Source organism: Natator depressus, chromosome 19 (genome assembly GCF_965152275.1).
Source record: "Natator depressus isolate rNatDep1 chromosome 19, rNatDep2.hap1, whole genome shotgun sequence".
NCBI classification, from domain to species: domain Eukaryota; kingdom Metazoa; phylum Chordata; order Testudines; family Cheloniidae; genus Natator; species Natator depressus.
Genome location: NC_134252.1, coordinates 2,473,955 through 2,595,850, shown reverse-complemented (window position 1 = coordinate 2,595,850; position 121,896 = coordinate 2,473,955). Strand labels below are relative to the sequence as shown.

The 121,896-nt window shown below is 50.9% G+C and overlaps 5 protein-coding genes across 8 annotated transcripts; all 5 read right to left on the bottom strand.

The window, feature by feature from the left end:
* Positions 1 to 1,462: 1,462 nt before the first annotated feature.
* LSM10 (LSM10, U7 small nuclear RNA associated) lies at positions 1,463 to 3,441 on the bottom strand. Of its 4 annotated transcripts, none has more exons than XM_074934209.1 (2): positions 3,283 to 3,441; positions 1,463 to 2,035 (listed from the first exon to the last, which is right to left on the bottom strand). In XM_074934209.1, the coding sequence occupies exon 2, from the start codon at positions 2,016 to 2,018 to the stop codon at positions 1,647 to 1,649; it is 372 nt and encodes a 123-aa protein (XP_074790310.1). In that variant the 5' UTR covers positions 2,019 to 2,035; positions 3,283 to 3,441; the 3' UTR covers positions 1,463 to 1,646. The 4 variants fall into 4 exon arrangements, with proteins under 4 accessions (XP_074790310.1, XP_074790311.1, XP_074790312.1 ...); XM_074934210.1 differs by lacking the exon at positions 3,283 to 3,441 and adding an exon at positions 3,083 to 3,180; XM_074934211.1 differs by lacking the exon at positions 3,283 to 3,441 and adding an exon at positions 2,863 to 2,885.
* Positions 3,442 to 5,435: 1,994 nt separating this feature from the next.
* OSCP1 (organic solute carrier partner 1) lies at positions 5,436 to 25,510 on the bottom strand. The gene is made up of 10 exons (XM_074934695.1): positions 25,352 to 25,510; positions 12,709 to 12,863; positions 11,833 to 12,000; positions 11,294 to 11,374; positions 10,485 to 10,588; positions 9,902 to 10,030; positions 9,147 to 9,216; positions 8,212 to 8,351; positions 7,363 to 7,426; positions 5,436 to 6,621 (listed from the first exon to the last, which is right to left on the bottom strand). The coding sequence occupies exons 1-10, from the start codon at positions 25,461 to 25,463 to the stop codon at positions 6,505 to 6,507; spliced, it is 1,140 nt and encodes a 379-aa protein (XP_074790796.1). The 5' UTR covers positions 25,464 to 25,510; the 3' UTR covers positions 5,436 to 6,504.
* Positions 25,511 to 25,677: 167 nt separating this feature from the next.
* On the bottom strand, positions 25,678 to 34,402 carry LOC141974742 (cornifelin homolog B-like). The gene is made up of 6 exons (XM_074934713.1): positions 34,300 to 34,402; positions 33,038 to 33,061; positions 31,413 to 31,546; positions 30,949 to 31,085; positions 27,235 to 27,332; positions 25,678 to 25,718 (listed from the first exon to the last, which is right to left on the bottom strand). Exons 3-5 carry the CDS (start codon positions 31,522 to 31,524, stop codon positions 27,237 to 27,239), a joined length of 345 nt encoding a protein of 114 aa, XP_074790814.1. The 5' UTR covers positions 31,525 to 31,546; positions 33,038 to 33,061; positions 34,300 to 34,402; the 3' UTR covers positions 25,678 to 25,718; positions 27,235 to 27,236.
* Positions 34,257 to 46,004, bottom strand: MRPS15 (mitochondrial ribosomal protein S15). The gene is made up of 8 exons (XM_074934712.1): positions 45,851 to 46,004; positions 44,209 to 44,271; positions 43,616 to 43,691; positions 40,307 to 40,355; positions 38,716 to 38,800; positions 37,249 to 37,307; positions 35,320 to 35,511; positions 34,257 to 34,463 (listed from the first exon to the last, which is right to left on the bottom strand). Exons 1-8 carry the CDS (start codon positions 45,972 to 45,974, stop codon positions 34,344 to 34,346), a joined length of 768 nt encoding a protein of 255 aa, XP_074790813.1. The 5' UTR covers positions 45,975 to 46,004; the 3' UTR covers positions 34,257 to 34,343.
* Positions 46,005 to 50,623: 4,619 nt separating this feature from the next.
* Positions 50,624 to 71,428, bottom strand: CSF3R (colony stimulating factor 3 receptor). Its single transcript, XM_074934331.1, has 16 exons — positions 71,245 to 71,428; positions 69,694 to 69,831; positions 68,210 to 68,509; positions 67,483 to 67,606; positions 66,376 to 66,563; positions 64,808 to 64,962; positions 62,890 to 63,043; positions 61,776 to 61,858; positions 61,216 to 61,429; positions 60,172 to 60,363; positions 59,099 to 59,200; positions 58,388 to 58,534; positions 54,618 to 54,758; positions 53,488 to 53,578; positions 52,833 to 52,914; positions 50,624 to 52,158 (listed from the first exon to the last, which is right to left on the bottom strand). The coding sequence occupies exons 2-16, from the start codon at positions 69,758 to 69,760 to the stop codon at positions 51,625 to 51,627; spliced, it is 2,574 nt and encodes an 857-aa protein (XP_074790432.1). The 5' UTR covers positions 69,761 to 69,831; positions 71,245 to 71,428; the 3' UTR covers positions 50,624 to 51,624.
* Positions 71,429 to 121,896: the final 50,468 nt, after the last annotated feature.

Sequence of the window (121,896 nt, the reverse complement as noted above, 5' to 3'; positions counted from 1 at the left end):
CTTTGTTGGGTTAGATGGCCTGTCTCTCGTGCAATCAAATGTCAGCACCACACAGCACTGATCACTCACTGTGCTCTGCAGAGGAGGGCTAGGCCAGGCTGTGTGACTTCTGTGACTACGCCATGCAGCGCTGGTACACTGTGCCAGGTGAAAGCAGTAGGGGTCGAAGTCCTCTCCCATAGCAGGTGCCAGGCTGGCAAAAACGACAGAGTATGTGCATGGAAGGATCCTTCTATTATTTCCCCACTTAAGATCCAGCCTCACAGCTTCCCGCCCACCTGCTAGCAGGAAATGGACAAGCTCAGCTAGACACTATTGACACTGGTCTGTGTCTCACTAGAGAGCCAAACCAGGCACAGGGGCTCCCAGCCCGACTGGCCAAGGGGTCACTGTCCATCTCACCTGCACCAGTGACAGGCTAGGAGAGCTCCGGGGCTGTCAGCTGTTAACCAGGGCATAACTATTTCAGGAGCGACTCCTTCTGTGTGTGTCAGAGAAGGGGATTCGTCCCGTTGAGCCATCAGCAGTCTGTGTGCTTTCCTGCCTCTGGCACAGCCTGTGCGGCCCACCTCACCCAGACACAGGATTGAATACGCACAGCGGAGCAAGGATGCATTCAATGCTTGGCTTAACCCCGGTTTCAGAGTAGCAGCCGTGTTAGTTTGTATCCACAAAAAGAACAGGACAACTTGTGGCACCTTAGAGGCCAACAAATTTATCTGAGCATCAGCTTTCGTGCGCTACAGCTCACTTCATTTAATTTTAAATCAGGACACCAGAGATGACAGGGTTTAATCAGCCAGGGAAAGATGGCATGGCTACATTTTTTTGCAGCAATGACCTAGGCCTTTCTGATCTCTTTTCCACTGCAAAGGCAAAACCACTTCTAGCATTTGGATAACACAAGGTGAGCAACCAGGGGTCAGTTAATAATCCAACTGTCCCTGCTAGCTAGCCCTCTGGCCTGTCTCATGAGCTGAGATTTCCATCTTGCCTTCCATTCTGGTTCTAACTTCCTAATGGAGAGAAGGTAGCGAATTCTCAGGTCTTAGCTGGTGAGCAAAGATTTATGTGATAATAGAAATAATCCACCAGCCATTGATCAAAGAATAAAAATAGAGCGATGGCCCAAGCCACAGGCCAATGGAGTTGGCAAAGGGCACTGGAGAGACCTAATGATAACACAGAAGAAGCTTGTTGGTTTCTGGACAAAGATTTTATTTGAAAAAAGTTTACTGATCAACTTAAGAACGAGATGGGACATAAAAGTGTCCTCCTTCCCCTTACCTGCCAGAGCATCAAGAAACACACCAGAAGGTCTCACAGAGGCCTTAAAAAATTAAAAATAAACCCCTATGGATGATCCCTTGTCTGCATTCCCCCCGCCCCCCCTTCATCCCCCCAACACCAATGTCAGGAAGCTGCCCTAAGAAACCAAAACCAAATCCCCGTAACAAACAGAGAAGGGATTTGAAAGAGCAGCCCAGGGGATCTTTCAGGATGAGACATGTTTTTTGTAGTCTCTAAAACGGTAACAGAGACAGGAAGATTTCCAGTACAGAAGTGGGGGTGATGTTATAAGGGATTTGACAGCTGTCGTTCCAGGTTAGAGCTCCCTGGGAATTCTGGGCAATGCCCAGGAGAGTTTATTTGTGTCTTGCTGTAGGGAATTCCTTTCTCCCTTTGTCTCGGCCTCCAAAATAGCGCACCTTGTGGATCAGCTGCAGCTGCTTCTCCACTGTGGCCTTGATATCCACTTCGTCAGGGATATGGACATAGCGGACATTCCTGCCGGTCACAAACAGGTCATCCAGCTGGGAGACTCTGCCCTGCCTGTCTGTGAAGGTCACCTCAGCCAGGCGAATGTTCATGAAGGCGTCCACATTGGTGATGCGGCCCAGCACGGTGCTCTCGTCGCGGAGATCGACTGTGGTGACGTAGCCGTGGATACCTTGGAGTAGGATGACCAGGCTGTTCTCAGCAATGGTGCGCTCTTTGACAGAGTGGCTGATTTCCATTGTACAGCGCTACCCAACTACAAGGAAAAGAGCAAGAGAAGCCTGTGTAACGCTTGCTGAATTCACCCCATGTTAACTCTCTCCAACAGGTCCTGCTGCTACCTCCGACTGCCCCTGGCCTCCGCTAGTCCCGAGTTCTGCAATGTTGGGGACAGTTTGTCGGGACCACATTATATAACACATACGTACATGGCTGAAGCTTTCAGGATGAACTGAGCCCTGGTACACGGGGCTGGCCAGACAACCAGAAGCATCAGTCTCCGAAGTTCTCTCTGCAACCGGCACATCACGGACATCAGCAGGCGCGTCAGACACAACAGTTAACGCGCCTCACTTCCACCCTCTACAGGCCGAAGGGGGGTGGTCTCCGTCCCATTCCCTCCTTAAACCACTCTGCCGAAACCAGTCAGTCCGGGGAATGCCGTGCCTGCCGTGGGGTCCGTTTTGGGGACACGCACGCTTCACGAGGCAGCACGGCCTAGAGGCCTGAGCAGGGGCCCAGGAGCGGCAGAGTCAGAGATCCCAAAGCGAGGAGGCAGGCGGTAGTCCAGGAAAGCTGATGCTCAAATAAAGGGCAGGTTTCAGGGGAGCAGCCGCGTTCCTCTGTATCCGCAAAGAGAACAGGAGGACTTGTGGCCCCTTAGAGACGGGCCCGTTTATTTGAGCCTCAGCCTTCGGGAGCGGCAGCCCACTTCATCAGATGCGTGCAGTGGAAAACAGAGTGGGGAGACGAACGCATCCGATGCCGTGGGCGGCCGCCCACCAAAGCTGATGCTCAGACAAATGGGTCCGTCTCTAAGGGGCCACCAAGCCCGCCTGTCCCGAAAGCCAAAGCGGGTCGCACCTAGTCTGAGCTCCGGGACCAGCGCGTCCGCAGGAAATCCCGCCTCGCCCGCACGCCGGCCACGGGTGGAGACCCCGCCGCCGCCGCCCTGCCCCGCCCCCAGGCCGGGCGCGGCCCCGCGCGGGGGCTGCCAGCGCTCACGGGGGTGATGGGGGGGGTCACAGGGCCGCCCCGACCCGCGAGGGGCCAGAACAGCCCACGGGCTCGGCCAGCCCCTCACCGTGGAGCCGGGTCCCCCGGCTCAGACAGCGACCCCCACCCGCGGGGGACAGAGGGGCCCGGCCCGGCTGACCCCGCCCCCGCTGCTTCCCGACGCGGGCCGGGGCCGGCGGGTGCGAGCGCCCGGCGCGTGCCCGCGGGGAGGGGAGGGGAGCGGAGCCACGCGCGGGCGCGCACACGCAGGCTGGCGGCTTCGCTCACCGGGCTGCTGCTCCTGCAGGGGACGAGGGGGGGGGGGGGGCGGCGCCCCGGGCTGGCCCCGCCCCCAGGCTCCGCGCGCTCCGGGCCGAACTCGGCCTCTTCCGGACCCGCTCCCCAGATCACCGCGCGCCCAGCAGCGCGTGCGCAGTGAGCAGAGGGCGGGGCCCAGGTGCTGAGGCCCGCCCCCTTTCAACGCGCGTCTGGGGGCAGGGCGGCCGCTGCCCATTGGCTCATGTCCGGGGCGGGGCGGGGCGTGGCGCCCTGCGTAGGTCGCAGGCCCGCCCCCTCCCTGCGTCCGCCCCTTTGGGCCGTGGAGCCACCGCCTATCTGCCCCCGGAGCATAGAACCCCCCCATCTCCGCCCCCGGGCCATGGAACCCCCCCCATCTCCTCTACCCCCCCCGGGGCATAGAACCCCCCCATCTCCGCCCCCGGGCCATGGAACCCCCCCCATCTCCTCTACCCCCCCCGGGGCATAGAACCCCCCCATCTCCGCCCCCGGGCCATGGAACCCCCCCATCTCCCCTGGGCCATGGAATCACCCCCCATCTCCTCTACCCCCCCCGGGGCATAGAACCCCCCCATCTCTGCCCCCGGGCCATGGAACCCCCCCATCTCCTCTACCCCCCCCGGGGCATAGAACCCCCCCATCTCCGCCCCCGGGCCATGGAATCACCCCCCATCTCCTCTACCCCCCCCGGGGCATAGAACCCCCCCATCTCCACCCCCGGGCCATGGAACCCCCCCCCATCTCCCCTGGGCCATGGAATCACCCCCCATCTCCTCTACCCCCCCCGGGGCATAGAACCCCCCCATCTCTGCCCCCGGGCCATGGAACCCCCCCCATCTCCTCTACCCCCCCCGGGGCATAGAACCCCCCCATCTCCGCCCCCGGGCCATGGAACCCCCCCCATCTCCCCTGGGCCATGGAATCACCCCCCATCTCCTCTACCCCCCCCGGGGCATAGAACCCCCCCATCTCTGCCCCCGGGCCATGGAACCCCCCCCATCTCCTCTACCCCCCCTGGGGCATAGAACCCCCCCATCTCCGCCCCCGGGCCATGGAATCACCCCCCATCTCCTCTACCCCCCCCGGGGCATAGAACCCCCCATCTCCACCCCCGGGCCATGGAACCCCCCCCCATCTCCCCTGGGCCATGGAATCACCCCCCATCTCCTCTACCCCCCCTGGGGCATAGAACCCCCCCATCTCTACCCCCCCTGGGGCATAGAACCCCCCCCATCTCCTCTACCCCCCCCGGGCCATGGAACCCCCCCATCTCCGCCCCCGGGCCATGGAACCCCCCCATCTCCCCTGGGCCATGGAATCACCCCCCATCTCCCCACCCCCCCTGGGGCAGAGAACCCCCCCATCTCCGCCCCCGGGCCATGGAACCCCCCCATCTCCCCTGGGCCATAGAAACCCCCATCTCCCCACCCCCCCAGGGCAGAGAACCCCCCCATCTCCGCCCCCGGGCCATGGAACCCCCTCCCATCTCCCCTGGGCCATAGAAACCCCCATCTCCCCACCCCCCCGGGCATAGAACCCCCCCATCTCCGCCCCCGGGCCATGGAACCACCCCCCATCTCCGCCCCCAGGCCATAGAACCCCCCCATCCGCCCCCATCTCCCCACCCCCCCGGGCCACAGAACCCCCCATCTCCCCTGGGCCATAGAAACCCCCATCTCCCCCCCCCCGGGCCAGAGAACCCCCCATCTCCACCCCTGGGCCATGGAACCACCCCCCATCTCCCCACCCCCCCTGGGCCAGAGAACCCCCCATCTCCGCCCCTGGGCCATGGAACCCCCCCATCCGCCCCCATCTCTCCACCCCCCCGGCCCATAGAACCCCCGCATCTCCCCTACCCCCGCTGGGCCAGAGGAACCCCCCCCCATCTCCCCACCCCCCCTGGGCCATAGAACCCCCCATCTCCACACCTGGGCCAAAGAACCCCTCCATCTCCCCTACCCCCCCTGGGCCATAGAACCCCCCCCCATCTCCACCCCCGGGCCATGGAACCACCCCCCATCTCCCCTACCCCCCCTGGGCCATAGAACCCCCCCATCTCCGCCCCTGGGCCATGGAACCACCCCCCGTCTCCCCTACCCTGAACTCCCTCTTATACTCATCCACATATTAGGCTTGTTTTACTTTAATGATAAAAAGAAAATGCCCCTGCCCTCACTAGCATGTATGATTTAGGATCAGCTCCTGATTTATTACCGTAAATCTACTATTGACATTTTACTGGAACTAAATCCACTTATTCATATCGACAAGTTAATTTGTAGCTAAGAGAAGGTTCCTTATTTCTTGCAAACAACAGACCACAAAAGTAATCCAGCTGAAAGTTACTTTCCAATTGCTACATTTATAAAGAGGAATATCACTACGGGGCAATAAGAAAAGGGGTAGACAGCCTTTAGGGGCTGAAGTTTACATTGCTCAGTGCCAACAGGTTTACGCTAAGGCAGAAAAACCTATGCACTCGGGAAAATATTTCTGAAGAACTGGAGTCCGCTGTTTTGTGATGGGGTAGAAACAAATAGTGACGAATGTTACCGTCCCTTACTGAAAAGTGAACAAATATACATCAGGTACATAGAAACGCAAAGACGACACTTTCTTTGATAGTCGGTCATTTCGAGGCCTCTCACGTTTATGAGTGCAGCAAAAAAGAGATTGCTACTGTTTAGTGGTGGACTGACGGCTAGCTCCATGAATTGAAGCACACAAAATCTCTGGCTCAACTGGCAAAGAGAAGGGACTGTTCCTTCCATGAGTGCTTAAGAACCACACACAAGCTAGTATATATTACACCAAGCTTCACATTTCCCATTATAAATGGTGTCTAACGTATCCAGACTTCCCCCAGCTAAGGTTCAGGGCGGAACATGAATGCCCACTTCCCCTTTCCTTGAAATACTCAAGATTCTAAGTCTGAGGCATGGAACAATCTAGAGCTTTCACAGAAAATGAAGGAGGCAAATATTGAAAGGTCACATTTAAAATTAGAGTGGTTTTTGTAGCATGTGTATTAATGCCACCCAGACTGATTCTGGGCTCTGAGGCTGGCCTGTGCATTCAGTCATGACACAAACAGACTGGATTTGTAATAGCTCCATGTGGTAGGAGACTAGCAGCAGGTTTCTGTCTATGTCAAATTGTAAGTGACTAAATAAACAGCTTCTTGTTCTGCCTGTGCTTCTGGGAAGCAGAGTATCATAATTCATCCATCATAGCCAGTAAATCATCTCCCTTGCTTGTGCTCTGACTGGGCTGATCCGTCACCTCAAACTCTCCCATGATTCGAGCCAGCTCCTCATTCTGCTGTTGGTCCTGTTGAAAAGGAAAAAAAACAACAACATCTAAATTCTTAATTTCACAATTATTGTCAGAGAGTTCACCTCAAGACTTAAGGTCCAAAATTTGACCTAATTTAGAACTGTCATCATAAGCTTAGAAAATCCCTCAGCATTCTGAATTTTATGTATTTTAACATAAAAAGTATGTTTAAGAAAATATTCTTTTCAGTTACGGAGAAATTAACTAAACGCCTGATGAACCACCAGTTTTGTAAACACTACAAATAAAAACAAGCGTGTAGTCCTCTCTTCCCCCCATTGGTTAATGATAACACTGGCCATTGCTTTTCCCTTAAAATAGCTAATGATGGAGCCTGCCCTTGCAGTTCTGGCCTGTGCAGACCACAGGACTGGAATCAGAATACAAAACTCAGGTGACATACTTAACCACCTGCTTAAAGTTAAGCATGTGAGGATCTGCAGGTATAGGGCAACAGGAGCAGGCAAATGGTCCATAGGATCTGCCTTCTCTAGCCTATATATTTTTAAAACTTTGTGCTTTGGCAGGTGAGTAAAGGAGATACAGTTGCAGATATTTGCTATATTTCAAATTTTATTACTTTGTAATTGCTAAGTCTGCACATAATTTCCATTACTGATTTGTGATCTTAACAGGGTTTTGTCAAAATACATTAATATTTTTAAAATTTATCAATTATTTTCTCAGAAACAAAGAGATGATAAAGATCAATGATCTGAAATACACTATACATGCCTGGGTTGCTTGTATGTTGATAACTTTGTAAGATAACTCTTCAGGCCTGGTCAATGCTGCATATCTGATTGAAAGCATAAAAAAAGTTTACTTAATCTCATGTATGACAGATAAGGGAGTGAAGGGGAAATATCGGGTTGGTTATTAATTTACTGAGCATCCTTCTTCATATAGCAACCCCTGAACATCCATGATTCTTTTGCTAACTATGGAGAGATGCTAGTTTTTCTCTAGTACAAAACACATCCAGCTAGCTTTAACTTTAACTAATCAGACAGTGGAATGGCAGCCTTCCTCTCCCCCCGCCCTGCCCCCAGCCAGAAAATAGATCCTTTATCAAAGAGACTAGGATGATTAGAGCTGAGAGACCGGATTCGCTGAATTGTCATTAAGGCTATAATAAAGCTCTTATTTTGTGAAATGTTTATTTGCTTAAAAGGAGATGGAGGGAGACTGGAAATGGGATAGAGAGTATTTCGCTTCAGCCACAAGTTCAAATCTATCAGGTCACTAGCGATCAAAAGTCATTACCATCCAATGGGGAATTAGAGGCCTCAGTCACTTTATAGTGGAGAAGACTCCACGTTACAAAAAACCCCCACCTGTGCTAACTGGATTTCTGGTTGGTAATTTCAACAGTGGCCACGGTGTGAACACACCAGAGAGACTGAACTCCTCTCTTGTCCCTGGAGAGGATCCATCCAGGTCAGGATTGAGCTATAATAGAAAGCTTGCCCTGTGCTGTACCTTCGCTTTGGAGAAAGGGCTTCAGTCTCCAGGACTGTCAATGCTGTGCCTCTCCCCAATACCAAAACCACACACACAAAATTGCGTTGGAATTAAGCATACTTTTCCTCCTCGTCTGTTGTGAATAGGTTTAATCGGAATCCCGGCTCACTGCCATTGGGTTTCTTGATCTCCAGGCCTCCCATTAATCTAGCCAAAAAGTTCAGTTCTTCTTTAGCAAGAGGGTTAGGGGCTGCATTCTCCTGCAGAAAACAATAATGGATTCATTGGATGGACAAACAGAAAAAGAAGGACTATACTCGTTTTGCTGGTTCCTGGTATTGTAAAGGACAACATTTTTCAATGTGATATTATTATTATTAAATATTTTATATTATAGAAGCAATATGGTGGCTGACTGATGTTTAGCGCATATGGACTCAAACTGAGTTGCGCATACAGGACAAAATAATTGTCTGGCTAAACCGAACAGCTGAAAAGTCTGTAAAACCAACTTCCAATTGTTTCAATAGGTCAAACAACTGGTTAGGGAAAACAACAACAAAAACAACGATTTTAGCATGCATAAAGATCAGGACAGAGAACAATACAGAAAAAAATTATTAAACCATGATATAAACCACTGGTAGCCTCCTCTAATATGCTCTGGTCACCCCATGGCAACAAGGACAGTACAAAATTGGAAGGAGTTCAGAGAAGGCGAAGAACATAGAGGCTTGGAAAAACTCTCCTATATACAGAGCCTTAAGAGGCTGGGATTGTTTATCTGAGAAAGGAAGATGAATAGGAGGGGTCATGATAAAAGTATATAAAATACTGAATGGTCTAGAAAAGGAAGATTGGGAGCTTCTGTTCTTCATGTCTCATAAAAAAGCAAGGGAAGATTGAATGAAACTAAAAACAGTGGCAAATCCAAAACTGATAAAAGAACATACTTTTTTACATAATGCGTAATTAGACCAAAATACTTTTTGCCACAGAATGTCACTGAGGTCAAGAACTTAGTGAAGCATGACGGGGATAGAAGGACATCCGACCTTTGTGTGGGATGCCAAACTCTTGGATGCTCCTGACATATGCGTCTCTACTGGCCGACTAACACTGTACCTAGAGGGAAAAATAAAAAAGTTACTGCATGCAGGGAACAAACAGTCAGTTCCTGTACACAGGGTAGGAGCCAAAGAAATTTCTCTGCCTGCATAGGCTCAAAATACGATTTCTGGATGATAACATTATATCCATACATTCTTTTCTGGGGACAGTGAATAATTGGGACGAGCAGTTCTAATTCAGTTTTTTGACATATGGACTGTGCTAAAGTGCTTGAGTGAAGAAAAGTACAAATGGGCAAAAAGTACTCCTAACTCTTCTTTCCTGAATGGCAAAATTACTCAGAAGAAATCTATGTCATCAAACGTATTCCCTGAATGCAACCTAAGTGATCATTACATGCAGCTCACAGAAGGTGTACTACTAAACTACAGATCCAGCCATTCCTCAGCTCTGCTGTGGACAGGAGTTGAGATTTTGCTGTTTCTTTTCTGGGGCTATTTATATACATCCATACATAGCTACTGCTAGTTGTGTCGTTCTCCTCCCAGGAAGACATCACTAAACTAAAGGTGTCAAGTTGATAAAGAGCAGCAGAAGTGGCATCAACAAGCCAATGAGATACAAAGACTGAAGACATATTTTCCTCAACAAATCAAGAGCTATTTATCTTCAAGGCTGACCTTCAGCAGGTTTTATTAAGAATTTTATATGTAGTTTCTATGTAGGACACTTTACTTACATATTTGTCCCCAGTTTAAGCACTCTGTCTCCATAAAGATCAAATGAACCTTCCCTTTGTGGACTGATATAATTTCCACCATTGGTGAATTCAACCCTTTTAACTTCATCTCCGTTGCAATTAAACATCCTTAAAGGAATAAAAATAAATCATTGTTATCTCAGGATATTTAGTGATGCTCTTCAGTGCTGACTTGCTTTGCTCTTCATACTGGAGGATGGGGGATCAAGCTCTCTTCTGTCAAATGTCTGATACTATTATAAAAAATTACTAAATTGATAACAGGCAGTGATGTAATTTTAAAAGAATAAATAAGGGGCTGGGACATAAGGGGCTGGAACAGGGGATTACAGACGAAATACTGAGCCTTTCATTGCCAGATCATTGCCAGATTGTTCCAAGTCCTGAGCTATACAAGTAATACCCAACAGATGGTCAGTGATCTATGCGGAATGAATGATCGTTTCGGTGCACTTCCCACTGAACAAGTATTCTCTTTACAGTTGGTACCACCTGCTCCTTTGTGGGCAGCCATGCACACTGGGGGAGCTGCATACATAATAAATAATGGTCTAGAAATCACCTGATGAGTCCTGGAACTTCTGTTCCCCATGGAACAGGACCTGATATTGGCAGCACAAAGCGACCATTCGAGTTTTGTACTTTATCCTTTAGAAAGATGGAGACCTGCAAAGAAACACCCCACCCACAAAAATACCAGTCAAATGACTCCTAATGTAAACCATTTGGAGCCTGATCCTGCAGCCTTCCTGCATGGTAATTCTTGCCAAAAATCAAAGGAAGGCTGATATTTGAAAGGACTGTGGGATTGGGCCCACAGTAGTCATATTCTAGTCATCGCCCGCAGACTGGAAGTATTACTCTAACTTTAACTGATCATACTCAAATGAATAAAACAGAACCCTTTATTTTATTTAGGAATGTCGAATCCTTGCTGTCAATCCCCAGTTTTTCATGGTTTCTTAGTCAAGCCTTTAATTAAAAAGAAAAATGTTTGTCAGTCGAGTTTGTACATAAACAGGTATCTCTGGGTTTGTGAAATCTCCCAATAATGAAAAACCCAAGTCCAGAAAACAGTCTGTATATTAGTATTTAAAGAACTGCAGCTGAGCATGGACAGTCGTTGCTTTTCATACCATTCTAGTGAAGGGGACGTTCATTTAGTAAAAGCTCTTGGGCACACTTGTTATTTATATTGTGCTCAGTTTTTTCAGTTACAGAGAGATCAAGCACATCAATGCAAGTTACAAGCCTGAGCAGCAAAAACACACCTGTTTCAAAATAGTGTAATTATAACAAAATACGTACATTTTATTGCCACAAAATCAAACTCACTGTTTTTCTTATGGGCTAATGAAATGGGACACTTACCCTGATGTGCATGTCCTGAAAGAAAATTAGGAGTGTTTGCCTGATCAGCTGAAATTCACCAGCAGAGAGACAACTGTACATCTAGAGAACAGAAAAGAAATTATAACTGTAATGTTTCTAAGCTGTTCTGTGAATGACCTGTCCCATCTAGTCAAATGTGGCCACAAAAATGTCAAAATTGTGTTGCAAATAAAAATCAATAAAGGGCAGTGTGGTAAGCTGTCATTGTTAACAAACCAATTCCAAATTCAATTCCTACTGAAGTCAATGGAAAGACTTACACTTTCATGGGAATTGGATTGGGCCTTAAATAAATAAAGAGCTTAAAGTGAGCCAATATGAAAACAACACTGGAATTCTAAACTGTTCAGTTTCAAGCAGTGTTTTTAAAACACTTCAGAGCCTTCCTTCAGGTTCAGAGGGGAGCAGAGTGATTTGAGTTGTTCCCTAAGGTTGAAAGAAAAGATCCACATTGGAAAAAGAGTGGAAAAAACAAACAGCTGGGAGGCCTATAGTTCATCCAATAATTGGGCTCTTACATCGATTAGCTGCCGAAATGTTTCGTCCACTTGGTTAAGAATGTTAGGGGAGTCTCGTATAAAATCCTTGATAGCATCCAGATGATTGAAAGTGACTAACAGTATGTCTTTGGGTCGAGGACAGAGCAGAACTTGGTATTTGAAAGCCATAGTCATAAGATCGTAGAGCTGTAAAATAATACAGGGAAATCTGGTTAGATCAAAAAGCCTAGGTCAGTTATCATCTGGTGCAAATCCTACTGTCAAGTCAAGTTTAATCTGGAAAGTGATTTTGAAAACTCATCCCAATACCTGTATGGTAAGAGCTATGATCTTTTATTCCTTTGGTAGGTTTTATACATACTTATTACATGCAGAATTTAATTTTTAGTATCTAAACCCATAAGGTAAAGTATTCACAGGGGCTTCCCTCAACCTCCTTAGTTACAGCCACAATTATTTGCATGTAAAAATACTCTTTGCAGGCACACATTCAGGTATTTGCACATACAAAATTGAGGGTATGAATTTGGGGATGCCCAAACAGTAATAAGCATACACACAGTTAAAATTAAGACACACCTAATGAATACCCCAAATCAAACACTTTCACACTATCAAAGCAGAAACATAGAGTATTGAATTTGTTGTTGTTTTGAGTTATCTTAATGTGTCTGATACTAAGGTGTATTTTCTAACACCTTTCCTGGGTTTAGAAAGAAAGCAAAGAGGAGGAACTTTTGCATGGAGTATTTCTGTCACAAAATGCTTGATAAACTGAGAATGATATAAAAAAATTCTGCTGCAATCAACACCCAGTGAGAAGCAGCACTGAAGAAAGCAACAAATGGCTTCTAATATCTAGAATAATTTATGAGGGGAAGACAATCTTTTTACCTTATCCATGCTCGCCTGATTCAGCCTCATGATTGAAGCATGAGCCAGCCGGTCATACACTGTTCTCAGGGCCTTCTTGGAATAGAGTTCCTGTGGTTTAAACAGCTCCTCCATAAACTTTTTATTGAACATGGTTGTGATGATATCATTCATAACTGTAAAGACAAAAGAACCCATCTTGTTGATTTTCTATACTGACAGACTTCAGAAATAGCTAATGCTCTATTTTGTTCCACATGGAGGACACAGACAGTCGGGTGTGCGACGATTCATATGAATTGTTACCTATGCAAACCACACACAGAGCCACAACAGAAAAAAATACTGGTATTCTACACCAGCAAACACTTCAAGTGTGGACGCAGCTAAACAAAAACCATCTCCGATGAGAGAAACAAATTATACTGGTAAAAGTGCAGTTCTGCCAGTATAAATGCATCTACACTAGGAGCTTCTGTTGGCACAGCTCTGTAGGTCAGGGATCACACTTCTTCACCCCTGCGAATGACAGAGCTGGGCTGGCAGAAGTCTGTAATGTAGACACAGCCATAGGCAACAAACACTTTTTTTCTGATGGGAATAAGACTCTTTTTAGTGCATTGTTTTTAAAGTCATGTCTATCACTTTTATTATTTTTTTATTTAAATTAGAAATGTCTGGTTCAGTGAATAGGCTGATATTGCATCTAATGCCTATTTAGCTGTAATTCTGCTCCACAGGGAAAGCTTTGTGGTTCTAAATTAGATTGGACTTACACATTACCATCTTAAAATAAATTATGGTCAACTGAATCTTTTTCTCCCTTTAGAAATGTGAGAAATAAATTTCTTTTCCTCTTTTTAACAGAAGTCTATCAAATTATTCAAGGTTCCTTGTCTGAAGTTTTTGTGTTGCACAGATTTGGATTTTTGGTGGTAAGGAAAGCATTTCAAACACTGGCACCACTGGAAGATAATACTGAGCTCTTCCACTGTGATTTTCATATGAGAATCTCAAAGCACTTCAAAACATTTAATAAGCTTCACAACAACCTGATGAGGTGAATAGTACCTTTTTATATATGTATATTGAGGCACAGAGCTGTTAAGTGACTTACTCAAGAGATGCAGTGACAGAGCAAAGAACAGAACCATGGCGTCCTGCCTCGCAGTGCTCTGATCTAGCCATCAGAGTACACTGCTGGCGTACACATCTAGAGTACACTGTACACGGCTTTTCTGAAAGGGACAAAGGCCACCAGGGAGAAATTTAGCAGTGATGCGAGGAGGTGTAACTCCACTGTCTTCAGCACTGAATTTGGCCCTAAACTCTGTATCACACACACTCACGTCCCACTATGGAAATGCTGAATGAAAGCGAATATTGCAGTCCATACCAAGACTACAGAGCAAGGATTAAGCCTCTTCTAAGCAGATGACCACTACCAAAGATAGTGATGCTAGCAAATTCAAAGCGGATTACAGAAACTTCCGGGCAGAAGTCAGAAAACAAAGATACTTGGTGGTCGTGATTACTTATATAAATACTGACATTATTTCTTACTGGTAGAGTTAGCCATGCACGCTCACTATTGTGGGAGCGGGGGTGGTGAGTGGGTCTACTGCACAGCAGCGGGAGCTATGTCGCAGCAATTTTCACCTTCTCTGGCACTAAATAATACTGGAAACTTAGTTAGATATCCAGGGCAGCTGCTAGGTACCATTCAGGTGCTGAGAAGCTGGAAACAGATAATTCAGGGTGCTGGAGCGCAAGTCACTACTGATGCAATTCCGTCTATGCTTGCTTGGAGGTAATATTTACAAAGATGCAAAATAGCATTTCCCCTTGTGGGCATCTTAAGACATTTCATAGGGGATCCCAATCTATTCTCAGCTTCTAAGAAGCAGTGACCCAAATAAAAGCAACTACGATTAAAAGGTTTTTCTTCCCCCCACTGCCCACCTTTGGAATGTACTGTCCATAAAACATTTTATTTGTCAGTCCTAGCCAGAAAAGTTTGCTTCACAGCAGTACAATGAATCTTAATTCAACATCCCTTTAGTAATGAAGAAAATCTAATGCAATGTCAATAAGTATCAATCATTACATACTTTATTTTGCAGCTGGGCAAACATGAAAAAAATCAGACCTTCTGCCCCATAGCAATAAGAACATGAATATTTTATAGCTGTTTGCACACACTGCACACTTTTTGTGCCCACCAAGATCCATTAAGGTCTTCTCCTTCACCTGTTACCAATGCCATCCTATCAAGTAGCAGAACAATCCTATTTAGAGTTGCAGCAATACTCAAAGTCTCTCTATAGGTGTTTCACAATGGAATGGAATGAAATGGGACGACTTGTATTAACCACACACATCAATCCTTACATAAATTAATTCCTGCAATTAAAACCATTCACATTTCTTAAAATAGAGCTGTGAAAGCAACAAATATTCAAATAAATAAACAAATAAAAAGGGCACAGTCAACCCCAGTATCATTCAAAAAAACACACCTTGACAACACACTTCTGATAGTGAAATGTGGCATTAATTTCTTTATAGGAACTAAAGACAATAGCTTTGGATCAAGCAAAGGGATCCCAGAGTGTAGGTTCTCCCAAGGAGAACATGTTAGCCATTTGAGTTTGGGAAAATAAAAAAAAAACAGAGGCGCGTCACTCTAAGCAATGCAGCAAAAAGGCAACTAAGCACAGAGGGAGCTCAGCAAGCAGGACCAGGGAAAGGGATCTAAGTGCAGACAGGAGACATCCCCACAAGGAGAGAATGCAATTGATGTGAGAGAAGATGGAGGATTCATAGAGGTTTTTCCATAATCATGTCACATGAAGTGAGCTGTAGCTCACGAAAGCTTATGCTCAAATAAATTTGTTAGTCTCTAAGGTGCCACAAGTCCTCCTTTTCTTTCCACACATCTCAGTTTCTAATGCAGTTTAACAACAGATGGCTCACCTGCATGACAGGAAGCAGATAACTTTCTTTCTTGATAAAGCTCATGCTTCCCAGATTACATTCAAATCAACCAAAGGAATAATCCAAGACCAAAACAGTTACACATTTTTACCTGCTACAAGTTTCCATTTAAAACAAAATCCAGGTACACAACTGCTGACAACCAACGTTATAACTGACTCCAGCCGTGAACAACAGACACATACATGTTCACATTACAGTCCGCCAACTACTAATTACTGCTTCAGACACCAGTCACAGGTTACATTTTACACAGTTGCAGCAGCTCCTTTAGCTACTCATTGTGTAAACGTGAACAATTTTATATTAATGATAAATAACTGAAGTCAATGAAGTAGATGAGGATGGGTGAAGCCTGAATCATCATGATATCATCAACAACAGAACCTTGTGATTTTTGACTGTTGACTCCTCGGGGATCGTTCCTTTTAATAGTAGCATCCAGCAATGGATACGGCATGTTTTTACTGTATAATCCTTGCACAATGAAAGTATTAAAGCTTTACTGATTGATCTATGTGGAATCCACATTTGTGCCTTGGACCAAATCAATATGAAAATCAGGTGGTTTTATCCTCCGCATCCCACTTTTGAATGTGTTACATTAGAGCCCGACAGAACCTTTTGATATGATAGTACATTTTAAATGCTGCAAGAACATGTAACTGCACAAAACACATTGTGGAGCCACAGAGAAGAACGGAAGCAAACTCCAGCATATTCACATGTCAATACCCCTTGATATAGGGCTGTCAATAAATCGCAGTTAACTCACGCGATTAACTCAAAAAAATAATTGCGATTAAAAAAATTAATCACAATTAATCGCACTTATAACAATAGAATACCAATTGAAATTTATTAAATATTTTTGGATGTTTTTCTATATTTTCAATATTGATTTCAATTACAACACAGAATACGAAGTGCACAGTGCTCACCTGATGTTATTATTTTTTATTACAAATATATGCACTGTAAAAATAATAAAAGAAATAGTATTTTCAATTCACCTCATACAAGTACTGAAATGCAATCTCTTTATCGTGAAAGTGTAATTTACAAATGCAGATTTTTTTGGTTACATAACTGCACTCAAAAACAAAACAGTGTAAAACTTTAGAGCCTACAAGTCCTACTTCTTATTCTGCCAATTGCTAAGACAAACATGTTTGTTTACATTGACGGGAGATACTGCTGCCTGCTTCTTATTTACAATGTTACCTGAAAATGAGAACAGACGTTCGTTCACATGGCACTTTTGTAGCCGGCGTTGCAAGGTATTTACATGCCAGATAGGCTAAACATTCGTATGCCCCTTCATGCTTCAGCCACCATTTCAGAGGTGATGCTGATGATGCTTGTTAAAAAAATAATGCGTCAATTAAATTGGTGACTGTACTTCTTGGGGGGAGAATTGTATGTCTTCTGCTCTGTTTTACTCGCATTCTGCATATATTTCATGTTATAGCAGTCTCAGATGATGATCCAGCACCTGTTCGTTTTAAGAACATTTTCACAGCAGATTTGACAAAACGCAAAGAAGGTACTGATGTGAGATTTCTAAAAATAGCTATAGCACTTGACCCAAGGTTTAAGAATCTGAAGTGCCGTCCAAAATCTGAAAGGGATGAGGTGTGGAGTATGCTTTCAGAAGTCTTAAAGGAACAACACTCTGATGCAGAAACTACAGAACCCAAACCACCAAAAAGGAAAATCAAGCTTCTGCTGGCAGCATCTGATTCAGACGATGAAAATGAACATGCGTCAGTCCGCACTGCTTTGGATCGTTATCAGGCAGAACCCATCATCAGCATGGAAGCATTTCCTCTGGATCGGTGGTTGAAGCATGAAGGGACATATGAATCTTTAGCGCATCTGGCATGTAAATATCTTGCAACGCCAGCTACAACAGTACCATGGGAACGCCTGTTCTCACTTTCAGGTGACATTGTAAACAAGAAGTAGGCAGCATTATCTCCTGCAAATTGTAACCAACCTTGTTTGTCTGAGTGATTGGCTGACCAAGAAGTAGGACTGAGTGGACTTGTAGGCGCTAAAGTTTTACATTGTTTTATTTTTGAATGCAGTTTTCTTTTTTTTTGTACATAATTCTATATTTGTAAGTTCAACTTTCATGATAAAGAGACTGCATTACAGTACCTGTATGAGGTGAATTGAAAAACACAATTTTTTTTTTTACAGAGGACATATTTGTAATAAAAAATAAATATAAAGTGAGCATTGTACACTTTGTGTTCTGTGTTGTAACTGAAATTAATATATTTGAAAATGTAGTAAACATGCAAAAATATTTAAAATAAATGGTATTCTATTGTTGTTTAACAGCATGATTAATCATGATTAATGTTTTTAATTGTGCGATTCATCACAATTAATTTTTTTAATCGCTTGACAGCCCTACTTATATATCATAGTGAAAAGCACCTTAGCTAAATGTACAGAGAATGCTGAAGGCTTTATTCTGAAAACTGAATCATAACTATTAAAAGGAAGCTGTTTAAAGAGGTATTGGGCCCTGGAAACTGGAGATCAGGGAAGGTAGGGGATTAGGGAATTGGGAATATCCTTACAGAAATACTGCTATGCAGCATACATGACTACTGCCTGCATTTTACACATGAACAATGCTCACAGAACTCATGCAGTCATATGCTTGTATTTCTATAAGGTTAATCAACAAAGACATTCAGATTTGGCTAGAAAGTTCTCTGGTGAAGATACCATCTATTAATATGCATTGCTCTGATTATAATTAATTTTCAGAGAAGCTATTTTTAAGGGCTGCATGATTGAAAGATATTTATTGTTAAAGGGTCCTTGATTTACTTGTGTTTAGATCTAAAATTATTAATGTATTTTTTAAACAGAAAGTCTTGGTTGAAGAATCACCTGTTTTGTGTTCTTGACAACTGCTACAACTACAACAGTGTGACAACAGGGTTCGGAGTGTATATGTGCATATGGGGTCGGTGTGCGTCTGTGCAAATGGTTGTGTTGATCTACTGCATGCAGCTAAAAGGTTACAGTACCTCGTTTCCTGTCCACATCTGTCCATTCATCTACACGAAGCATACAAAACAAAAACAGTGGTTCAAGTAGTAAGAACAATACTTGCAAGGAGATTAAAAGAAAGAAATTGGAAAAATCTAGTTAATGGACTTTATGTTTCATGTCAGCATTCAATGCTTAACAAGAAAAGGCTGCCTGCCATTTTTACCTTTCACTCACGTTAAAAACCAAACACCAATGGTGAAATCCTGGCCCCTTTGAGGTCATTGGCAAAAATCCCACTGACTTCACTGAGGCCAGAATTTTATCCCAAGCAAATGCTCAGCACTTTTGACATCAAGCTGGGAAAGGGAAGAGCTAATGTATCTGGTTGTTTTCAATACAACTAGATTTATTACTCACAAGTGAACAATAGAGAGTCAGCAGTTCTAACCAATGATATCACAACATAGCTGTAACCACATCTCAACCGAAATAAAGCCTGAATCTTCCAGAGTGCAAAATGCAGCTACAGCAGTGCAGGTCCTATGTTCTCATCGAGATGTGTCAAAACTTGTTCACTAATTCACACCTCATGGGTCATTATGTTTACTGGCTTGTTTACACTTACCCCACTGCAGCTGCACCAGTGCAGCTACTGTAGCTCTAGTGAAAACATTACTTACGCCAACAGGAGAGCTTCTCCTGATAGCACAGGTACTCCGCCTCCCCAAGAGGTGGTAGCTATGTCAGTGGGAAAAGCCCTCCTGTCGACATAGCACTGTCTATACTGGGGGTTGGACTGGTATAACTACGTCTCTCAGGAGGGTGGATTTTCCACATCCCACAGTGATGTAGTTATACTGACATAAGTTGGTAGTGTAGGCCAAGCCTAAGTTTTGTACCTCCAGCCACCTGAACAGTACACAGCGATGGTGCAATAATATAGCCCTGTCATTACTTTAGCCATTATAATATGAATTGTTAAAAATAGCTTCCTGTAATCTATCCTCTGCTACTGTTAAGCAGTTTTTTCAGCTTGGGAGGACAGATGGAAAAGCATAATGAACCTTTTCCCTTATTTCTTATTGTTATGAAATTTTAAAGTTCTTGGGCTCTCCTTCCCTGCCCCATCTAAAATCATGGTTGGGAGAAGAAAGTGGTTTATTTTTAACCTTAATTTGTTTAATTCAGAAAATGTTACAATGAGAGTTGCATAATGCTACTGATTTAAGGTTGGAGCTTTTGTGCAGTAAGTATGAAATCAAAGGGGGAGGTACATTTAATAATGACGTTACAACTTTATAAATACAGGATCCAAAAACATGTTACTAGGGTCGGCACAAAGTCCAGTAGTCATATATTTATGTTTCTCTTATTTTTAAAATTGTGTGTTTTTGTTTCTCAGGGGCTCAGGAAGCCACCTCTGGGTCCAAAAATAACACCTCAGCTGCTGTTATTGCGATATTTCAGAACCAGAATGATGAAAATATTGTTGAGAAGACCAAATCTTGAGTTATTTTGGTTCCATAAATGGATCCCTGAGGCATTCAGCTCCGAAATACAAATACAGAGATATTCAAGTTTATTTGGGTTTCCATGATAACCAAATGCACAATCTTAGTTTTTACTTTCTTCTATTGTAAGCCTCCACCCATTCCAGCTCTTTACTGAAATAAGTGTAGCAATCTCTAGTATGTAAAGAAGTGATGGTTTTTCTGGAGATGTAGGTAAGTATGATAACTAAGGCTACGATTTAGCCACGGGTATTTTTAGTAAAAGTCATGGACAAGTCACGGGCTAGAAACAAAGAATCACGGCCCATGACCTGTCCATAACTTATACTATAAATACCCCTGACTAAATCTTGGGGGGTGGGGGTGGAGGGCACTGCTGAGGGGGAGCTGGGGCTGCTGCTGCTAAGGGAGGTGTCTGGGGGCTGCTGGGGAGGTGGGGGGGGAGGGCCAGTGGCACCAGCTGCCAGGGGCTGCCAAGCAGCGGCTACTCTGGCCGCCTGGGAGACCGCTGCTCAGGTGGTCCCTGGCGCCAGCTGCCTGGGGCTGCCAGAGCAGCATCCAGTGCAGCTGGCTCCGGGGCCACTCTAGCAGTGGCTGGTGCAGCTGGTTGTGGGGCTGTCCAAGTGGCTGGCTGCCGAGCCGCTCCAGCAGCGGCCAGTGGGTCTGTCCCCAGGGCCACCTGAACAGCTGGCCCTGGATCCAGCTGCTTGGGCAGTTCTGGGGTCAGCCCCACTGGCTGCCACAGAAGTCACGGAAAGTCACAGAATCCATGACTTCTGCGACCTCCGTGCCAAACATGGAGCCCTAATGATAACAGCTTCATGCAGTCATTACCAGAGAGGTACCTAGTGTAAGATAGCATAAATTTATAATGGTGAGAGTAATTAACCATTGGAACAATTTACCAAGGATCATGGTAGATTTTCCATCACCGAGAGACAATTTTAAAATAAAGATTGGATACTTTTCTAAAGATCTGCTGTAGGGATTATTCTCAGGAAGTTCTATGGCCTGTGTTATACAGGTCAGACTAGATGATCACAATGGTCCCTTCTGGCCTTGGAATCTATTAATCTAAGACCATAATGGCCTGATTAGGAAATGCTTGTTATGACTATGTTGTCTTTGCAGTATCCTTCTGATACCATAGTAAGTATATTAATAACTCTCCTATATAAATGAAATACAGGGAAATATCACCCAACAAACATGACTGCATGAGACTAACTTACTACTAAACGGTAGATCACTTTGGAGCAGGAGAGTGACTGATCATATTTCAGAGTGAAATTGCTAAAAACAGGACACTGCCATGAATGAACATCTTTGAGGTCATTTTTGTGCTGCAGCAAAGTCGCGTCTTGGTAGATGGAATTAGTAGGAGAAGGATAATATTTCACCTTATTCCTGTACCTCCATGACTGGTGTTCTCTCTATTTGCTTCTTGGTCTTCTGGGATTTCCTCAGTTTTCTTTTTTAATTCCCACCCTCCTCTCCTCTACTTCACAGTGACCAAGAGCAGAGATGTAGATGCTGCCCTCCAGTCTGTTCCTGGATCAGTGGGAAGGAGTCATTCCTTTCCCCAAAGCAGCAAAGAATGTGTCCTCTGCACACCCAGTAAAGTCTTCCACCTGGGCACATTTTCTCCTCCGCATGATGTCGTATCATTTTACATTATAATATTCTAGTGGAACTCATATTCTAGTGGAACATACATTTCCCATACACAGGCTTCCACCCAGGCAGCTACAATGAGGTGTTCACATCTGCCCCTAAATTAAGGGGATCTAATCACAAACCTTGGTTTCAAACTGGAACTGTTGATTTCAAGGTTTCCATAAAAGATGTAATAGTCGGAAGAAACCTATATATTAGGTAGGGGGATAGAGCATGACTGTGCCATACAGAATGGAAACAGAGTATAGACAGCTGGAGTGTAGCTTTGATCCACATTCAACAATATCCTTCCCCCCCCCCCACACACTTACATTAGTCAGAATTTTTCTGTTCAAAATGTAACATCACCATTTACATCTATGAGTCTAAGTATCCAGCAGTGCTGTGTCTAAAACTCCATTAAAGACAAATTTTAAACATGGTTCCAGAAAAAAACAGCTTGGCTCAGTATGTGCTTGCAACAAGCCATTTTAAAATCAGTTTAGCACAAAATTTGCTCATGGAGTCTCAGCTATTTAGAGGGCAGTGTACAAAGCCTCTTGAACAGAAAGCCAAAGATACAGGATCCAAAAGAGTGTGTGAATTATTTGTTGACTCTCTTTAGGGATGAAGCTAAATTGCGTAGCGGTGTAAATATGAACCTAACTAGAAATGTCAGACATGTAAAGGAAACTGAGTCTTTAGGCAGATATCCACCACCAGCATCTGGAGATGTGATGCCTCCCCATTAGGGCTCTGGAACTTAGTCCTAGCATCTGACCTACTAGCCAGAGGCCAACCAAAAGGCAAGGAGAGGGAGAGCTACAGTCACCCAGGAGCAGGAGGGATAATACAGGTGAGAAATGCACCTCCCCTATTCCCAGGTGCTCAGATTCTCTCTAGGTGTTTATATTGCACTTATCAACATGGCATCTGAGCACCCAGGTGCGGTCTTCAAACTCTGTCCTATTTTTCTGTTCTGTACATAGCAGATATTTGATACATTTGAAGCACCAGCCCTCCTGGCTTCTGGAAGGGAAAGTGTTGTTTCACTGCCCTGCAGGGGCACTTGATTTGTGTGCTTGCTGCTCCACCCTACCCGCAGCCTCTGGTGTTCATATCCCCTTCATTGGTGAACAGTACCAGCCCTGCCTCTGGGGCTCAAAGATTCCTAAGCACCAGTGTGAAATTGACATGATTGTTTGCTGTCTACAGGACTTTAAACAGCAACTATAAATTTGGGTCACAGACACAAGACTCCCCTTTCAAACCACAGGGGCAAGAAGTGGGGCCTTAAAAAAACCCAAACAAGTATCTAATTTCTACATAAGGGTCAGAGCTGCTCCAGGAAAGCTTCCTACTGGCCCCATGGAGAGAGCATGTTGAAGCCTGTCACAGGGATGGAACTCAAGTTGGGTCCATTTCAGAGGTGCAGGGAAAGGGGTGGTGGTAGTGGTGGTGAAGTCGCCTCCTCTAAAAAGCCCTGACCTTCCCACGTGCTCCATTCCCTACACCCTGCTCCCAGTTTCAGCCTAGGCTATGATACACAGGAACTTCTCCACCAGCCCGCCATATTGGAGGGGCTCTAAAGCCAATACATGGCAGGTGAGTGGGCAGAGTAGCACCAGGGCAGTCTTGCCCCAGGCCTCACTTTTGTGGCCCTTCTTAGGGATGCTGGGGGGGCGGAGGGGGGCTGTCCCCTAGCACAAGGCTGTCACCTTTGCAGGCCTGCCCCCTGGGGATGCTCTGGGAAGGGGTAGGGGGGGCTGTAGCAAAGGGCACCCCCCCCGGGGATGCTGTGTTGGGGGGGCGGCCCCTCGGGGGGATGCTCTGGGGAGGGGCCGGGGGTCGGCCCCGCGGGGTGCTGTGTCAGGGAGGATGCTCTGGGGATGGGCAGGGCGGGGGATGCCCCCGGGGATCATAGAATCATAGAATATCAGGGTTGGAAGGGACCCCAGAAGGTCATCTAGTCCAACCCCCTGCTCGAAGCAGGACCAATTCCCAGTTAAATCATCCCAGCCAGGGCTTTGTCAAGCCTGACCTTAAAAACCTCTAAGGAAGGAGATTCTACCACCTCCCTAGGTAACGCATTCCAGTGTTTCACCACCCTCTTAGTGAAAAAGTTTTTCCTAATATCCAATCTAAACCTCCCCCATTGCAACTTGAGACCATTACTCCTCGTTCTGTCATCTGCTACCATTGAGAACAGTCTAGAGCCATCCTCTTTGGAACCCCCTTTCAGGTAGTTGAAAACAGCTATCAAATCCCCCCTCATTCTTCTCTTCTGCAGACTAAACAATCCCAGCTCCCTCAGCCTCTCCTCATAAGTCATGTGCTCTAGACCCCTAATCATTTTTGTTGCCCTTCGCTGGACTCTCTCCAATTTATCCACATCCTTCTTGTAGTGTGGGGCCCAAAACTGGACACAGTACTCCAGATGAGGCCTCACCAGTGTCGAATAGAGGGGAACGATCACATCCCTCGATCTGCTCGCTATGCTCCTACTTATACATCCCAAAATGCCATTGGCCTTCTTGGCAACAAGGGCACACTGCTGACTCATATCCAGCTTCTCGTCCACTGTCACCCCTAGGTCCTTTTCCGCAGAACTGCTGCCTAGCCATTCAGTCCCTAGTCTGTAGCGGTGCATTGGATTCTTCCATCCTAAGTGCAGGACCCTGCACTTATCCTTATTGAACCTCATCAGATTTCTTTTGGCCCAATCCTCCAATTTGTCTAGGTCCTTCTGGATGCTCTGTCTGGGGGGGCGGTGCCTCGGGGGATGTTCTGGGGGGGGCGGAGCGGGGGACACCCCCCCGGGGATGCTGTGTCGGGGGGGCGGCCCCTCGGGGGGATGCTCTGGGGAGGGGCCGGGGGTCGGCCTCGCGGGGTGCTGTGTCGGGGAGGATGCTCTGGGGCGGGGCAGGGGGGGCTGTAGCGAAGGGTGCCCCCCCGGGGATGCTGTGTCGGGGGGCGGCCCCTCGGGGGGATGCTCTGGGGAGGGGCCGGGGGTCGGCCTCGCGGGGTGCTGTGTCGGGGAGGATGCTCTGGGGAGGGGCAGGGGGGGATGCCCCCGGGGATGCTCTGTCTGGGGGGGCGGCGCCTCGGGGGATGTTCTGGGGGGGGCGGAGCGGGGGGCACCCCCCCGGGGATGCTCTGTCGGGGGGAGGGGCGGGGCGCGGCGCGGCCCCCCCCCGGGGATGCTCTGTCGGGGGGGGCCGCGCCTCGGGGGATGTTCTGGGGGGGGCGGAGCGGGGGGCACTCCCCCGGGGATGCTCTGTCGGGGGCTGGGGCGGGGCGCGGCCCCCCCCGGGATGCTCTGTCTGGGGGGGCGGCCCCTCGGGGATGTTCTGGGGAGGGGCGGAGCGGGGGGCACCCCCCCGGGGATGCTCTGTCGGGGGGAGGGGCGGGGCGCGGCCCCTCCGGGGATGCTGTGTCGGGGGGGCGGGCCGGGCGGCGGCCCCCCCGGGCCGGGCTCTCACCTTTGCGGGCCTTCTCCCCGGGGATGCTCTGGGCCCGCAGCCGCTGGTCCAGGATGTAGAGCATCTCCCCGCCCAGGTTGAGGAAGAGCAGCGGCAGCGAGCGGGCCGACATGGCGCGGGGCCGGGCAGCGCCTGAGGGCCCCCGGTTAACGCGGACGCCGTTGCCAGGGCAACGAGGAGGGGCAGGAACCAATCAGGGGGCGGCTTATTGACGGAGTCGGCCTCTTAAAGGGGAAGGGGGGTGATTTGGCCGACAGGAATCCCCGGGGCTCCCCCCGACACGCGGCGCAGGCAGACGGCTCGGTCGGTAACAGCTTTATTGGCCCCCCCCGCCCCGCCCCCGCCGGGTCCGCCGCTCGGGCCGGGCCTGCAACAAAAACAAAGGCCCGAGTTAGCGGGGGGGGGGGGCAGCGCCTCTGGCCCCCTCCCCAAGCCCCATCCCCCTCTGCCCCCCTCCCCACGCCCCGCCCCTCTCCCTACCTCCCATACCCCTCTGCCCCCTCCCCAAATCCCGCCCCTCTGCACCTCCCCCTACCTCACCTACCCCTCTGCCCCCTCCCCAAACCCCATCCCACTTCCCCCTCCCATACCCTTCTGCCCCTCCCCACACTGTAACCCCCTTTCCCTTCCTCCTCACATACCCCTCTGCCCCCCTCCCACTTACCCTTCACTACCCCATCCCTTTCCCTTCCCCCTCATAAGTGATCCATCCCCTATCGCCCATTCTCAGCTTCTGGCAAAGAGAGGCTTGGGACACCATCCCTGCCCATCCTGGCGAATAGCCATTGATGGGCCTATCCTCCATGAATTTATCTAGTTCTTTTTGGAACCCTGTTATAGTCTTGGCCTTCACAACATCCTCTGGCAAGGAGTTCCCCAGGTTGACTGTGCGTTGGGTGAAAAAATACTTCCTTTTGTTTGTTTTAAACCGGCTGCCTATTCATTTCATTTGGTGACCCCTAGTTCTTGTGTTATGAAAAGGAGTAAATAACACTTCCTTATTTACTTTCTCCACACCAGTCATGATTTTATAGACCTCGATTATATCCCCCCTTAGTCATCTCTTTTCCAAGCGGAAAAGTCCCAGTCTTATTAATCTCTCCTCCTATGGAAGCCGTTCCATACCCCTAATAATTTTTGTTGCCCTTTTCTGAATCTTTTCCAATTCCAATATATTTTTTTTTGAGATGGGGCAACTACATCTGCACACAGTATTCAAGATGTGGCCATACCATGGATTTATATAGAGGCAATAGGATATTTTCTCTTATTATTTATGCCTTTCTTAATGATTCCCAACAGTCTGTTCGCTTTTTTGACTGCCGCTGCAGATAGTTTTCAGAGAACTATCCCCAATGACACCAAGATCCCTCACATACCCCTGTGCCCCCTCCCCACACCTCTGCCCCTTCCCCACACTGTAACCCCTCTCCCAGTTACCCTCCCCCCTCAAACCCCCATCACACACCCTTCTGCCCCATGCACCCCAATCCCCCCACCCATATACCCTCCCCTTCCCCCGTCCCCTCAAATACTGCCCACTCCTCGGCCCCTCCTTACCCCCCCATCCGTCTCAGCTACTGCAGATCCTCCCACAGAGCGCCCCCCCCCCCAAACATTACAGCCCCAGTCAGCCACTCAACAGTGTTTATCAGCCAGCAACACACACATGCTAGTTTTATCCTCTCACCCTGCAGCCACATCCTCTAACGGAAATACTGCATCCCAACCACCGGAACTGCATGGAGGGGTCTGGGCCTTAGCCCACAGAGTGAGATCTTTTGGGCAGTCATGCAAAAGTTGATGCCTCTTCCCTCGTGAAGAAGGACAATGGCGTGTCTGGGATTTCACCCACTGAGTGCCCACTTCGCAGTGCTCTTTACCTTTAGTGTGGAGAGCGGATGTTCATTTCACGAGCCATTCTGCATACCTCACAAGGGCCACAAAAGCACATCGCCAGTACGTCCCTGCAGATGGTTCCCTGCGTACACCAGATAAAATGGGAGGGCTATTATCAACCATATCCTAAATCCAATATTCTGTGCTGTTTATTTGAAATGGTCACAGATTTGTGCTTTTATATGGCTTGGGGACACCTGTTGTGTGCTGTAGGTAGGAATTTTGTTTTAATATAAGCAGCTATTTCCTCTTGGCAATGCCTTGTCTGAATAGTACATCTCCATTCCTCAAAATACTAGGTTTGCTTCAGATTTTGTTTAAAAATACCTACCGACATAACCTAATTATTGTACCAGGTATAGACTTGCCCCAGCTGGACTGGACACGCTTTTCTCAACTACAAGCCACTTGAGCAGTTTGTCAGGAGGCTGATGGCCAATAGGAACCGGATTGAGACCACTAAAACTCACTTCATATCTAGGGCAAAGCGCTGTCAGACATTAATGACTTTTGATCATTACCCACCTTGACAATTTTCATTCAGTGATTTAGAGGTGAGAGGCTCCAAAGGCCAGTTCTCACCCAGTTCCTTAACAGACTTATTTAAATTTGTTTAATTAAAGATACCACTAACCATCCCTCCCTATCAGTGGCTTCCTCAGTGAGGCCACAACTGATGAAAGAACAGGGGCAGTCCTCACTACTGTATATTTTGCTACAGAGATGGATTCTAGGTACTGTTATTTTAAGGGCATGGATGGTAGTGTATTATTTTCTGAGGTGCCCCATGTGTATTTGATAGAGCTGTCGATTAATCGCAGTTAACTAACGCGATTAACTCAAAAAAATTAAATCTTGATTAATCACACTGTTAAACAATAGAATACCAACTGAAATTTATTAAATATTTTGGATGTTTTTCTACATTTTCAAACATATCTATTTCAGTTACAACACAGAATACAAATTGTACAGTGCTCACTTTATATTATTATTACAAATATTTGCACTGTAAAAATGATAAACAAAAGAAATAGTATTTTTCAATTCACCTCATACAAGTACTGTAGTGCAATCTTTTTATCATGAAAGTGCAATTTACAAATGTTGGGGTTTTTGTTACATAACCGCACTCAGAAACAAAAACAATGTAAAACTTTAGAGCCTACAAGTCCACTCAGTCCTACTTCTTGTTCAGCCAATCGCTAGGAGAAATAAGTTTGTTTACATTTACAGGAGATAATGCTGCCCACTTCTTAATTACAATGTCTCTTGAAAGTGAGAACAGGCATTCGCATGGCACTGTTGTAGCAGGTGTCACAAGATATTTATGTGCCAGATGCGCTAAAATTCATATGTCCCTTCATGCTTCAACCACCATTCCAGAGGACATGCTTCCATGCTGATGACACGTGTTAAAAAAATTATGTGTTAATTAAATTTGTGATTGAACTCCTTGGGGGAGAATTGTATGTCTCCTGCTCTGTTTTACCCACGTTCTGCCATATATTTCATGTTATAGCAGTCTCGGATGATGACCCAGCACATGTTGTTCGTTTTAAGAAAACTTTCACTACAAATTTGACAAATGCAAAGAAGATACCAATGTGAAATTTCTAAAGATAGCTACAGCACTCGATCCAAGATTTAAGAATCAGAAGTGCTTTCCAAAATCTGAAAGGGACGAGGTGTGGAGCATGCTTTCAGAAGTCTAAAAAGAGTGACACTCTGATGCGGAAACTACAGAACCCAAACCACCAAAAAAGAAAATCAACCTTGCGCTGGTGGCATCTGACTCACGATGATGAAAATGAACATGTGTCGGTCTACACTGCTTTGGATGGTTATCAAGCAGAACCCATCATCAGCATGGATGCATGTCCCCTGGAATGGTGGTTGAAGCATGAAGGGACATGTGAATCTTTAGTGCATCTGGCACATAAATATCTTGCAACACTAGCTACAACAGTGCCATGCAAATGTCTGTTCTCACTTTCAGGTGACATTGTAAACAAGAAGCGGGCAGCATTATCTGCTGCAAATGTAAACAAACTTATTTGTCTGAGCGATTGGCTGAACAAGAAGTAGGACTGCGTGGACTTTTTGGCTCTAAAGTTTTACATTGTTTTACTTTTGAATGCAGGGGTTTTTGTATATAATTCTATATTTGTAAGTTCAAACTTTCATGATAAAGAGATTACACTACAGTACTTATACTGGGAGAACTGAAAAATACTATTTCTTTTGTTTTTTACGATGCAAAGACTTGTACTGAAAAATAAAGTGAGCCCTGTACACTTTGTATTCTGTGTTGTAATTGAAATCAATATATTTGAAAATGTAGAAAATGTCCAAAAATATTGAAATAAGTGGTATTCTATTGTTGTTTAACAGCATGATTAATTGCGATCCATTTTTTTAATCGCTTGACAGCTCTGGTATTTGTTGTCTGACACAAAGCAAAGGGGAAGCAGTATGCGTGGGCTGAATATCAGAGCTGAGGCCCAATAGTTCTAACTGCAGCCTCCTATTCAGGGAGAGGCTGTATACAGCCACAGCACATCTCCCCACTTCCTCAGCAAAGTAACCAAGTGTTTTGTAATGTAACGATTTGCTGGACAAAAAGAGAAACTGTAGCATTGAAAAAAAGAGACCTGCATATCCCTCTCCACAGAGGATCAGTTATTTGTGCTGTTGCAGAACAGAACAAACTCATTTGTGCAGGTTTTGCAAGTGTGGTAGGTAAGGAATTAACAGAAGATCTTAAGCTCTGTTCAAAAGTCAGGGATTTTAACATCACTCTCTATCAAAAGGTCCTAGCAAAGGAGTTAAAATGATTAAGCCGCTGGCCCAAAGCTAGATGAAGTGCGTTGTTTCATAATCAATTCTGTTCTACAAACTGAAACCTTAATCTCCACCAGGCAGATGGACTAACAGGATTTATCCATGTCTAACACTTCTGATTCTCTCATCTGGTCGAACCATTAGACACAAAGGAGTTTCCGGTGAGGGTTGAGTCAGCCAGTGTGATCAGATAGGTTCTTAACATAGGAAGCATTTCCGTGCTATGGATTGAGAATTTGGCTATTTATCTTGGAAAACAAGCTAAGGGGTGGGGAGTCAGTTAATCAAGGGGTGGATAATTTTAGAACAAATGAAAGGAATTATATATCACAAAGTATGTGGTGGGCCATGGAAATCACTGCCCACAGGAAGGCAGAGTCAAATACCGTAGCTGGATTGTGTTGCAAGCAATAACATTTGAAGTTATCCATGGTGAAAAAAGGGTAATAAAAATCTCAAAAGTCAGGGTGCAAGGTAATCATCACAGCGATCAGGAGGGAATCTCTCCTTCCCATGTACCACACTGTACAATTGTTGAATTCTGTAATGGGGTGGGGTTAGCGGTGTTGGCCTCCTCTGAAACATCAGGCATTGCCCGCCAGCAGATTAGGGTGCAGAACTTTAACTTTCACCCAATACAGCAGATATGTTCTTATTTTCAGACAATGTTAGACATCTCCACAGCAAAGATTACCCTCCATCCGTTCCCATTCAGTGCTGCTGGTGCTTTCTTGATCCATTTACGTCCATTTCACAATCTAAATAGAATCCTGCTGCTTGGATAGCCTGACCTAATTTAAACATTGCTCAAAAGACAGAAACAAGAAGGGAAATTTTCCCAAAAGCAAGGCTACCTGGATGCCGTAAGAGAGACGCATGTGAGTTCGCAGTGCCGTCATGCCTCCAAAAGCGATGCCAAGGCAGCAGTTCTCTCCATACTTGTTTGCCACATAACATGCCAGAAGTGCTGGGCAAAACGTACCTAAACAGCCTTCAAAACAAGAGTATACACAAACAGCGTACAGGACGTCAGTCATTCAGTTTTGCCAACGTGGGGTAGTGAACCATTAGGAAAGGAACTATATTCCTCCTCCCTCCCTGCACACCTACCCCTTCCCCTTTTGTTCAACTTCCTTAACACGTAGTCAGGTCTCAGCCCTCTCCATTTTCCTATGTTTAATATCTTCACAGAAATGCTCACCCAGTGCTTGATGCACTTCAAAAAGAGCCTCAGTAGTCGGCAGACCTGCTACCTGACTCAGAGATCATCTGGCTTGCCTCAAAAATGCATCTCAACTGCAGCAAGTCCTGTACTTACATGTTGCACAGTCTGCACAACATTCGTACCTCCCGGTGCTCCAGTCACCCGTTGGGGACATGACAGCAGACCCCACGGAACCAGGTTGCTGGATGATCACGGTCTGGGACATTGTCTAGTGCTCAATGCAGCCTCTGCAAACAAAGCCCAAGGTGCAGCTAGAGATCATATTTGCCCCTTAAAGAACCAGTAAGCCCAAGCACTTATAAAAAGAGCAATATTAGCCCTCCGCTTCTCATGTGAAGTAAGTCAGTGTAATCTCCATTTGACATATGGGGAAATGGAAACAAAGGGTGCGTGACCTTATCCAATCTGTGTTGTCTGAAGTTAGCACACAAGATTAATCACAAGTAGGGCTAACATATCATCATGATTATTTTTAGTAAAAGTCACAGACAGGTTGCAGGCACTAAACAAAAGTTCACAGAAGCCCGTAACCTGTCCATGACTTTTACTAAAAATAATGGAGAGGGTTTGACCAGGGTGGGGGTGGGGGGAAGATGACTGAAGCCCCGGGGCAGGAGCAGGAATGAGAGCCCAAGTCCTGCTGTGGGGTGGGGGGAGTCCAGGACCCACTGCTGCTGCGGTGGTTGAGTGCGCCGAGGCCCCCCCACGGTGGCTCAGGGCTCTGGGGCTGGTGTCTGGGAGCTGTGGACCGCTCCGCCAGCTGCAGCCCCAACGCCTCAGGGCTGAAGTGGACAATGTCATGGAAGTCTCAGAAAGTCATGGCATCCATGACTTCTGTGACATAATATTATCCTTAATCATGAGTTTACAGTTGCAGTTAGTTATCTACAGGTGTTCATTTACCACACATCAGTTACTAAACAGAATTGTTTGTTAGACATGCAATTCAATATTTGAAAATACAAAAAAAGTCCAAAAGTCTCTCTCTCTCTCTCTCTATATATATATAAAGAGAGAGAGACACTGTTTCCCAATTACTAAACTGGGATTTTTTTTTTAAAATCCCTCTATATTAAAATATAGAACAGGTGTTCTCAAACAGGGGGTTGGAACCCCTCAGGGGGTCACGAGGTTATTACGGGGCGGAGGGCGGCTGCAAACTGTCAGCCTCTACCCCAAGCCCCACTTTGCCTCCAGTATTTATAATGGTGTTAAATATATTAAAAAGTGTTTTTAATTTATAAGGGGGGGGTTGCACTCAGAGGCTTGCTATGTGAAAGGGGTCACCAGTGCAAAAGTTTGAGAACCACTGATATAGAAATGAAAAATTTTCAGCTAGCTCTCTTGCATATCAATCAGAACACTTTTCAATCAGACTGCTGATATTGTGAATATATCTATTTTCCCTAAGTAAACACAGCATTCTGAAGGTCTAGAATGCTTCTCAAAGAACAGCTTTAAAAGTTCTGGATGCATGACAAATTGATATGCACACATTGTACTTGGCTAATATGCACTAGAAATGGTTTAATAACTAAGAAACAACAAGGAGTCTGGTGGGACCTTAAAGACTTTTTAAGTCTTAGTTTTTAAGGTTCCACCAGACTCCTTGTTGTTTTTGTGGATACAGACTAACACGGCTACCCCCTGTTTAATAACTAAGAGTAATTTAACATGCAATTTATGTACATTTTGAAATGAAAAAAAAATCTACTTACCTCAAAGCTTTGTCTTCTCACTTGCTAGAGAACCGAAAGGGTAAATGTATTCAAAGTGTACAGTACAGGGGCTTTGTCTTAAATCACAAGTTAGCTAACTTCCTGAAACTGCCCCTCATTTCCTTTATCTGGCATTTCTATGAATAATCATTGGTTGAATTCTGCTAAACTCTTGACATCAGCAATATTGGGTAGCGAGTTCTCCAGGTTAACTTTGCATTGTGTGATAAGAGGAGCTAGACTGGGGTGTGCAAACCTTTTGGCCTGAGGGCCAAAGCCTTTTGGCCAGAGCAAATTGTATGCAGGGCCATGAATGTAGGGCTGGGGCAGAGGGTTGGGGTGCGGGAGGGGGTGCAGGAAGAGGCTCAGGGCAAGGGGTTGGGGTGCAGGAGGGATGCGGGGAGCAGGAAAGGGCTCAGGGCACGGGGTTGGGGTGCAGGAGGGGTGTGGCAGGGGGCGCAAGGGAGGGGGCTAGGGTACAGGGTGCAGGAGGGGATTGGGATCCGGGTTCCAGTCTGGTGCCACTTGCCTTGAGTGGCTCTGGCGTGGCAGTGGCATGCAGTGGGCTAAGGCAGGCTCCCTGCCTGCCCTGACCCCGTGTCGCTCCCAGAAGTAACCAGCGTGTCCGGCAGTGGATCCTGGGAGTGGGGCAGGCGGCTCTGCCGTGCGCTGCCCTCGCCTGTGGGTACCACCGCCAAAGCTCCCATTGGCCCCAGTTCCCCGTTCCCGGCCAATCGGAGCTGTGGATGGCAGTGCCTGCTGGTCAGGGCAGCGCACAGAGCCTTCTGCCTCCCTCCCACCCTTACAGGCTGCAGGAACATGGTGCTGGCTGCTTCCGGGAGCAGTGTGGGCAGGGATCCTGCCTTAGCCCCGCTGCGCCATGGGGCTGGCAATCCCATGGGCCGGATTGAAAGCCCTGATGGGCTAGATCCGGCCTATGGGCTGTAGTTTGCCCTCCCCTGAGCTAGACGCCCATCTAAAGGGAGGGAGGTTCATGCTGAAGACACAATCACTCGCCAACCTACGATGGAGTGGGATCCCTAAAATTAAAGTTTTGTTAGCACAATCAGTGAGGACAAGGCTCAAGAAAGCGCACTTGACTGTAGTGCCTCAAACTACTCATTACACCCACTGGATGTTTCTGTTGCACAGTCAGGTTACACCCGATACAGAGGACACACTACACACACCCTCCTCCCAGATGAAGACATTGGAAATGGTAGCTTTAAAATCATTTATTGCGTTTTAGAGGGACAAATTACTTTTCACATGCAGGCACAGAATGCAAGATCTGCTCAGGGTGCTGCTATACTGGGGTCCCTTCACTTTGCAGCGTCTGCTCCTTTCTGGCCCTTGCTTTTGCTTGCCATTCTCGTCTCTGCTTTAGCCTCTCGGGTGCTTTCAGTTTCTGTACCTCATTGAAAACCTGCAGGAGAGCGGTAGGGGGGAAGGGAAGAAAGAAGATTGTGTACCCCTGCTGAAAACAGTTCTATCATCAGGTCAGGGTCATGCAAGAACGTAGGGAAGATCCATTCAATCCTAGAACATCAAGGTTTAGAAGGGACACTACATGTCTCAATAAAAGCAACTGCACCTGACATGCTCTCACCTTCTGGGACTCCAAATACAAGAATTCCAGCTGATATATTCATTTCCACACAGCTGTTCTTTTGCTGGGCCAAAGTACTGTATTTGTTTTCAGGTTTTTTTTTTTTTTTAAATACAGTTTTTTGCTTCTGCTCTCAGTCACATGAGTGCAGATGACAAGTTAGACTCTGACCCACAGCTGAGGCCCACATCCCTTCCCAGGAAACAACAGAAGCTTGCACACTTTCACTTCTACATATTCATTCTCCTAGTGGAACTCTGAAGAAGTGGATTTGTCCCACGTTTGCAATGGAAAGCAGAATCTCTCATTCATAGCAATTCAGCAACAAAACCTGAAGCTTCCAGATAGCTAAAAAGCATGCGGCACTTGTAGCTCACTCAGTGACTCCAGCACATCCAGCTCCTAACTCACCTTCTATGGAGCTGTTGGAAGAGCTCATACCTTCCTCTAATTTTCATTAATTTTTCAAACTCCCATCATATCCCAGAGTGATCATCAAACTTGCAACACTAAACTGAGGATAGTCACAACCTCCCCTCCTCCCACACCTCAGCACAGTGATCCAAACCACTGTGCCCCGTAGCAGGAAAATCTGCTCTAGATGTGCAAACAAGTCCCCAGCCTGCTCCCCTTGAAACTATGCTGAGCTGTGCTTGCTAGTTCCACTTCGTACCTTGAGGCAGAAAGCCTTCTTAGCGGCCCATCGCCGGCTCATTCTCCTGCAATAGAGTGGCGGTAACGTGTACTGGATGCCCAGCTGCTTGCACGTGTGCTCAAAAGTCTCATAGCGGGTGCGACGCAGATACTTGAGCAGTTTCTTCCGGCGATCTATGGCCATCAGCATGCGACGCCGGTTACTTTTGTCCTGCAGAGGATTTAATATTCGTTAGTTGCAGTCAGACTAATTCCATCCCAATAAGCAGTTCACAACAGCCCGGGTTACTGCGGACGGGGACTCAGGTTAAGAATAATATTTTAAGAACCGTTTTCTTTAAATGATATAACCGGCACCTCAGATTTCTATAAGAAAATCTGAAGAGTCAAACTGCATTTTGCATTTGATTTACAATTTTTCTGCTAGGTTAGTTTCAATTTGGGTATTCCCTTTTACTGCTCAATTTCACATTCCTCTGCACTAGCATAAGCTGCAATGGCCAGGTGCCAAAGACTGCAGGGGAAGTCTGACTGGCTAAAACCTCTGCTTCCATTTACATTTATTGTTCCAAAAATCCTACAGAAGCCTTTGGGACCAGTTTGACCTGGCAGGGTCCATTGGTTCATCCTCTGCAAAGGAGTTTGGATAATTCAACCATGCTATTAGAGGGAATCTCCAGCTTCAGGGCAGAAGAACTTCCTGCAGGGGTCAGAAGCAATCCCCTCCCGACATTATATGCACAACACTTGAAATGTACTTGGCTGACAGTGTGCAAGAGTTTCTGTTTTCTACTGAAACATAAGGTACAACTGCTGCTACAGGCTGGATATTGGACTAGCTGGATCCCACTCCAGGATAACAACCCTTACCTTCTCAGGCCATGTCTACGCTACAAAATTAAGTCGACCAAACTTATGCTGGCACACAGCCACTGCAGTAGTTACATCGCTTGTGTGTCTCTAAACTTTGCTCCTCGTGTCAGTAGTGCTTGTATTGATTGTACTGTCAGTCTGGGGTGGCTCCTGAAAGCCTGCAACGGTTGACATAAGCAATGCAGAGTCTACACGGACACTGCATTGACCCCACAACGTCGACCGTGACTCTACACCGCTCATGGAGATGAAGTTATTAAGTCAGTGTAGTGGGGCAGTTACGTTGGTGGGAGCAAAATGAAAGCATAGACATTTCCATAAGTATGTTGAAGTAAGCTGCCTTGCATCGACCTAACTCTGGAGTGCAGGCCAGACCTTAAAGACTTTAATTCCATAAACTTAAAGATAAACGGGGAACAATTTTAATGTGAGAAACTGAAGCACATTTGGGGGCATGTTTGTTAATACATTTCCAAGCTGGTACAACTGCAGCAAGAACCTAAGGGTGTCTTGTCCACAAACTTGTTTTTACTGATGATCCAAGTTTGGACTTCGAACCTAGGAGGTCTTGAAACAACAGACTAGATTTTAAGCCACTGTGGCATTGAGATAAATCCCATCTGGTAAAAACGTTTTATAGCCAGAAGGAAATGGGTTTGTACCTGAAATACATAAATATACAATGTTAAATAACAAAACACATGAAAAGCCTGTCTGCACTAGCAGCATGATTTAGTTTAGCTGTTAATTCAAATGCATCTAGTCAGTGGCTTCCATTGCTCCAGGAACATATCTGGACAAATTTCAATCTTTGAAAATGTAACTGTGATCCACAGATTCTCCAGTCCGGTGCAGCAAAATTCAAAGCAATCCTTGAAACGTGAGCTATTGCCTACAATACCCTCCAGCTTCAAACGCTACCAGTGACCTCACTGCTTCAGAAGGGAGGAGATACAGACATTTTAAAAACTGAATTAGGATCTTCCACACAATTCAAATCCTCTAATTCTGAACCAAAGTACAAGACCCACTGGCTGGTCTCAAATTTGTAGATTACATATCTAATGAGAATTACCTTGGGGTGCATCTGCAGGTGCTCCCGGTGAGTTTGAATCTTGGCAGTCAAAATAGCAGCTATAAAAGATAAACAAGAGATTGCATAAAAGCAGCAATGCATTCTCTGATGCTACAGCGGATACATTTTGGGTATCAGATTTACAGAGAACTTTGGGCATTTGTACAGAATTTGTAAAAAAATGCAAAAAACAAACCTTCAAAATTAAACACCAAAAACCTAAACATCAGTTTAAAATTGTGAAATTATGTCGTATGTATTAAGATGATTTTAATAACAATTGAGAGCCTGCCTTTACAGCTGAAATGCCTGATGCCCTGCTTAACTGCTGACAGCTTTATATTCACTCTATTCCACTTGGTGGATATCTCAGAGGAACAGGAAGAAGCTCAGTCTGTTTAACAATACATGGCTATATTTAAATTGGTAGTGAATTTCAGTACTGGCAGTACCCACTGCCCCCTACCAATATACATCAGACTTGACCTGTAGGGATTGCCTCTAGAGGTGAGAAGTTCCGTTTCCTTGGCCAATTCAGCCTTTGTGCTGAAACTGCCCGCTGCCGTAGTTTGTGCGACGTGGATGCTTGGAATTGGTTAACCCACACATTGCCTTTGGGTTGTGTGGCGCTTCCGCGTTGTAACTGGAAAGGCTCCTAGCAGACATTTGTAATGGAAAGCATTGGAAGGAAGGATGATGGTACTGTGAACTTTCTAGCATCTTAGAGCACTTTGACTAAGCTTGGAGAGGCAAATCTCTTTTTTCCAGATGGGGAAAGGGGTGGCAATGGGTGCCAGATGCAGTGTGGAGCTTTAACACAGGGTCACATGTTTGGAGGGATTCACCTCTCCCAGCCCCATACAAAACTTTGGACAAGATTACACCCTGTCAAATGAATTGTCATGCAGCAGCCTGACCCCTACCTCTGCACCCATCCTTTGGGGTTTCATTAAACAATTGATATGTGTACAGAAAGGAGTTTTATTTCCAAATCCAACAGTGATCTTTCAAAAGCCACAATTTCTGTCATGCACTCCCTCCCCAGAGTATTTCTTCATTCTGATAGGCATGGGACATCACAGTTGCAGAAACAGTGGAGGAAAAACCAGAAGAAACATATTACTGGAAAAGTATTGCAGCAACATCAACAGTTGCAGAGGAATCCTCCGCCCCAGGTCTCTGAAGCAGGGAGCTACAAGAATGTCTCTCTATGCAGCAGCCAGAGGCACGCATTAGAAAAATTCAAACTGCTCCCTTTGCCAGTGGATAAGCATGTTACATCTGTCACACTCCCAGATGCTGAGGGTCCCCCAGTGCCGTACTGCAGGTGAGACACCTTCCCAGCGTTCCCACAAAGGTGGCTCTTGTAATTCCCACAGGAACCTTGGTAAAATGATAGGGGAAACAGCGGGATTAAAGCAAAGAGATGCTCTCCATTGAGGATTGCCCTCTGGCTCTTGGACTTACTTTGTACCTCAAAGGAACCGTTGTCACTGGGAGTCCTCCGAACCTTCTCTATCAGCTGCTGTGTCTTTATCTTCACCTTCTCTCTCTGTGGGCAACAGACAGAAACCAAGGCCCTCAGCTTTGCTATTTGTGATTATTTTGGATGCAAGATACCCCACTGCCTCAGAGCACTGACACCAACCCAACACGCCCAGAGGAAGTGTGGGGAAAAGCCAACTATTTTATGAATGGCTTTGCTCAATGCAGGAGCTTCTTCAGCCAGCAAAGAGTGGAGGGAAAGGCAGCCACTGAGTGCGAGATGGTGACAGTGTCAGAGTATAGCAGAGAAGAACTCAGGTCTCAGCTGTAAGCACTAGAAAGACACACACAGAGATATGGAAAGCAAGGTGCCTGCTCACACTCAACCCCCTTCGTTCCCTTTAGCTGACATGCTCATTCATCCAGCTCTGCCGGAATGCGTGACTCCCCTTCAGAACCTTGGCAGTTTCTCTCTTTAACTAGCCAGAGAGATCTGCTATTAAGCAACACCAGCCTAGGCTTGAAAGGTTTAGATTTTGATTGGTAAAAGTCAGTAAAGGTTGGTATCACTGTATGTACACACACAAACCGATGAAAAAACATTTTCCCCAATAACAGTCAAAATTTACAGCTAGGCAAGGTAAGAAAAATGCTGCGTGAGAACTTAGAGTTTGATTTAAGGATATTTACTTTGTATATTTTGACAATTTGTGTTCTAAAGGTTATAAAGCTTTAACTTTTTGAATCTCAACGTCTGACCCCCCCCCGTAATTTCCTGCAACTATGAAAAAATACAAAAATGCTTAAAAATAAACATGGATATTATGCATAAAATTATATAAAAATAATTAAATTCTTCCAAGCCTAACCACAGGTTATGTATTCTGCACCTCACAAGGGTAGTAATACTAAATGCTTCCCAGATATTAATATTTGAGCAGCACTTAGACATTTAACAGTTTGTAGAATTGACCATGATCACACCAAAGTGCTCCCAGCTCCTGCCAGCATGATGAAGGACCAGGAACTGGGCCCGGTCTCTCTCAGTGCAGTTGGAGAACTCCAGGTTATCTGCATATGTCCTATTCTTGCTGTACATTTTTGAATTTAGATACTAAGCCGCTCCATGGGATGAGGGCCTTCTCTTGTCTTTGATGTTCCTGCATTTTTGGGGCACTTGAAAAATAGTAATAAAACCACTTTTTAAATGAATTTTGACCATGTATCATTTTCTAGAATTAGCAGATATCATTTGCTGGCACTCAACAGCCCTATGGTTCTTTCTGTGATTCTTCTAGCATTTTCTCACTTATTTTAATATATGTAAAAAATAATAGCACATACATGTATTTTACTAGTATAAATGAGAGAATTTTTTGGTGAATTTCAGATGTGTTTTGAGCTAATTACCAACAGATCAGGGTGAGTTATTAACCACCAGGTTTGAAGTCACTTGGCAAAACTAACAAACCAGAAGACGTAAATTACGAAATATTTTTGCGCATATAGACAGATCTTACAGAGACACTGCCATCCAAAGTCCCAGCGTTTACACAAGCAGAAAGACACTAACCTGGTTGGCCATTTCCAGAGACAACAGCCTTTTCACTACGTCATCAACCCTGCAGGGAGATCAGAGATTGATTTACAAAACAAAGCAGAACATGCAATGTATTTATTTGTTTTTAGCTCAGAAGGTTGATTTAGATTTTCAGAACAGATTAGCATTTCTGTAAGTATTTCAAAGAGCTTTAAAATAGAGTAGATTAGGCTTTCTACCAATATAAAGTAATAAGGAAATCAAACCATTTCTTGCATTCATTGAAAGAAATCATTGCTAAGAGTGGAGGTAGTTTGTAGCTTTTTGTTTTAATTGGATACTAGGGCTGAAATGTTTCAATTCACTATGAAGTGCTGATACTTCCAAAACCTACACGACGTGCAATCCGGATGCTGAAGATTAGCTTTCCGTGAACATTCAAAGACAAAAGGATTCCGATTAAGGCCATGATCCTTCAAACTATCTCTGTGCAGCATCCCCCCAAAGTCAGTGGGATTCCACGTGGGCAAGAGAGTCCAGCCACACAGATGCAGTTGGGCCCGAATTTCAGAAGTGACCACTAATTTTGGGTGCCCAACTTGAGACATCTCAAGGCCTGATTTCTAGAAGGGGCCATCCAAGTACCCAAAGATTCTTCCTCTGGGTGCCCAGCATTTCTGAAAATCAGACCACCAAGACATCTCAAGTTGGGCACCCAGAAAGTAAGGTATCCATAAGGACAGGACGCAGAGATAAAATTTCTAGATATCATTAATGACTGCTTGGAGCAGCTAGTCCTGGAACCCACAAGAAGAGAGGCAATTCTTGATTGAGTCCTAAGTGGAGCACAGGATCTGGTCCAAGAGGTGAATGTAGCTGAACCAATCAGTAACAGTGACCATAATGTAAATGAATTTAACATCCACGTAGGGGGGAAAATACCAAAGAAACCCACCACAGTAGCATTTAACTTCAAAAAGGAGAACTACACAAAATGAAGAAGCTAGATAAGTGGAAATTAAAAGGAACTTTTCTTGTGACTACAAGTGTGAAAGGCGTGCAAGCTCCATGGAAACTATTTAAAAACACCATGCTAGAGGATCAAACTAAACGTATACCCCAGATAAAAAACAAACAGTAAGAAGACCAAAAAATGCCTCCATAGTTAAACAGAGTAAATGAGGCAGTTAGAGACAAAAAGACATCCTTTAAAAATTGGAAGTCAAATCCTACTGCAGAAAATAGAAAGGAATGAACTCTGGCAAGTCAAGCGTAAAAGTATAATTAGGCAGGCCAAAAAGAACTTGAAGAGCAACTAGCAAAAGACAAAAATAGCAAAACATTTTTAAGTACACCAGAAGCAGGAAGCCGGCCACTGGACCTTGAGGTGCACTCAAGACAGACAAAGCCATTGCAGAGAAGCTAAATGAATTCTTTGTATTGCTTTTCACTGCAGAGGATGTGAGTGAGATTCCCATACCTGAGTCATGCTTTTTAGGCAACAAATCTGAGGAACTGTCCAAGACTGAAGTGTCAATAGAGGAGGTTTTAGAACAAATTGATAAATTAAACAGTAGTAAGTCATCAGGACCAGATGATATTCACCCAAGTGTTCTCAAATATGAAATTGCAGAACTACTAACTGTGGTATGTAACCTATCACTTAAATCAGCCTCTGTACCAGATGACTGGAGGATAGCTAATGTAATGCTAGTAAGCCTAACTTCAGTACCAGGCAAACTGGTTCAAACTAGAGTAAAGAACTGAAAGATCAGACATGTACATGAACACAATATGTTGGGGAAGAGTCAAACACAGCTTTTGTAAAGGGAAAATGCCTCACCAATCTATAAGAATTCTTTAAGGGTGTCATTAAACATGTGGACAAGAAGGATACAGTGAATATATTGTACTTGGACATGCAGAAAGTCTCTGATGAGGTCCCTCTCCAGAGATTCTTAAGCAAACTAACCAGTCACGGGATAAGAGGGAAGATCCTCTCATGGAACAGTAACTGGTTAAAGACAGGAAACAAAGGGTAGGAATAAATGGTCAGTTTTCAGAGTGGAGAGAGGTAAATAGTGGTGTCCCTCAGGGGCCTGTACTGGGACCCGTCCTATTCAACATATTCATAAATGATCTGGAAAAAGAGGTAAACAGTGAGGTGGCAAAAATTGCAGACGATACAAAATTACTGAAGAAAGTCCAAAGTAGACAGCTAAGAATTATGAAGGGATCTCTCAGAACTTGGTGACTGGGCAACAAAATGACAGATGAAATTCAATGTTGATAACTGCAAACTAATGCACAGTGGAAAACAATCCCAACTATATATACAAAATGATGGGGTCTAAATTAGCTGTTATCACTCAAGAAAGAGATCTTGGAGTCATCCTGGATAGTTCTCTGAAAACATCCATGCAACGTGCAGTTACAGTCAAAAAAGCGAACAGAATGCTAGGAACCACTAGGAAAGAGATAAGAAGACAGAAAATATAATAATGCCACTCTATAAATCCATGGTACACCCGCACCTTGAAAACTGTGTGCAGTTCTGGTCACCCCATCTCAGAAAAGATCTATTAGAATTAGAAAAGGTGCCAAGAGAGGCAACAAAAAACATGGGGGGGATGAAGCAGCTGCCATGTGAGGAGCAATTAATAAGACTGGGACTGTTTAGCTTAGAAAAGAGACGACTAAGGGGGGATACGATACAGATCTATAAAATCATGACTGGTGCGGAGAAAGTGACTAGGGAAGAGCTAGTTACCTCTTCCCATAACACAAGAACTAGGGGTCGTCCAATGAAATTAATAGGCAGCAAGTTTAAAACAAACACAAGGAAGTACTTTGCACAACACACAGTCAATCTGTGTAACTTGTTGCCATGGGATGTTGTGAAGGCCAAAAATATAACAGGGTTCAAAAAAGAACTAGATAAGTTCATGGAGAAAGGTCTATCAATGGCTATTAGCCAAGATGGTCGGGGGACAACTCTATGCTCTGGGTATCCCTAAACATCTGACTGCCAGAAGCTGGGACTGGACGACAGGGGATGGACCACCCTGTTCTGTTCATTCCCTCTGGACTGGCTACAGTTCTTCTGATCTAGTATAGCTATTCTTAAGTTCCTATGTTCTTAAAATCAGTGGCCACTTCTGCAAATTTCACACTCTTGACCCATTATTTCAAAACTTCTGTAGTTCTCTCTAGATGAATGACTGTACAGCGTTATGTAAGTGCTAGCGTATTAGAACTACCATTTTCTGTGGTTGGATGTCTTTAATAATTAAATCTCTGAAGTGATTAAGCATTCCCCCTTCCTTTGGCTCTGCAACATACTTATCTATTATTGGGACATTGGCATAATCTTTCTTCAGCATGGTAGGAGGAAGGTCATCCAGATGGCTGGGGAGTGCTGCAAAGAAAAGATCAACACATGGGGAACAGCACATCAAATCAGGGCTGTCTCATACCCTAGAGAATTTGGAGGGGGAATGAATCAGAGGGAGATAATTCAAGAGAAAAGAGGAGATGGCTCTTTCAACTGTGAAGGGCAAACCAAGAAAGCAGTTTTGAATTGAACTTCAGTGTGGATAAGACAGGTGATGGGAGTTGCTATGATCCCACTTCCTGGCTTCAGTATTCTGGATTTAGGTTCTGATCCAAACCCATTGAGATCAATGCAAATGCTCCTATTGACTTCAGTGAGCATTCCCTGTGTATTCGAGAAATGACAGTCCAATTAAGGTTTTTGAACAACCCAGCATGCTTACTGTCTGAAAATTGTTTTTAGGATTTCTGCAGCATGATTCAAGTGTCTAATAATACTTTAAGGGTTCAATCCTTCCCACCCACCCCCAATTAGTGATAATTTTAATGTTATTAAGAATAAAACATTGTGAAATGTGCTCAAAATCCAGTCTCTACCATACCTTGCTTCCTCTTTTTAACAGGCCTCGCATAACCTCTGACTGTCTGAACAAGCGGGCTGTAAACTTCATGGAAGAAAGCAAAGATTTATTAGACACATAAATATCTTTCATCTATATGCTTTTGAGATTTGGTAAGCATATACTCAATATAACGTAAATAAGTTTGTATTGGGAGATTGTCTTTAGAGCACCCTTTGCCTGGGCTTCTGTGTGAGCTATCTAGGTCTGCGTCAGAGGCACCAGAGAAGATATTTCAAGCAGATGTTCGATTGCACCAGAATCCAAGGATGCTGCATGTCCAGAAAAGCAGGGAGCCTGAAGGAGAGCACTCTCAATAGCAGGCTCCTGCTGACGTTGCCCATTACTGAGCATTACAGGACGTGCAATTCACCATCTACTCGCTACATCTTAATGCAGCAGCTCTCCAGTCTGTTAAAGCAATTGTCCCAGATGACCACAGGAACACTCTGTCTGTACTAACCAACCCGTCATTTCCTGTACATTTGTGTCACCAACACACTGTAAAATGCGGTCTGATGACAATAGGAGGTTTGGAGCAGCTCAAGCTCCATGGCAGGACAGAGAAGAGGCGAACAGGAGACAGGCAGCAATGGTATATTGGCACAGAAGCTTCTTTCAGAGGCTGAGGCAGGAATCGGCTAAAGTAGCTGGTAACCAAGCCTGTGGCACTAATACTGGTTCTTGTGCGCGTGTTTGGATGCATGCACCATCACAGTGTCCGGGGATCAAGCATCCCCAGCAGCCAACTAAGAAGCCACTGACCCAGCATTTCCACCTGCACAGAAGGCTCCTGGCTTTACAGGTCCTCACCTATCCCAACCTGTTAACACTCTAGTATACTCTGCACTTGGGATCCGGCATTCACCCTGTCCTGGGGCCTCAAGTACCCCTGACTCCCCCTTCCCCCGAGGACCAGCACCCACCCTTGGGGCCAATCTCCCAGTTGCAGGACTCTGTGCTTCCCCCATCGCCTTTGTCCTGGCAGCAAGCCGCAGGGAGCCCCCACAGCACACCCCGCCCCTGCAGCACCTCACAGCCCAGAACCCAACCAGCAACTCCTGCCCCCCCCCCCCCGCAGGCAGTCCTCAGACAACTGCTGCCGAACCTCCCCTTACTCCCATGGCCCTTAACTCCCGCAGCTCCCCACCCCTCCTCCCCTGACCCCCCTCCTCCTTCCCCATCCCCCTTCCTCCCCTAACTCTTCCCTCCTTCCCCACAGCTCCCTGCCCCTCCTCCCCTCACCCCCTTCTTCCTCCACACCCCTCCTCCCCAACCCCCTCTTCTGTCCCCCAGCTCCCCGCCCCTCCTCCCATGACCCCCCTCCTCCTTCCCCCCAGCTACTCCCTCTTCCCCATCCCCCTTCCTCCCCTAACTCTTCCCTCCTTCCCCACAGCTCCCTGCCCCTCCTCCCCTCACCCCCTTCTTCCTCCACACCCCTCCTCCCCAACCCCCTCTTCTGTCCCCCAGCTCCCCGCCCCTCCTCCCATGACCCCCCTCCTCCTTCCCCCCAGCTACTCCCTCCTCCCCCAACTCCCTCCTCCCCCCCCCCAGCTCCAGCCCCCTCTTCTCGTTGCTCCTCGGCCCACGTGCGGGCCCCCCCGAACCCCGCAGGCCGCCTCACCCGAGCGCCGGTCCCGCGTCTCCTGCAGGCGGAGGGCCCCGCTCACCGCCCTGCTCCAGCCGGGGCCCGGCCGGCGGCAGCTCCGGGCCCAGCCCAGCGCCGCGCGGAGCCCCAGCAGCAGCATCTCCCCTGCCCTACCGGCCGCCTGGCATGGGCGCCGCCATCTTGGGACAGACCCGGCCCGTCGATCGCCGAGCTAATCGATGGAAGGCCGGGGCGGGGCGGGGCTGGCCCCTGGGGAGGGGACCTTTGCCCAGGTGGGGAGGGTGGGGTCTGGCCCAGTTCCTCCCGTGGCTCCCAGCGCTGCTGGGGTGTGCTGGGGGAGCAGGGCCCGTCAGCCCCTCTGGGGTGCACCCCGCAGGGACGGGCCCGGCTCCCTGCCCCTTTCCCGCGGGGTGGGACCCTGCCTGGGGCAGGCAGGCCGGGTGTCCCGCTTTAGGGTGGTTTGCCCCTCTCCGGGGCGGATATAAACCGGCAGCGGGGGCTAGGCGAGGTCGTGCCCGCGGGCGCCTGGCAGAGGGGTGTCCTGTGTGCGGGGTGGCCTCGCACACGGGGTGCGTGCCCGTTCACCCGGGTAGGGGCAGGCACCACCGAAGGGAGGTGCTGTATCCTGGGGATGTGGCGGTGGCCGTCCTGCTCCCGGCCCTCCGGGTGCCCCCCACTTCCCAATAGTGCTAACGCAAGCAGCCCAGCGGGGTTTGGCACCTGTAAGCCCTTTACCTCTGGGGAACTGTGCCCAGAGAGTTGATTAAAGTGACCCAAAACCAGCGTCTTCAAAACCAAGCAGTATTTATTCACCCAAAGGTACCAAGCTCCTAGAGTAAAAGATAAAAACCATAAAGGTCTATGCACATATTTTCCCTTCTCTAAACATTTATCTTTCCTTGCAAGCTGGGGTAAGTTCCATTCAGCCCACTTACCTTCTGGGCTGGGAGAAGCAGACTGTCCTGGTGCAGCCTGCGGCGTCTCCTAGCATCCCCGTCAGCACTCCCTGGCACTTTCTGGGCAGCCTCTGACAACCTCTCTTCTCTCCTTGGCCAACATCTTTATGGTTTTAGTACCCGCTTTGGTGCATGGCGAAGCCTGGGAATGAGTAGACTTTGCCAGTCTTATTAGAGCCAGGCCAGGGGTCTTCCCCAGTGAACAGCCTCCCCATTGTTTCCCCCAGGACCCTTGGCATTCTCTGTGAGACTACCTGTTCTCTGCCATTGTTCTGTTTCCTGTCAGTTTCCCCTTCGATTTAACTCTGTGTGGTCAGGCAGGATAACGTCACACAGGAAAACTGAGCTACACGTGGGATTTACAAAAAATAGCGTACGTCACTCCCTCATTCTCTCGAGGGAGAAGTGCTTGCCTTCTAGTTACAAGGGTTTGTTTTCCTCCGTCACATTACTTTAGGGGAGTTCAGTGAAGGTGCCAGCCAGGCATGGCTGCTGCATTCAAAGGCTATCCTGACAGTGAGGCGGGAGGGGCCCCAAAGGAATGAGGAACATGAACAGGGTTAGATGTGCAGCGGAGGAGTGCCCATGGGAGACTCTGTGCCGAGCCCCACACAGGAGAGGTGCCCAAACAGGGATGGGATGGGATGGGCAGCAGCAGATTCCCCCATATTTTATCTCCAGCCTACGTCAGTGCACTGATGGGTTCACCTCTGAGGGCGAGCAGGAGGTTCAGGTTCCTTGCCCCATTCAGTCCTCAGCCTTGCTACTGTGACTGCCAACAAGAGGGAAATGCCTCTGGGAACGGAAGTGAGACCCTCCCCCCATTCATTTCCCCAGGGGGCTGCTGAAGAGCCGCCAGATTGTACTGGCGCTCAGTCGCTGTGGAGTTGGCTTGAATTGGAACTGGCCCATCCCAGGGCCTGTGAGCTGGGGAAGCCTTCGAATAGGATGGCATGTAAACCCTGGCAATCAAATAAGGATTGCATCATGGCTAAGTGGTGGCCTTTGCAGCAGGTAAGAATTCAGGGTTCCGAGCTTCAGTGGCGCTACCAGACGATTACTACACCTGTTCTCGCAGGACGAAGACCGCCTCAGCATGGCTGGCAACTACTTGCATGTCCTCCTGGGTGCTCCACGCACCCTCCCTGTGTCACCCTTGCCAGTTTTGCTTCGAGGCTCATGGTCTGAACAACGCCAAACTCTCAAAGTAAACCTTAGAGAAGAGCAGCCAAAGTTCACATTGAAATGTGAGTGTCACTTGGTTTCAACACCAAACGTTTTAAACGCCCCAGGTTACGCAAAGCTGGGAGAGTGGAGTCGATAACGGAAGCTGAGCCAGGTGGGTTTTGGCTGGTTGTAGGTTTCCTAATGTGAGTTTCACAGAAGCAAATACAAGGTTGATTTCCTGCTGCCCTGTGTCTTGTGCAGCCATTTACCCCAGTGCACAGTGGGAATGAATTGTTACTATTCTGATTTGATGGTGTTTCACACTCACATTGCACGGGGTAACTGATGGCACATGGAGCAGAGAAACAGAGAGCCCAGCCAGCAAATCTCTTTTCTCCCCTTGCTTTGCAAGTGTCTTAATAAGAATGATTTTCAAAGTCAGGCGTCTGTGGCTGACAGTCCCGGTTCACACTTGGTGTAGTGTCACTTCTCAGACTCTTAGTGATGACATAAAGTGCTTTGAACTTTGAGCTGTGATCTGCCTGCTCCAGCACAGAACTGCTGCTGGCCTGCACAGTGTGAACATGCCGGGGCCTGGCTTGCTTGCCCCTAGTGTCCCTTCAAGAAAACCAGCCTTTTGCAGGAGCGCTGGACTTTGAACGTCACCTAGGGCCTGATTTCCAGAAGTGCTGAGCACCCTCAGCTCTCATTGACTTCAGCTGGGTTTGGGGGCTCTCAGCACCTCAGGAGATCAGGTCCATACTATGTTGCCCCCCTACCCTTTCCAGCAGCTAGTTCAGGCCTGGCTTGGAGAGTAATAACAGCAATGATAGGATGGGTGGATATGTCACTCCTACAGTAGAGCTAGAGGGAACAGAACCCCCCCCACCCCCTGCCAATCTGCCCGTGAGAGGAGAGCAAGAGGTGACAGAACCATTGCAGCATCACAGAAACAAATACACACAGCTGGCAAACACTGGATTTCAGAACGTTACAATGACGTGTTCAAAGGAAACAAACCAAGGTAACATAAAAAAAAAACAAACCCCGAAAGGGAAACCTTCCCTATGAATTGTATACGACACACAGAGCCGGAGTCGGAGCGGCTGCTGGGGCAACACATACAGGTTTGGAATGGTTACATGGCTGTACAACACTTTACCTGCGAAGCATCGCCAGTCCCCACTGCCACATAATAACCGTTTTATTGGCAGCCTGGACCACCACCCAACAGTCCCATCCAGTGCAATACCGAGAGCAACCGAGAGAACTGGCCACACGCTGAAGCACAGCCCGCCCGCCAAATGGCTCGATTGAAAATCCTGAAAGGAATAACCCTACTGCTAATGAGCGGAGGTCAGGTGCAGCTTGAGAAACCATTGCCTCGCAGGGTGAGCAGGGATCGTGACTGGCTATATTAATGCTTGACAGCAGCTAATGCTGCCGTGATGCGAGCAGACCAATAACTTCCTGAGCTGACAGTTAGGATGAGCAAACTGGTTGAGTGTAAAGAAGGGTCTACTTGAATCACTGCCCAAACCCCAACACTGGGGGAGTTTTGAACAAGCCTTAAGAAGCTGCATTTCATCTCTGGGCTTCTCAGGGTGAGCTGGGGGTGGCTTTGCTGCAGTGCAGCTTCTGCTGCAGCATCCCGTGCCCAGCCTACTCCTTCCAAAGCTACGGAAAATCGTTACGCTCCAGCTCCGAAGCCAGCCCAATCGATTAAAAAATACTGTTTCAAAAGGTAAACAGGCTAGTGCCAGTTCCGGTGCTGGGCTGGCAGGCTGGGAGACTCAATGCCTTAATTTACTTGCCATCTATGGTACTGCCTCCCTGTAAAGCTGTGGTATTTGAGCACCTCACAATCCCTTAGGCATTTATCCCAATGACACACCGGGAGGCCGGATGGTGCCTTCAGATAGGGAACCAAGGCCTAGAGAGACGAAGGGTATGTCTACATTGCACACACAGCATGGGCTCTGACTCAGGTTTGAGCCCAAGCCCCGCTTCGGTCCACACAGAAATCAGTCTGACTTGGGGGTCAGCAAGCGCTCAGGACCTGGGTCTGCTGGGGGGTGAGTCAGAGCCCGAGTCCCGCTGAGTGTCAGGTCCGAGCCCTGTTGTTTTGCAGCGTGGCTGCAGGCCAAGCCACAGATCGGAGTCAGAAGGGCTGCGTAGTGCGGTATGGACCCATTAGAACGGCTGTGAGACCTGGGGCCGGCAATTGTAAACCCAGGTGTGCAATGCAGTGTAGATGCTCAAGTGAGGGCTTGGAAACATTGAGTCCACAAGCCCAGGTCCCACAGCCCTGGGTTTACACTGCAGAGTAAACATACCCTTTGTGACATGCCCAAGGTCACATAGGAGTGAGGAAGGGAACCTAGCCCAGGTCGACCCCATCCTAGGCTAGCACTCTAAACATGGGATCATCCTGCCCCCCAGTGCACAGCCTGAGCAGTGGCAGGGCACACGTTCCTCACAGCACCCCAAGCCCTTGGCTGGACGTCCCACCTCACAGGCTGACCGGTGAGTTCATTATCCCTTTTGGTAACACGGTCCCACTTGGACACCCAGTTCATTTCATACGCCAACCCCTAAAGACCCATGAAAGGTCCCGACTTTTGGTCACTATGGACCTAGGTTAGGTTTGAACTGGTGACCTAGCAGTAAACAGCTCAGCAGCTTCGTACCCGTCCCCTGGCCTCAGATAGCTCTTGCTGCGCTGACTCTTTGCAAATGTCCCCAGGGTAACAAGTGAGTATGTAGAGAAGCAAATAAATAGCATAACATTAACTTGGGGTTTAGAAAGTGCAGTGAAGTTTCTCAGCTACCCATCTCCGTGAGGGCCACGTAGAGCCGTGGCTTGGTCCTTGCCAGAGAACCCCAGGTAGCCGGATAATGAGCTTAGAAGACTGTTCATTGACATTTCCTTAGAAGATAGGGAGCTTTATAAAGTCTTTAGCCAAGTCTGCGGGGCTCCCTCCCCACCAGGGCATCACGGGGGACAGTAGCTGCAGAAAGGAGACAGCTGCAGAGCAAGTCTGGACTCCAGAGCCTGCAGCCTCTGCATGGACCCTGCACGCAGCTGATGTTCTGTTTTCAGGGATCCGCCGTCCTTCCTCTCTGCATCATAGCCACCTTCCCCCAGCTGCAGATGGGTGCAGCTCCTTTAGTAAGTCAGCACTGCCCTGAGTGTCGGCCAGCGGGGCTGCCTGGGATGCTCTCTCCCTCCGTACGGCTCTCTTCAGTATTCCCAGCCCTGCCGGCCTGGGGAGAAAGAGACTAGAGGAGCTTTCAGGGAAGGTACTTAGGGCCTGATTCTGTGGGCTGCAGAGTACACTGTCCTCGCTGAAGTCCAGAAGAGCAGAGCAGACAGCACCCAGCTCCTTGCTTCCCTGAGCAGGATCAGGACGTGAGCTTCCACCCCTGCCAGCCAGGGAGCCAGACTCCGATTTCCTGCCGGGCGGTGGGATGCACCATCCCTGGGCAGCTGGCCAGCCCTTCGCCTCCCCAAGGCTCCAGGCACGTCAGTGCTTTGAGAGTATGTGGTGCAAATGCAACCAGCAGCTCGGTGCCTACTCCATGGAGGTTTTGGGAAGGGCAGGGGCTGGCCAGGAGAGACGCATGTCTGTTTGAGCTGCCCATTCTCCCGGCCTCCGCAAGGCGCTAGAATCTCTGGAAGTCATGCAGGTCCTCAGCCCCATTGATTTTCAGGCCCTGCAGCAGGGGGAAGTCGATCAGCGGCTCCTCCAGGAAGGCCGCATCCCCCTGGGAACTCTGGCAGTGCAGCCCAGCCTGCGGGGCCCCGTGGAACCACAGGTTCTCATAAAGCTTGGGGCTGGGCGTCGACTCGCTCAACAGGGGCTGAGTGGAGTCGGAGCGGATGTAGAGGGGAGATGGGACGTGCTGCTGCTGGCCCCTGTAGCCGTCTGCAACTATCTTGGCGTACTGGACGGCCCCAGCACCGTTGACGTAGGAGCCCGGCCTCGCCTCTCCGGGAGCTCGGCTGCCACTCGGCAGGCTGGAGCTGCTGGGGTGGATGTAGGATTTGGGGAGCTCCGGGAAGCTGCCAGCAGCTGCTGGGACGGGGTCCTTCTTCCCCCAGAGCGGTGCCTTCTTCTCGGCTCCTTTTTCGAGCACTGTGATGTCAGAAATGGTCACCAGGCCAGGCTCCCTCGCGCTGGCTGTCTGGAGAGTCTCCTGGGAAACAGGCATTTGCTCAGGGAAAGCCGGACCGATAGTGAGGTGCGTAGCTTCGGCCCCACCAGCCCCACTGCAGGGCACAGCCCTCTCCTGACTGCTACCGCCTCCCCTATCGTCCCTTCTCAGTACCCCTGAGGGGGGACACTCTCTGCACCGCCTGCTCATCCCAGCCCATCTGCTGCACAAGCCCCTCTGACGCCCTGTCCTGCCCCTCTCCCGCCAGGCTCTGTGTTCTCAGCCCCACTGCAGGGCCCAGAAGCGGCGCTCCTTCCCATGTTGCTTTGGGGCCTGGCTGGAATCTCACCATGGGGCCTAATCCTGCAGGGCGCTGAGTAAGTCAGTGTTCGGCATTTTGCAGGATCAGGCCCCACGCTTTGCCAGTTGAGCTGTTTGCTAGACCTGGCTGCCCAGCAGGGCTGAGCCTGCTACCAGGCCCTACCGGCCGATCTGAAGGAGCTTTGCTAGGCTGGCTGCTGCTGATCCAGCTGCTAGTTTCTATTCTTTTCTACTCTGGTGCTTAATCCCTGCCCATCGCAGTGGTGTCTGGCCTTCTCACCAGGGCACTGTACAGTCTCCCAGCCAGGTGCTCAGCTGGTGAGGGGTGACTCAATATTGTGCTCTGGAGTCAGCAGTGATGGGGGAGGACTGACACCTGTCAGACCCTTTCTTACCTGCTGGAGGTCGGCCGGCACCCACTTGCCTAGGCTGCTGTTAGCTGGGTCCGGGACGCTGGGCCAGAACTGATTCTTCACCCTGTTGGTCACATAACAAAGAAGCTCAATGAGAGGCCGGGGGGATGCTTAATGACAGGGCGGCTGGCCGATCGGTCTGTCAGGGCTTGGGTGCTTGAGGGGATTGGCAGAGACTCAGCTGGCAGGGTGAAATCCAGGGCTTGGGGCTGTGTTTGTGCAGCACCCAGTAGAGGCTCTGCGGGCTGCCATATCACAATATAAATAATAACTGGAGGCAGTGCACAGTCCTTCACTGCACCCGTCCGAGCCTGCCTCTGCCGTCAGTGAAGAGGGACATCGCTCCTCTGGGGCTGAGTCCACAGAAGCCCATGGAGCTCCACTGATTCGCCCCCGCGTGGGATCTGGCCTGGTGTGAAAAGCACAAAGCTCCCATACTTGTGAGTGTCCCTGAGCCGAAGGGGGAGGAAATGTCTGCCCCGCCCTTTGACTCCAGCCCCCTCCATTGTCTGGACAGAGGTCGGTGCCCGCGTGTCGCACAGACGGGCTGCACAGGTCACAGCTGCATCACGGGAGGCTAAGTGGCTAATAACGCGCTGCCAAGCCCATGGAGGGCTGCTGATCCATGGGCACTCACCTCCGATTCTTATGGAAGCAGACGATTAATACTATGAGCAAGACACACAAGAGGCCAAAGAACAGGAGGAGATACTGGATTTCTTTCTCATCTGGAAAAGAGAGAGGATCTGGGTTGTTCCAAAAGCTCAGCCCTTTGCATGAGGGGGTCAGGTGGGTGGCATGGCGTGACCGGAGTATTCCCCCGAGGCAGGTGGGGGTTGGGCAACAAAAATGATTCGGGATCTGGAACGGCTGCCATATGAAGAGCGATGAATAAGACAGGGACTTTTCAGCTTGGAAAAGGGACGACTAAGGGGATATGATAGAGGTCTATACAATCATAACTGGTGTGGAGAAAGTAAATAAAGGAAGTGTTATTTACTCCTCATAACACAAGAACTAGGGGTCACTAAATGAAATTAATAGGCAGCAGATTTAAAATAAACACAAGGAAGTATTTCTTCACACAACACACAGTCAGTCTTTGGAACTCCTTGCCAGAGGATGTTGTGAAGGCCAAGACTATAACAGGGTTCAAAAAAGAACTAGCTAAGTTCATGGAGGACAGGTCCATCAGTGGCTATTAGCCAGGATGAGCAGGAATGGTGTCCGTAGCTTCTGTTTGCCAGAAGCTGGGAATGGGTGACGGGATGGATCACTTGATGATTCCCTGTTCTGTTCATTCCCTCTGGGGCACCTGGCATTGGCCACTGTCGGAAGACAGGATACTGGGCTAGACGGGCCTTTGGTCTGACCCAGTATGGCTGCTCTCATGTTTTTATGATCCTGGGGTGCTTTGTGCTAAGCAGCTGGAGCGGACCCAGGAATTAGTCCCAGTTGCCTCAGCAACCCCCATGTGCTCCCCTGCCACCTAGGGCTGGGCCAAGTTCACATGCAACTTGGGATCCATCTGTCCCTAGAGTTCATGGGTGTGTGTGTGTGTGTGTGTGTGTGTGTGCACATGCCTGTCTGTGTGCACATGTGTGTGCCGGTCTGTGTGTGTGTGTGTGAGTGAGTGTGAGGGGTGTGGTCCCAGGGCTATCTCCTCCCCCACCTCTGCCACTTGGGCCACATGGAGCCTCTGATCACCGCTTTGGGCCCGTCCCAAGCGCCATGGGGTTCCCAAGCAGACCAAGCCCACGGCCTTACCCAGCGCCGGGGTCACCAGCGTCAGAGCCGTGCTGTTGGTGCTGCCGGCTGCTGTGGACGCCATCATGTGCACTTTGTACATCGTCGAAGGCAGCAGGCCCCTGAGGGTGAAGGTGGTGAAGGAGGAGTTCACAACGGCACCTAGGAAGCAGGTACAGCTATTGGTGACCCTGAGCTCCCAATCCCGCCGCGCACTCACACCACTTACAGACCCGCTCCTAGTCCCGGCATCACCTCCAGGAGCTAAATCCAGAGCCCGGCGCTGGGGCCGTGGTCACCTGCACCAGTGGGTCTGACTGGAATCGAGCCCCCACCTCCTCAACAAAAGACAGGATAACAATGGGGAAGGGGAGAGGGGAAGGTGATGAGGGAGAAGAGAAAATAAAACTGTGACCCCACAACAGTGTGACCCCCTGAAACCTGCCCCCACTTCCCAGACCTATAGTACAGGCCCCGACATTCGCACACCTAGAGGAAGGATGGGCACTAGCCTGGGACTCAGGAGAGTTGGGATCAATTCACTGCTCTGCCACCGATGGCTTGTGTGACCACGCGTAGGTCATTCAGCCTCTCCTGCCAGATTTGCAAAGGGATTTGGGCACCACAGGATGCAGGTAGGCGCCTTGTGGGATGTTTATAGATTCACAGATTCCAAGGCCAGAAGGGACCACTGTGATCATCTAGTCTGACCCCCTGTACAAGACAGGCCAGAGACCTGCCCCACAATAATTCCTAGGACAGATCTGTTAGAAAAACAGCCCATCTTGATTTAAAAATTGCCAGTGATGGAGAATCCACCAGGCCCCTCGCTAAATTGTTCTAATGGCTCATTACACTCACTGTTAAAAATGTATACCTTATTTCCATGTCTGAATTTGTCTAGGCTCTACTTCCAGCCATTGGATTATGTTAGATCTTTCTCTGCTAGACTGAAGAGCCCATTATTAAATATTTGTTTCCACGCAGATATTTATAAACTGCAATCAAGTTCCCCTTAGCCTTCTCGTTGTTAAGCTAAATAGATGGAGCTCCTTGAGTCTGTCACTAGGAGGCAGGTTTTCTAATCATTCTCGTGGCTCTTTTCTGAACCCTCTCCAGTATATCAACATCTTGCTTGAATTGTGGGCACCAGAACTGGGCACACTAGTAATGCAACAGTTGCACCAGGGCCAAATACAGAGGTAAAATAACCTCTCTGTTCCTACTTGAGATTCTCATTTATGCATCCCAGGGTTGCATTAGCCCTTTTGGCCACATGGTCGCATGCTCAGCAAATTATCCACCCTGACCCCCAAATCTTTTTCAGAATCATGGCTTCCCAGGATAGAGCCCCATTCTGAAAGTAGGGCCTGCATTCGGTGTTCCTAGACACATACATTTACACTGAGCCACATTAAAACCATAGTGTTTGCTTGCAGCCGGTTTCCCAAGTGACCCAGGTCGCTCAGAAGCAGTGACCTGCCCTCTTTATTATTTACAATTTTTGTGTCATCTGCAAACTATCAGTGACGATTTTATGTTTTCTTCCAGATCATTGATAAAAATGTTAAATAGCTTAGGCCCAAGAACCAATTCCTGTAAGACCCAATGGAGACACAGCTGCTCAGGGATGATTCACCATTTACAGTTACATGTTGAGACCTATCAGTTAGCCAGTTTTTAACCCCTGAATGTCTGCCATGATAATTTTATATCTTTCAAGGTTTTTAATCAAAAGAGCATGTGATATGAAGGCAAGAGCCTTACAGCAGTCTAGGTCTAGTACATCAACACTACTTATTAACCTTATCAACCAAACTTGTAATCTCAGCAAAAAAAGACAGGAAGTTACTTTGACAGGATCTGTTTTCCATAAGCCCATGTTGATTTGTATTAATTATATTTCCCATCTTTAATTCTTTATTAAACAAGTCCTGTATTAGGCCCTACATTATCTTGCCTGGGATCGATGTCAGCTGACAGGCCTATAATTACGCAGGCTGTCCTGTTTAAAAATTAGCACAACATTAGCTTTCATTCAGTCTTCTGGAACTTTCCTAGTGTTCCAAGACTTATTGAAAAACAACAATAATGGTTCAGCAAGCTCCTCAGCCAGCTCTTTAAAAACTCTTGGATGCAAAAGCACTTAGTCTGCCAGCCCTCATTGAAATCAACAGGAGTTCAGCACCTAGGTGCCTCTGAAAATCCCACTGTACCTCATCTGCATTTTAGGTGCCTAAATACCTGTACAAACCTGTCTCTGAGTCTCAGATCCCCACCTGCCCAAATGGGCATAAGAGCAGGTCTCTGTTTCACAGGAGGGTTGGGAGGTGTTACGAATTACACCTGATAGGACACGCACACAAGTGCTACGGATTACACCTGGTAGGACACGCACACAAGTGCTACGAATTACACCTGGTAGGACACGCACACAAGTGCTACGAATTACACCTTGTTAGGACACGCACACAAGTGCTGCGAATTATACCTGATAGGACACGCACAGTTCGAATCTAGGCTGAGGCACAGAAATAAAGTCCACAACTGCAGAGTTCCCAAAAGGCACTAAGTTTATTACGCTCGAGCGTGGTGCCCCCCTGCTAGCCAGGAGGGGACCCTGAATACAGATTATACAAAGGTTATATACTTTTTAGCAAAGCATGTTGCCCTCGTGCATCGGAAACCTTAGCCAATAAACAAACCCTTGTCTTATCTACCACCTATCCCTGCTTGGTGCATTCCTCGTGCTATACCAGTATGTTAATTACACAGCATGGTCCTAAAGCCATGCATCAGTAACTTTTATTATCAGGATGGGAGGCCTCACATCAAGGCCAAGAGACAGGGAGTTAGAGACTAACAAAAACCAGATACTGGGAGTCAAGGCAGGCTGGAGACAAGGAGGAGGATTTTCACAGGGATTCAGTATCTAAGGATCACTCCTCCTGGTGTATGCTGTGCTGGCATTTAAACAATGGTGGGCCCCAAACCAAAATGGAGTCACATGTGCTAACTTTTCCTTAACAGAGGATAGATCCATTAGAGACAGGGAGGTGCTCAGACACTGTGATGATGGAAGCTGTATAATACCTTAGACAGACAGATATAGCTTCACGGGGCCACATCCTGAGAAGTCAGTGGGGTGACACTGATTTACACCAGCTGAGGATCTGGCCCCATTGATTTTTAAAGCCACAAGAGACAGGACATTATAACACTCTAAACTGACTCCTGCATAGCCTGGGCCAGAGCCCCTCCCGCAGAGATTCCCGCATTGCGCCCAGTCACTTGGGGTTGAAAAAGAAACAACCTGCATGCCTGTAACAAGCGAACTCTTAGCAATCTCCAGGACTAAAATGTACCTTGCATTTTAGCGCACTGCAGAAATAGCCCCCTCTCTGCCCCTCCCCCTGCTGCTGTTCCCATTAATTCCATATTTCAGAGGGTTTTGTTTTAAAGGACTATCACAAGGAGACCAATTCTAATATGCCCCAGGCCCATCTAGTCCAGCCATCAGACACAATGTGTCCCAGACATACCCCCATCTATCTCATCATTAGTTCCTCGCAAGAGGTGTCAGACAAGGCCACATTTGTAATGAGGCCCATACCCATCCCTGCTCCTGCCCTTAAGCATGTTGCATGGTGGGAGCTTCCTTGCTGCTGACAGGCCCTTGTGCGGGGGATCACGTTTGGATTACTATCCCTCCAGCCCATGGGAAATACAGTGCTACAAAGCACTGGGCAGGTCGACGAGTGCAAGGGTGGCAGTGAGCAGGCAGGACTTACGGAGCTCATCTCTGGTGGTGCTGGTCCAGAAGATGGTGTAGTTTGTGATGAAGCCGTTCTGCATCTCAATGGGGACTGGGTCCCAGCTGAGCTCGGCGTGGGACTTGCTGATGCTTTTTAGGTGGAATTTAGGGGCACACGATGGAGCTGAAGTGGGAGAAGAACACGAAAGGTACAAAAAGCAGCCCAGGGCACTGTGGTGCAGATTCCTATAGGGCCCCCAATACGGGCCGGAGCGCAAAGAGGCCTAGATAAGAGCAGGTATTTGTGAGAAATCTGACTGCTTGGAGGTCGGGGAGCCCAGGACCCACACACCTCTGCACCTGAATGCCCTGTAAGCAGGGGGCCAGATCCCCAGCTGGTGTATGCCGGTGCAGTATGTCAGTGGGGTTACACTGATTTGCCCCAGCTGAGCACCTCACCCAAGAACTCTAGTTGTCTTGTGGTTCTTGCATGGTGATCTCTTGCAGAAGATCATTCTGCAGTTAATTCTCTGATCTGCCAAATTCCACGGAGCCAGGAGACACTTTTCATAAGAGCAGGGGTTTGGCCCGCTGCCCTGGGCTGGACTTTCAGCACCCCCATTCATGTGTGCTGTTGGGCTGCCACCCTCCACCCCAGAGATGGCTGCATTTCAGTCATGCTGCCTGGACTTAGTTTGTGAAGCAGTTTGGGGTCATTCAGGATGGGAGATGCTGTAGAAACACATACCCTTCTCTTTTGAATAGGCTGTTGTGTGCAGGGGCAGCCCCACCGCGTCCGCATACAGGGGGTACACGGAGATATTGTATAGCTGGAAAGGTTCAATATTTTCTGGAAGAGAAAACAAGAGGTGATTAAATCAGCGTGGCTACAAGCACTGAGAGCCCTTTACTCAATCTTCAGAAGCAGGGAGGGTGCCCTCTGCACTGCCAGCATACCTTGCATCTCCAGTCAATCAGACACCACGGGTTGGCTGATGCATCAAATGTCTACTTCCCATCATGTACCTGGTACATGAGGCAGCATTCAAGGGGTTAAATGGCATAGCATTGACATTATGGGCATGGAAACAAACCTTGGAATGTACATGGTAACTGGAAGGGGGGTCGCAGGATGGATACAGAGCAAAAAAGGGGGGTCGGTGGATGGATACAGGGCAGAGACGTGGGGGTCGGTGGATGGATACAGCGTAGAAATGGGGGGGTCGGTGGATAGATACAGAGCAGTGACAGGGGGGTCGGTGGATGGATACAGAGCAGAGACGGGGGGTCGGTGGATGGATACAGGGCAGAGACGTGGGGGTCGGTGGATGGATACAGCGTAGAAATGGGGGGGTCGGTGGATAGATACAGAGCAGTGACAGGGGGGTCGGTGGATGGATACAGAGCAGAGACGGGGTGGGGATGTGTTGCAGGATGGATACAGAGCGGAGACAGGGGCTTCGGTGGATGGATACAGAGCAGAGACGGGGGTTCGGTGGATGGATACAGAGCAGAGACGGGGGCGTGTTGCAGGATGGATACAGAGCAGAGACGGGGGGTTCGGTGGATGGATACAGGGCAGAGACCTGTAAAATCGAGGGGCAGCTCAGAAACATGGGGAGTCAGAAGACACAACCCAGGCTGCCCCCTGTAAGCCCGGGCCAGCAGATCCCCTCCTGGCAGGTGTCCAGCCTCCAAGGTTCCATGTGCTGCGGACAGACCTTAGACCAGTGAATTGAAGGGGCAAAAGGCCAGGAACCCACCTTTGCTGCCCTCCCACGCCCGAGGCTTCTGCCCAAACCCTGCCCCTTAGCGCCCTACCTCGGATTAGTGCCTTGGTAGCACTCCTGTTCCGCTCCACCTGCCAGCTGACGCTGCGGCCGGCTGGCCCCGGCAAGGGTGCCTGGCGCCACTCCAGTGTGTACCCAGTGGCTGTGGCTCTGGGGGCCTCCCAGTGCACCCAGAGGCTGTGCTCATCGCAGGGGGAAGTGTGGATCCCGGCCAGGGGCTGACCTGCGAACAGCGTGGGAGGGCGCAATCAGGCACAGACAGTCACAGCCGCAGCCCCAGGAGGCAGGAGGGGTGAGAGAAGCTGTGTGTGGGATATGGGGGGGCGGGGCGGAGGGCATCAGAACCTGTGCTGCTGTTCTTTGAGCTCACCGCGGAGTCAGAAAACCCAGAGGATGCCATGGACCCTCTGCAGCCGCCTGGGCTAGCGGAGAGGGCATGGGGCCTGTGAGTCTGCGAGCCGGGGAAGCATCTTCTCTTGCCAAGCAGCCATGGGAATGTCAGGATTCACTGCCTGGTCTGGGGTCTCGCACTCTCCCCTTGCTCAGAGAGTGGATCAGGGCACAGGCCTGGCCATTAGTGGATGGTTCAGTGATTACAGGCTGGCTCCTCTGCTGGTGTAAACTGGTGTCACTCCGTTGGCTCCAGCTGATTCACACCAGCTGAGGAGCTGGCCCTCCGGCTAATCACTCTCAACAGCCTTTACAACATGCGCCTGAGGCCAGCGTGGTGTTGGCTGGGTTTCATCCCCCGCTCCCCTGCTATGCTCTGCAGCCCAGGAAGTGCACCGGGGAGCCCATCTCGGGGTCACTGCGTGTCTGCGGGATCACGGAGGAGCCCAGAGATCACACTCCGACAGGCAAGTGCCTCTACTTATTACTGGGGCCGTGACCAAATACAGACAGTCCAACTTCTTGGAGCCAGACAAAGGAGTGACAGGGAGGGTTCCTGGCCCACGTGCAGCGGAGCTGAGAAATCAAAGGGTTTCTGCAGAGCGGAGCCCACCTGAAGGTGCTTTCAGGGTTTCAGAGACATGCTGCTTTGAACAGACTGCAAGGATGTCTAGCGAGCCCCTACCTTTCTTCTCAAGGAAGATAACTTCTGTTGCTGCAGACTCGCCTGCTGAGTTATAGGCTGCGAGATAAACTCTCCTGACCCCAGCCAGCACAGAGAAATTGCATTGAGTCTCTGTCGTGTTGCAGACAGCTCTTAGCTCCACATTCCTCCGTCTGGGATTCAGGGAGACCCAGTACCCCAGGATCCTGCCATTCATCTCGTTCCGCTTCAGAGCCTGCACAGAGCGGGTAGAACCGCGGTTGGGTTAGTGCGGGGCCCCCGGCCTGGGACCAGAACCCATTGTGGAGAGCACTATGCAGGGCTGATTTACCGTGTTTGGTGCTTAGCTCCTAGGGGGACGGGTCCTATAGCAACAATTGGGCAGGGGAGAAAAGGATGGGGCAGACTGTCCTAGCAATAGGGAGCCCAGGACACCGACAGGGGCTGTGGCAGTCTCAGCGTGTCCCATGATAAAGGGCTCACCTGTCTCTTCCCCCACAGAGAAGCCATGGGTAATAATAGGGGCCATCGTACAACGAGCCACGTGTGCATTCTGCTGCTAGGGTCATGTCCAGCATTACCTTCCACAGCAGGTGAACCTCTGCTCTCTTCCTAGAGTCCACGGGAGTCATCTTCCACCAAACGTCCAGCTTCCCTGCAGGAGCTAGGGCATACAAGAAGAGAGGGAGGAGTGGGGGTTTCTTTCACCCGTTCTTCCCAGCTGCCCTTTACTGGTACCCATGTGACAGACCCAACACAGATGTGCTGGTCTCAGTGGATCAGAACGTCACTAAAACTCAGTCTTGCACCTTCGTCAGCTGCAAGCCCCATTCCTAGGCCTGGTCTACGGTCACAAGCTATACCAGAACTCTGCCAGGGCAGTTACATTGGTACCGTCCCTGTGTGGGTGGGTCTCTTGGTATAAAGGTGCCCGATGCCAGGTTAGTTTCTCCGTATAGGAGAAGAGGAATAGCTGTACCAGGACAAGGCCCCTTTAGCCCACTATAACTGCACCCAGGGGTATAAACAGATGGGTAAAAGATCATACCCCTAAGGGACATTGCTTTACTAGGACCAAACCTGTGTGCAGAGCAGCCCTTAGACCGTGGGCACCTTCGGGCAGAGTCCTTGTCTCCTCGTTGTGCACCGAGCTGGCCCATCGCCCAGCAAATAATCACCCGGAACAACACTTGCCCCAGAGCAGAAGCCAGGCCGTGTGCGAGAGTGAAACTGGCCTGACCCACAAGGGCAGTAAATGGGCACTGCTCCCAGCATGGGGTGCCTTAGAGACCCACTGCAAACGCCAATAAGCAGGGGTCGGACCCCAGGCAGCCCTGGGCCTTTTCCTTTGCCCTCCTCAGTGCCCCATCACCAAGCTCTGTGTGTGTCACTTTGTCCTTCCACCCTGCCCCGGTCACTCGGCAAAGCCACAGCCCCAGGTGCGCTGTGGGATCACAACGCACCAGCACTAGGGACGCTGTGGGGTCCCAGCCCTAGGGCTCGGTCCGTGGTCTCTCGGCTGAGGCTGCTGGGGTGGGTATGGGGCAGCAGTGAGGATGGCTCTCTGTCGTGTTTGTTTCACACCGGGGCCTCCCAACAGCCCTGGCATGGGAAGGACTCTCAGCCAGGCCCTGGGTCCCTGGGCCTGAGTCAGTCTGACCCTGTGGTGCGGCTGGTCCCCCTGTCAGGACCCACCTTTCTCGTGGGTGATAAAATTCCACTCCGGGCTCCACTCGCTCCAGTAGCCCATCGCTGTGACCCTCCTGCAGCGCATCTGGAAGCGATAATCCGTCCCGAAGAGGAAGCCGCAGTGATGGGTCTTCAGGTTGGGGCTGACAATGTCGGGGACCTGGTTGCAAAGTAAAGCAACGTTTTTGGCAGCTCTCAAAGGCAACCCCATGTGGCCCCAACCCTCCCCCGGCTTGTGCCCTGCGCGTCATTCACACCAGGGCAAAGCAGACCGAAGTGGGCGTGAAGAGCTCCCTGGGGTAGCCCCTGACAACCCGTTCTGCTGTGGCAGCCTTTTGTGGATGTAACTGAGCGTGTGAGGGGCTGGGCCCGGAGGAAGCCAGCCCCACTTCTCTCTTGCTCCTTCCCAGCAAAGCTTTTTCACCCCTCTGTGGACAAAGCTGCACAGCCCACTGGAGACGGGTCCGAAAAGAAGAGTCACACACAGAGTGTGGGATCTGATGGGCAAAGTCCACTGCGGCCAGCAGATGGGTTTGGCCCAGTAACGCAGCCTTCAGACCCGGGGGGAATCGGTGCCTGAAACTGCTCCCAGAGAGCCCCGCTCTTAAAGGCCAGGGCCAGGCTCCAGGGGCCTGGCTCCGCGCACTCCCCAGGGGAACCCCATGCCTTTTGGGTGGGGTGGGGGGGTGTTACACCTAAGGGAGGGGAGAATCAGCCCAGGAAACTTGTGATCTAAATAAGGGAATGGGACATCTAAAGATGTCCCCCTAAACTAGAGGGACATCTCCAAAGGAAATCTGTGTCGCAGGTTTCCAGGGAGCGGCGCGGAAACGGGCTGGCGGCAGGAGATGCATTGATGGGGCTGGAGAAGCACAGACGAAGACGTGATTGTTAGTGGCTCCGAGAGGGTGGAATTCCAAGCTGTCTGGCCTGGATCGCTCTGCTCTGGTCTTTGCTTGGTGGGGCAGGCGCTCAGCCTCGCTCCACTGGGGTCAATGAGCCAGATCCCCAATGGGCGCAAAAGTGGCTATTGATTTGGAGCCACCAATCGGAGACGCCTTAAAGGGGCATGAGTCTCAGAGGGTGGCTGCTCAGCACTTTCTGAAAATCCAGGCCCCCAAATCACTAGCCACTTTTGGAGAATCTTGGCCCCTGTGGCTGGTGTCTGCCCCCCGCATGCCGTAGGCTGAAGTGTTCAGAAGGCCTCGTCACCCCGGATTTCCAAGTGCTCTACTCCCTTTCTGGCATCTAAGCAAGTGGCCCGATTGTCCAAGGAGCCCAGGGGGCTGGGCGTGAGCTCTGGAAAATCTGACCAGTGTCATAATGGGAGCTCCTGAGGGTGGGAAATTTGTCTCCGATGGTGGTGGTGGTGGGAGGCGGGGAGTTACGGGGCACTGCGCACTTGGAGATCCAGCCCTGAGTTCTTGGGAAATCTAGCCATCAGTGCCCAGCAGGCTGCCTCTCTTCTGTGCCCCATCAGCAGTGGGCACAGGGTGTGTGGCGAACCCAGTGACGAGGGGAGGGGGTGGAGGGTCAAACGAAGGTACTGGAAGTGCAGAATAAGTCTCTGGACTATCCATGCAGCTCCTGAGTGGCAGGGAGCTGAATGGTTACAACTGAAGAGCAGACATTGCATTTTAGGAGTGGGGGATTGAGGGGGACAGGACAGGTTTCCTTCCCTCCTTCCAAACAGGAGAAAGAAGCCAATGGCTCACTTCTCTCCCCTCAGGACCCTGCCGGAAGAGCAGCTGGAATCTCCCAGTTTACAGATGGGGAAAGTGAGGGGCTCTCAGTCACCCCATGGAAACAGAGGCAGGAACAGATCCCAGGAGTCCTGGCCACTGGACCAGACTTCCTCCAAAGGAACACAGCCCCATGGAGCAATGCCCCAGCCAGCCCCCCTCTCCCGGAGCCAGTCACTCACCAGAGTCCATCCAGGGTCCTCATGGGTCCTGTAGCGGAGCTCACACTGCTGCTCTATGTGGGAGCTGGTGGGAGCCCCTTCCCAGGCCACGGAGATGCAGTCAGTCTGGAAAGGGACTGACTGGATGCTCTTCAGGACAGGGGGATCCAGTTTGGCTACAGGGAATCGAGATAGATAGCTAGCGAGATGGGGAAAAGCACAAACGGCAGCCCGGGCTCGACCCCACTCATCGTTTGCCCGCACACCTTCTCCTGCAGTCAGTGGGAGCCCCAGACCCTGGGGTTCACACGGGGGATCCCAGTCATCTATCTGATCTGATTTAGGGTTTGTCTTAATCCTGGCTCTGGCTTTAAGCCCCGGCGAGGTAAGTAAGAAAAATAAATGGTTAGAAGAATGCAGCATGAAAAGACCAAGGGAAACAGAAATAATCTGACAAGGAGTTGGATTCAACATGCAAATGAAATGAAATAATCTCCCACGCATGAGTCTCAGGGCATTACGGTGAGATTGATCCATAATTGCAGTAGGGGAAAAGGGGCCAATCAGAGACTTAGGGAAATGTATTATTATTAATAATTGACAATAACTAATTAATTAATTGTTGCTTTGGCATTCCTGTTGTGTCTTTCCTCCTGAAACCTCCCAATGCACTTTATCCCCCTCCCCACCCTGGAGAGGAATTACCCCACCTCGTGCTGTAATGCTGGGCTGTTTAGCAGCTGTTTAGCAGAAGGGCTCTGTGCTGCGGAGAGAAGCATCATCCTGCATCAGCCAAAACCGCCTGGAGGGGGGGTGCAGTGAGCAAGTTATAATGACTGCACTGTAATTTGGCCAGGATGTTGGGAGTTAACTCCTACTTAGTAACCTCCCCCCAACACCTCGGGGCTCTGGTAACAGAAATCCCAGGTATTGATACAATATACCAGAGTTTTGCCAGTGGCTTCCACAGGGTCAGGATTTCACCAGCAGAATTGAGCACTTAGGGCCTGCCCAGTCAATGGCAAGACTCGCCCTGACTTTGATGGGCTTCGAATCAGGCCCTTAAACAGCAAAATGATAGTAATAAGGATACATCGTATTTGACACGAAGGTTCCATTGATCAGTAGTTTCCAAAGGGTTAATAAATGACTTGCTGATGTTTCAATACATGAGCGAGACAAGGCGGGTGAGGTAATATCTTTGACTGGATCAGCCGCTGCTGGTGGAAGGGCCAAACGTTCGAGCTGCACACAGCTCAAGCAATGGCTAACCACCTGTTAGCAGGACCAGTCAGTCAACAGGTTGCTTATAACCATCTATAACATTTTGTGCTGAGATGCTTGTAACCACCGATAACACATCCTACTCACATCTGTAACCGGCTTAGAACAGCTAGTAATCCTTTATTAACCCTTCGTAAACCATTTATAAATGGAACCTTAAAATAAAGTGTGAGCTAAGAATCTGAAGTGTTTTAATGGGACTTGGTCTAACAGAACTAACTTTCCCTCTCTCTCTCTCTCTCAGTTCTTTTGTCCAAACTCTGATTTAGGTGGCTACAAAGGAAGCCCCCAGCTCCGTTACACACCTACATCCGTGGGGTCGATGCACAGATGCTCAGACTCAGCTGTGCCCAGGGCATTCTGGACGGACACCCAGATGTCCATTTTCTGGTACAGCTGGAGAAACCTGCGGGGAATGGTGCAGTAGTTCTGGCCGGCTTGTGGGATACAGTCTGGGATCGCCTCCTGGGAAACTTCACACTGGCCTCTGCTCCTGCAGTGCAACGAGACAGGGTCAGTCTGTAGGTCCCCACTAACATTCTGTGTGTTCTCACTGGAGACCCATCTGCCCGAGCTACCAGCCTCACCTTCCTCTCAGCTTGCACCCAGTGGTCACACCCAGGGACATGAAAATCCAGGGCAGGTTCTGTGCAGGTGCAGAGGGACCCTCTGAGCAACACCCAAGGGTAGGCCAGAGGCAGGGGAAATACAGTTCTTGAAGGGAGATCTCAGCTGAGCAGGCTCAGTCAGCCGGACCGCTGGCATGGAGTCAAGGCTGGCCTCAGGGAGAGGATGGGCTCCTCTCTGAGGACTCTCTGAGGTCCAATCCCAGAGGCTGGTGTCAAAGGGAGGCTGGGATCAAGTCTCAGTGGCTCTAAGTTTGCTCTATGGTGGGTGCCACTTGGCCATGTGGTGTCAGGAGTTCTCAAAGTGGCCCATAGCGGGTGCTGTAATCTGGTCCCACTCAGGGCTTTGGGGGCTGGTTCCGGCACACAACTCTGAACAATTATTGCTACACAAGGTGCCAACGGGTGACGCTAAGCCCTGGGATTGTATGGCCAAAGGACGCATCCGAGGCCACAGAGCCAGGGAAAGCAACAAGGGGCTTGTACCGAGCAGCCTGCAAGACTTGGTATCCCCCGGCGCACAGATGCCTCCAGACAGTCTGCAGAGGGCTGGAGGCCTCATTGCTTGGGGCTTTTAAAAGCAGACTGATACAACTCTAGATGGGGAGTGGGGAACATGCTTTCCTGGCTGCTGCTGGGTGCAAAGGGAAGGAGGGACCCAAACGGGCCCCTTTCCCCTCTAATTTCTAGGGCTCTCCATGTGTGGTGTGCAATGGGCAAACAGGCCCGACCATGGCCCTGCTGATGGATTGGAGGCCATGCATGCGGCTGCAGCTCAACACTTACTTGGAGCTTCTCAGAGCCACTTTGGCTGGGAGGTGTCCGTCCAGCCCGGGGTCCCATCGGCACGTCAGGCTGTTCTCAGTGAGGTTCATCATACAGGTTAAATTGTCAGGCTTTGCTGGTGGATCTAGGCAGAAAGCAATGGGGAGAAAGGATCTGAGATGCACTGAGTGGACCTCCCAGGTCTGGGCAGTTAAGCTGCGTGTCCTTGAGCACCATCGACTGGTCCTGTGTCTGTTAACTATTCACCTACCTACAATTGTAGAACTCTCCTGTAACATGTATAGTGGAAACCCATGCCTGAAGCCCTGGAACCCCGAGCCAGGCAGCAAGCACAAGCTTCTCCCTCCCCTCACTGCCATACCTTGCCAACCTGCACATGACCTCAAACGGACCTCCCCTCCCCCACACACCAGGAGATAATAACCCCCACCCCCTCTCTCCCTGGCCAAAGCAAGAAAGAAGTGAGAAGGTATTCAGCACCAGATCCAGCCAGCCTCTTGGAGACATGGCCGAGGGCAGTCTGACCGTGCCTGCAAATGAGGTAGTGGCCCCTAATTACCTGCCCGCACTGGGAGTTCAGTTTAACCCAATTTGCATGTGCAAACACAGGGGTTTTGGTGCAAGGAAAGGGATGCTGGTGCAAATATCAGGAGGACGGGGATGTGCTATTTGCACATGCAGGAAAACATGGCCCTTTGAGTTGAGGCCAGAGGAGGGCGTGACTTACAGCCTGCGTGGATCTCCGCCATGCCTATCCGCTGTGGGGTGCCGTTCCACACCACGTAACACCACAGCTTGGCCCTGGTTCGGTTGAAATGGCTGATGGTGAGATTGGAAACTTCTGTTCCTTCTGCGCTCTTGTGCTGGCTCCCTGACATGGACTTGCTGTCGAGTCTCCATGTGATCTGGATTTCCTCCCCTTCCAAACCACTGCAGCGGTTGCTCTGGATGGTGCAAGAGGCCGTGACTGTAGATCCCAAGAGAGTGGTGGGTGAGTCCACTGTTACCCAGCCACAGGCTCGGGCTCCTGGAGAGTGAGAGAGAACAGCACATCAGGGTGACAGGGCGTTGGGGCAGAAGAGGCTGCACCTCTGGCCTGCTCCTTCACCGGCACGCCAGGAACTCCTTCTTACAGCCTGAGTGTGTTACTCTTTTTTCCTGAAAGCCAGCCCCATGTTTAGAAACCTTGGCTCCATCTCGCCCAGTATCTCATCTCCAGCACGGGGCGAGTGGTGCCAAAACCCTGCAGTTCTGGGATAACCTGCCCCAGGGAGAGGTTTCCCCCAGCCCCTGTTGGTTGGCTGATACCCTGAAGGAGGAGACTTTATACCCCTTCCAAAGTTCTATGAATTTTAACCCTTTCTATAGCAAATCTGGATGGTGGTTTTAGCTAGATAAATGTCCAAGCCTTGCTTTGGATCCTGCTAAACCCCCAGTCTCAAGGAGACCTTGTGGCAGGGAGTTCCATAGGCTAATGGTGCAAAACAGTGTTTGCTTTTGTCAGCTTTAAATTTGCTGCCATTAAGGTTGAATTTTTCTTTCCCAAATGGAGATTTTAAGGAGCAATCACATTGCACAGCAAGAGCTTAGCACCAAAGGGGCCATGTTAGAGTCTGAAATGGCAAAGGAACAATCAAAGGGCCAGACATGCGGACAGTGCCTTTTGTTAGAGTGTGAAGGGTACCAGCGCACGGACTCCAGCAGCTTCAGCGTTGGCTCGGAGGACTGGGACGCCGCCACGTGGGCTGTGGGACTGGGATGCGGCTCAGGCTCAGGGGTCTGTCCTAGAGGGTCACATGTTAGGAGTGGGGCCTTCGTTTGCTTTTGGGCTCTTGTGCTCGGTCCACGGTCACTTCAGTGGGGCTCTTCCCTTTCAAAGCCCTGAGACATTGATCTATCATTTTCACTTGTGGCTGGAGAATGGCACTGGGCTGGGAAATTCTCCACTTATCTACAGATCCAGGGTCCAGTACCGCCAGGGCAGGGGGACCGTCCCACCACTATTCTCCAGCCTGACCTGGATTAGCCACCTCTCCATCAGGCTAGTCCCCAGCACAGCCCCCTGCCGCCACTGTCAGTCAGCACCGAGTCTGGGATATGGACACTAGCAAACTCATTCCATGCTGGCCACAGAATTGATGTCAAGTGCATCTGTAGGGAGTCAGGGATTTCCCAGTTCCTTGCTGGGAACCACGTCCCTTTGAAACTCACCTCCCAGGAGCAGAAGGAAGAGTGTGGAGCATCCCAGCAGCATCCCAGAGTTCCAGTGTGTGGCCATGATCTGATCCTGGGCTTTGGCATCACCTGGAATTCACAGAATGAGCCCCCTTTACAGGCCCGGGATGATGGCTGTGGAGATGGGAGTGTGTTCAGATTAACCTGGCCTGGTACAATCCTACATCAGAGACTTTCTGAGTTACATAGCAGGCAAAATGTACTGGGTTCATCCATCCATCAGTCTATCTATCCCCATGCACCCCCTACCTATCTATCTATCTATCTATCTATCTATCTATCTATCTATCTATCTATCTATCTCACACAGACACACACGCTAACTGGGCATCTGACATATACACTACATTTGTATTTCACAAAGCAAATTTCATTTTGCATCAGCACCCTGAGGCTGTGAATTTCCTCCTTGGTCTGAGACATTTGGTTGATTGCATCAAAGCATTTCCACACCGTTCACATCCTGGGAGAGCAGAGCCAAGCACAAATGCTCTTGGTGCTGACCCGTGTTACAGATGGAGGTGGCATGTGACGGGTCCTTTCAGCGCTCGCCCGTGGTACATACAGACGTGAGCGTGTTCCACGCCCCTCCAGCTGTTCCCATCGACTACATTTGGGACGAAGAGGCTCATAGGACTCAAGGCTTGTGTGCCTGCAGCCTGTCACTGCCCATTTTCAGGCCACCTCTCTGTGTCAGAAACACATTCACACAGCCCCTCCAGCCCCCTCCAGCCTGGGAAATAAAGTAACTCGAGTGGCTGGGGGTGCGGCGATGCCCAGGGTGAGCGATTGCCTCTTGGCTCAGGCAGAGACTTGCCCCCCTCAGGTCTGAGCTCAGGTGGCCAGAGCCACAACGCCCACCCTGCTGTTCATAACATGCTAGCTTGGCCCCGCAACCGCGAGTCTCCATCCAGGCTGGGAACTTGCTCCCCGCTGCTGGGAAGGCACCCCCTTAGTAAGAGACTGCCCCTGCTGCTCCAAGGAGTTTGTAGCCTATACAACCAAACCTCCCCCCCAGAGCCCCGGTGCTGCCTGGGCTGGCAAAGAGCACAGAGAATGGGAAAGCACCCTGGCAGTAAACCAGCCCCATGCGTGGGGAGAGGCTAGCATGACCTTCGGCCACCAGCGCGACCCCAGCAGCCAGCTCAGAGCTCCACTCAGCCACACACAAGGCTCGGCTCCTGCAGAGAAGGGACGGCTGTATTCGTGTCCAGATGTGGCACGCCGCAGTGCCAGGGTGGTTTCACCTCCCATGCCATCCAATGGGTGGGTTTAAGAAACATGAAAGGTGGCTCGAGGCTGGGGTTATTTATAGTCTTACGAAAGGAATGAATGAGGAAATGCTTCCCTACTTGACAGGCCACATCTGCAGGCCACTGGGATCTTGCCTCCCCCTCCTCTGCAGTCTGTACATCCTCTAAACTATTTTCAGGTTCTTCTTCCCAGCCCGCCCCTGCTCCCCCATCCTCACCCCTCCCTCTGCTCCTGAACCCCGGACTGCTGGGTCCTAGGTTCTGACTCCCTCACCTGCTCCTTGCTGCCAATTCCCACCACGATTGGGGCTGGATATCCGGCTGCTCCACTGAGTCCCGCAAAAGGATCCCCTCGGTGGGTGGGGTCAATGGTATGATAGCCTGGACCTGTGGCTCATGGTGCTTGATGATGTGTGAGAACAGGTTATTCCATCTCTCCACCCCTGCTACGGGGAAACGAGCCGGGATAACACTTCTCAGCTCCAAAGCACCGTGCAAACTTTGAACAGCCGCTGAATGATTCTGAGCCGCAGCAGCAGGACGGCGCTGAATGCCGGGACCCCCAGATTCACAAGAATGCATCGTTCGCCACCTGTTAAAAGGGGGACGATCCACCCCGAGCAGCTTTGGCCAAGGACGGAGCCGAGCCAGAGCAGTGGGATCCCATCGGATGTTCTGTACAACCCAAGTTTGAGTCGGCACCCAGCCAGCATGAGCTCCATCCCTTACCTCATCTCAGTGCCTCGTGCTGCACGCGCCAGCTCGCTACTCCCTCGCAGGACCGGCCCCTGGCTCCCAGGAGAGCAGAGTGTTCCAGCTCTTCTCTAACATGTTGCTTTCACCGTTAGTTCCTCAAAAAAGAAAGAAAAAAAAAACAAACCCACCAACCAGTGCCGTTAATTGCTCTGACTTTCAGAAAAGGTGATTGCAAAATGCTTCCCCGCAGGCTGTATCTGCCTGGCTTTATGGCAGGAAGGAAGGAGCACATCACACGCAGCAAGTGGCTGGGGAAAGGGCTCCCTGCTCATCCTCCCCCCTGCCCACTGAGCTTCAAAGGGAGTCCATGAGCGGCTGGGATGGGGCAATAATGCACTAGTTTGCTGTGACCTGCCGGAGCCAGCCAGGCCAGCCTGGCCTCTGAGAGGCTGGCAGGAGGAATACAGCATCCAAGGGGCCCTGGAGCAGAGTGCAGCCTTTGGGAGGGGCTGGATGTGCGCTTTAAGTGCCCCTGTTTGTACAGCCCAGTGCACCGTTCAAGGCAGCATGCTGAGAGCTCAGAACCACCCTGCTCATCTGCGGCATGTTCTCCAGGGCTTTGCCCAGCCAGTGGCACATTGGGGAGAGCCCTGCCATCCCCCAGTCTCCACCTTTGGTCCCATGGCCAGGCCCTTCCACAGCTCTTAGTGACAGCTGTCCCCTCACCCCACACCGGAGAATAACCCTCCAGGGTCTCTACCGTGAGTGCTGCCCTTGCCCGCCCTCCTCATCCTCCCTGGGGTCTGCTCCTGGGTCCTTCCCAGCAGAGACTGAATGGGGAAGGCCTAAATCCAGGATTATCCAGTAAGAGCTGGTGGAGCGGCCGTGTGCTGGGACACAGGGTCCTCCAAGTCACAGAGCCATAGAGTTTAAGGGCAGAAGGGACCTGGTCTGATCACCTGGTCTGACCTCCTGTGTATCAGAGGCCACCAAGCCCACTCAGCACCTGCCCGCTAAGCTCAGCTAGTGTTTTCTAAACACCCAGAGTTTCCTGCACCAAGGTGATGAGCGGGTGGGCCCTAGCAAAGGCTGCCGAGAAAAGGGGAGACCCACCTCAGCAAAGTCCCTGTGGATTTGAGGACATATCTCCCCCCAGCATAGCATGTGCTCAGCCAGCTCCGTTCCAAAAGCCCCAGGGGCTCAGGAGAACACGCTGATGGGTTTGACTTACCCCAGGATGATGTGGGGTGCACAGTCCAGGTGCCACTGAAGTGGAAATCAAGACACAGCCTTGACTTTGGCACTGCTGGGATTCATTCCAAGAATTCGCCACTCCAAGTCCAAGCACAGCTCTTCGGGGCTCCCTACCACCAGCCTTTGGCCATGCTGAGAACTGGCCATCTAATCCTTTGTGTCCCGCCCCTTTGCCAGTGTCTGACCCAGGACAATACTCTGCCTCTCACCCCAAGTTGATTTTGTTTCCTTAATAGCTGCGTGTGAGGGGCTTTGTCAACAGCTATTTAAAGTCCAAATCAACGACATTAGTTGGTTCTCCCTCTCCAAGAACTCTAGTAGATTGAAGAGGTGCAGTATTTCCTTTACGGAGCTGGGCTGGTTTGTCCCTGTGAGATCGCGTTCATCTAGGCCTTTCAGAATTCCATTTCATTACAGTTTTAACCAGTGTTCCTGCCACTGTGGGAGGATTCTCTGCTCAGTAGTTCTCCTCATGTGAACCTCACTTGCCCCGGTGTGAAATGGGAATAACACTGATTCCCCACACACTACGCTTGCAATGGTTCTGTGGTGCTCAGTTACTGCAATGACAAGACAGAAACACAATAACCCTTAACTCTGCCTTCGCAGGGCCCCTCTAGTGCTCAGAGGGGGCGTTATCTTCTGGGCCCTTTCACAGTTTTGCCTTTTTTTCTGAGACATCCAACTGTGGTGTATTGAAAATTGTATTAAAATTGTAGGTTGTCACTTTAAATTTTAGGTTTTTTTCTTGGGCCTGCTTGCAGGCTAGGGGGTTCTGTAAGGAAGCGTGCAATTGGAGTTGGTCTGCAAAGAACCAGCCTAGTGTAAAGTGGAGTGAGTTGGGCCTCTCTATTTTAGGGAGCAGCCTGCTTTGTCTCTTACCAGTTTGGGTTCTTGTGTGTTATTGTTCTGATTCTAAGAAATTAAGTCATGTTATGTTGCAACCTTCCGGCAAGAGGATTTGATGTTTTTCTCTAACTTCTCTGTGTGTAGGCGGTGCTATGTTCTGTGCCTATGAAGGGGCTAGTTTGTGGTGGCTTTTGCGATACAAATGCTAGAAACAAATCCTTCACTTGTAGAGGTCTGTGATCTACTTTGGGTTCTAGCTGCCTCTTGGGAACAGCCATGCTCGAGACAGGTCATTGGTGAGGGCTCCTAGACTTTAACATCTCCGCTTTAAACATCTCTGTTGTTTCATCCACACGTCCTAGGGCAGCATCACATCCCTTAGACCGTGTTACAAGCACATTGCATTTGCTGAGCTGGAGTACGGGAGCAATTGTGTAAACAGAGCATTGCCCAATCCCATGATGCACTGGTGACCTTTCCAGTGGTAGCATTTATTGTGCAAACAGCTGTTTACTATGGAATTTGTAATGTGTTTGTTTACTTGATATGCGTTAGTGGCACATTACTCATTGCCCATGCAGCACCCTGCCACAAACAACTGCTGTGTCTGCCTCTCCAAACCCATCAGGCTGAGGCCTGCACACCTCTGCTCCCTGGGCCCTGTGTGCAGGGGGAGCCGATGCCTCAACCTCCTCCAGAATCTCACATCAGCTCCCCTTCTCTCTGGGGTGTGGGTGGGGGTGGGGTGGAGGGCATCCCGCTGACCTGAGGTCCCGAGCCCAGGCAGTCACAAGAGGAATAATGCCCAGCTCAACTCATATTGTGTCTTCTCTAGCTGGAGAACATGTGAGCACCAGTATGCCAACTGGCACAAAGACCACGGACCGTATAGGCTGGAAAGAGTCCCTCTGACTTCACTGGGCTTTGGTTCAGGCACATAGTGACCAGTCTGCTGACTGATACATTGGCCAGTATCCAGTGTGTTGGTTGATACAGTGATCATGACAGTTTCTAGCTTGGGTTATGCTTATTTCTGAAACCCTCTCTCTCCTCTCCTCTCCTCTCCTCCAGAAGGGGTTGCATTGCTCTGCAGGCGTGAAGCTGCTGTTGCTCTGGACAGTATGAAGCCTGCAACACTTGCCTCCAGGTTGCTCCCTAGGAAATGCAACAGACCATGCCCCTTTCGGTGTGTATTGCTCACTTCCCAGACCCCCTGGTTGGAAAGTTCTCGCTGGCCTGGCGAAATTCACTGGGGAGACACCGGCACTTCATCACAACAGTAGAGTTTGAGTTAAAGGGAGCAGGAGGCCAAAGCAAACCCCTCGGCTAGCCCTGTGCCAGTGCATAGCCATTGTCACTGCACCCAGTTTCCCCTCACTGTAAATGTTAACAGTGAACGTGCCCCGTCCAGAGGGACTTGGTGGACTAAAGATAAACACTCGTGGGGTTTGCCAAACCCCACTGGGGGGTGGAACCTACCCCGTGGCGGGGGGGAGGAGGCAGCACAAGGCCCTAGCCCCACGGGCTGTGGCGGGACTTAAATGGTGGCTAGCTGAGTGAGAGGCTTTTCCACTTTCCTCACCGTGAGGGAGCAGGGAGCATTGTCTGCTCTGGTGGGTGGCTCCCGGGGAGAGAGGCTGAGTCCCCTTTGTGCTGCACTGATCTGTCTCTTAAAAAGAAAAGGAGGACTTGTGGCACCTTAGAGACTAACCAATTTATTTGAGCATAAGCTTTCGTGAGCTACAGCTCACTTCATCGGATGCATGTGAGCTGTAGCTCACGAAAGCTTATGCTCAAATAAATTGGTTAGTCTCTAAGGTGCCACAAGTCCTCCTTTTCTTTTTGCGAATACAGACTAACACGGCTGTTACTCTGAAACCTGATCTGTCTCTTGTCTTTCAAGAGTGAGAGCTCCGGGCCCTGCTGGAAAGCAGCCTGCGACCAGTAACCAGAGCGACTGCTCCGTGTTATCTTGCTCAGCTCCTGCCGGCTTCCACTCTCTAGGGCTGAGTGTTTATGGAACTGCTACCCCAGGCGGGGGGCTCCGTGGGGCTGAGCCAGGGAGATAAGGCTGGAGCTATCAGATGCTTATCTCCTGCCAGAGGAAGTCCCGGTCTGGGCACCAGCAATCCTGCCCTACAGTCACTTGCCTCACTTGTTTCCTCCCTGATGATTTGCTTTGCATCCCACCCATTAGCAAGGGAACATCACAGCCTAGGCTAGGGCTTCAATCACTTGAGCTCCCTCCGCCGCCCATCCCACCAAAAATCCATTCCCTGCTATTATCAGTTTAGCCCAGGTGCTAGACTGGCAGATGGAGTTTAGGGATGGGATTATAAATAAACCTTCCAGTAAATAACCCTTCCCCAACCCAGCTTTGCTGCTGCCTCTCACAGCAGTGGCTTTATTTTGATAGGGCCAAGCAGGTTCTGCGCCTATACGACGGGATTGCCCTAGCAGCTGCTGCTGGACCCTGCTGCAAAAACTGTATGATAGCTAACAGCTGTGGGACTGAGCCGCTCCCATCAGCTGTGGGACTGGCATGGAGCTGTCCCCAGGGCTCCTGAATGAAGAGCATTTCCAAAATAAAACCCTCCTCCCAGAATTCAGCAGTTGGTCCCAATCCCTGAACACCAATCATCTAGTGCATGGTGCACTTGGGGAAGCCAGGTCTGCAGAGATGGTGTCTGCTCCATCTGATTTCCACAGGTCAAGCCCTGCCTGAGTAGTCCCTTACATGGACACCGGCTCACGTCTGAAGCCAAATTTAAATGGCAACTGCCCTGGCTTCCTGTGCTTTTGGGAGCTGTTTGCTGTCACTTCGTTAGGGCTCAGCTTAAAAAATGCAGAGCCATTCCAGAATGGGCGCCTTTCAAATCAGGATCTTTACTGCACCGTGATATAGACGCGTGCCATGGTCCTGGTGGAATTCTCTGGGTTTAGAATGGGCACTACCATGGCAAATGTATTTGCTCCAAGATGGGAAATGCCAAGCTCCCCTCAGCACCTGTTCTATGTGCTGATTGTCCAGCCATATTAATGAGAGTGAGTCAAGCCCAGTGCACAAATCTCAGCTTGTAGGGGTTAAAGTTTTCAAATGTAATGTTGGAATCATAGAATCGTAGGGCTGGAAGGGACCGTGAGAGGTCGTCTAGTCCAGTCCCCTGCACTCAAGGCAGGACTAAGTATAATGAGCATCAGAAGCTTTTAGTCCTTACAGTGTGTCTGTCACTGCGGACTCTGGACCCTTGAGCGCATGCATTCCAATTAAGTCTGTCATGACATGCCTTGCTAAACATTTAAAAACACACAGACAGCATTGTACACCAAAGGTCCAGTAATCTACGGTAAGATGGAGTGTTCTAGGATCATCAGTGTAGTCTCCTGTTATACGGGAGGATTCACACAACACCGAGCATTGTTACGTACTGCTTGGCAAGGATTTACCTGACTGACAGACGTCATTGTTAGCAGTTTTGACTGGGGATAGTATTTACTTTGAGGTAGCACCTGGAGGCTTGAGCCCCATTGCGCTAGGTGTGGTACATAACAAAAAGACGGTCCCCACCCCAGTACAAGTGCAATGAGGGCTGGAATCTCGACGACGTGTATAGCTGTGGGGAGTGTGGGCATGCTGCCCAGGGTTAGACGCATGGGAGAGGGGCAGCTCGTGATGTCTGTTTGGGGGAGAACCAGGATACTTTGGCCTTGGCAGTTCTGATAAAAAAATCAGAAACCCTTTTCCCCTTGTGTTGTGGGTGCCCTTCCGGCCTCCCTGATTGATGCCCGCCTCACCCCACGCCTGTCCAGCAGCGATTTCCTGCAGACAAGTGATGGGAGCAGAGGCATGGGCAGATGGGGGATGGGGAGGAGAGGCTGCGGTTGCAACATCTTCCCTGAGTGTAGCAACCTGAGCATCTTACCACGGAAACCTGACTTCTTGCAGCCTGTTTACTGCAGAGAGTGGGAGCTCCTTTTCTTGTAACTATGGCGACACGCACGTCCTCGTGGGAACCTGGGAGGGGGGCCGCTTGAAAGCAACAAACAAAAAAATGGAATTAAGAACAAATGTTGCTGCCCCTCCCCTCCTGCCCCAGGGCCAAGAGGGGGAACCTGAGCCCAGCCATGCCCAGGAGCTGGGACACCCTGGAGGTCACCCAGGGGTGCGCAGGTGCAAGCGTCACTGAAACCCTTGGCGCGAGGGGAACTGCAGCCAGAGAAGTGCTGAGCATTCTGGGTACACCGAGGGCCCAACCCCGACAGCCTGGCTGCTCCAACGGGTGCTGGGGGGCCAACGCCCGTCCGACCTGTTCAGGGGCTGGCCCTGGGGACCTGATGGAGGTTCGGATCCCCAGCAATGGGGTCCTGTCTTAGCAGGAGCAAGTGAACTGCACCCGAGCTTTGGATTGGGTTGGGTTCTGGCTCTTACACCATGCTGGAGCCCCTCAGCCCCACTCCTCTTGCCTGAAGCCAGCAGTGCTCCGCTCCCTCCCCCCGCCCCTGGGGGGCAATATGCCAATACTTGGCTCGTTCCCTGAGCTGCCAATAGGTCCCTGACGCTCTCCTCTCTCCCTCTCTCCTGGCCCTGCTAATTCCTGTGGCCTCCCCCACCATGGTCTTGGATGTCCCCCAGCTCTGGCAATGGGTCTGATGGGGTCCAGGATGCCGCCCTGCTCAAACATTGCATGCTCTGGGGTGCTGGTTTCTGTCCCTTTGGTCTGTGGTCCATCCATTGAGATGGGTCTTGGTGCCAGTACACGAGCTTTCTCAGCTCTGCCAGTGACTCCCTCTGGGTTCTTGGGCATGTCCCCATATCTCTCTGCACCTCAGATCCCCGTCTATAAAACGGACAATAATCCTTCCTTTGCCTGGGCAGTTCCGACTGGGAGCGCTTTGGGCAGGCCTGTCTCTTGCTCGGTCAGTGCCTGGCACGGTGGTTTTCCCTCGAAAGTGCAGAGACGGGATGTGACGAAGTGGGACTGTTCTTAATGGTTCCTCTGAATAGTGTGGGGGTACCTCAGTTTCCCCTATGCAGTTCTTAAGTATCTAGGTGGGGGGAGAAGGGTGTATGATGGTTGCAGAGCCTTAGAGGGCAGGTGTGTGCAGGGGTCTGGACACAGAGAATGGCCGACACCCTGTTTCCTGGCGACTGATGGCCTGGGCCCTTCCCCCCTGCAAGGTGAGAGCTAAAGGGTTGGAGAACAAAGGAATCAGGTGACCTCCTGGCCCGGGGAAAGGGACAAAGCCCAGAGGAGGAGGGGCTGGAGGGAGTTTCAGTTTGGGGCTGGCTGGGACATGGAGTGAAGTGTAGACGTGGTTGTCTGGCTCACTGCCCCCGAAAATGGACCCAGCTGAGGGGTCCGGTTCTCTGCACCTACAAGCTCTGTGTCAGACCATGTTCCTGTCGTCTAACAAACCTTCTGTTTTACTGGCTGGCTGAGAGTCACGTCTGACTGCGAAGTTGGGGTGCAGGACCCTCTGGCTTCCCCAGGAGCCCTGCCTGAGCGGACTCGCTGTGGGAAGCGCACAGAGGGGCAGAGGATGCTGAATGCTCCGAGGTCAGACCTAGGAAGGTGGAAGCTGTGTGAGCTGTGTCCCCTGAAGACAGGCTGCTCCCAGAAAGGAGACTTCCCCAGAGTCCTGCCTGGCTTCGTATGGAGCAGTTCCGGAGCATCGCCCAGGGACTCCGTGACAACTGGTGGCAGAGGTGGGATGTACTGCACCCCGTGGATGGCACTTCCTGCAGTAAGTGACGGGGGAGCAGTAAAACGAAGGGGGGTTGACGAGGACCAGGTGTGCTGAAGGCTAGGAGAGGAGCGGTTTCGGGAGGCGGTTAACCCCTGGGAGTGTGTGACCAGCGAGAAGGACTGTGCAGTAATGGGGTCCCCCTGGGGACTGTGGTGAGCAGTCTCGGGGCGGAGGAGCCTGCGGCTTGGCCCTGGGAGAGAGAAGGACTTTTGCAGTAACAGGGTCCATTGGGGATTGCAGCAAGCAGTCCAAGGGGCGGAGGAGTCTGCAGCTCGACCCTGGCAAAGAGGTGGTGACCTCGAGAAGGGCTGGCACACTAGGGGTTCTCCCTGGAAACCGTGGGGAGCTGAGAGCACACAGGTCTGTGAGTCCACAACAACTTGGGAAGAGCAGAGTGATGGCCTATCACCATCTCCTTAAGAAGGACATTGTAAGCCTGTGCAAAAAGAGAGGGTTACACATTGGAAAGTTCACCAAAGCACAGTTAATCGTGCAGGTGGAGGAGGATGACCGCTCTAAGGAACAGATTCCTGACCCCAAATGGGGCTATAGCAGGATCTGGGAGCAGCTGGAGTGGTAGCCAGGCATCGCCAAGACTCCTGTCCCCGACCAGACGAGGGTCTTCACGATCGGGTTCCCCATCCGGGGATCGGAGATGGACGGGATTGGAGCTGAGTCCGAGAGAGCAAGAGGACTGTGAGAGACAGCGAGAGCCTGATAAAGAGCTGCAGAAGCAGCAGCAGCATGAGCTGGCGGTGGTGGAGTGGAGAGGCATAGGGGACCCCCCCGGGGTGAGTGGGGATAGACCCCGGGGGGCCAGTTCCGCAGGGAACCTCAAGACTAAATTGCTGCCCCTGATTAAGGAGGGGGGGATGTGGATGCCACCTCACTGCCTTTGAGCAGGCTGGCGATTTGAACCAGGGGGACCCTGCGGAAAAGCCCCGGTGTCTAGCTCCCTTGCTGGGTCCCAAGGCCACAGACTCCGTCAGCCAGATGGGTGGGGAGGTGGACAGGCTCCCACTCCTGACCCCAACCTATATGTCTGTGTGGAGTTCCCTGGGGCCAGGCCCCTTGGACCTCCAGTGGGAGCGGAAGGTGATGGTCAATGGGGTCAATTCCTGGGGTGGCGAGATCCTGGGACAGAGAGAACTGTTGTCAGGCCTTGGGTGGTGCAGCCTCAGATGCTGAGGGGCTGTGTGAGCTGTGTGAGGGTCCCAGGGACAAAGCCCCTCGCCCTGCCTATGGCCCAGATCCCTGTGCAGACCCAGGAGGGGTGGGGCTGGCTGGTCGTTGGGGTGCTCCAGGACACCAGCTGCGAGACCCTGTTGTGGGGTGACTGTGTCTCTTTGGGACAGGATCCAGGCCCTGCTCCTGTAACTGACAAGGGTTTGAATTTGAATCCAGGGAACCAATCGGTGGAGAGGGGGCTCACGCTGGCTCTGATGCAGTGAGGAAAGCAGCGAGCTCGCTGCCTACCCCCACTGGGACAGCAAGGGCAGTGCTGAGCACAGTGGGAGCTGAGACCCCAGCCGAGTGGGGGGAGACACAGGGAGGAAAGGGGATCTGTTGGGAGTGGCAAGGTGCTTGGTAAGGAAAGTCTGGATGAGCCTAGGCAGCCTTGTGAGCTGATGGCTGTGTCTAGTCAGCAGGGTGGGAAGGCGAGGAGAGTGGAAGATGAGTGTCCCTGGACCTTACCTGTTAGCCAGGTGGAGAATTGTGACAGGGAAGGAAACGTGCCTGTGTCTGTCAGGGGTATTGACTTGCCTATGGAGGGAGCTACCCTGATCTCCAAGCAATTGTCTGTGACCAGCCTTGTGTGCAGGGACAAGGGGAAAGAGATCCTAAGCTGTGTGTCTGTTAAATGAGAAAGTGTGTCCGGCTCTTCTTTGTCTGTGGAGCAGACAGAAGGGGCCTTTCAGCCTGTGATGGTTGAGGGTAGTGCAGTTGTCTCAGAGTTGGTTCTGGATTCAGCTAAAGCCCAGGAAGGGAAGGGTCCTAAGTTTGTGTCTGCTGGGGAGAATGGTCCTGTAACTAGGTTGCATCCAGTTAGAGTTTATGTAAAATCCCAGAGACCAGACAATTCTGGTGCTTGTATTTTGCCTGTTGCTAGTGTGTGGCTGGGAAAGGGTGCAGCAACTCTGTCTAATCAGGGTGAGATCCTAGCCAGGGCACAAGCAGAGCATGAAGGTGATGTGATTGTGTTACCTACTGAGGGTGTGGAAACCTGTAGCAAGAAGGAAAAGATTCCTGAACTTGTGTGTGGCAAAGGGAAGGAGAATGCTTCTGACCTTTTATCTAGGAAGTCTGTAAGTTTGCCTGAAAGGGGATTGTGTAGGAATCCGCTGGATGGGCCGGAGGTAATTCTGGATGTAAGGGAGACCCAGAAAGAGTCTGTTGTTGCTCAGGAAAGTGTTCCTCTAGAGCAAGCCCTAGGTAAAGAGGGTAAGGGCAGAATTTCTGTGAAGGGTGAACTGTTGCATAGAAAAGCCCTAGGGAAAGGAATCCTCATGGAGTCTTTGCAAGCAGTTTACTGCAACTGAAGGGTGTGAAAGTGATTTAATCAAGAAAGTTTCAGTTCCTAACAGCCAGAAATTTTCTGTTGTGAATGGATCCACTGACTGTCCTGTTGAAGGATCCAGTGTGGATAGCTTTGAGAAGGTCTCAGATGGAGTGAAAGCTGTTAAGAAAGTTGAACAGTCCTGTAACCAAGTGGCTGTGTTTGGCCAGCTTGTTGGGGAGGCAACGTTGTTGAGAAAGGGATTTCTCCATGCTAGTTCTGTAAGTGAACAGTATGTGGCCCAGGTCAAGATGGGGGCACTTAACCAAGAGAGCCTGAATTGCAGCCCTCCAGACTGGAGCTCTGGGAGAAGACCCGATCCCAGTTTGACCCCCTGGGGTTTTGGGGGTGGCCAAAGGGCACAGGCCGCATAAACCTTCCTACATGCGGCCTGAGAGTGCTATCAACTACGCCCGACCTAAGGGAGGGCGTGAAACTGGAAGGGCCTGGTGTAACTCCTACCAAGGAATGGGAGAGATGCTGGGGCATCCATGGGAACGTTGGTGGCTTCAAACTTCCCCAGGTCACTGGCTAAAGTGACCCTGCTCAGTTTGATCTAAGTGGGACTGTTCTTAATGGTTCCTCTGAATAGTGTGGGGGTGCCTCAGTTTCCCCTATGCAGTTCTTAGGTATCTAGGTGGGGGGAGAAGGGTGTATGATGGTTGCAGAGCCTTAGAGGGCAGGTGTGTGCAGGGGTCTGGACACAGAGAATGGCCGACACCCTGTTTCCTGGCGACTGATGGCCTGGGCCCTTCCCCCCTGCAAGGTGAGAGCTAAAGGGTTGGAGAACAAAGGAATCAGGTGACCTCCTGGCCCGGGGAAAGGGACAAAGCCCAGAGGAGGAGGGGCTGGAGGGAGTTTCAGTTTGGGGCTGGCTGGGACATGGAGTGAAGTGTAGACGTGGTTGTCTGGCTCACTGCCCCCGAAAATGGACCCAGCTGAGGGGTCCGGTTCTCTGCACGTACAAGCTCTGTTTTAGACCATGTTCCGGTCGTCTAATAAACCTCTGTTTTACTGGCTGGCTGAGAGTCACGTCTGACTGCGAAGTTGGGGTGCAGGACCCTCTGGCTCCCCCAGGACCCCGACTGGGCGGACTCGCTGTGGGAAGCGCACGGAGGGGCAGAGGATGCTGAATGCTCCGAGGTCAGGCCCAGGAAGGTGGAAGCTGTGTGAGCTGTGTCCCCTGAAGACAGGCTGCTCTCAGAAAGGAGACTTCCCCAGAGTCCTGCCTCGCTTCGTAGGGAGCAGTTCCAGAGCATCGCCCAGGGACTCCGTGACACAGGAGCTAACAGGGATGTGGGGAAAACCCAAGGCCCCAGTGAGTGGGGTTCAGCTGACACAGGCTTTTCCGCATGTCCCCAGTAATACCCCTGGCAGCTCCAGTTACCGAGGGGCGGGTACAGATGGGGGCTGAATGAACTGTTACTAGCTGCTCCAGGGACGGGATTGGGGCAGGAAGAGGCTGCTCCTGAGAATCTCCTCCTGCTCCCTCCCATCGGGCAGTGTGGGACCCTGTGTCAGGCCTGGTTCAACTCCCTGAAGTGTGGAGTGCAGCAGGGCGAGGGCTCTGGGACTAGAGCTCATGTCCCCGGTGCCGGCAGAGCGTGGCCCAGCTTAGCGGGGGCTAGGAGTGAGCGCTGCATGATGGTGCACGGTGCTCTGTGTCGTGGCCCGGGAATCAGGCTGGCTCCTAGCAGACAAGGGCCCTTTGGGAACCAGAAGCCCTGTGTGTGGCTGGCACCAACCGGTGTCCTCGCTGGGTGCCTGGGCACAAAGGGGAAGGAGGGAGCTGGCTCTGAGACGGGAAGGTGAGCCCTGGTGGCCGGGACCGGCTGGCACCCGGTGGTAGGTGCTGGGCACCACCAGCCTAGGGCCGAGTGGGGTGCACAGGGCTGCCCAGTGGAATTGGAGAAGTGAAGGTGAAAGCTGGTGGGAACAGCAGGCTCCTGCTCAATGACACAACAATGCCCTTGCTCCCCGCCCTGTGACACAGCGAGAGCGGGAACCCCAAAAGGGGAAGTGGCCGTGGCTGTTCCTCAGGGCTTTTCCAGAGTTACCGTGTGTGGGTGCCGTCTGGTAACTGAGCCTGAAAGCTTCGAGCGAAGGGCAGCTGGGCACCCCCCGGCACTGCTCAGAGCGCAGGCTGCTGCGTAAGGGGGAGCTGCCTGCAGGGGCAGCGCTGTCACCCCCTCCCCCTTGCCCCGCTCTCCTGATCCCAGTGTCCCCAGGGATCCTCAGAGACCCCACAGCTTCTGCCACGCCTGCAGAGAGTGTAACTGGCCTGCTCCTTGCTGCCCCTCCAGCCCCAGGGCCCCAGGCCCCATGTCTCCACCCTGCAGCGGCCCCTTTCCCTGCCCAGATCCTGAGAGAGCCAGGAGGTGTCTGTGTTGTGAGGGGCGACCCTTCCTGAACACCAGGCTGGGCTTCCCCTTCGCTCCAAACAGCCAGAACCTCTTCTGCCTGGCCCTCCACCCGTAACCCTCTGCAGCCTTTCTGCCCGCAGCCACGCCAGGGGAGCACATAGCCCCCCGGGACTCTTCCCAGGAGTGGCGGGGTTGTGAGGGAGCCTTGGCTGTGCCTCACAGCCCTGCGTCCCCTGGCAGCTGTCACACCCCTGTGCTGAGGGGCAGGGCACAGACCCGGCGTTGTCAGGGTCGGCCTGCCAGCCCCATGCAGAGCCGCGAGGTGCCCCCGCGTGGCACGGGAACGCTGAGCTCAGGGAGGAGGAGTGGGAGCTGCTGAGCGGAGACCCCGGCTGCAGAAGAAGCATGTATCCCCTCAGATGGCCCAGGGAGCCCCGCCAGCCGCAGCGCAGAAGTATGGGCTGTGTGTGAACCACCGGCTGGGGGAGGCTAGCCCCCAGCCCCGCCCTTTCTGCCCCAGGTCCTGCTGGAGCCCAGAGACCCCCCCGGCCTCCTGCGGCCCCGGCACAGTCCTGCGGCAAGCCGCCAGCCCCAAAGGAGTGCCGCAGCTGCACATAGGGAGCATCACAGTGGGGGGGGCCACTCCTGGCTGTTTGGGGAGGCAATGCCTCCCCCTGCCCATGCGCAGACGTAAGGGGGGCAATACCATACCATGCCACCCTTCCTTCTGCGCTGCGGCCTTCGGAGCTGGGTGGCCGGAGAGCAGCGGCCGCTGACTGAGGGCCCAGCTCTGCAGGGAGCAGCGCAGAAGGAAGGGGGGCGATCCCAGACCGTGCCGTCCTCACTGCTGCGGAGCGGCTGGCGGGGGCTCTGCCTTCAGAGCTGGGCCCCCGGCTAGCAGCGGCCGCTCTCTGGCTGCCCAGCTCTAAGGCAGCACCGCCAGCTGCAGCAGCGCGGAAGTAAGGGTAGCAGTCCCGCAAACGCCCCCCCCCCGACAATAACCTTGCGTCCCCCACACGGCTCCTTTTTGGGTCAGGACCCCTACAACTACCACACCGTGAAATTTCAGATTTAAATAGCTGAAATCGTGAACTGTATGATTTAAAAAATGCTATGACCATGAAATTGACCAAAATGGACCGTGAATTCAGTGGGGCCTTACTCATGGGTCAGCAGCCAGGGAAAAAGCTGCACAGAAAATCCCTGAAAATGTTCCTCAGTCTCTTCCTTCCTCAGGCACACTCCTCAGCCCTTCGGATGGATTGTTGCTATTAAGCCGTATCAAGTACATTTGCCTGCTTATATCAGCTCAGCTGCCCGCAAGAATCTGACTCCCCAAAAGACGGTTTTTTTAGTTCCATAAAAAATTAAAATATTGCCAGTCACTTAACATGAAGATCTGAGTGTAAAATCTGGTGCATCTCCTAGTACACACTCGCTAATGTATTGGGAGACATGCTTAATTGCCACCTGACATGATTTATTCAGACAAACCATATTGTTCCAGCCCTTCAGCAAAAGAGGGTGTGCGCACTCTGTCATCGCAGACAACAGGGCCCACCCCGTAGCCAGTTCCTCTCTGCAAACATATTGGCATCAGGCAGGAGCGCAGCAAAACACAGTCCATAAATCAAACCCAGCAGAAGGACAATTGATATGAATGGGCCTCCAGAAAGGGCAGGCGAAACAAGTGGTGTTACAAAGCAATGCAATTTGCTACTCTCACTGGAGGGGACTCTCCAGCACCAGGGATGGGAGAGAAAGAGGCTCAGTTAGGGAGGGAGATACAAATACAATTCTCTGCTCGGAACTGCTAAAGAAAAAATCCACTGCATTTCGAGACAGCTATGAGGCCAAAGAGAATCAGGCACAGCCAGGGAGACCTCTGTGTACCCTGACAGACACCTGGTAATTCTTCATCATCTGCGGAGAAGTAGGAGCTAAATAGACCTCGATATGTATTTATGCTGTGTGCTTTCTAGGCACAAATCGCCTTGGTTACTCAGGGGTTCTGTGCAGCAGTGATGGCGATAATAATTGTACGTTTATACAGCAACTCTCATCCGGATGGCTCACAGGGGTCTTTAAATGATGGTAGTAAAGAAAGCAGAGGCCACTTCACTCTGCACTGAGATGCAATATAGCAACGCTGCACGTGAGTTGAGGACAGAAAACGAAGCAGGTTACTATATCCAGATGAAGGGAACAGTATCTATCTATCTATCTATCTATCTATCTATCTATCTATCTATCTATCTATCTATCTATCTATCTATCCCCATCCACCCCCCCTCTCTATCTATCTATCTATCCCCATCCACCCCCTCTAATCTAATCTAATCTAATCTAATCTAATCTAATCTAATCTAATCTAATCTAATCTAATCTAATCTATCTCTTTCCCCCAGCTGCAGAGCCTGTCTCTTTAGCTCCAACTACTGAGGCTCCTGCTTCCAGCCCTTCAGCTAAGATGGCAATTGATACAATCCCTTGTGGTTATGCCTGAAAATCTGATCTTGAAGGAAGATGCCCCAGAGCCCCCCTTGGCAAGTATCCAGCCAGCACTTGGGGGCAGGGACACTTTGCAGCCCCCTCCTTTTTGTCCTCACCCCTCTGTGTCTGCCCCCCTTGTCTACTCCCGTATCATTACCCTACTTGGCAAGGGTGCCAGCCAGGACAGCAGAGTCTTGCTCAGTTGCTGGCAGCCCTGGCGTGGCAGACATACCCTGATCACCGGGGTCAGCTCAGATCGGAAAGCTCCTGGGAAGAGGCGCGGAACGGAGGAGAGCGTGCCTGGGCCCCTCCTCCTGGGGCTGGAAGGCTTTTTGTGGCTCCCCGGTGTGTTGCCAGACAGGATGACCTCCCCCTCTCTCTATGGAAAACCGCAGAGAGGAGGATCAAGGTCCCGAGGCTGAGGTGGCTCAGAGCAGCTCCAGGAGAAGCTTCTTGAAAGGTCATTGCCTCCACCGGGTGGTCGGTATATTGGCGTGGCCCAGAGATGGTCCACTTGCTAGAACGGAGCTGTGTTGCTTGATGACCCTATTGCCGCGCACCTTGTCCTCCTGTGCCACTCAGCCCCCAGCTGGGCCCCAACATGCTGGGCTCCAGGGAAAGTCAAAGCCTACTGAGTTTGGTATCTACATGGGGGCTGAGCACTTTGGAAAATCTGGCCCCAGGTTTGATTTTCAGGGATGCCGAGCCCCTGCAATGCCCGTTGATGCCAACTGGAGTTGTGGGTTTCCCAGCACCTCTGAAAACCAGACCCGTTAATCTCTCTGTGCCTCAGTTTCCCCATTTATAAAGCAGCGATAATGATTCTTCCTTTCACCTGTTTGTCTTGTCTTTTTAGGCTGCAAGCCCTTTGGGACAGGAAGAGTGTCTCACACCTCATGCAATGAGCCCCAATCTCAGTTGAGGCTCCCGCAATAATAAATGACACTCACTGGTTAATGTGGGAGGGAAGATGCAGTCTTGCTTGTGCTTTATTTTGATGTTGCTTTTCCAGGCCTCAATTACTTTAGCTCCTATTGTGATCTATACAAAACATGACAGATTTGAAATGGCCTTTGATTTGCAAAGAGATAATTATGTTCCCTGCAGAAGGGAAGATCTTTGTCTGTTCCAATCACCAAGCATTTTCAGCTTCTCTAGGCAGGCAATGGGTTTGTTTCTTAACATCCAGAGCTATTTGCAAAATATGAAAATTTTATCCAGGCCCTTTAAAGATGAAAATCACAGACCAAGTCAAAGAGACACTGAGCAGCAGAGGCTTTGCTAATCTGCTTTTGTCCGAGGCTGACAGCTGCTAATTTCCTTGTACAGCCAGAGCTACTTGTGGTAACTCCGCATACAGCTCCAGCCTGGTGGCAGCTTCCATTCACACTGCAATGCACTGGGCGCGGCAGAGACAAACAATCCAGCTGCAAAGGGAAAAAGGAAAACAACGGGCGGATCTACAGGAGATTTTTGCAGGAGAGGGACAGTGCTCAGGGAGCTGACGTGATGTGGCCGGGGTTCTGTCTCTCTTCCCACTATGGCACTGTGTGGCACTGTGTGGCCTCGGGGTATGCTGGTGGCATCTGCAGTTCGGGTATTTGGCCCTGGCTCATGGGAGCTCTGTGCCCTTGACTGGCCCCAGTTACGTGCTGCGAGAGCAGAGAGGGATGGGAGCAGCTGCCTTTGAGGGCCAACAGGGCAGTGTTTGCCCCATTGCAACTTTACTCTGACCCCAGTTAAAGGCTGGTTTGCCAGACAGGGGGCCAATTGACTGGGGCTTTTAAAACTAGGCTGGACAAACTGCCGGAGGGAACAGTTCTGCACTAGACCTGCAGAGTGGGGACTGGTTTTCTGTCTCTGACTTCCCAGCTTCTTTATGGGCTTCTGGTCCTGGAGGAGGGAGACTCATGGGCAGACAGCATGCCTGGCACATCCCGCCCAATCCGCCTCCTGCTGGGTTTAACCTTGGTGTGTTGCTGAGCTCTGTGTGTGTGTGTGGGGGGAGCATTCAGCCATTCACTGCCTTGGCTGTGTCTGATTTATTGTCTGCTGCTCAGAGAGGGCCCCTGCCTCCCCTGATTCGAACTGGCTGACAGTACCCACAGAAAATACAGCAGAGCGAAGTGTCTCAGCAAACGAAAGGCCATGCGCAGCATAGCCGGGAGCTCAGGGCCTAGCTGCCACGGTTCGCTGTGGCTCTATTTGCCAGTGACGCCCACACACTGGGGGAATGCGACAGCGCTGGGCTAGGTAAGCCGAAATCCTGCTGCGGGAAAGACCTTCCCCAGATCCTCCTGCCATCACCCACTAGATGGCACTGTTCCCCCACCTTTGCCACCCCGCCCGCTGTCCCCGTGGAGCATCAGCTTGTGTGCTGTGGCTCCTTGGCCGTGTTCCCAGCCAGCTCCAGCAAGCAGCAGTGCAGGGTCCATGGCCAGCAAGCTGGAAGCAACGCCTGGCTGTCCTGGCCTCTGCGTGCCGACGCCCCTGCTCCGTGCTGGGGGGTTGCTGGGTGGGCTGGGGGCCGGGCTGCCGGGTCGATGTGATCGATGAGTGTTTACGTGCTCCTGGGCCTGGCCTGTCAAATGCAATAGAGAGGCTGCCTGGGTAACACTGCACGGCAAGGGCCTCGGGGGGCAAAGTGGCTCAGTCGTGTCTCTGCTCCTGCCCTGTGGTGCCTGGTGCAATCAATTAAACCTGCCAGGAGGGTGGCGGAGGAGGAAAGCGACTCACCCCCAGTCAGGAGAGATGGGGAGCTGGGTGCCAGACAGACGGCCAAATTCTGACACCCTCACTCAGGCAAAACTCTCAGTGAAACCAAGGGGAGCTTTGCCGGAGTCAGGACTGAGGGCACATCTGCACTGCAGGCGGTACAGCGGCGTAGTGTAGATACTTCCCGTGTCGATCGAAGGGCTTTATCCCTCTCCCCAAGAGGTGGTACCAGGTGAACAGAAGAATTCTTCTGTCAAACTAGAGGTTTGGGGGTTAGGTCGGCTGATCTATGGCGCTCAGGAGCAATGTAGCTAAGTCGATGTAAATTTTAAGTGTGGACCCGGGCACAGTAAAATCCAAGTAAGGCTCTCAGGGCATGGCTGGGAATAATGACTGAATGAAGTGAGCTTAGCCACTGGCTGACATAAAGAACAAAACTGAGTCCAACGTGAAGCTAATAGTTAATAGCTGATGACTGCATTATTCCCACTCCTTGCTGCAGGTTGGAGTGACACCAGCAGTGGGCCAATTAAAAGACCTTTCCATTGCCAGGTTTTTGCATTACTCCTGGGACAGCATGGGCCCCATCACTGGCATCTAAACACACCCAGGAGCTGGAATCCAGCTCAGGCGGGGGGCCCTGGCTCAGTAGCTGCTCCTTGCTGGACTCCCCCGGGGTCTCAAGTCTCCTGGTTCCCCAGGCTTGTGCTGGGTGGAATTCGTGCTGAGCTCCAGCCCCACAGCAGCTGATCCCCAGAAGCAAAGGGGGTGCTGGCACCACTTGCTTGTGTTTCAGCCTCAGGGTGCCCAGGCACTGAGCGAGCAGAACCAGCCACGTATGCAGGCAGGGGAGAGCGAGTGCTTGAATGGGAGCCTGGTGGGCGGGAGGGAAAGGCTGGACGCTGCATTGCTAAATGCAAACGGTCGTCCTCTTGGCCAGGCCTGACCTGCTGGGCCTGCTGCTGACCAAGGTGCAAAGGCAAACAGTGCCTGGCGCAGCAGCTCGCACGGCAGGGCAGTGGGAGCATCAGCCGGGCCACCTGGGTAACAATGCTCATAAAGGGAGGCAGTGCTCCGGGGTCCCTGCCTTCCCTGCTCACTCCTCACTCCGGCAACATTCCCTTTGGCACTGATGAATAAGGGGAACAGGACTTGGATCATCAGTGTAAATGGAACTAGAACTGGTCTGGACCTTTGCCCAATCTCAGGCTGAATCTTCTGGGAGTTTAAATATAGTTCAGGCCATTTTATTGGTCTTACTTTAAACTGTCCACAGCTCCCACAGTGCCTCCTGACTCCTTCCAGCGGGGCCCAGAATCTGAAATACCCAGCCGCCCAGGAGAAACAGCCATCCTCCTCACACTGCTGCCAGGCCAGTCCCAGCATATGGAGAGATTTTGCTGGAGCAGTAAAAGGGCCAGGGACCACTCCCCAGAGTGAAACACTGGTTATCACACTTGTCACTAACAGCAGCCCAAATCAGCAGGTCTTATAAGGCAGGCCAGTGCAAGTGCAGTGACTAAGCCAGGAGAGAAGGGAACCTCTTGCTCAACCTTTGCCTGACCCTGCACCCCTCCCGGATGAAGTCTCTGTTGGACATGCTGGGGTCTGTGTTTGAGGAGAAAAGCCAGAGGCTTATTTATATTTGCCTTCTGGGCTGTGTCTGTCCGGGCCTCAAGGCATGCAGACCCTGCAGGAATACAGCTGGCTAATGAGTAACCTGAGGAGAACTTGGGCTTAGCTTTTGAAACTAGCAAGTGTTTTTCTTGACGTGCTATTGTCTACCGAGGATAGATAAGGGGGGAGAGGTTTGGACTAGTGGGATCTCTTCCTGGACACAGTTTGGGTTCCCCAAGGAAGATGGGCCAATCAGACGGCTGCTGTGGTACCAAACTTCGGTCTTGGGGTGTTTTACTAACCTGCTGCAGATGCATGTAAGTGCTTCAGTAAAGTCTAGCTTTAAGTGAGAGTGCTCGTGTTAGACTGTTTGGACCACGGTGTCTCCATTGAGTTATTTCCTGACACCACTCGCACAGAGTAACCCTGCCAAGAGCTTTGGGTTGAAAGAACCCGGGGTAACACCATGGGGTGAGCAAACCTGTCCTCAGGAGAACGCCAGCTGCAGCCCCATGCCTGGAGGGGGCCCAGCGCCATCTTGTGGGCATCACACATATGGAGCATGAAGAACAGATGCAAGTGAGGTGGGGGACTAGGTAGGGGGTCTGCCAGAGAAACTCACTCCAGTTTCTGGGCCAGTTTTTGGCACATGGCGGTCTCCACAATAAGAGTGACACTCGTCTGTGCAGGAGATAGACCCTTCCCCAGGATGGTCCGGATCACAAACCTCGCCACTTTCTGCTTCAAGTGCAAGGCACATTTCTTTGATGTGTCTTCTCTAATAGAAATGCAGAGCAACAGGGATATTTAACCCTCTCAAAACAAGACTCTCCCCTGCACACGCTTCTTCCCCCAGGAGAGGAAGGGAGAACAAACTACCCAGGACAGATGTGAGTCACGCTGCTTAATGCACGATTGGAACGCGCTCAGACCCTTATGGCGATGGCGTGGGATAAAAACCTACGTAGAACAGAATTTTATCCATTACTTCTAGAGTTGGTTGAAAAATTTCTGCTGCCCTTTTTTTGGCCAGGAAGTAGCTTTTCAATTAAATGGAAATTTTTGTGAAAAAAATCCATTTTTATAGCAAATGTCCAGGTTTTGTAAAAATGACAACTTTTGGGGTTTAAAATGGAAAATGTTGAGTGGAAGGGTTCTGTGAAAACCTGAACGGTTCAGAAGAAAAATGGTCGTTTTCATCAAAATTTTTGGCAGGAAAAAAGTCACTTCCTGCCCATCTCTAGTCCCTGGGCTCCCACAGGAACCTCACGGCTGGGAAATGCGGTCAGGCGTCTGGGGCTGAGCCTGCGACACTGATCTGACTGTGTCCATTCTCCCCTGCCATTACCGAGGGCATCTACCCCTGCAGGAGCCGAGTTCTGAAGGCTGGGGGCAGCCCCAGGAAAAGCTGCCCCTCTTGTCCTGCCCTGAGAGCTCTGGGTTATTCTGTCCTGTTGTATTCTCTCGCCTGGAGTTTGGCTGCGGGACCTGAGGAGGTCACACTGCAGAGTCGCGTGCCGGAGCGCCTGCAGGGTGTGTGAGGAAGCCGCGGTAGCAGGGCGCCGTGGAGGAATTAGTCACACAGTCAGACTCGTCCCTGGGGTGCATGGGCCATCACTTTGGCCAAGTGCCCGCTGGCCCCCGGGGAGGACGCCCTGAGAGCAGAGAGCTGGCATTTTGAGCCACCCCTGGAATGAGAGGGATTTCCTTCCCAGCAATCGCCCGATGAGCAGGAGGCTGGCACTGCTGCCTGCGGTGCCCCCGAGAGTGACTGATTTTGAACGCTACACATTGTTACAAACTCCGGGTGTTCGTTTACGGTGACAGGTATTTTGAGAGTGAATTTAGCTGTGGTTAAGGTGCTGGCATGACAGCCCCGCAACCGAGTGCCTTCTGTTTGCCCACAGACAGCGAGATTTCTCCCATTGCCTCCCTGCACCGTGCCCCCAAAGTGTCCCACCCCAGGAAGCCTTGTCCCGGTCCTCGTACTCACTCTCCTCTGGGCACAGATTGAGGGAGGCAGCTGCACCTGTGGCCAGGGAGCGGTGCAGGTGTAACACCGACAGACCCCGGTCGTCGGCAGCTGGGATTGAACCTGGGGCCTCTGGAGCTTAGTGCACGAGCTAAAAGCCAACTGGCTGTTAGCTAAGGCTGTAGAGTAGACTCCTTAATCTCTCTGTCTCTCTCTGAGTGGTTTTGGTGCTAGTAGATGGACAGAACACCACACCCAGGAGGTGTGTGGGTTACACAGGCAGGGCTTGAGAGCCAGTCTCTGGTCTGCACTACTCCAGAACGCCCAGTCTGGCCTCCGTCACATCCAGCCATTAAGCCTCTCACTCATTACGGAAGCCTAGAAATTAGGAAAGTTTTCAGTTACATGGCAATGTTGTGCCCAGAGCTGATGTTGCAGTTGGTTAGCAATCTCATTAAGAAGAGTTTATTGCTCTATTAAATTGATTTCCATATGGCAGCAATGAATGCTGGATAACTGCTGGCAGCAAGCCATTTATGTGGAGCAAACTCTCCCGGCACCTCTCACCGGCGAGACAGGATGGTGGCGTCTGACCGCCCAGCGCAGTGCTAGGCTGGGCAGAAGGGGGGCACGCCAGCATCTGGAAGGTTAAGCTGCCCCTGAGAAGGCTGCAGGGAAACCATGTGTGGCCCACGACAACCAATAGGGCCCAGAACATCTGCTCAGAGACGCCCCCAAACCAGTGGCCTCAGCCTTTGTGAACGAGCACTGGGGCAAAGCGCTCACAATTTATATCCTCCACCTGCCTCTGAGCGCGCTGGCTGCCAGCAAGTACCTGCCCTCTGCAGAGACCCCCACATCCCGGCACGGCAGTTTACGGTGCAGGTCCATCCACCGGGCACTCCATATGGGGAGCATCTACCCCAGCAGCTTGGCTAGGATTGCAGCTCCACAACGGGCTGCTAGCGATGCCGTGGGCCTCACAGCCCCAGAGGCCAGGCTGCTCCTGTGCTGTGTTTTGCTTTTTGTGGTCTTTAGATTTGAAAGATGAAGCTCAGATGGTGCAAACTTAATGTGAGCTTATCCACGGCACTGTGTTCTGTAAACGGGGGCTGAGCCGGCTGGAAAGGCGTCTCTCCCCCCACGCCCCTGCCCAGTCTGTCTGGGTTGGAAAATGCAGCATGAATTGTGGATTTTGGCTGTTTTTCCTCCCAGGCCCAGGCTGAACCAGCAGTGTAGGGGCAAACCACTCCGCGAAGGCTCAGGCTTTGCTTTGTGCTTGGGCCCAGGGCCCAGTGCTTAGCCCGTTTGCCTGGCCCCTGTGTGTTAGAAAACCTTGATTTGGGGGCAGACACCAAGTGGCGCTTCCAGGCGTTGGTTGTGATCTCCAGAGCCCTAAATGCAGCCCCAGATGCTGCGCTCATGGGCACTGCCCGAGGAGCTAGGGCAGAGAGCTACGGGCTCAAGAGGGAGGAGGGGGAGACTGGGAGCCTCTGAGTCGGGAGGGAACTGCCTGAAATGGGCCATGCCCCAGCCCCGCCTGAGCAGGAATGGAGCTTTGAATGGAATCAGCGAACAGCTGAGAGCTCCTCTGAAGCACCAGGGCTCCAGCTGACACGGCGCTGCGGAGCTGTGTTAACCCACCGCGGCAGGGGAACCCGGGAGCGCCGACATCACAAGGAGGAAGAGTTAAAAGGAGACCCAGCACTTGACTCCATCAAACCCGGCTCTGCGTGTCCCCCTCAGAACTGGAACAGGGGGCCAGAGGGAGCAGGGCTTCAAAGGGAGGAACCTGCCGGGAAAGTGTTGTCAGCAGGGAGTGTAGGCACTGGGGCCGGGGGTGTGTGTGGGGGGGAAGGGAGTGTCTCCAGCCTGAGACTGTTAATGCCTGTCACAGTTTCAGGGTAACTGCGCTTGTCCCCCAGCCCCGTGGTCCACTCCAGGTCCCAGGTCTCCAGCTGTCACCTGTCTCTGGGCAGGGGCTTTATCCCCCTCCTTTCTGACTCAGGGTGGGGTGGGGTTAAAGCTGCGCAGCTCCCTGCCTTACACGGTGATACCCCCTGCAAGCCAGACTGCCTCACGGCCAGCGCCTGCCCTTTGCTTTCTCTCCGAGGGCCACGACCACTGGAGCCACAGGTCACCATCCAGCCCTTTCTAAGCAGCACCTTCGTTCGTACGTTGCAGAGAAAACACATCAAAACAATACACGTTCCTATCCGCATGCTAAAAGCTCACCAGGTGTTGCCCGTCAGTCTTATGGGGCCCCGGAAACCCAAAGTCTTTTAGCTCGGGGACACAAGCAGACACTGATGGTGAGTAGCAGGAAGCCCGACCTCTGACCCTAACCCTGCCCCCCAGGCTCAGAGGACATCAAACACCCTGGTGTGTCCCTCTTAACGGCGGAATAATTTCAGGGGACTGCAGAGCAAACCAAGGGCGCTGGATGGGGAGGTTCTCAAGCAAGCCCTAAACCCCAGCCCCAGGGGTGAAAGGTCAGGCTGCCCTTTGCATCACCTTCAGGAATGTGACATGTTCACTTGCAGTTTGCTATTCAGCCACTAGATGTCCCTGTTTGCAGGACAGAGTTCCGGGCATGACGTAATCCCTGGTGTACAACAGAGACAAAGCTGGGGCTCAAGCTGTGCAGAAACGTTTTTATTTGTGTCTGCGGTTGTAGCTATTTTCCTTAAATAACACCTCCTGTTTCAGAAGGGCTGTGACTCTGTATAGTAGGTTGTCCTCCCGTTTGTTTTCCCTTTTCTCTTTAAGGGCCAGTTTTGTTATTGGTGTAAGGAGTCTGGAAGCGGGTAAGAGATGTGTTGTTACGAAAGAGCAATTCAGTGCCACACACAGGGGATCTGGAGAAGACACTAGTTCCAGAAACTCCACCTGCCAAGAGAAGTGTCTTCGGGCAATGCTGAGAGCAGGACTCCTTGCTGTGGAGTCACAGGAGGGCTGTTTGCTGCTGGGATTTTGTTCTCTCTCGGCATACAATGTCCCTGGTGCGGGTGTGGGCCTCTCCTGCTTACTCTGGTGGGTGAGGGGGGTACCAGGGGCCTTCCCTGCCAGTGTGTCCTGCCACCTTCCTCGCTCTGCCTCTGCCCTGGAGCCTGCCACGCGACCGCAATTTATCCCGCCAAGCTTTTTACACACACATTTGCCTTCTCCTCAAACCCAAGGTGGTTCTGCAGCCATACATCACTGTCAGCTGCCCCTGCAGCCCTCGCGGCTCCTGGTCACAGGGTGGTTCCGGCATATCCACGGCCAGACCTCGTGCCCTCAGCAGAAGGACAGGCATGGGTGCCCGCAGAACAATATTAGTGACTGATGTGAAACAGCTGCATTGGCCGTGCCTGGAGCCTGCTGCGCTGATCCTCCCCTGTCTTGCTGGGTTTGGATTTTAATATCATAGTGAAGATGCCGGCCCCCTGGAGAGAGGCTTTGAAAAAGGCCCTGCCTAACCAATGGACAAAATATAAGAGCCAACAGCTAGAGCAGGGAGCAGCTCTCAGGAGGACATACGAATCCTGGCAGCATGGCCCTGTGAGTAGGGCCCAGCAGTGGTGGCCTGGGGACCTGGCTGCTGTCCGCAGCTCCGCCCTGACCTGCTGGGTGACTCACCTCGGGCAAGCCACTTCCCGGTTCTGGCCGCACTTTCCCCTCTGTCTGTCTGGCCCAGTGAGATGGTGAGTTCGCTGGGGCAGGGAGTGTGTCTCACCCAGGCCTCTGCGAGCTACTGCCATACAAACAAGAGCACTGGAGCTCTTCCCAGCCCCCTCACGTTATAGGAGTTAATCACCTCCGAGCAGCAGCAAGGCTCCCTTTGCCTGGCCAACGATGCATATGTAAATTAGGCATAAATTGATTACACAGGGTCTAAGAGGCTGACCTTGAACAAGGCTCCCGACACGGTACGGTAATTAACCAGGAAGGAATATTAATTTTCCTTGTTGCTGGGATCCAGAAAATCCCTCCTGGGAGCCAGGGGGCTGGTCGCTGCTTGGGATTGGACTATTCTTCTCTCATCTGAGCAGGGAACGGGACACAATGGAACTGCAGCTTATTATGGGAACGGTACCCCCTGCCTTGCCCCTGCTGAAAACTGGGGTGTGTGGGGGGGAGAGGTTGTTTCCTCAGAGGTGACTGCGGGGGAATCTGCCAGGAGGCAGAGCGAGGCCTCCTCAGTGCATTTCACAGCGGGGTGCCCCAGCCTCAGCAGAGCAAGAGCTGAGCGCAGCCCAACCCCCAGACACAACCAGAGACCCCTTCTCCGTGGCAGGGAGCAGTGCCCTGCCCCAAGCCGCTGCTCCAGCCTTGGAGGAAGAAGGAGGGGCTGCCAGGCTGCAGAAAGTTTTTATGGCTGGCTACCAGCTCATTGCCTCATCTTGTGGCAGTGAGTTCCACTGGATAAGTGTGTGGAAAAAGTATTTCCTTTCATGGGGTCAAATGTAAATTCCCTTTTAGCTTGAAGGAATATTCGTGGACACATCCCTACTGCCTCAAAAGCAGACAGTTGTCAAGGGTACTTAGCATGAGGCATTTCAGCAGCAGTCAATTAGTACAGCGCGTCTTTAGACAGTGCAAGCCAAGGCTTACGCTTTGTTTAGACGGAGGGAAAGGTAACAATATATCTGGTGTGTTCCCGTTATCAGTATAAAGAAAAATGCCACTGGACATTTTTCCTACCTGCTACTAGCCAGGTAATGAAAGCTGGCAGGCTTCTGAGCTAGCTGCTTCTATGATGTTATCTCAAATGAGAAATTGCATTTAGTGTACAAGAGGGGATCAGTCGTCCAGCTCCAAGTGCCGCGCTGTTAACTCCTTGGAGCCGGGATTTGGGATGACATGGGCAGTGCCGGCCTCACGAGGATTAAAGCAAAACTCCCACTTACTGAGGGAGGCCTCTGGAGCAGAGATGGGCAGGCCCTGGAACAGAGAGAGCACCTCTCGCTGGAGCAGGGCAGGGAAATCCGGGGGCATTCAGACCCTTCCTCACGCTTTCCTCCCTGCTCACAATCAAGTCAGTTGGAAGGTCCTGCAGCTGTTGAGCCTCCGCTGGGACAGAGCAAGTCCTCCAGAATCTGGCTGGTCGTTACGGGTTTGTTCCTTGCAGCATTCCCATTGCGAGTGCTCACTGACCCTCTGTGATGCTCGCCTTTCGGATGCTGACAGTGGCTTAAAGGAAGGTCAGATCCAGCGAGTTGAGTCCCCTCTGCTGCAGCAGTGCCATAGCCAAGCAAGACGCACGTCCCCTCCATGCAAGTCCCCATCCCCCTTGCATTCAAGTTGCAGTGGGGGAGGTTTAGGTTGGTTATTAGGAAAAACTTTTTCACTAGGAGGGTGGTGAAACACTGGAATGCGTTACCTAGGGAGGGGTAGAATCTCCTTCCTTAGAAGTTTTTAAGGTCAGGCTTGACAAAGCCCTGGCTGGGATGATTTAGTTGGGGATTGGTCCTGCTTTGAGCAGGGGGTTGGACTAGATGACCTCCTGAGGTCCCTTCCAACCCTGATATTCTATTCTATGATTCTATGATTCTCTCTGCTGCTCTAGAGCGGTGCCAGGTGGCTCGAAAACTCCACCTGCCAGATTTTCCCTCCACCCAGGAGGTCAGCGCAGTCCCATGTGGCCTCTTTGAAGCTACTGGAGGAGACAGATTTTTGTACTAATTCCCCCCATCCCCACCCCCAACCTTTTCCCTTTTGATGAAGGCACAAAAAGGCGCATTTCATGCCAAAGTGCCACTCGGTGCTTGCCTGATTTCTGACATTTCCAGGCAATCATGCTGAAAGTGCAGTGCTGTCATTTTTCTGCTCTAATAAACACCCCCAAACATAATAGAGAAATTCTGCTTTTATCGGGGGGAAAATATATCTGAAAATTATTTATTCTTAGTCAATAGCTGCAGCACGAGGTTGTTAGCCCCAGCGAATGCCTGACGGGGGTTCTCTTTTGAAGGAACAGAACTGCTTCTAGAAATGCTTTAAAAAAATCTCACAATAGCCTGGCTAAATATACACACAATCACTACTGCTTTCTGCACAGGGCTATCAATATTTCCATCCTGTGGAGAATACTTCACTTTGTAAACGGGCGGCTGGAAGCTCCTGCTGAATAGGCCCTAGAATCAGCAGCTGGAGCTTTCAGGCGCAGGTTCTGAATTAGCCCAGCTAGCAGAGCGGGCCTCAGAAATTAATTAAACCCCCAATGGCTCAGACTCCCTCCAAACTCATTTAGCAACGCCCTGAAGCCCTTCCTTAACTTTAAGCGTGCAGTCTCATTGGCTTCTCTTCACTGGCTTCCATGCATTGCAGGCACTCAGCACCTTGTCTGTGCCAGGACTTAGACGGCCTCGCAACCCTTAACGTATTTATCCTCCTGGCAGTTCTGGGAGGCAAAGCACATCTACTGTCCTGATTGTGCAGATTGGAAACCAGGGCCCTTCCCAAGGCTCACAGAGTCTGTGGCTTGAACCCAGGTTTCCTGCACCCCAGGCCAGGGCCATAATCACAAGCCCATCCAACTGCCTGAGTTAAAATGCACCGTAGCTCCACTGGGACTTGTATGCTACCCAGTATTAATTGCAGAGACCCTTTGGCTGACCTCAGTGGCTCCTCCCTTTGGTTAAAACATCTTTAGAAGTATTTCACGGTGATAGTACCACCCGGTAAGTCCCAAAGGCACCGTAATCAATAGTCAGGGTAACTTGGAGCAGGAGAGTCGCTCCTGAGAAAACACTGGAAACCATTTAGAAGGGGATGAATAAAACATGCCCGAGCCAAGTGCCAATTAGATGGTGGATACATTGGATCTAGCGCTATTCACCCTGTGAAGTTCACTTTTTGTTTCTTGTCAAAATACTTTGCTCTAACAACCAAGCACTGGTTTTTCCCTTTGTTCAGAAGGAGACTTGCCATATTTTGACAGCTCCTTCATGCAATGAGACTCGTGTTTAACAAGCACTGGCACAGGATTAGGAGCAGCTGAGAGGAGCCGGGAATCAGTTAAGTGCCTGGGGAACTTCCATCGGTCTCGAGAGGTTTGGCTCAAACCCTGCCCATCCTGACTGACAGCCAGTAGCCAGCCCGTGGGTCCTCCACACATCAGCTGGCTGCTTGTGCTCCTGGTGTGTTGCTGAGTCAGGGCGCAGGGTACACACTCAGAGCCCCTGGGTACGCACTCAGGCGAGCTGCCCAGAGCCGGGGGGCATGCACTCAGAGCCCCTGGGCACGCACTCAGAGCCCGTGGGTACGCACTCAGGCGAGCTGCCCAGAGCTGGGGGACATGCACTCAGAGCCCCTGGGCACGCACTCAGAGCCCCTGGGTACATACTCAGAGCCCCTAGGTACGCATTCAGGCGAGCTACCCAGAGCCGGGGGGCATGCACTCAGAGCCCCTGGGCACGCACTCAGAGCCCCTAGGCACGTACTCAGAGCCCCTGGGTATGCACTCAGAGCTGTGGGGCACGCACTCAGAGCCCCTGGACACGCACTCAGAGCTGTGGGGCACGCACTCAGAGCTGCGGGGCATGCACTCAGAGCTGCGGGGCACGCACTCAGAGCCCCTGGGCACGCACTCAGAGCCGTGGGGCACGCACTCAGGCTACTAGCCCAAGCCACCACCTATGTTGCCTCTGCACACTTTACGTGGATTCACTGCATGCTATCCCTCGCTTCCTGGCATAGTGCGTATTGCACGTGGGAGGAGATACCTCTGGTTGCTTATGGGATTAATGCTGCCACAAGACTGTTCTGCTAATAGGCAGCTCGGGCAGATCTGCCGTCTTTTATTGGCGAAATGTCCAGAGCCATAAATGCATGAACACGTTTAGTCAGTTGAGTTGAAAATAATCACAAAGGAAAATTAAATGATGGGTATTTGGTGGTTTCAAGCATCAGTGATTTAAATCAAGTGATACATAGAGCTAGAAACCCATTGGAGCAGCCTGGTATCCTCCCAAAGTACATTATTCCCCGTCATTTTTATTAGCCTCCCTGTAATTTGATTTGTTCATTGCCTGATGCCGACATGTGCTAAGGGGAGGGGAGGGACAAATGAGATATTCTCAGGGTAATAAACCAGAAAATGTCAGCCTGGGTCAAAACGACTCAGATCCCCCAATTCCTCCTGGCGGTTATGAACAGCAGCCACAGTTATTACACCGGCTTTGGGAGCCAGGAGATTGTGACCTGCAAAGCTACAATATAACCAACAAACTGCATCCACTGTACTGCCGGAGCATCTGACGCACGGAGACAGCATGGCAAGGGGGTAGAGAGACTCCAGCCATCCGTAATACCATGCTGAGCGGTAAGACCCCGGCCTCTCCGTGCACTAGGATTCTGGTGCAGGAGTGAATGAAAAACGGAGCTAGACTTTCCCCAGGGAAGTACAAAGATCCATGGGCAAGCCCGAACAGCCACGTCCACATGGCTATTTTTAGTGCATTAGCTTGAACTGAGCTAGCGTGAGTCTGTCTGCTCAGCTGGAGGGCTCACTCCCCGCGGCACTCGCAGGCATGCAATCCAAAGCCCAGTGAAGCCAATAGAAAGCCACTCAAGGGCCTTTGATCAGAGCCTAAGAACAGGTTATTATAGACAGCTATGAATGATCACGAGTCCTGTGCAGGAGAGGACCAGGGCAGGGTGAATATTGTCAGGAGCCAGGACCGAATGGGGGGGTTCTGATGAAAGTGGGGCGAAGCCAAAAGCAGCGGCTGCACCTGACAGTGGGGAGGGCGGCCCGGCTGTGATTTTCACGGTGGGGACTGAATCACACCATTCCATTTCCAGGTCTGCTGTAGAAACTCTTGGAATGAAGAGAGAGATTGTCGGCCGGCTGATTCAGGGGGCTTATAGTCATGTGAGATGCTGGGGGATGGGGCCAGCCAGGGAAGGGGGTGGACGTCCCTTTCGCAGCGCTTTCCTGCAGACATGGGGGACAGCTCGCAGACGGTTCTGTCTAAACAGGGCGACTGCAGCTTGACAAAGGAGAGGAGCCGGCTTTAAAACCAGCTGCGGGAGAGAGGATGGAGCGAATGGGATTGAAAAGCCCTTTGTTCAGGAGGAAACCGGCAGCCTCTTTGCTCCACTGGGTTCCAGGATGGAGGCCCCAGCTTGGCCAGGGGGCCAGTTGCTGGGATGTTTTAAGCTAACAGGTCCCCCGACTTGCCACCTGCACGTCTCAGGAACAGACAGGTCCCTGGGCTCTGGTCTCCCCAGGGGAGTGACATGGATCCTGCGGGTAGGGAGGGAATGGTGCCCCCCTCGGCACAGCTGTACGGACACCCCAGCAATGTACCCAGAGCCCTGCTCCTCCCCTGCGGTCTTGAGGCCACCTCTGTGCCTGTCTCGCACGTTCTAGCTTCCTCTCCTGGGCTCGTTCTCGCACACATGGCCTCTGAGGGCAGTGTGGCTTCACGGTGCGTTGGGGTCGTGCCCCTAGAGCCAGAGAGGGCGAGAGAACGGGGCGGGGGGAGGCGTTTATGTCTTTCCTTTGTCGTGATCTGTCCCTATTCTGCGTCAGCGCTGCTCAGAGCCTGCCCTGGCAGAGGCCAAGGGAAAGCGTCGATGGGGCTGCCCCATTTTCTGGCAGCCATGAAAGGCGATGGGGCAGGATTTAGCTTCTTTGTCTCTCAGTAGGAGGCTCGGTGAGCCCCAGTGCATCCTGACAGCCCCACAACTAGGTAAACTGAGGCAGAGAGAAAGGCAGGGACTTGTCCCAGGCCACTGGCAAGGCTGGGACTGGAACCTCAGAGCAACTCTATTTCTGGCACATGCATAGCGGCAAAGGGGTTGAGTTCCCAGATTCCCTGCCCCAGGAGGGGACAGTCTTCCTGCAGCAAAGAGGAAACGTGTGGCCATCTGCAGGTATCTATCCAAATTACACCAGCTCTGGTCTTGCCCCTTCCAGCCGCAGTGGGTAACTGTCCCAGCCCAGCTGTAAACTCCCAAGGTTGGGGCAAAGCTCACCCCAGCCCTTGGGCTCAGAATTAATACTGATCCTGCAGGCTGAGCCGCGCAAGGGGCCTTCCAGGCTGCTGGTTTTCAGAGGAGACATTCAAGTGAAGCTCCTTCCACCCTGTCTCACTTCTGCCAAAGATCCCTCAGGCGTCCTGGCCAACATCCCCTTCCTCAGTCAAAGCAGCTGCTAGGGCCCAAGGCTGCGTGCGAGCTGGGGGATTTATTTGTGGTGTGTGCGGGGAGCCGGGGGATTCTCTCCTCTGGAAGCAGGCCGGTCCCTGCAGCCACTTGCCAGCTGGAATGCGTGTCCTGCCCCACACTCCTTCTCTACTGTTCTGTGAGCTGCATTATCTTCTGCTAAATACTCCCAGGGATTCGGGATGTCAGAGCAAAGCCCACCCTCCCTCTGCCCACGCCCCGGCTGCCCGTGCCCACCTGGCCCCTCCAGGCCCACGCAGCTGCTCTGGAAAGGCGCACTCCGTGCTGCTCAAACAGCCAACCAGATCCGAGTTTACAATCAGCTACATTTGCCTCTGGTTTGTGCCCAGGTGAGGGAAGGCTCCCAGGTGGCCTGTGTTCCTCGGCAGTGAGCAGCCGAGCTGGGCTCGTCTTGGCCTGGGCTTGTTTCTCTGCTGTGGCCTGGACTGCGTTGTGAGCCGCGGGGAGCTCGGTCTGCCCTGTGTCCAGGGTTAACTGCACAGCCCAGCACCCCTGGATTGCACAGGGCTAAGAGCTAGTGAGGAGGAATCCCAGCCAAGATCCAGCCTTCTCTCTCCTCTACATGCCCAGTAGCAGAGAGAGCCCCATTCACGCCCCAGCTGTGGCAGAGCTGGAGAATTCATGCTGGGTATTGAATTCCTGGTGCTGTTTTTCCTGGGAGAAAGCAACGCAGCAGGAAGTACGGCATGTGCAGCGATCCTTACAATGGAAGGGAAGAGAACTGTCCAGCCAGGGCAGAGAACTGTCATGCCAGGCCACCCAGCGGGTACGGTGCTCGGGGCCAGACATCTGCACGCCCTTTGCACGGCACCGAGCCGCACTTTGTGGGAAGGACTCTGAATTATGCTGCGTGTGCTGCACACTCGCCTAGGTCTAAGTGCATGTACACACATGCGCACGCACACATGCACACCCACATGCACACCTACGCACGCACATCTACACACACGCACATGCTGAGAGCAGAACAGTTCCCAGGAGCTGTAAATGGGCTTCAGTGGTGCTTTTCGATTCCTTGGCGCTGTCTTTACTCACGCAACAAGCACTGAACTCGGGCTGGAAACTGATCGGCAGCTTGGTTAGTGTCCGAGACACAATCGCTCTGTAACAATAACTTGTCTCAACGAGGGAGCTGGCAGCCGGTGCGGGCACCTGGCACCTATTGCCCTTCAAAACTGTCCCCGTCAGCGACCATGCCTGTGCCATATGGGACTCTGGCAGCCATGAGGCATTGGGGGAATTCGTATTGCCAATCCGCAGAAAAACTACTTAGATTAAGGAAAGTGATGCAGCGAGCAAACGTATGATAGAGATCTGAGCAGGTGTGTGTGATTGTGTGTGTGTGTACCTACAAGTAGATGTCCGTATGCTTGTATGAGTGTACACCTGTGTGTGCCTGACACTACATAGTGTGTCTTTGTGTGATCACACGTGTGTTTAGGTGTGTGTCTGCATTGGTGCTAGTGTACGTGTGTGAGTGTTTGTGTGGTGCACTTGCGACTTTGCCATGGACTCTTACACCGCTTTCTCCGGCTAGCCCTTGCCTGAGCTAACCATGCTGGAGGCAGAGCTTGACTCAGCCTTGATGCTCTGATGGTTTTTTTCAGAGAGAAGAGAAAAAAAAGCCCCTATGCAAACGGTGACTTGCAAAGCAGCAGGAGCTTCCCAGAGACCTCAGTGAATCACTGCTGCGGTCTGGGATGATCCCTTAAACTCCTTCTAGCATCTGAGGCATGAAGGCTTTCAAGGGGATCGTTTCACTGAAGAGCCACGGGATGTGGGAAGCAAAGGAGCTGGGCAGATACACCAACTAACCAGGAAGGCAGAGCCGGGCAATGATGCTCGGGAACACTGCAGGGACATGTCTCTGGTAAAGGAAAGTGAAATGCTCCTGTAAGAACCCTCCTGAGTTCTGCTGAGGGCTGGCAGCATGCAGTGCCCCCCCCCCCCCCCGCCATCCCTCCTGTTTACGGAGCTGGGCTGTGGGCTGGCGCTGACCACAGGACCCGTTTCAGTGCCCAGCCAGCACATGGTGTGAGGCATCCTCCCTGGAAACGAAACACAACGAGGGGACATTATAACGGGGTCCCGAGCACCAGGGCTCCATGCCCCGTGGAGACAAGAGGGAGTTCACCGGTCGTGCTGCACAAACACAGAGCTTTCGAACCAGGTGCTGCGTCGCTGGAGGCGACGAGAGACCCAGCCCACGGCATCAGCAGAGCATCTCGGAAGGCCACGTGGGAGCAGGGTTGCATTGGGGGGGTTGCCAAGTCCAGGGTTCAGACTGGGATGACAGGCATGTTCCTGTTTCCTGGAATGTGTCTGTCACACAGAGCTCGGATAAGAAGCTGCCGCTGCCCTTCTCTGCACACGGGACACAGCGCAGCTTCTGTGGTGGGAGAGTTTTAACCACAGGAGCCCTGCCCAGCCAACCCTTTTCTTTCTCTGATAACAACACACTGTTATTCCTGGGATTCCAGGAGCTCCAGCTCCCCACCTGGCCGCAGAGCTGAACTGGTGGCCTAGAGGCGACAGGCTCCAGTGCCCAACCGCAATCCCCCCATAGGCCTGGGCTCTGAGCACAGGCCAGGGAGCCAGCCAGCCCTGCGGTCTAATCCCAGCTCTGACACGGACTCTCTCTGTGACCTTGGGCAAGTCACTGAACCTCTGTTTCCCCATCTGCAGCTCAGGGATAACACCAATGCTCTGCCCAGGAAGATGGGGTGATGCTTTCAAAGTGCTTCCCCCACCGTGACGGGCAAAAAGAAGACGTCACAGGGGAGAGGTTCCTTGCCAACAGAGCTGCCATGTGAAGCCCAGCAGCGGCACCCGGGCCATTAAATATGAATTTCCTGTGTAAGACGTTGCCCAGAGGTAATTCAGATAATAATAAAACGGTCTATAATTGGCCCCAATGAACGTGCTGGTGTCGACTTATAGTTATCCCGCCCAGGAGCGATGGAGACGGCGAAGAGATGAGGCTGGGTTATGAGGACAGTCGGTTATGGAAAGCAGCGTCCCAGGGTGAGGTGCCGTTGCCGGCACACAAGCTGTTGCCACATAAATACCCCTTATCACTTGTGGCGTTACTGATTTCCCGTCAGGGGAGAGTGAGCTCCGCAGATAGACTGACCCAATGGTGTCAGACCTGTTAAGTGTTTCTTGTATATGGCTCTTCTTCAGGGCCTGGGCAGATTGTTGCCTGTAGCAACTGCAGAAAGGGCTAAGCAACTGCTTAAAAAAAAAAAAAGGCATATTTCTTAAAAGTACAAGCGTCTCTTGGTGTCCCAGGGCGGCCCTTTTAATATGTGCTCCGTCTGCCTCGGAGAGTGGGGAGAATGAACCAGAGTGCATTCCCCCTCCCCATCTCAGTAACCGCGGGCGCCCATATCGTTCTGCTGGAACGCTCTCGCTGGTGGGTAGACGTCAGGCTGAGATCGTGGCACAGGGCGTGCTGCGCAGGAGGGAGGGGGTAATGCTTTGCAGAATAAGATGAGGCCGTTAACCCTGTGGCCCCTGCCAGAACTGCAGGTGCAGTCAGCTACAAGGCGTGCATTGTACGGTCACCTGTTCGGGGCACGTCAGGGTGGATGGACACATCTGCTGTGCTTCTGAATGCCCCATCTCTCTGTGATGTATGCTAGCCCTGCAGCATGGATGGACCAATATGGGGCACACTACGGTCAAATGCATCAGCGGCGCTGCTGGAACATCCGGGAACGCACCTGCTGAGCTTCCGAATGTCCGGGCAGAGTTTCAAACCTCCATGTCACAGTATTAGCAGGAGTGTTGTAAGCAAGACACAAGAAGTAATTCTGCTGCTCTGCTCGCACTGATAAGGCCTCAACTGGAGTATTGTGTCCAGTTCTGGGCACCACATTTCAGGAAAGATGCGGACAAACTGGAGAAAGTCCAGAGGGGAACAACAAAACTGATAAAAGGTCTAGAAAACATGACCTGTGAGGGAAGATTGAAAAAAGTGGGTGTGTTTAGAGAAGACAGGGGACATGATAACAGTTTTCAAATACATAAAAGGCTGTTACAAGGTGGAGGGTGAAAAACTGTTCTCGTTAACCTCTGAGGATAGGACAAGAAGCAATGGGCTTAAATCACAGCAAGAGCAGTTTAGGTTGGACATTAGGAAAATCTTCCTGTCAGAGTCATTAAGCTTAGGGAGGTTGTGGAATCTCCACCCTTGGAGGTTTTTAAGAACAGGTTAGACAACCCCCTGTCCAGGAATAGTCTAGCAAAAGTTATTACTTAGTCCCGCCTTGAGCGCAGGGGACTGGACAAGATGACCTACTGTGGTCCCTTCCAGGCCTACACTTCTATGATTCTATGGTGGGCTTCCCACCCCAGTCCTAGAAATCTCAAGAGAAACCTTGCTTATAGGAGTTTCCCAGGCCAGAGGCATGAATTAGCATCCAAAGTGACTCTCAAGAGCTGCTGGAGGTCTGTCGTGGATGATTGATGGCAGCTCAGAATTACACTTGTGACAGGTTGGACCCCCCATCCGGGATGCCACCTGATGTTCTGGGGTTCCACTGAGCCTGCCTGTTCTACCAGCCTGGGCTTCCTCACCCTGTCCTTGCTGTGCCAGGCCCTCAAGCCTTCTCTGGCAACACCCAGGTAAGGCCACACCCAGCTGCAGACACAGACTGAAATCAGCTCTCTGTGGGAGGATTCAGCTCAGGGATTTACCCAGTACTCACATGCACACCTCCTTTGGGGTGTAAACCCAAAATTATATTGTCTTGTGCTGTATAGAGAGATCTGTACAGCGCATGCTCATAAAAATTGCCCCTCCCTCAATGTGGAGGGAGATATGCACAGCTTTTTGCCCCCCCCCTAAGTATGAATTGCACAAACTGGGTTTTGAAATAAACAAGAAATAAGTTTATTAACTACAAAGGTAAATGTTAAGTGATTATAAGGGATAGCAAACAGAACAAAGTAGATTATTGAGCAAATAAAACAAAACCCACAACCTAAACTTAATTCATTAAAGAAACAGGTTAGAAAATACAATTTCTCACCCTAAATGTCGTTTTAGGCAGCTTGCAGAGTTACTGCAGCTTAAAGTTCCAGTTATTTCTCTTTACAGACTAGATCCCTGTCTCAGCCTGGACTCAGCCCTTGACTTTCCCCAGCTTAGTTTCTTTGTCTCTTCAGGTGCTTTCAGGCAATGGAGAAGAGCCCCGATTGATTCACTTCCCAGCCTTAAGTAGGATTTACATAAGGTGGGAATCCTTTGTTTCCAGTGGAAAAATACCAGCAATGTCCAAGGTGGTACTTTGTACCAGGTGACATCATCAGATGCCCCTGCAGTGTCAAAGCAACATCCCAGGAAGCTTCTCAGGAAGGTGGGAGATTAGTATCTTCAAAGTTCTATTGTCCTTCCTAAATGGCCCATTCAGGCTGATTGCCTACTGTCTGGTGCCCGTTCCCCCAAGTACACACACAGCTGTAATTGTTACTTAGTTAATATTCCTAACTTCAGATACAGAAATGATACATGCACAAAAATTGGATAATCACATTCAGCAAATCATAATCTTTCGAATGATACCTTACGTGACCCCTCATGCATACAATATGTCTTAGGTATGCCATATTCATGTCATAACCATATTTTTATGAAGAATACGGGGTGCAGCCTCACAACACTGATTAGGGTAAGGAGAGCACCTGCGGGCTGATCTCAGGAGGAGATTCACCCTAGCACCGAGGAGGCAGAACAAGGATTTCAGCATCCCTTGGGTCCAGTGGTGAGAGTCTAAATAGCGCGTGGGCCTTGCTGGGTTCTGGGTGAGTTTCACTCCATGGGAGTGATTGGACAGGATGGATCTTCAGAACAGAGAGGTCTGAAACGTGAGGCTAGGGTCTTCAAAGGAGCTCAGGGGAGTTAGGGGCTCATTGAATTCCAGTGGGAATTGGGCACCTAACAGCTCTAGGCTCCTTTGAGTGTCCTGTATCAAAGGCTAAAAGTTAGTGCCTCTTTCCAGTCTCCTTCCTGCTCCTCACAGGTATGGAGCCAGGCAGGCCCGTGGATTTAATATCGCCAGACCTTCCATTCCGCAATACAATTAAAAAGGAAAAGAAAAAAAAAATCCCAACCCACATCAACCTTGGTATCGGAGTGAAAATCCCTGGGTTGTGTCAGGTGGCAAGTCTGCTCCTTTAAACAGTTGAAAGCTATAAATCAACCAAAGTGACACCTAATCCATTTTGTAGACACAGCTGTGGCAGGCCTTATCCCAGTAACAGAATGCTTAGAACACTTATCACTGCTACCATTGTTACACGCCTGGGCTGGTTTGTTGTCTGCAAATTCCAATTAATTTCGCCAGGCTTTTCTGACAAGGCAGATTAAGGACTCTCCTCTTCAATCTAGTCTCTTCTGTGAGTTTGCTGCTGAAGGTGTCAGAGTCAATGCTGGGCCAATCTCCGTGCAGTCTCCCCACCAGCCTGTTTTCTTTTATCAGTTTCCCCAGCCTGTCTCCTCTGAGGTCATTTGATCTGAAGTGATTCAAACAAACTGGGATTTCACCAGGCAGCTTGATTCCAGCACTGTGAGTGAGAAGTGATGCAGGACACGGCAAGACCGTTCTTCTGGCTAGAGTGTGGGAGAACTTCTCTGAAGCTTTGTAAAGGGGTTGGTTTTTCTGCAGCCCCTGTCACAGCCACACACCCTAGAGCTTGAATGTGGTGTTGGAGGCTTGAAGCCAGATTTCCTGCCCTGGGCCAGTCTTTGAGCCCAGAGTAGCGCAAGGTGCTTTACGAAGCACCGCGGTTGTAAGGGCAGGGTGGTGTCTGTGTCAGATCCAGAAGCAACTCCTGGGCTGTCAGGTTAGCCTTTCCCATAGCTGCTTGTGGCCACCTCTGCTGGAATGAGTCTATCCATCCCTTGGCCACTAGACTTCCAGGCCAAGCAGATCTGAGGATCTTTGGCTAAAACTTAAAAAAACTGCCCCAAACGCTTGTGTGGCGTCAATTTGCCCTTCCCAACAGCTGCTACTGTCCTACACTAGAGGTGGCTGCATTTCAGCAGCGGAGGTAGCGATCCCCTAGTGTATATAACGTGGACATTCATTTGCAAAACAGTTTGGGGAGCACGTGGTGTTGCTGTCGTTATCATCCTTGTCCAGACATTTGGATGCTTGTACGAGTCCCCGACCTTTCTCAACTTCACCCGTCATTATCTGCAATGTCCTTGAATGCTGTCTGGCTGCACTGGGGAGTTTCTGCAAATGCAGAGAAAGGCAAACTGTGGCTGTGCGTATTCCACCAGAAATTAATTCTCTCTCTCTTTTTTTTATTATTTAAAGGAACTGTTGAATAAGGCCGAGTTGTTAAGTGACAAAAGAAAAATGATTTTTGCCTGCCAGGGTTATTAAAATCATGTTCTACAATTTAGCAGCCACAAGGAAGCCCAGATAATGACAGATGATGATAATACATCTCCAGCACAGTCTGGAGTATAATGATACTGCCCATATCTCTTGTATTACCACCAATTACTCAGCACCTAAGTATAATGGAAATGTACATCTTCTCAAGGGAACTGTTTTCTGTTTCCCTGAATCCAATTTCTGCTTCTTCTACCACACAAAGGAGGTGGCTGCAGCTGGCTGACTGCCAGAGCCACCTGGATTGTTTACACTTGAACTGGTCAGTCGTTGGAAGAGCCGTTTCCATCCCGTGGCAGGGAGGATGCTCGGAGTCTCAGGAGTGTTTTCCTGCCCGTGAATTCTCTTTGCCTCACGGTTTGCCTCACAATGGACAGAGAGGCTGGGATTCCTCAGAGAAGTTCCTGCTCAAGGACATTTGTGTGCATGGGAGATGGTGAGCCGCCAATGTAGGGCAAACATCTCCCTCCCCGCCTCAAAAAACCTGGGGCATTTGTCTTAAATCCCAAGGGAGCGATCCTGGCCCCACCGAAGTCAATGGGAGTTTTGTCATGGATCTGCGTGGGGCCAAGATTCCTGTCTCCCAAGAGCCTAAATCTGACTGCATGCGGCAACGGGTGAGGACTGGCAGTGGTGTGGGGATGTGAAGAGAGATGGCCATGGCTGTAAGATGTATGGAGAGCGTCTGCCCAGCCACCCTGCCTCAAAGCTGTCCTGGCAGCACTGTGCGAGAGACGAGTGGAGAGTAGAAAGACTGCTGCCGTGTGTGTCCAAAATGGCTAGTCATTTTGGGTGCCCAGCTTGAGCCATCTTCCAGGGGCCTGATTTTGAGGGCTGGCGATCAGCACAGTGTGACCATCCAGCCACCTGAAGACATCTGACTTCTGGTCCAGCTAGTCCAGGGCCCTGCCTCTGTCAGGGGCTAGCACTCGTGGCTGTGGAGGAAGGCAGAACAATCTGGGGCCACTAGGGATAAAGCTGGGATCCCCCCAGGGCTGGGAGGCAGCACCCAGCCAGGGCTGAGGTGAGGAAGTGGCGAGGGTTTGGAGGGCAGGAAAGCTGCAGTCCTCAGGGTTGCAGCCTTCCTCCAGCAGCATTGGCCTCGAGGGAGTAGGAGGGTGGGGACTCTTTGGGAGAGGAGCCTCGCTCCCGTCCCCTCTGAAGAATAGATGAGGTGGATTCCAGGGAAGTGGCTTCAGCAGCGTCTCTGAGTATCCGTGCTGCAGCATCTGCCCTGTGCTGCCCCAATGTGCTCTTCAGCTGGAGCCAAAGTGCTTCCCCGCTATCCCGCCTCGTTCCCCTGTGAGAGCCAGTTAAAAATGGCACATCCCTGCTCATCACCGGGCCTCATGGTTCTTGCCCAAGTGTCAGGGCTGCAGCTCTGTCTCTGAAGATAGTGGGGCGTGTGTGTGGAAAGACGCAGCTCTGAGGTTTAAGCTCCTTTCGTATCTGAACTCAAGATCGTGTTTCAGTGCTATGCTATTAGCACAGACAACACATGGAGGTGGCTATGCGGCTGCAGTGCACAAATGCATCGACTCCTGTTAAAGCAGTGTGGAAATTACACAGCTAAAGGTCGCTGCCTGATTACACGCTGGATCCACTCCCTGCGCTCCCCCTTCAGCATGGGAAAGACATTCTGTGTGTAAGATTAATGCATGTGTATATTTCATCTGGATTCTATTATCTTTCAGTTGATTCAGGTCAAGAAGCAGGAGACAACATCTTTTAAGAAGAAAACATAATCCAATGGAAAATTGAAAATATAGATAATTGTTTAGGCTAGAAGTGTAAGTGTGTGTGTGTCTCCCTCTCCCAAAGAATATTTTTTATTCTCCAGGCATCCGTCTCTGGATACACCACAGCTCTCGAGACCTTCATTTCAGACGTGTCAAATACGAGAGTGTGTATAGCTCACCGACAGCTACCAGAATAAAGAACCATCTCCTGTCAATAGAAAGGAGCGGAGTGAATGGAAGGTGCCTTAAAAGCTTGTCTCGGTTCCTGCAAAGATGAAGCAGTTTAATTATGGAGCGGAGGATGCCGAACAGCGGCTCAGCTCGGAGAAGAGAGCGAGGGCAGAGTTCCCTTGTTCTGGGGAGCTCTGTGCAGTCATATCCACTGTTTTCAAAGGCTCAGGCCAGGTGCTGCCTGCTAAAATGAATAGGGATAGTGAAGCATTAACCCCCTCGGCAGAAGGGTGGGATGGCTCAGGGGACTGAAAATAGGCAATAACGCCTCTCCCTTGCTAGGTCACCGGTTCAAACTCCACCTAGTTTAGCAGGGATCAAAACTCTGTCCCTGCGGGTGGCTAGTTAACAGCCTCTGTGAAATACATTTGTCTCCGACCACTTGCTGTGAGCAGGTGTCTGTGTCAAAGGACCTTATCAGTGGTCTCCTAGGCTGAAAAGTTCCCATCTGAGGCCAAAGCAGTTTCCCCTTTTATCTAGAAAATCCTTCCAGCTGAGCCCGCTTCGCGAACCTCCCATTCGCTGTGTGATGTGGGAGCCCTGCGAGCGTTAGCTGGGGTCTCCGTCCTCCTGGAAATGCCCAAGCATTCCTGGCTGGGGATGGAGAAGCCTGTTGTCTTAAATTCTGGAGGAAGCAGCCATGCTGACGGAGAGCTGTGGCCCTGGGAACCCTGGAGGCCTTTCCCCCCGTCTCTGCAGAGAGTTCTCTCCAAGCCCCACCTCAGTCCATACACACCGCGCTGATTTCTGAGGAAGCAACCTGCTGGTGCCGGGCCGCCCTGCACGTCCGGATAAAAACGTCCCCTTGCATGGCCCTGTCCCTCATTTAACGGCAGCTGGGTTCCTTGCACTGCCAGGAATGCTCACCGCATCTGTCAGTGGGTTGGAAGTTTATTTGCACTCATCGCCCCATCAGATAATGCATGTTTTATTTAAGAGACAAATGATGTTAATGAGAAGCATTGGTGAGATGAAAGGAGAGGCTGCTGAGATCTGCAGCAGGTGGGGAACAGCCAGCACCATGCGGATGGCTCACACTCCCAGGGGCCAGATCCTTGATGTAAAGCAGTGTTGCTCCAGTGACGCTGGTGCAGCTACACCGTTTTACCCCAGCTGAGGATCTGGCCTAGAGCAGATTGTTCCACGAGCTTTTGCTCCTGAGGAGACGTTGCTCCTTTTGCATGTTCAAAAATAATGACTTCTGCATTGAAAACATGTGAAGGAAATGCAATTTTGTGCACGTTTTTGATGCAAAAGCTGGCTGGCCCACATTTCTGGCTATCCCTGCCCCCAGACTGCCTTGGTTTTGCTCAAAAAAGGTTCTGCTCTTTGCAAAAGTTTCTGGGCAAAGTAGGGTAAATGCAAGGGGAGGAAGGATGGTGAGTGAATAAAGCAGCAGGCTAGGACTCAGGAAATTTGGGTTCAATCCATGGCTCCGCTACAGACTCCATATGTGACCACAGACAAGTCACTTAATGTCTTTGGGCCTTAGTTCCCCATATGGAAAATGATACTTCCTTGGTCCCGCTGTCTGCTAGACATCCCTGAAATACTGCTAATAACAGACAACCTTGGATGTGCAGTTATATTACATTCTGCAAGCCTTGTACTCTGAGTTTGTTTCCTGCCAGCCCACCATTCCTAACTCCCTTCCTGGAGAGCAAAAGTAGCACTTGCCAGCTATGACAACTCTGTCTGCTTCTCAGTAATAGCTGAAATGCCCGAGTACGGAGGGGCTCACCGTGCTGCGTGGTTCATTGAAGAAAAAAGCCAGAGAGCTCCTTCGAACATGCAGCAACATGGTCTGCATGGTGGCGTTCATTTCAGAATTGCCGTCCCTTTCCTTGGAAGCAGGGGACATGTCAGATTAGTGATTTCCCCAGAGATCGCTCTCTCTGCAGAGCTCTGGGCCTGGACATCCCACACAAGGGAAGCCTGGATTCCTTTAGGTGTGAGAGAGGCCCTGGTTCAGAGCTGTGGAGCTAGTGCTGGGTGTGGATCTGTAGGGGAGTGGAGGAGGCATTGGGATTGGCAGCCACTTGGTGCCTCGTGGTCACTTCAAGATTTCCTGTGTGTGTGTGAGAGCCAGGGCTCACTTCATCATTAATTACCTACCCCGTGCCTCGTGCAGTCATTTACACCACTGCAAAACAGGAGTGAAATGCGCCTAATCAGAATGGAAGCCGGATTCGGGGCCTGCCTCGCACTGGTGCAAATGGCCGCACAAGGCGCAGGGTAATGGTGAATCAGGCCTAACCTGTCCAGGTGAGTGTGTGTCCGCACACGCTGGAGATGGGGAGGGGAGGCTGTGATGTTTGTTCCTTGGCTGCTGGAGCCGGAATGAGAGCGCTCCCCTCCCCTCTGCTTTTCTGTAAGGAGAGGATGCTAATGAGGCCTGACAGTGTGAAGCCGGTTTCCCCTGCCCAGGAGTTCCCCTCCATTGTGCCAACCGGAACACATGTTCTAGCACCCACCGGGACCCTTCCATCTGCTGGGGAGGTGCCATGTTTATATTTTAAACCAAGCAAATCAGTGCCAGCTGCTAAATCTGTCCAGCAACAGTCAGAGCCATATAAGGGCTTGGAAACACTGGCCACATTCATGCCAGTTTACCAGGAAGAACGCAGACGCCATTGTAAAGCTGGTTTATAGCCAGCCCAACCCCAGCCCCAGCCCTGCAGTTTCGCTGCCTCTCTGCAGCTGCATGGAACATGCTTTGGATTTAGCACAGCGAGCTGAGAAGTGCTAAACCCGAAAAGATCGGCTGTCGCTCAGACGGAGGGGATGGGCTCAGTGCAGGTGAAATCGCTGGCTGGGGCTGGCTGGCCCGTGAGGTGGGGCCTAGACACAATGGCCACAGAGGTCTCTTCTGGCCTTAAAAATCGATGACTCTGCAGAGATGGGGATTGCAGCCACTGTGCCTATGGGAGGGCACTTTGGTGTGCTGCTCTCCTCGGCCCCCAGTCCACAGCCTGTTGGAGGCTGCAGGAGTTTTTGATGTCCCTTGGCTTGGGACCAGGTCCTTGGAATTGTCAGGAACTGTCTGAAATCTGTCGTGAGCAGTGCCACTCTACGATGGGCCAGTCTAGGGGGAGAAATGAGGCCTGCCTTCACCTGGTAATGAGCAGAGCCTGGCTTAGACTTTGATAGGCACCTAGTGATAGCGGCGATAGAAAGACGCTCAATGATAATTGCCTCGCGATGTAATTCTGCAGCTATGGCATGTCCCGCCTGCCGAACCCTGCGACTGGGCTCTTGGCGTCCGGTAGGCCTTGGCTTTGTGCTGGGCTCTGTTCAGGACACGGAGGCTAGTCTGGGAGCTTTTCTCCGGTGGTGTGGCTCTGGACAGGGGAACTGGGGAGACCCTACTGAGGCCTCGTCTCACAGGAGACTGCTGAGGAGCTGGGGAGGCAATGGCCCGCATTGCTCTGTGAGAGGCTGGGGCTCTGCACTGCCTTTTGCTCTCCACTGGATACAAGCTACAGGAACTGAGCTACTGAGAGCATCAAGGAGGCGCGTTGTGCCCTTCATGCAAACACGTCCGTGTCGGATCCTGGGTCAAGTCAGCGCCACCCGGCGCAGTCTCCCTCTTGGTCACTTGTAAACACCCGCTGGGCTGGAAGAATGAACAACCACCGTGGCCTGGGAAACACATTCACCAGCTGGGTGGGACAGATGGCGGGGGCAGGCTCAGCCTTGGTGCCATAAAACTATTTTACAGCCTCCCGGCTTTATCTCGGCAAGTGAAGTTTGCTGGCCCTGTCCCAGCTCGCCGGATACAATTGATAACGCAGCGTACGGCTCTGTAATTACAAAAGTTATCGAATGCCCTGTAAACAACACTCCGGGGGGCCCTGTGAGGGGACGGATTTAATGTTATTGCTCGGTAGCAACAAGTGGGGCTTGTTATGAGTCACTAAATCAATGCTGCTCGTTAGCAGGCTGCAGGCATCTGCATGCAAGAGGGTAGAGTCAGTCTGGAGCGTTTTCTGCCCTTGAGTCTCACCAGAGGTAAAAGGAAGCATCTTCCATTTGCAGACGTTCCACCTGTTCTCACCAGTCTGCAGAGGCAAAACCTGGCAGACCAGTTACCCTAACCGGCCAAGCCACGAACTCAGATCCGTGTAGGTCACCGAGGAGGCTGGTGCGCTCTGACCACTACCTGCTATACTAGACACGGTCGTTTCACTGTTCTTTGCCTCCATTGCACAGGCTGTGTCCGCTCCGGTGTTTCTCATCATATGCTAAAATTGTAAGCTCCTTGGGGTGGGGGCTGTCTTTTGTACGGGATGTTTCTACAGTGCCTGGTGTACAGGGACACTGATCCCTGATCTCAGCCTCTGGACGCTACTGTGATTCAAACCCTGCTCCTACAAATGTAAAGCAGCCTGGACAACTCCTAAATATTTATCTGCCTGGGTATCATATTGCCCACCTCTGGTCATGGTGGGCAATGGTGAAAAACCTAAAGCTATTTTGGCTACTAGCCAAAAGAAATCCCTCACCCCAGCTGAGTGGGGTGAACAGAACCGGACATGGCCTGGGGCTGGTGTGTGACTGCACAGTATCTCCTAGCACGGGACAGATTTCCAAAGGCTTGACTCTGAGATGGAGCTAACGGCAGGTTGCTTATCCAAAGGTCATGCAAGACTCTTTAGTTTGGCATCTGGCTGGAAACATCACGAGAACAGGAATCCTTGTGAGCCTCCCCTCCCCCAAATCTCCATGACATTTGGGAGCCTCCACGGTGAGGGAATGGCCTTTCTTTCTGCCTAGTTCTGAAATACCCGGGAACAGCCTCTCTTCTGTGCATCTCCTGCTCCCGTCCAGGCGGGGTCTATCTGCAGGGAACACCAGCCATAAAACAAGGCCTCCAACTCGGTGCCCAATACTTCTCTGTCCTGACGCTTTAAATTATACCTTAAACCAGGCAGGCAGCTCTTTGCCTGGCAAATCCCAGTGTCTAAAGAGACTGAACAGGACCCTAAGGTCCCTATTAATGAAGCTCTTGTTAACAACAGAGGCTTGGAAGTGACGGGTGTCATCTAAATCCTGCCAATGAAGCTGTAAAAGGAAGGCGGAGGAGATGTTTGCCCTCCGTTTTCCTCTGATTGTTGGTTTATGGGGTAGAAGATGTGCGCAGTGCTTTAGAATGGAGCTGGGGTGGGGGGCAGCTTTGGGGAATTCCTGCCTGCTGGGGAAAGCTATTTACGCCCGCCGGTCTGTGTGCATGGGGGGCGGGGGGGATTGTTTAGGGTGCTCTCCTGTTAGTCTCCTTTTGGCCACATCCCCAAACCACCCCTGAGTTTGAGGTGACACATTCCAACCGGCATTTTCAAATAAAGAAAACTCCAGGCCGGGACTAGGGCAAGGGGGGCATCAGCAGAGTGGAGTGTCTGGGGAGCCCAGTGCTGGATTAGCAGGGGGTGCTGGGATTCAGGGTTCAGGGGCATCTGCAGAGCTGTGTGTGGGGACTAGAACTAGAATGGGGGGTGTTGAATGACAGACCAGGGGGATTCAACCTCCCTCTGGTACACACCCCTTTGTTTGGAAAGACAGGGAGCCCCAGGAAAGGGGCCATGGCTGCATTTTTTGCAGCTGGCTACATCTGTCCCAGCGACATGGACAGACAGACCTGCCATCAGTTCACTCCAGCCCAGACAGATTGCCAGGTTGGGGGGGGGACACTGGACAGCTCTTGCCTACCACAGCTGTCTCTCAGTCTCAGCACAGGAGGGGCAGAATGGTCAAAGGTGACACCAGGTTCTCGCAATAGCTCAGGGCTGGATTCCCAAGGGCCCCACACCTACCAGTTCTCATTGTGATGCTGCTGGCCAGCCAGAGCCCAGCACCCAACAAGCACCCGGCATGCTGAGCTCTGCCGAGAACTGGCTGCCTTTTTCGGTGCCTAAATGGAAGCTGGGCTCCCTGGGCCATGCAGGGTAAGATCCATCTCCATTCAAATGACCGTGTCCCCACAGACAAGGGAGGAAGGTCTCTGCTCTTTGGTAGGGCCACAGCTTCAGAGGGAGTTCAGAAAACAATGTTTCAGTCTTGGCTAAAGACTCACATTTCCCATGAGTCTCATAAATACAAATGCAGTAGGTAGAGGGTAACAACCTACTACTGCTGCCAGCTAATGGAGTTGCTCCTTAGGTCATGAAGTCAAGGGCTATGTAGCTGTGCTGCAAGTTGTGAGGCTCGAACCCTGGCAGTAGTTTCACAAAAGAAATTAAACTACGTTTAAAATAATGTAAGTGAGCTCCCTCCCCTGGGTCCTGCAGGGAGTTTAGACTCTGTCTTGGCACAGAAGCCTCCAAACAGCTGTAAAACGGGAATGGCTTTTTAGCTGTATCAACCTCTTCTAGACTGCAGCCTGTAGCCTAGAGGTGAAGGCTCCTCATTGCCTTCAACTAACCCAGCCCCGTTCTAGCAGCCACCTCAGGGTCTATTCACACGTAGAGATGGGCGGATAATGAAAAAGAAACATTTTATTTGGGAAAAAACAGGAAAACTCATTGAATCAATACAAATGCTGGTGAATTATTTGCCTAGCTCTATGCAAACTACTTATAAAGGGGAGAGAGTTACTGTTCCCTCTGTTAGAATTATATAATTACTGAGCAAGCTTATCTCAAATGAAGGCACTATCTCTTGGAGTTAGAGGTCTTGAGAATTTTGCTGCTACTGTCCTTGTTACATTAAGAGAGCGAAGTGCATGTAAACATAGAATGAAATCAATTACAGGGACCTTTGCTTTCAGGAGGGTGGTAAATAGGCCTCCCAGACTAGTATGACAAGACGTTACAGCTCTCCATTAGGAATCGTGCATCCCCACAAAAGGAAATCAATATTCCACATTCCTTCAACACACTTTTCTGTCTGTACTAAACTGCTGAAATTGCATGTTACCCTGCAGGGGAGGGGACCATTTACCTTCTCTGAACAAAGCTTTTAACATCTTTTGTCCTCTTACAAAGTAGGTCTAACCTGGAATAAAACAAATCCTAAACGTCATTGTTCCTTTCCCATCCTGCTTCTCTGTTATTAGAGCTGCCCTAAATCTTTTCTGGACATCAGAAATATGTGGCAATGTGCTGCTTTTGAAATGCAGTTGGAAATATGAAGCATGTCCATTGTTAGCAGTAATAAACTTGATATTGGTTTCAATGGTATGTTCACTTGCAGTATATTATTCAGCTGCTAGATAACTCTGTGTGCTGCTCAGAGTTCCAAGAAGCGGCCTCTGGTAAACAAAGGAGACAAGGTTGGAAAACGAAATGTGTGGAAGTCTGTTTATTAAACAAAACACACAACTACTGACCAACAAACACATCTTGTTTCAGAAGGGCTGGGATTCTGCATCCATGTGCCCCAACCACAGGTGATGATATTACCTACCAAATGATGGCTACAGCACATCTTGCAGTGGCTTCAGGTGTGTGGATCTTCATGCAGCCTTCAAACTGACACTAAGAACAAATAATATACAGGCATACTCCTTTATCCACATCAATAATGCTACAAGCTACAGCCCAACTCCCTCTGAAGCCAGAAGCAAGACTACCACTGGCAATGGAAGATGAATCAGGCCTTAAAATGGTAACCCAAATTGAGGGGCAGAGTGGAAGTTGTTTAGATGCCAGCCATTGAGCTGTTTGTTTCATAGTCTGTGTGCCTATTAAGGTTGGTGTTTGTATGTTTCAAAGGCTGTTTCTTTGCAGATGTGTTGAGTGGTGCATCTTCTCTAGAACGGCACTAACGGCATGGAGAAAAGCAGTGCGGGTTGTCCCTGGAAAACCACACTGGAAGCTCCCGGGGAAGGTGTTAAAATAGCAGGATCTAATGAGCTGGAAACTCCATGGAACCCACTGCCCCCGGAGATGGGTGGGAAAACCTGCTGTGGGAGCTCTCTCAGAGCTGGAGCGTGTGAACACTTGGACTTGAACTGCTCAGGTGCTTTGGGTGCTGGGCGCTCCCCTTCTTGTTCGTTGCTCAAGGGAATATTGTGCAGTTGAAAGGAGCTGCCCTGACAGCCCTGGGGAGCAAAGAGCTCTGTGTGTCTCCAGCACAGGCAGGTCCAGGGCAGGCTTCCCTGTCCGCTCCTGTCACTGGCATCAGCTCTAACCTCTATGGGTGTGGGGGTCTTCAGTATCCTTGGTCTTCATCTCTCCACAACAAGGGTGACGATTGTGATGCTGGTTTGTGTGACCTGCACAACAGGGACTGGACTGAGACCCCTCAGCTCATTTCAGGGGAGGCACCACCCTTGTCCCTGGCTGGTAGGAGAAGAGCTCCCTAGTGTTACTGGCCAGCCCCGAGCTGAACTGGCAATCTGGGGGTGAAAGACTGGGTATCTCACAGCTAGCTCCTTTGCTCCAGTGCTCCGTGGGTGCGTTCCCAGCAGCCCATTCCCAACTAGCCCCCTGCAAGGGAAAGTCGGTAACTACTTGCGGTTTGAAGCTAATGCCAGTCATACAATCCTTTGGCTTTGAAGCTTTGCCGTGGCCTTTCATGCTTCCTGCATCTCGCTCCAAGAGCTGTAATTCTGAAGAGAATCTGGCTGCCTTCCCGGGGAGCAGGACAACACAAGTGTGTTTAAAAGTTGTTCTTCCACCTCAAAGAAGCTGCTGCCCTTGGTGAAGTGGCAGAATGAAACAGTTCCTGGCTGCAACTTCAAGGTGAGCGTCCTTTCAAACACAGCTCAAAGGAAGCCCAGGGGATAATTATGTAGATTCAAAATATTGGGGGAGGGGAACCTGACAGGAGGCTGTTGTTTCTGGGAAATTAGATAAGAAGTACCCCCTGGACAATGCTGTGTGGTGGGGCAGGCGTGATGGGACTCCTTGGAGCCCCAATTTCACTTTTCCTAGAGCACAGTGCCCCCTCCGAAGGCTCTTTGCTCTTTCTTTAAGAGCAGATAACACACTTGTCACTGCTCCACGTAGAAATGCGAGCTTGTCCCAGTGCTGAAGAGCATCACAGTCACAGAGCTAGAAGAAGACGGAGGAAGGGTGTCAGAGAATCATAGAATCATAGAATATCAGGGTTGGAAGGGACCTCAGGAGGTCATCTCGTCCAACCCCCTGCTCAAAGCAGGACCA

Bases quoted from the DNA above. Each gene is read 5' to 3' on its own strand.
- OSCP1 (XM_074934695.1), bottom strand. From the start codon at position 25,463: ATGTCGGCCCGCTCGCTGCCGCTGCTCTTCCTCAACCTGGGCGGGGAG. The intron at 8,352-9,146 runs GTCGGATGTCCT...TGTTTTCTGCAG, and splicing joins GTTTGGCATCCCACACAAAG to GAGAATGCAGCCCCTAACCC. The intron at 6,622-7,362 runs GCATGTATAGTG...CCTTTTCAACAG, and splicing joins TCAACATACAAGCAACCCAG to GACCAACAGCAGAATGAGGA.
- LOC141974742 (XM_074934713.1), bottom strand. From the start codon at position 31,524: ATGTCCCAGACCGTGATCATCCAGCAACCTGGTTCCGTGGGGTCTGCT. The intron at 31,086-31,412 runs GTAAGTACAGGA...CTTGTTTTGAAG, and splicing joins TTGTGCAGACTGTGCAACAT to GCTGTTTAGGTACGTTTTGC. The intron at 27,333-30,948 runs GTAGCCTTGCTT...TGGTGTACGCAG, and splicing joins GTCTCTCTTACGGCATCCAG to GGAACCATCTGCAGGGACGT.
- CSF3R (XM_074934331.1), bottom strand. From the start codon at position 69,760: ATGGCCACACACTGGAACTCTGGGATGCTGCTGGGATGCTCCACACTC. The intron at 67,607-68,209 runs GTAAGTCACGCC...CTTTCTGCCTAG, and splicing joins GGCGGAGATCCACGCAGGCT to ATCCACCAGCAAAGCCTGAC. The intron at 61,430-61,775 runs GTAATGCTGGAC...CGCTCTGTGCAG, and splicing joins AGGTTCACCTGCTGTGGAAG to GCTCTGAAGCGGAACGAGAT.
- MRPS15 (XM_074934712.1), bottom strand. From the start codon at position 45,974: ATGCTGCTGCTGGGGCTCCGCGCGGCGCTGGGCTGGGCCCGGAGCTGC. The intron at 44,272-45,850 runs GTGAGGCGGCCT...TCTTCCATGAAG, and splicing joins GACGCGGGACCGGCGCTCGG to TTTACAGCCCGCTTGTTCAG. The intron at 40,356-43,615 runs GTATGTTGCAGA...ATCTCCCTGCAG, and splicing joins AATGTCCCAATAATAGATAA to GGTTGATGACGTAGTGAAAA.
- LSM10 (XM_074934209.1), bottom strand. From the start codon at position 2,018: ATGGAAATCAGCCACTCTGTCAAAGAGCGCACCATTGCTGAGAACAGC.